Source organism: Arvicanthis niloticus, chromosome 3 (genome assembly GCF_011762505.2).
Source record: "Arvicanthis niloticus isolate mArvNil1 chromosome 3, mArvNil1.pat.X, whole genome shotgun sequence".
Taxonomy (NCBI): Eukaryota; Metazoa; Chordata; class Mammalia; order Rodentia; family Muridae; genus Arvicanthis; species Arvicanthis niloticus.
Genome location: NC_047660.1, coordinates 57,877,839 through 58,022,017, shown reverse-complemented (window position 1 = coordinate 58,022,017; position 144,179 = coordinate 57,877,839). Strand labels below are relative to the sequence as shown.

General features: G+C 41.9%; 3 protein-coding genes and 1 long non-coding RNA gene across 5 annotated transcripts in view; 1 reads left to right on the top strand and 3 right to left on the bottom strand.

Moving 5' to 3' along the window:
• LOC143441706 (uncharacterized) overlaps nt 1-16,583 on the bottom strand; it is a 17,673-nt gene extending 1,090 nt beyond the window's left edge. Inside the window, exons 1-3 of the long non-coding RNA XR_013109333.1 lie at nt 16,471-16,583; nt 5,387-5,544; nt 1-1,071 (exon numbers count right to left, since the gene is read on the bottom strand). The exon at nt 1-1,071 is cut by the window's left edge and continues 1,090 nt beyond it. This is a non-coding gene — a long non-coding RNA (uncharacterized LOC143441706). The remainder of the gene's footprint in view (nt 1,072-5,386; nt 5,545-16,470) is intronic.
• A 4,821-nt stretch (nt 16,584-21,404) lies between these two features.
• Arl11 (ARF like GTPase 11) lies at nt 21,405-23,810 on the top strand. Of its 2 annotated transcripts, XM_076930898.1 has the most exons (3): nt 21,405-21,810; nt 22,171-22,365; nt 22,460-23,810. In XM_076930898.1, exon 3 carries the CDS (start codon nt 22,534-22,536, stop codon nt 23,059-23,061), a length of 528 nt encoding a protein of 175 aa, XP_076787013.1. In that variant the 5' UTR covers nt 21,405-21,810; nt 22,171-22,365; nt 22,460-22,533; the 3' UTR covers nt 23,062-23,810. The 2 variants fall into 2 exon arrangements, with proteins under 2 accessions (XP_076787013.1, XP_034355054.1); XM_034499163.2 differs by lacking the exon at nt 22,171-22,365 and having other exon boundaries at nt 21,406-21,810.
• A 23,405-nt stretch (nt 23,811-47,215) lies between these two features.
• Nucleotides 47,216-66,330, bottom strand: Ebpl (EBP like). Its single transcript, XM_034498240.2, has 4 exons — nt 66,096-66,330; nt 53,472-53,541; nt 48,569-48,707; nt 47,216-47,869 (listed from the first exon to the last, which is right to left on the bottom strand). Exons 1-4 carry the CDS (start codon nt 66,264-66,266, stop codon nt 47,629-47,631), a joined length of 621 nt encoding a protein of 206 aa, XP_034354131.1. The 5' UTR covers nt 66,267-66,330; the 3' UTR covers nt 47,216-47,628.
• A 4,604-nt stretch (nt 66,331-70,934) lies between these two features.
• Kpna3 (karyopherin subunit alpha 3) lies at nt 70,935-139,021 on the bottom strand. Its single transcript, XM_034497927.2, has 17 exons — nt 138,582-139,021; nt 102,721-102,765; nt 93,814-93,903; nt 93,602-93,631; nt 93,447-93,499; nt 93,219-93,314; nt 90,141-90,226; nt 88,040-88,126; nt 87,519-87,688; nt 86,495-86,539; nt 79,715-79,846; nt 78,662-78,790; nt 76,420-76,524; nt 76,248-76,319; nt 75,924-76,086; nt 73,849-73,943; nt 70,935-73,476 (listed from the first exon to the last, which is right to left on the bottom strand). The coding sequence occupies exons 1-17, from the start codon at nt 138,648-138,650 to the stop codon at nt 73,378-73,380; spliced, it is 1,566 nt and encodes a 521-aa protein (XP_034353818.1). The 5' UTR covers nt 138,651-139,021; the 3' UTR covers nt 70,935-73,377.
• Between the last annotated feature and the right edge of the window lie 5,158 nt (nt 139,022-144,179).

The following is a 144,179-nucleotide window of genomic DNA, read 5'->3' as shown; positions in this document are numbered from 1 at the left end:
TGCAAGCCCCCTTCTACTCGCCCCTTAGCTCTTTCAGAATGCTTCATTTAAAATTCACATCACGTCAAAACTACCAATACAAGCCACTAAAATTAATGAGTATTTCTCAAGCCCCGAGGGTTAACGGGAAAATTTGTCTCTGGGTGGAACTCCCACTCAATAGCCTTGGCATCTATGCACTTAATTGTGTAAGTATTGGACCACTTGTTCTCTGGCCTCTGATCTGTTTCTTCAGCTTTCAGATGGTACACTGAGAGCTACTTTCCCCTCCATCTCTTACAAAATGGGGGCGGTGGTTCCCTCCTGCTCAGTTCTTCAGTCCGGGGGCATCACTGTTTCTCATTAATCCACTGAAATCATATTGTCTAGTTTTTACCTGGTGAGGATGAAAATCACTCAATGCACCATTTTCAAGGTCAGAGAAGTTAGGGATTGAGGAGGATGGTGCTTGAAAAAGAGCTACCTCTTCCTTGGGTGGTGTGAGAGACAGTGTGAGAGTCGACTTGCCTTCGGAGAAGAGGGGTGAACAGGGTGAACACTGGAGGGCCGGCCGAGGGGCGGGGGCTGGAGCGGAGGACGTGTTTGCAACTCATCTGAAAGGAGGCTGCCTTGGTATTTTCTTTCTTTCAGTTTTTGTGGGTGGTGGAAAGTGGTTTGTTGTGTAGCCCAGGCTTGGTCTCAAAGTCTCAGTAATTAGCTTCTGAATTTTTTTCCATCTCAAAGCAAGCGACAGGAAGATAAGATTTTTCTGCTTTGCATAAGAAGAAAGCACCCCATTTGCCTTAAGCAAGGGAGCAAAGGCAGGGAAGTTGGGTCAGGTAACCTTCCTGATTTACAAGGGAGATTGTACCCTGACTCTAGGGATTCCCACGGTTTGGTGTTGGGGAAAACACTCAACTTCCCCATTTATGTGGACAGGACTTGAACACACAAAGACTGGCTGGGTCATTCAAGCCAGACTCCAGGGTCTGGAGCCAGATACTGAAGCAGGTAGTTTCTTCTGCCGTCTCAACAAAGGAAGGCATCTCAACAGGCTGTGTTCTTCACCTCCCAGGTCCTCAGCTTATGAATCTATAAAATGGAGACAATAATAGTAGGTTAGCTGTGCTAAACAATAGTCCATATAAACTTTTGAGAAAAGGTCTGGCTATCCAGCTGTGATGATTTGAATAGAAATGGCCCCCATAGGTTCATAGATCTGAATGCTTAGTCATCAGGGATTGGCACTATTAGGAAGTTATGTCTTTATTGGGTTAGGTGTGGTCTTGTTGGAGAAAGTGTGTCACTGGAGGTGGGCTTTGAGGTTTCAAAGGGCCCAAGCCAGACAGACCCAGAGTCTCTCCTTCCTGCTGCCTGTGGATCAGAATGTAGAACTCTCAGCTCCTCCAGCACCATGTCTGCATACCACACTGACAATGGACTAACCCTCTGAAACTGTAAGTCAACTCCAGTTAAATGCATTCCTTTATAGGAGTTGCTGTGGTCATGGTGTGTCTTCACAGCAATAAAACACTGACTAAGACACCAGTAAACATCCATTTTTAGCCATAGTTCATTGTCAGCATTCAAACTGAGGTTGGAGTAAAAGAAACATATGCTAGACGTTAGTATTATTACTATATTATTATTACTATTATTACTATTACCTGAAGCTTAATAGTAGAGTCTACCTTTCAATGTTAGAAGACAGTAAGGAAGAGAGATTGGAAATAACTGGGGCAGATGGGGCTATAGGAGATAACGAATCAGCAGACAGCAGGGTCTCCTTTACCTGACCTGATTGAAGCCATAAATGTTTTAAGACTGGGGTAGGGTGGGGAATATTTGCATAGACAAATGAGAACTCTGGGGATGGCACCTACATCTAAACAGAAATTGCATTTGTTTTCTCCACGGCTTCCACCCTCAGCCCGAGGTGCTCATATGCGGTGTCCTCCCTGTGCTCGGTCATACAGGCCTATGTGGGATTTCCCATTTGTCACTGGTGTCACATTAGTGTTAGCATGTTTCAGATTTTGGATTCGGGGGATTACAGATTCTCAACCTTTACAATAATAGACACAAGAAACTCAGCTTGTACCTGCCTCTGACTGTAAGTTGCAAGCAGCTTAATTATCATTAGATGCTTTGCAAATGCCAGTTGCCTTAGTAATTAAGAAAGCCCACTAGGTTTTGGAAAAGAGAAACTTGAGCGTGACCCATCATGGGGCTTCTGGGTACACACCGTCTCTACTGACCTCTACTAACCTGCTGGGCTCTAGAATAGCACACTATAGCTAGTTTTTAAAGGCTGATAAAGACATTTGTTTACCTTCTAGTTTCTAAAGGAGTAGAAGTTATAGGTAACTTTTTAAAAATCACATTTCCTGTGCTGGAGATCTAAGTGGTTAGAGAGCTTGCACTGTACCAGAGGACCCCGTATCCAGCCACCTATAGCCCAAGCTCCAGAGCATCTGGCGTCCTCTTCTGGCTTTCGAGGGGACCTGCACACACCTGGCATAAGCACAGATACATCCTGATTTAGAGAAATCATTTGGTAGATTAAGTTGTTTGCTGTCGGGTTCGGTGTTTGTTTCTTTCCTGTAGCTATGAAGGTAACTCTAGAAAGTTCTGGCTGTCAGTTTTCTCCAGCGGTCTTGTACTAATTGAAAATCTTTTCGGGTCAGCACATGGTCCATTCTCCGGTTTTTCTGATTTGAGCAGTTCACGTCCCAGCCAGAGGTCTGGCCGGTTCTTTTACAGCTTAGAGTCTCTGCTGCCCTCTGGTGTCTCTATGTGGCTCTGCAGGTTCTTCTCTTGCTAGAGGTAGCCAAGGGATGCTAAGATGACAGCACCCCAAGTAAAATGGCAAATACCAGTCCTTTAAGAGCCCCTGAAAGTCAGGATGTGTTCTGATTAGAAGTTTGTGTTATACTGAGTGCCTTATCAGAAGAAACATTAGTAGAGAGAGGGGGAGAGAGAGAGAGAGGGAGAGAGAGAGAGAGAGAGAGAGAGAGAGAGAGAGAGAGAGAGAGAATATTAACGACTACCCCTTCTTCTACTCCCCAAGGAAGAAAGGAGCAGACTTTTCCTCTCACTTGCACCAAGCTGAGTTGGCCTCCTTGGTGCCAAGTACCTTCTGGGCCACCACAGACTTCCCCACTCTCCTTTGTTCTCTGTGTCCTCCCGCAACAGAACAGTCCTAGGTGCGGGCTGCCATCCACAAGCTATGGAGAGGTGGCCCCCGGCAACATAAAATGATTCCATGCAGCTATGTAGTACCTGAGCTCACCTTGGGCACTGCAGCTGCATGGCTGGTTTCTGAGTTTTCAAAAACTCCATGCACTTTTGCCCATATTTGTTTTTAAGCCTGTGTCTCTGCAGAGAGTGAGGACCAGAGTTCAACCTAGTAGTTTTGTCTGCTCACTGTTAATAAGAAATTCAATGTAATTGTCATTCTTTTTACCCCATGAGTAAGCTCTTGGGTTCCCTTAAATCTAACTCTCCTGAATGTTTTCTTTCTTCCCTGGAGTCTAAATGTGGTTTCACAAGGCAAGCTTCTGAGTTGGTGTACTTCTAGTTGGTGTTTTACTGTTGCTGTTTGAATCTAAAATATTCTCCTACAGGCTAACAATTGAAACACCTTTTCTCTGGGTGGAGGTGTCATTGTAAAGACTCTAGAGCTTTTGAGACATGGGGCCTGGTTGGTGGGATTAGGTTACTGGGGGAGGGGGGGTAATCCTTCCAAAATTATTCCACCTCTGTGAGACAGACCCAATTAAATGTTTTCCTTTGTAAGAGTTGCCATAGTAGCCAGGAGGTGGTGGTGTATGCCTTTAATTTCAGCATTTGAGAGGCAGAGATAGGTGGATTTCTACAATTTTGAGGCCAGCCTGGTCTACAGAACAAGTTCCTGCATATAGGAACCATGTCTCAGGGGGTGGGGAGACCTAATTTGAAGAAAATAAATAGCATGAGAATCAGATGTTGGAAAGATCTCATTACCAGATCAGGTGTTTGTTACAGTCCAAAACAACAAACAAACCCCAGAATTTCTTGTAATTCTTGTAAAAACTGGTAAAGACTGGTTGCCAGTGAGCAGCAGAAGTATGATGGTTTGAATGATAATGACTCCATAGGCTCAAATATGGGAATATTGGTCCCCAGTTGGTGAAACTGTTTAGAAAGGATTAGGAGGTGTGGCCTTGGGGTAGGCTTTGAGGTTTCAAAATATTCACATAATTCCCAGTTAGCCATCTCTCTGCCTCATGCTTGTGGATCAAGATGTGAGCTCTCAGCTGTTCCTGACCCCATGTCTTTGTTCTGCCATCAAGGACTGTATCCCTCCAAAACCATAAGCCCAATTAAACACTTTGTTTTAAAAGTTGTCTGGATGTGATGTTTTATTCTAGCAACAGAGAAGTAACTAAGACAAGCAGGGAAAGTCCCAAGACAGAAAGGCACTCTAAGAAACAGTGAATAATAGATGTTAGTATTTAAAACATTATAGCAGGCATGGCAAATGTCTTTGATAGGCTCTGTGGTGATTTGAATATGCTTGTCCCAGGGAGTGACACTATTAGGAGGTGTGGCCTTGTTGGAGTAAGTATGTCACTGTGGGAGTGTGTTTTGAGACCCTCCTTCTAGCTGCCTAAAATACAGTTTCCTCCTGGCTGCCTTCTGATCAAGATGCAGAACTCTCAGCTCCTCTTCCAGCACCACGTCTGCCTAGTTGCTGCCATGCTCGCACTTTGATAATAATGGCCTGAACTTCTGAAACTGTAAGCTAGCCCCAATTAAATGTTGTCCTTTATAAGAGTTGCCTTGGACAGGGTGTCTCTTCACAACAATGGAAACCCTAACTAAGACAGGCTCCACAAGTAGGACATGACAGATCACTGGCCTGAAGGTCTCAGGAGAAATGAATGAAGTGGAAGTAAGCAGGAAAAAGACAAAAGGGACAGGAAGGGAGAAAAGAAGGAAGGAAGATGATGAAAGGAAAAGAAGGAAAGGGTAGTGGACACAGACAATCAGAACGGCAGAGCTGAGCGCTGTGGACAACTATGGTAGGATGCCAGTACTCTGCAGTGGACACAAGGTGAGAGAATGGAACACACTGTTTGAAAGGAACAATGACTGTGACACAAGTCCACAGCTTCAAGATGATCAGTACAGCAAGAAAAATACTGAAAGACTGTAGTTGGACATAGCGTACTAAAACTTCAGAAGTAAATGACTATGAGTTGAAAGAACCCAGAAGAAGAGTCTGGGCTTGCTGTTCTTCCACAGAACCTGAGTTCAGTTCCCAGCACTCTCATCTGGCAGATCACAACCACTTGTAATTCCTGTTTCAGAGAATGTAGAGCTTCCTCATGCCCCAGCACACACATGGCATACATACACTTACAAGTTCCAGCATGGATTTGAAGAAGGTTTTCTTATTGGCAGTGCAGGTGCTGAAGGAGGGAGAGTTGTGTTTCTTCAGGAGCATGACTGTAGTGGCAATGCCCCAGTGGGTGAACCCACACCCATGTACACATGTGCAGCACTAATTGGACTCTGGAACTAAAAAATAAATAAATAAATATAAAATAAGAACATAAATCTGGGAAAGAGATGTGATGGGCTGGGTTGGGGTGACTAGAAAGGAAAGAGTGAGAATGGTTACAAACAATCTTAGTATGCATTTGTGGCAGAAATTTCCCTGTCCAATCTATTTGCAGCAGGAGGCCTATGATTGGACAGGGAAAAGGGAGGCGGAGCTAAGGGTGACAAAGAAGGGATTTGGGGAGAGACGCAGGGGAGAGAGAAACGTGGCAGAAAATGGCAGCAGACATGAACCCGCGTGGCTTTTATAGTCTCTGGTAGTTATATATATCAAAAGGTTAAGATAATTGGGATAACTTGTCTAATTGTGTGGGCATCTTGGGTATTGAGATTGGTTAACTATATTGGTTAACTATATTGGTTAACTATAGCACTAAGGGTTTTGATTTTGCTAGGTGATGGGTAATGTGGCGGCTGATCGAGGGGTGGACAGTCCGGCCCTGCAAGAGAGCCTGACGAGATGCGGACACCTGGATGGTGCCAGGCAGCCGGTAGTGCATTAGTGCGGCATTGGCAGCTAAGGACACCTCTTTTCTAATACCTCCCACAACATGCATGCATGAATTTTTCAAAGAGCATGACTGCCTGAACATGAGCTGAACAAGGACATCACCAGTAGACATAGATGAGGGAAAGCCCATGAGGCCTCAACCCTACACAAAGACCTACAGGCAAGTAAGGAACGCTGAGGGCAGGAGAAATAGACTTCCCCACAATTAACACACCAACTGGTTATCCAATACCAAATGGTCAGCCCTGATAACATTCATGTAAGTAACATTATATAGACTAAAAAAGTTGTATCTTTGTGTTTAGGATGTGTGTGTGTGTGTGTGTGTGTGTAAGAGAGAGAGAGAGAGAGAGAGAGAGAGAGAGAGAGAGAGAGAGAGAGAGAACAATGAAATAAGAGGCCATGAATTTGAAAGAGAGTGAGGAGGAGTATATGGGAGGGTTGGAGGAAGGAAAGGAAAAGTGGAAGTGATGTACTTAAATCATAGTCTCAAAAATAAAATAGATAATTAGATATAGTTTTTAAAACTGTACATTAATAGGATTATGAGGAAATAGATAAGTGAATAAAATTTGTAAATATACATTATAAATTCAATAAAAATTGTTACTAGATTTAATAAAGAAGAATATATAAAAATATTAACAATGTATTGGGTTATACAAGACCTTGTTCGCAGTTATAATTAAAGTCTTCCCCTTTCCGTGTGTCTGTCTATACTCACAACTTTCTATTATGACTTTCTGTCACACCACACTAGGTAGGTTCTTGCCTCCAAGAAAATAATGCCCTTGGTAAACTAGCATTAACTAACTTTCCTAGGAGGAACTGGAAACAGACCGTAAAACACAGGCTGTGATCAGAAGCAGCAGCGTGATGGATTGTGGAGAGCTTTTAAGGCCACTTCTAGAAACTTGGTGGGAAATTGACATCCAGCCAGGACAAAGAAGTAAGCTCAAGGTGGGAATCTGACTTTGGGCTAGGACTCAGGAACTAGGCTCAGATTAAGAATATTTACATTTGAGTTAATGCAAAGATCAGAGCAGGCTCAGCTAAGGCATGTGTGGCATTCCTTTTGTATTGGTCATCCTGATTAGCTCCTAGAAAGGTGTTTATGGAATTTTCTTTATTGCCTTGCTTGTTCCTTGACCCAGAACTGATCTTATTATTTTACATGTACTTAAAGTGATATAAAAGCAGACTGGAAAAAATAAACCCTCTTCAGCCTCAGAACTGGCTGGGGTCATGCTACAATGTTGCCTAATTTGTTTTTAATCCTCAATCCTGTCCTGGAGAACCTACTGACTGACTGAGCTGGCTCTGTCAATGGATGGACTGCTCACATCAGCAACCACTCACACATTACATAGTTAGTCACTAAATAGCTTGCTGCCAGGCATCTGCTTATGCGTGTAACCTAATCTAGACAACCCCTCACAGGTGTGCCCAGAGGCTAAACCTAATCTCGACAACTTTCACAGATGTGCCCAGAGGCTGGCATCATGGGGGATTTTAGGTACTTTTTGTTTAATGATACAAACTATTACAGGTAACTTCCAAGCATCATACTAGAAAGAACGGGAGCTTCTGCTGGCTTATGAGCAAATAGAACACAGCTAAAACAGAATCTCTGAATTTTTGAGAAATTTCCCAAGTTGCTACTAGATGAAAAAGTGAAAAGGATGAAATTCGAGCAGAATAGTGAAGAACTCAGGCAACTAGACAACGTGTAACCTGTGTGTGGTAGCGAGAGGAGAAGGAGAGGCGAACGTGACAGTGTGGCAACTGATGATGACTGAGAACCTCCTCTATACTGAGGTTGGACTGCAGTCGAGGAGCTCAGAGGGCACAGAGCAGGATCAATGTCAGAAATGATGGCTTGAGAAGTTGTATTAAAATGTCCCAAGTGGATCTTGGGTGACAGGTCAGTGGGCCAAGTCCTTGAGGCACAAGAATGAAGAGTAGAGCTTGGATCCAAGACTCATGAGAAAAGTCGGGAACAGTGACAAGTAACCACAGCATGGGGGTATCCCACATATAGATCTGGGGGCACATCTGCCATCAAGTGTAGCCAGAATGGTGCCCAGCAGGCGGTGCTGCTCTGAAGGGTGTGAACTGTGCTGTATTTAGTGATGGGTGGGCCTGCACAGCTGCAGTTCATGAGTACAGGCTTAGAGCCACACTGCTTCAAGCTAAGCTCTGTGTTCCTGGCCACTGTACAATAAACAGTGGCCAACACACTCAGGAAAGAACCTGAGCTACCCGTGTGCCATGTCCTCCATACAGTGATGGATGATGGTGTCTCCTCAAAGGAAAACTCAGACCTACTCAAGTTGTTTGCTGTCAGTTGACAGATCCCAGTGATGAAGTAAGCAACTGGTTTAAGGAGACTGTAGATACTTGGTTTCACCATTGGGCAGAGGGAAGAGTGAGAATGCACAGTGTAGCACTCTTAGACAAGTGACGCTGTTCTGGAAGTTGCCATGACAATGGATACATGCAGTAAAGTATTGATGAAAATCCACATAGATTCTTACACCAATCATGAGCTCCACAGACACTGGGGGATAATATCAAGTCATTGTGTGTTCATTGCTGGTAACGGTTGTCCCACTCTGCTACAAATACTGTATCTGCTACAGATACTAATGTAAAAGATATTATCTGAGACTATATGAAAATACTATGATGTCATCTCAATTTTACTTCAACTTGCAAAGTGTATGAAAAATAAAGTTTAGTAACAAAACATCGTAATGCTTTTACTCACTACCTGGATGCAAAGACCAGCCATATTGTTGGGTATTGTCCTGGGCATGGAAGCTTCCTGGAGAATTGCTTATATAGATTCTGTGTTGTATGGAATTTAAAAGTTGGATTCTAAATCAGAAAAGTATGACAGCAATGTCAATAGTCAACATCACTCAGGGAAAAGTGAAGAGAGGTAGACACTTGCCGTTCTTTCTTTGATCCTCTTTGTATCTGAGCCTCCTACTTGGAATATGCTACCAATCCTGAGGAGAGGTTTTCCCCTCAAATGATGCCATCCATGAAACTTCCTAACAGATGTGCACAGAAGTATGTCTTCTGGGAAATTCTGAATCTTGTCAATCAGCAATCAAGGTCATCCATTGTAAGCTTACCCTTTTCATGGACACACAAGCACATCTTATTCTCATGCTTAATTTTGAAATAAAGAGTATGAGGAGGTTCAGGTGGTAATGCATGCACTTTTAATCCCAGCAGTTGGGAGGCAGAGGCAAGCAGATCTCTGTGAGTTCAAGGCCAGCCTGGTCTATAAAGTGAGTTCCAAGATATCCAGAGCTACACAGTGAAACCCTGTCTTAAAAACAAAACAAACAAAAATGAGTATAGGAAGGTCATAATTCTGACTAACATGCTATAACTAACCTATATGCAACTAAAGAAAATGCCAACATCCAGCCATTTCCAGATCCATGTCTCACATAAAAGGATGGAACAAAATATAAAGCTTGCTGATGGTGAGGCTGACAGGCCATGTCCCGTGCCAAGCAAAGGACTGAGCCATTATTCTAGGACAATGGAGTAGTTCTGCACCCATAAGCATATCTTACTAATAAGCATTAATATGTTTTAGTTATTAATAAATGTTAATAAATTTCATATATTAATAAATAAAATTGGTTTTATTTTTAATATGTAAGACCCCCCCCCCAAAAGGGAAGACCTCCCTCTAGCCTCAGGAGTTTGCAGCCACCCCCAATAACTCACAAGACACCATTCTTGATGCAACAGCATGAGGTATATTTCCCAACCCAAATTTAGTCAGGGTCATGCGGAAAACATCTTATACACTTATCTTTTGTAAAGATGTAACCTTGCCCAACCATTTATCTTGAGGTCAGCCAGTTCCTGGGACCACCCAGATGACTTGCATCTTTCTTTGTGGTCAGGAATGTGTCTTCCTGCTTTGGACCTTCCCCACCCACAGGTGGGTTCTCTTCCCTGAGGCTTGAGGAATGTTAATCCAGCAAGTGTCCTCTGACTCAGGGATAATGTACTCCTCCCGGAATGTCTGAGGGGGGCCTGAAATCTTACATTCAGTTCTGCTTTCTTGGAACTAGTGAACCTGCATTCTTTTGCTCAGGTCTAAGGGTCATAAAAACTTTCTACATTTTTCATAAGTTTTTAATATCTTTCAAATAATATTCTTTTATTAAATATTAATAAATATTATTTGATGCAATGTATGTTGTATCAATATCATGTCTATACTTCCAACAACAATAGTGAAATTTAATAGATTGATAGGATGAAGAAAAAAGAAAAAATCAATTTGAAGAAATAATATGAACAAGGATAAGAATTACCATAGTGGGAAAGTATATATCTTCATACCAGGAATTTGAAAAGGTACAACACAAACCCAACCAAGTAAACAAAATATGATTATGTTGTGCAACTTGGAAAATGACCACATATACTGCATGCATGCTTGTTCACCATTACGAAAATGGAGACAGTATCACCAGCTGAGCCTGAAGGCAGTAAAAGAAAAACACCAACCAAAACATTGAACACAGGAGTTAAGGGTTCATGTAGGCAGTTAATACCCTAATGCTATGGTTGAGGTCTGAAGAGACTTCATTGGCCCCTATGTGGAGTTGACTGTTCAGGGGAAAATCCTATTCAGAGAGTGTAGCCTGGGTTCTCTGAAGGAAACAAGAAGTCACACTCAACGAGAGCATCTCTGCTGCATGGCATCTAGTGACATGTCCTGGATATATGTTTTTTTAATACTCAATGCACAGTGTTATACCTTCGATAAGATGTGTATATTAGCATATTCCCTATTATTCAGTCCTCTGTGTGAATCCTTTAACAGACTCATTTTGAAATATGTATCGATAGCCCAGCAGGAGCTAGACACTCTTCCATTTTAGGAGTTCAACAGAGCAAATGCTCCCCTGTCCTCTATAAACTACTTCTACTTGGGAGGTTTCCACACACTCGCCCCTTGTTGATACATTCTGCTGGAGCACTGGACAGGGCGTGCCTCAGGTTCTGCCTCAGGTTCTCCATCAGCACCCTTACGCTTTAGATGCTATTTGATCTTGGCATCTCCACATCATGAGCAAGGGGTTTCCAGAAAACAATCGGCTGGGGCATGATTTCAGCCCAGGTCCAAATTATTCAGCACAGATCTTGCTCCCTTCCTACACACTTCCTTCTCACCTTGCATTTTTGTCTCATTTCTCAGTGAGCCCACATGGCCATGATAGATGGTCTATGAAGCCGAACTATGTGTGGGGACTTGATCTTCACAAGCAGCAAGTAGAAAGCCTTCATAACCAGCATTCAGTAGAGGGAGCTATCACTGCACTAAACACACAAAGCATAGACTCTGCAAAGACATAAATATTTCATTTGTAATAAGCAATGGGAACAAGCCGAACAGATTTCGAAGCAAGGAAACATGTCAGGAATAAAAATAAAAACCAAAGTATTATATACTTTAAAATGTCAATATTTAAAGAGGAAATGAGAATTGGTTTTGTCTGTCCATCCCAAACTATTTTTGTTGTAAATTTCAGTGGCTTTTTTTTTTTTTTATCAGAAATGGCGAGGGCAAACATCATGAAAATCAGTAAGTACACCTGTCAATGTAAAAGGCCCAGGAGATACCTGATATGACTGATCTCAGTTGTCTACTCACATTGAAGTCCAACAAGTTAGACCACATTCATGGTCACAAAACCTATCTTCACAGAGTTAAAAATAGAACTCACACTTGAAGCTGCTGAATACTAGAAACTAAACTGGAATCAGTACCAATAAGAAAAGCAGTTCTGAAGCATGCAGAGAGTGATGTGGCCATGGAGCCCTCTAAGACCACTTTAATACCATGGTCTCTCCAGGTGAAGTATTTCTCACATTACAACTCAGACATCCAGAAACACAGGAATCACAAGCATAGGAAGAAGTGTGTTTCTAGCAGGCTGTGGCTTTGCTGAAGAGCCTGGCTGGTATGCAGACCTGTGGTGAGAGTTTTGGTTTCTTTAAAACCCAGTTATGTTATCTTACATGAATATGTTTTTGTTTTAACCCCAAATGTGGGATAAGAGGCTGCTTCACAGCAGGTGATTATGATTTGCCTCATGCACTACCAGGGGTGTGATTTTTTGCCAGCTGCAGATAGTTCATGTACAAAATTCTGGGAACTCTAAGAGGGTTTAAATGGAAGAGACCTGAGAGAGCCTGGGGTGGCTGCTGCTCCCCCTGCTGCAGCAGATTCCTGTTGTTGAGATTTGTCAAGTGGTCATGAGCAAAATTGATGAGAAGAGGAAGTTGGAGATATGAAGATTGAACTTGCACCAAGGAACCCAATATCCCTAATCAGCAGGAAGTAGTCTAATGATGTCTACACTTCCCCCTTTCCCTTCTAACCTTCTCTCCTCCCTAGTATTGGGGGTTGGAATGAATTAGGCTAGAATAAAGGTTGGAAGGGTAGTAGATGTAAGAACCCAATGAAATAGTGTCAGATGGGACAAGCGTGTACGAATGCTTCCCTAAACTGCCTTGCCATCTATGTCTCCAGCTGCTTCCCTCCGAGTACTCTAATGATCCAAGCAAACCATGCTCAAGTAGCATATGAACTGGGGTTGGTTTATCTATCCTTTGCCTATCCCTCAAGGAAAAATGGACAGATGATACCTTACTTTCCTTCCACTCACTGTGACAAAATACCCAGACAAAAGCAATCTAGAGGAGAAAGGGTCATTTAGCTCCCAATTCCAGGCCACAGTTCATCATCTCAGGAAATCAAGGTGGGAAAAACCTGAAACAGTTAAGTCACATCAGCTCCAATAGTAAAGAGCAGAGAAGATGACGCTCCTGATGCTGTGCTCAGCTCGTCCTCCTCCTCTCCACACCGCTGAGGATTCCCCTGCCTAGGGAATGGTGCCACCAACAGTATTAACTCATATTATACTGAGCTAATGTAATATAATTAATTAACTCATGATAATCACTCATAGACCTGCTCACAGGTCAACTTGATCTAGACAATAGCTCATTAAAACTCCGTTTCCTGGCAATTCTAAATTCTGTGTCATTGACAATTAAAATTTACCAACACCGATTGTTTGCTTTCCACTGAGCTTCCCGTCTCTGTCTTTCAAAGCCGTGTCATGACAGAGAAGAGTTGTTGAGATTACCCACTAGTGAAGCTGAGTATTATGTGGAGCCATCAGCAATACTTAGCTTTTGATTACCTCACTAAGCTATGTGTTGGAAGGAGAAAGGAGAGGCAAAATATTGAGTAAGTTCCATGGACATTTCCGCATGCAAGCATCAAGCATCATGGTCTGAGAGCAATCTCACATAAACCATTTCCACTTATGGAAGGGACCTAATTGCTGGCCACTGTGAGTCAGACAATACACAGTGGTGCATAACTGTGGTTACACAGTGTGCGAACAACAGGAAGCCTCACCTAAAACCTACTCACAAGCCAAAAACTTAAGGCTTGTCAACAGAGAAGAGTTAACTGTAGAGAAAATCATCTGGTTTACTATTCTGGGGGAATCTCTGCTTCTATACAGTCATGACATCATATTAAACACTAGAAAACTACCTGTGTCATCAACAAGAAGAACCTGGAAGGACTTCAGCACATTCCTCGGAATGCTTGTTAATCTTATCGAACTAGGTTCATCACAAGTGAAATATTTTTTTCTGTATCTTTTTACTGTTTTTTTTCTCATACAATATATTTTGGTTATATTAGTTGCCCTCCCTGAGCTCATTCTTGATCTTTCCTACCTGACTTCATGTAGGTTCTCTCAAAAGAAAAAAAAATCAAAACAAACAAAATATATAGTTTGCTTTATGTTGACCAACTACTCCTGGCCTGTGGGTGATATACCCAGGGTCACTCCATTGGAGAAAACTGCATCAGAATTTCCTGCAGGCCAGCCAGCATTGTAGGTCTCAAGGTTCATAGCCAGGTGATTTTGAGGATTACCTTTCTCCTCCAGTAAGGTGCAGAGTACCTTGCAGCATCAAGAACTCTACTATTCAATAAGGGTGAAGCTTCTGGTTAGGCACCAACCTAGTTTCTCCGAGTTTAATGATATAATAATGTTTCCAGCAATAGGGCCTTATTACCAGTTTCTGGAGAACAACCAATAGCATTAGCAATAACCTATAGTGTTGGGGGCTGTGAGTGAGATTCCTTTGGCCAATGATTCAACAAGATGTAGTTCTGCTTCTGGGGCTTGAATTGGTTGCATAAAGTGTCTGATTGGGACATTGTCTTCTTCATTATTTGGTAACTCCATTTAAATTCCTGTCATATAAGTATATGTTTTAGGAAGTTCCATAGTATTAGGTTTTCATGTGGCTTTTCAAAAAGCCTTTAGTGGCAGTTGTCTGCTGACTTAAAACTCCTGTTCCAATTTCCCCTTTATTTCTTTATAACATTATGTTCCTTCCCCCTTCCTTGGAAGATCCTCCTTCCTGGTCCCTTACCATCTACCAAACCTCTGTGGTTATTGATATTGAAACACACATAGCTAAAGCTTAAAAGCTAATATCTACATAAGAAAAAAACCATATAATGTTTGTCTTTCTGGGTCTGGGTTACCTCACTCAGGATGAGTCTTCCTAGGTCCATCATTTTTCTGTAAATTTCATAATTTTATTTTTTTAGCAGTTGAATAATACTTGATTGTGTAAACGTGCTAAGTTTCATTATTGATCCATCAGCTGGTGGACATCCAGTACCACGAAAGCTAGTCCTCCGAGAGGGACTATTTGGGTCAGTTCACTGAATTTTTAAAAACAACATCTTCGGGCTGCATATCTAAAATACTTGGCTAGCTTTCAGACAGCTCCAGGTTCAATCACCAGAGGCAAATAAAGAAAAGAAGAAAAATAGCTTCTTTATTTTACATCACTGGAGGATCATGGGACCAGTAGACTAATAAGTGAACTGAGTCAGAAGATGTAGTAAGAACAAAGTGGTGGTTTTTATTCCTTGGACCACCTTTGAGGTAGCATGTGGTCCATCTCTTACTGGGGAGCCTGCCAGTCCATGTCTAGCCAGGTTCTAAAACAGATGCAGCCTTGTCGATGTGTGCAGTGATTACAGAGGGATGGAGTGGGAAACATTCGGCAGCATAGAGATACAACCCCTTCCACTGTTAGGAGTCCCCCCAGAAAAACCACCAAGCTACCAGCCATAGCAATAGAGAGGACCTGGTGCAGACATATGCAGGCCCCATGCTTGCTACTTCAGTGTCTGTGAGTCCATATGACCCCTGCTTAATTAATTCAGTAGACCATGTTCTCCTGATGTCCTCCATCCCCTCTGACACCTACAATCTTTCCTCCCTATCTTCTGCGGGATTCTTCAGTCTCCTAGAGAAGGAACCCAATGGAGATCCTAAGTTTAGACTCTCTCTGTATAATGCCTGGCTGTGGGTCTCTGCAACCACTTTCATCCACAGCCAGAGGATGCCTCTCTGATGACAACTGGACATGGTACTGGTCTATTAATACAGCAAAATATCATTAGGAATAATTTTATTTATTTTATTTTTGCCATTTATGTTTGGTTCTACCCTAACTCTCTGTGTTAGCCAGTGTCCAGTTCCTGGCCCTAGAGGCAGTGTTGGGTATGGATTACATCAAATTGTGTATGCTTCAAATTAGACCAAGCATTGGTTGGCTACTCCCACAAGTTCTGTGAATGACACACACTTTTAATCCAACACTCGGGAGGCAGAAGCAGATAGCCTGTGTGAGTTTGTAATTAGCCTGGTCTACATAGTACATTCCAAGCCAGCCAGAGCTACACAATGAGACCTTATGTAGGTCTCTGTGGAGGAAATTTATAGGAATACCTTCCTTTTGATTTTTTTTTAAATTTGATCATGATGCTACACCAAGAAAAGCACCTAAGACACAGCTTCATATACACACATGCACACACATGTGTATATATACACATACAGCTATACATACTGTTAACATAGGCCAAAGGCCAATGGTTTTGAAAAACAGCATTGCCTTGTGTAAAAGAAAGCTAACATGGTACACCCCCTTCATCCCCGCGCTCAGATCTGTGAGTTTGAGGCCAACCTAGTCTACAGAGTGAGTTCCAGGACAGCCAAAGTTGAAAAACAAAAGCAACAAACAAACAAAAGAAAGAAAAAAGAGAGGGGAGAGAGACAGAGACACAGAGAGAGACACAGACAGAGACAGCGAGACAAAGACCGAGAAAGCTAATACAGAACATGGCAGAGTGGAGGATGTAGTGTTTGGAGTCTGGGAATCATCACACAAACCACTCAGACACTGATCTCAGTCAAACACGACTGACTTACTGAATGTTCCGTAAGACTGATTGATCAGGGACGCAGTCCAGATTTAGGAGCTGAATTGTAAAGTCCAGCTAGAATCCTATAGAGCTTTTTAAGCCTGAAATTCACAAACATCTGTGACAAGGTATTTCACCAATCAGGATTTAGGATAGACAATTTGCTTAGGAACATGTCTTTGTTGCTCCTTTAGCCTGTTCTCATTGGTTAGGGTATTCAACTGTGGCAGGAGACTTGTCTTGCCTAACATTCATGTCTTAACTTGCCAACCAGGATGTACCTGTCTACAAAGTAGGATGTCAGTTCCCATGGAGTTCTTGGAAGCGTAAACTTTATTTGACCCCTACTCAAAATGGAAGTTTTAGTCTAAATGGCTTCTTATATTGGTGCAGGTGTCTTTCTTATGCTGGGGTCCACACCAGGGGCAAATTATAAAGGATAGAAACCATAAAATCTCACACATGGGTACAGGAAATGCTGCCAAGCTGTTGGTTCGAGTCCAAGCTTATTGTGGCTAACAGTTACTAGTTCTAACTGACTTGTGTTGTAATTTGTTTCCAAGAACACCAAAGCACAGAACATAACAGAATATACAATCAACTCAGGCATGAGAAAGTTTCCTAGTGACAGCACATGAGGAAATGTCCTTTATAACATCAGTAACAGCACAAAATAGCTGGCTAGACAGGCAACAGTTACTAACTAGGCCTTAACATGCAGCTATAGTGTTTTCTACCTAACACTTTTCCTGCTTTCTTCTTGCAAAGAGTAGCACTGTTTTATTCAGATACCAAGATACAGGAACAATGTTCTTAAAGAACATGAACATAGCCAAGATAAGAGAAGGCATTTCTTGCTCTAGCCAGTGAGACAATGGTGACAAAATGAACACACACACAGTAACACAGGAGAGGACAGCCACCATTCTTTCTTTCTGCTTTTAGCTTCACTCAGGGGCAGATAATTTGCATTGTGTAACGATGATCAGAAACACGGAAAGATGGATTCCTTCGTGTACCTGGGCTGGAGGCCAACCTGGTACACAGCGCCACATTCCACTGAGCTGCTCCACACAAGCAACAGAGTGTGCCGTGGCTTCAGGCTTCACGTGCCCGTCCGATGACATGATAAAGAAGAAAGGGCTAACCGAACACCTAACACAAAGGAGTCTATGATTAGCAGCTGATAGAGGCCTAATCATAACAACCATGATGGACAACATTCTCTCCACTGTCTCCTGTCACTGCTAAAAACCAACAACAATTCAATCATGGTGTCACAGAACTGGGCACTAAAAGGTCTAACCTATACCAAAAACAGGGGGAAGCAGTAAACAACATCTAAAACCAAAGCAGGAGTGGCACAGCAACACCCTATATGCCAAAGTTTTAAGCAACAGGTAGTGTTCATTTCCTCTGTTCCAGAATCCCAACCCTGCAATCTGTCTGATGAAGTAATTCTTTAATTCAGCTTCTTTGTTTTGGGGGTGGGGGAACATTTTGTTTTGTTGGCTGTTATAGACTCCAGCAATAAATCACATTGCCGGATGGAGTTTTCCAGTATAAATGAACAGATGTCTCTTCGCCTTGGAGAATCAACACAGGCCAAATAACAATTCCATTCAAGCATGGCTGGGTGCACCAGAGTTTATTTATCTTACAGATGTATACATACAGAATCACTAGCAGGAGGGGAGTGATCCCAAAAGATCGGTGTCACCACAAGTCTCACCTCGGCGTGGATGGAGACTTCCCCAGAGAGGCATTGATGGGGTCTACGTTTTAGTCAACCTTCTATACTTGGTATGTGTCTTGGTTTAAATTTTATGGCTGTGAAGAAACACCATAACCAAGGCAACTCTTATAAAGGTAAACATTTAATTGGGGCTGGCTTACAGTTTCAGAGATTCAGTCCATTATCATTATGGTGGGAAGCAAGGCATCATGCAGGTTGTCTTGGTGCTAGAGGAGCCAAGATCGGAAGACAGCCAGGAGGAGGCTCTCTCTTCCATACTGGGCAGAGCTGGAGCACTAGGAATCCTCAAAGCCCTCCCATACAGTGATGCACTTCCTCCAACAAGGCCACACCTATTCCAACAAGGCCACACCTCTTAATGGTGGCACTTCCCATGGGCTAAGCATATTCAAACCACCACAGTGTACTCTAGCATTGTCTTTGCCATGGACAGCTGGAGTAGAAATCAGGAGGCCTGGGACACAGTGGTCAGAATCACAAGTGAGGGCCTGGGGTCTCCCCATCCCCCAGTATGAAGGAATGTCAACAGATCCCATTCTGAGGGAGGCCTGTAGGTGATCACAGCTGCTCAGATTAAGAATATAATCACTATTGAGCTCAGAGAACAATGGTCCACACACTCCTAGACAGTATAATTATGAAGACATTACACTGGTTTTGCTAGAGACTGGAATAAAAAGCACATAATTTTCAATACAATCTTAAAATCAGAACCCAAGAGTGTATATATACTCTGATTACAACCACGGGAAACATAGCTATAATTAGCCTGTGTTGTAATTGGCAGACAGGTTGTTAAATATGCACCCAGATGAACGCAGATGTTGTGGATTCACAGAGCTGCCCAGGCAAGAAGGCAAAGAAAGAAAAGACCACAGTGACAACCATGACTGCTATAAAAGGCATGGCTCTTCTCCACCAAGATCATCAGATGGATTTCAAAATGGCCCAGGCAGCCAAGAGCAGAGCTGAATGTGCCCGGAACTTCAAAGGTGTAGGCCATCTCCCTATTCCACACGGTAAGTACCCAGAGCAGCAGAACCCAAACCAGAACAAGGCCAGCAATTTAAGGAGCAGTGGCGGCCTGGCCCTGGGGGAACACTGTGCAGCTTCCAGGTGCTGCTGGCTTGATAAATATTTCTTCAAGAGTGTTCACTACAGATGTGTGGCTTCTATAAAAAGCTGTGTTTGTGGTCAGTGCTAGCAAGCAGGAACAACAGAGCAGCCATGTCCCAGTGAGGAGAACCATCTGGGAAACCTGCAGAAGGGCACTCACAAATGCATGTTTATGAGCATGTGAAAGGGCCCATAAGATGGTGTGACGTGTAAAGGAGCTTGCCCCCGAGTCTGATGACTTGGGTTCAATCCCCAGAATCCACATGCCCCCTGTGGATAAATATATAACATTTTAAACAGTGTATGAAAATAAATACATAGGTGTTGTTACATACTGTAAATGTAAGGAGATTTTCTTTGTACTTTCTGTCCATTGTGTCCTGTGGCGGACTTAGCCTTTCTGTCTTCATTCATCAATTTTTATCTTTATTTTTTGAAATAAGGTCTCTAGCCAGTAACCCAGCCCATACTCACTATCTTATCCCATAAGACCCCAAGGCCACATGCAATTAGGAAAGATTTGCATACAGCTGGTTGGGGATGTATGTGGCCGAACCCTCCCTGTGCCCTCCTCCTATGAAGCATGGTAAACAGTCAATAGGCCCAACTGCATGGGCTTTTGACACAGGCTCAGCATAACTCCTGTTCTACACAAGAGTACTCACCCCACCGATTTGAAATAAAATCTATATAAGGACTAAGTAAAAGACAAGTAACATGAGAAAACGGTAGACACGTCTACATATAAAGTGCTCAGGTGTGAGCACATGGAACCTATGTGCAGACAATGGCACCTGACCATGGTAGACCAGAGAGAGGTAGAGCGTCCAGTGAAAGGCGAAGAGTCTGCTACAGCATCACCCTCACCAGAGGGTAATGTTGCTCTTCAGTAGTTCTCCTCAGGAGACTAGATTAGGAGCAGGTTTCTATAAAGCAAGATCACCACAGTCCTTCCTCCCATAGCTACAGTATGTTAACAGGTATTTAGATTTACCTTGACACACCTATATGTGTATATGAATATAGATGTATATTCATATAATGTGTGTATGTAAATATATGCATACATATACATGTACATACACATACACACAAACACACATACTTTTGGAGGGTTTTTACAATTTAACACACATGTCTAACTAACCAGAGGGACTCTGAAGTCTAATGCTGTTGACTTGGGAATAGCAGAACACTGCAATGTGGATCCACACAGCTGAGGAAACTGTTTATTCGGGGAGGGTTGAGGCAGGTAAAAGGTTTTGAAGGAAAAAAGGAGGAACAATAAACTGCAGAAATGGCTCAGTGAACAAAGTCCTTGTCGTACAACATAAGGAGCATAGCACCCTGTGAAAGCTGGACACAGTGGTCATCTGTAATCTCAGCACTGGGAGCCAGAGGATCCCTGGGGTTTGCAAGCCAACTAGTCTAAACAAATGAATGAGTTCTGTGGGGGGTGTCTTAGGAAAAGAGTCTCTCCATACCCAGAGGGAAAGGTTGAGGTCCAGGAATACAGATATGCACAGGGCTGTGAGGGACACTGAGAGACCCTGTCTCAGAAAATACGGTGGAGAGTAACTGAAGACGGTGCCTGAAGTTGACCTATGGCCTCCATATGCATGCACACATACATGCATGTGAATATGTCCACACAAACATGTTCACACACCATATGCACACATGTGCACACACAATAGGAGGATTACATCGCTATATGTAACCATCTTAGGCTGCAAATAAATAAATAAATAAATAAATAAATAAATAAATAAATAACAAGGGTCATGCTATTCCAAAATGAAACAGTTGTTGGATAGATATCTTTGTAGAACCAGTGTGAGTTCATACATGTAAATGTGTGTGTGTGTGTGTGTGTGTAGGTGTGTGTGTGTGTAAGGTTATAGACCCATAAAAGACTAGCAGAGTCTTTTATGAACACTTATCAGTCATGCATACACAAAATCTGCCTCTTGTTAATTACTGATTAATTCATTTTTCCTCCTTTTTTGTTTGGGCTTGACAAGTTACTCCATTTTGATTCTGAAAAGCTTCACAGTTTTGCAAATCAAAGCACCTCCAGGCACCAGAAAACCACTGCTGTCTGTGCTTGGTGGCCTGTGTTTCAGAATTCCCAGGGAGATCACAGGAGTCAAGGAAAGCAACAGAAAGCAGCTGAGGTGGCACAACCCCACACTTGTGATGTCCCTTCAGACCTTGGGGCTCAGCTGCTATACATGAGAATTGGTGCTGGGCGGGGCTCCACTAACAACTGGAGAGCTGAGATGTCTTCCCCAACAAAGGAGGATGTCTGCCCCAACCACTGGAGAGAGGAAGCAAAAACAGGACAGATTGCAACACCCACTACACTTCCTTCACGCCCTGTTCTTGGGACATGGCGACCAGCAGAAAGAAGCTGGATTGTGGAGAGGTGCCCTAGCAGAGGGATGCCTGCCACAGCCCAGGCACGCCACAGAGGTAACTTTAACTCTTGCTCTCTTTACTGTGGCATGGTTCCTTACTTTCCTTCAGTGGTATTTGACACACACTCCTAAGAGTGCTATGGTCCTCCTCCTGCCTCCCCAACTTCCTCCTAAGTTGTAGACAGTTCTTGGGCCTTAACAGTTAGAATTCTTTAAAACACACACACACTAGCACACGCACACGGCGTTCTAGAGGTCTTTTATATAGTGTGGAAAACTTCTTGGCTCTGACTCAAATTTGCCTGAATCAGCAGTGGTTGCCAATAGATATTGGAGAGACCAATGTGCAGGTCCTGGGAGGAGTTCCAAGAAGTTAGCACACACTGACCTGGCTTCTCCACTTTCTGGAATACAGTGTGCTGCCACTTCTGACATTAGGCTCCAGGAAGAAAAGAGGAGGGGCAGAGGCCACAGACTGTGCAGACTTGAAAACGCCTTTCTACAGCCTCTACAGAGCAGGGACGGCTGCAGCTTCGTTTGCCTCTGCTGTAACTACTTAGGAAGGACCGGGAGTCCTGTATCTCCAGGCAGTCCTTCACCAGCACCAGAGGTCAGTCAGCTGCTGGTGACTCACACTTCCTAGATCTTTCAATGGTCTGCCCTGGGTCTGAAACTCTTCCCTAAAATGACTTGTTTTGTTCTAGGGTCGGAGCTCAGTGTATGCATGGGTTTGCCTGTCTTCAGAAAAGAATAGCAGAAGGATTTATCGGGAGCCATCATGGGCTCTGTGAATTCCAGAGGTCACAAGGCAGAGGCCCAGGTGGTAATGATGGGCCTTGACTCTGCTGGCAAGACCACAATCCTGTACAAACTGAAAGGAAACCAGCAGGTGGATACCCTACCCACTGTTGGTTTTAATGTAGAGCCTCTTGAGGCTCCTGGACATGTGTCACTGACTCTCTGGGACATTGGGGGACAGACTCAGCTCAGGGCTACCTGGAAGGACTACCTGGAAGGCATTGACCTCCTTGTGTACGTGCTGGACAGCACAGATGAAGCCCGTTTGCCTGAGGCGGTGGCTGAGCTCAAGGAAGTCCTGGAAGACCCCAACATGGCCAGCGTCCCTTTCTTGGTACTGGCCAACAAGCAGGAGGCTCCTGATGCTCTACCGTTACTTGAAATCAGAAACAGGCTGGGCCTGGAAAGGTTCCAAGACCATTGCTGGGAGCTGCGGGCTTGCAGTGCGCTCACAGGTCAGGGGCTGCAGGAAGCCCTGCAGAGCCTGCTGCATTTGCTGAAGTCCTGATGAAATGCAGGAACCTCTGACTCCAGGCTGGAGCAGGACAGGGAGCAGGCAGAACAGCTTATCCTTGCTGCTATGAACAGGAGGGGCCAGCTGATCCCTGACAAAGTGAAGCTCAGTTTGCCACATGAGAAACTACATTTCTCTTGGACAGAATATTCACTTAGGACTTATTCTCGGTGGTAGTTATGCTGAAAATCAACTGTTCTTCAAGTAACAATAGTCAGAGGGAATGTAAAAATCCTCACAATACCCCATGTAACAGCTCAGTACCAAGTGTCAGTGTAACAAAGTTGGTGACATAATAATTGACAAGGAAGTTCACAAATGAAAAGAGGTTTCAAAACTGCATCTGAGTGTCATCAGGCTTACCACTATCATCTGAGTGTCATCTGGCTTATCACTGTCATCTGAGTGTCACTAGACCTATCAGTATCATCGAGAGTGACTCTTCCTGCTGGCCTCTGGGCAGGAGCCACTGTCACTCATACATTTAGCTGGGCTGGCAGCAGTGAGGGGCAGGTCCGCTTCCACAAAGCTGCAGGAGTCAATGGGGCCCTTGATCCTCCCAGATCTCCCCTGCTCTCCAACTCTAACTAGCTCTTCTCTGCCCTACATCCTCTGTTGTTAAAAAAAAAAAAAAAAGGAAAATAAAAGTCCACTTATACTCTCCTTTGCTTCTTTTGTAGCACATGTCCGTCCTTAAAGATTTGGACACCAGGGGCTGGAAGATGGCTTAGCAGGTAGTAGCACTTGCTGCTGAGTCTAATGACCTGGATTTGAACCCCAGAGAGAACTGATTCCTACAAATTGTCCTCTGTACTGTGGGGTGTGTGCGTGTGTGTGTGTGTGTGTGTGTGTGTGTGTGTGTGTGTGTGCACAATGGCAAGCATGTGTCTTCCACTCCCAGATGAATAAATATTTTTAAAAATGTTTTCAATCAGATCAACCTTGGGATGTAGCCCAGTGTCTTGAATGTATACACGAAGTTTTGGGTTCAATCTCTAGCATTGGATTGGGGTGCAGGAAGCACAAAGATCAGCAGTGCCTGCCTTTAATCCCAGCTTGTGGGAGTCAGAGATGTGAGGAGCTGCAAGATAAAGCAATAACAATAATAAAACAGATCAGATATGTTGGTTTTCATGGAAGATATGTAGAGAGTGAGAGCACTTAATTTGTGGCAAACCAAAAACAAACACCTGGTGTGGTGGCTGTGCCACACTGAAGACCATTGAAGCTCTGAGGTCAGGCCAGCCTGGTCTAGATAGCGAGACCTGGAGAGATAAAGAGAGGGGGCGTTAAATCAAGATAGAGGAAGAGAAAGAGAGAGAGAGAGAGAGACAGACAGACAGACAGACAGACAGGAACAGGAGAAAGAAGGAAGAAAGGAAATAATGAATGAATGAATGAATGAGTGAATGAATGAATGAAAGAGAGAAGAAGAAGAGAAGAGAAGAGAAGAGAAGAGAAGAGAAGAGAAGAGAAGAGAAGAGAAAGAAAGGACTGATGAAGGAAACAAAGAAAGAAAACCCAACCAGCAAACCGCTGTTCCCTGGGGACCAGGACTTAGGGATGAGTTGTGACCTGACCATCCTGGCGACAGCAACAGTTTCCTTTCACTACGACACAGGGACAGGAGGGACACATGGGGTGCTGCTGTGATGTGTATCATAAAGGCACATTTGGGCTCCAAATTGTGAGGGGGGCATCTGCCTGTGCATGTGATCAAGAGCTTGACATCTACATGTTAGAAATGGTCTCTTGTTCTGATTAACCCCTCCCAGCCCAGATGCTCCTGGAGGAATCCAAGCTAGATACTGGCATAAAACAACTAGACTCAGTGTTAAGAAGTGTGGGCCCAGACGTCTACAGAGTGAGGGAAGAGGTCAAGGGATGGTGAGATATACGGACATCTCAGAAATGCTGACCACCAGACAGGAAAGGCAAGACAGACCACTGGAGTGACTGGTGGCCATACCCACCCTTCCCCCCACCACCGTAGAGTCTGAGGGTAGAGAGGATATGAAAGGCAGTTTCTAGGGTGTTAAACAGCTTCCTTGTCTCTCTGAATAAAGTACTCACTGGCCTTTGTAGTGAAGGATCCAGAAAGCTCCACATCTGGTTTGCAGAATGTGCTTCAGGTCATTTTTCTACAGAAGACGTTCCAACGAGTTTGATCAAACTTTCAAGACATGGGTGACTCTCAGAAGGATCCCCAAGGCTTCAGTCTTGCCATCCCTCCTGCTCCAGAACACTGTCTGCTATCTTGAGCTTTTCCATGACAAAGTTTACCCGCAGCACTCAGGCAAAGTGACAGCCTCAGCCTTGTGTCCCACCCTGCTAACAGCCTACAGCACCTGGGGTGGCACTGCTGAAACTGGACCCCACATTTATGTTTTTTTTTTTTTAATCACAGAATTTACCGAGTAAGTTCATAACTGCATCTGTTTCATTGGCTGTAATTTCCCAAGTAGTCCCGATTGCCCTTAACAGCGGGCTATTGGCAAACACAGATTCAGCCTTAATGATGAACACAAATTCTCCAGCTACACATTATACTCTGTGTGTGCACACATGTGCACACACACATACAGCACCACTACAAAAGGGTTAGAGATGCCTTCAAGTTCAAAGAGGCCTTTCAGAATGCAGAGGCAGAGGGCTAAGTGGTCACTGTAGGCTGTTAGGCCGGACACTAAGACACCCAGGTGTGAAGGCTGGAGGAAGGCAGGACCCTAAGGTAGAGTTGTGGAGCAGGCGACAGTTGGCCTGAAGAACCATGCTGAGTTGAAGCCTCAGAGCAGCTGACTGTTCTCTGTCAGGCCTCTGCTTTGTAGCATTCAGGTGGGTGCCTTCCCCCTCCTTGGTCTGGTGTGTGCAGTAAGTTCTTGGGCCTCACTTTAAATAGAGTTTGAACCTCTCCATGTGTTCATATGGTCTCAGTTTTCATTTTGTCTGTCTGAGACAGTCCCACTACGTAGCCCTGACTAACATAGGATCACTATGTAGATCAGGCTAGCCTTGAACTCAGAAACCTGCCTGCCTCTGCCACATGAGTGTTGAAATTAAAGACCACCACAACTAACCCACATGATCTCAATTCACTTTGAGTTTATAGCTGGTATTTGTCTCAGCATCCGCACTCAAAATACAGCCTACAGCTGCGTGTGAATGGAGTCACCCGGGGCAAGGCATGGCTGGAAGCCACTGTTTCACACAGTGTGGAATCACTTAGAGCAGAGTACAAGGCCCAGGGTTTAATCCCTAAAACTGTCTTTTAAAAAGTTGGAGAGAAGGCTGGAGAGATGGCTCGTCAGTTAAAAGTACTGACTGCTTCTTCCAGTGGTCCTGAGTTCAATTCCCAGCAACCATATGGCGGCTCACAACCATCTGGAATGGGATCCAATGCCCTCCTCTGGTGTGTCTGAAGACAGAGACAGTGTACTCACATACATAAAATAAGTAAATAAATCTTTTTTTTAAAAGTAGGGGAGAGTGGTGGAAAGAGGGATGATTCTCCTTATCCCAATTTTTCATGTAACATTTATTAGAGGTGACTCGTCCTTTTAAGTTCTTTCTTTGGTTTCTTTTGTATTTATGTGAATCTTTGTTAAAAAGCTACCTAGGTATGCCTCTGTGCAGCTTTGGGCTATAGGGATGAAATCAAGGGAGAAGTGGGACTCCCAGTTTCCATGGAGGAAGGGGGCCCTGACTCAAGTTTCAACTGCAAACCATCCCTGTCCGGAAGATAGAAGTTTGTTTCCTTTGAGTAATGACAGTCAGCTCACAGTGGTGGTGACTTCATTTTCCAGGTGAGTCCAGGGTGAACCCAAGTGACAAAATCAGTGTCTTTTGCTTGGGAACTGACGTCATCGGCTTGAGGACACTGTCTTCCTGCCCACCGAGGCTAACTCTAGAGGGCCTGCAGTGTGTCCAGGCCTAACTGAAAGCTCTCTTCAAACTAACAAATTATCTTGCTCAGAAGAGTCTTATTGTCATTCCCCTCCAGGCATGGATGCCAGGATCTGGGAGCTTTTCCCTTTACTCACACAGGGAAGAAGAGCACAAGGCCACAGTGTGTCCTCAAGGCCACAGTGTGTCCTAGGGAACAAACGAAGGGTTTCAAGGACTCCGTATGAGGAAGACTGAGTGTATTCTATTTTCAGTGTGATCAGCAAGACTGCAATGAACGAGCGCTGAACTACATGACTGCTCAGAGCTCAGCCCAGGAAGGCATTCACAGGCAGTCAGGGCTGCTCTGACTTTAGGGGCAGAGAGTATTCCTGATTGTCTTGATTTTACACCACTCTAACTTATTCACTGTTGAGAAACATGCGCTCCAAAGCAACAGACAGGGGGGGGGGGAAGGGGTAGGATTCTTCCTGATGGCTGGGCATGCAGTGGAGAGTACTCATGGCCTTGAAGAGGACCCAGGTTTGCTGTTCTGCACTCACAGCGGCAGGCTTCCACTCACCTGTAACTCCAGCTCCAAGGGGCCGATGCTCTCTTCTGGCCCCTGAGAGCACCAGGCACACATATGATCCACATACTTACATGCAGACAAACAATCATATACATAAAACAAACAAAAAAACCCCACATCTTTAAGAAGAAGAAGAAAGAAGAAGAGGAGGAGGAGGAGGAAGAGGAAGAAGAAAGAAAGGAGAAGGAGAAGGGGAAGGAGAAGGAGAAGAAGGGGAGGAGGAGGAGAAGGGGAGGAGGAGGAAGAAGAGGAAGAGGAAGAGGACGAGGACGAGTAAGAGGAAGAAGAAGAAGAAGAAGAAGAAGAAGAAGAAGAAGAAGAAGAAGAAGAAGACGAAGAAGAAGACGAAGAAGACGAGGAGGAGGAGGAGGAGGAGGAGAAGGGGAGGAGGAAGAGGAGGAAGAGGAGGAAGAGGAGGAAGAGGAAGAGGAAGAAGAAGAAGAAGAAGAAGAAGAAGAAGAAGAAGAAGAAGAAGAAGAAGAAGAAGAAGAAGAAGAAGAAGAAGAAGAAGAAGAAACTCTTAAATTCGGCCCCATATCTCAGGCTAACAAACCCTCTCCCATATCCCAGCCTGGGCACATAGACATTTCTGTGGACTACTCCAGGCATGAATTATAAACCCAACCAGGTCTCATAGAAGCACTTTCATTGTTCAAATATGTTGAGGCCCGAGCTGCCCCACTTTGGGCGGCCAAAAATGTTGCGGCCCTCTCTACTCCACACTTGGCGGCCACTGTTTTCCGGCCCAAGCTGCCGCTCCGGTCTGTGGGTCAGGGTTCAGCAAGAGAGTGAGGACGAACTCGAAGAATGGAGACCAGACAGAGTGTGATTCAATCCCGTTTATTCTTCAGTCTCTCTTCCAAGTCCAAATCCCAAGTCTTGAGTTCCTAGTTCCTAGTTGTACTCATAATTTCTCTGTCTGTCTCTGCCTTTTATATGTCTCACTTCTAAGCCATGCCTTTAGGTCACGCCTTTAAATCATACCCTTAGGTCTTGTCTCTAAATCTGATCTCTGAGTCACACCTTTAAGTCACACACCTTTAATCTCACACACCCAAGGTATCTAAACCAAAATGTTATCAGAGTGTGCTCAGCTGTTGTAGGCTGTTGTAAAACAAGTCTCATGTCAGGGTATATGGCTCAAGATGGCTGCAAAGCTGATAGCCGATTTCTGCTAAAAGTCGGCTCCCAACACAAATAAAAGGAGGCTTTGTGGTTATAAATGGCTTCTTGTTTATTAAGAGGACAACACCACGCACCCCCGCCCTTTGCAGTTTTTTTCAGGTCCTTTCTTGGGCTTTCACAGTGCCAGGTGCTGTGTTGCTGACTTAACTGAGGGCAGGTGTGAGTGACATAAGGAAATTAAGGAGCAATGTGTGTGGTCCATGAAAATTCTTCTAGGAGAGAATCACCACGAAAAGGAAGCCACAACTTACCTTCTTCTCACATTAGTGGGGTCTAAATGCAGGTAAGTGTGCTGCTCTGAGCCTGAAGTCCATTAGAACTGACCAACATCACCAACTAGGTACCCCAGGCAGGTCACTTACTCCACTTCACAGGATCCTATGTTACAGCCCAGGCTATCCTTCATATTGTGTTCTGCAAGCCTTAGTCTCCTGACTACGCATCCTATAATCTCTCTACCTCGACTCCTCCCATTGCCCTTCCCCCTCCCCTCCCCACACCCCTCCCCATACCCCTCTCTACACACTGAAATCCCTCTTTGACCAGGCTTTGCTTTGCCTCATCCTGAGATCCCCACCTGGGATTACAGGCTCAGGAGACCATGATTGGAAAGTCATGTATACTTTAATGCCAACACATCTTAAGATGTTGTGGGGAGGAGCTTTAGGTAGTCAAAGCTCTAAGTTCAGAAGAGAAAGTGTGGATGCAAAGTACCAGAGGGAGGACGGGACCCTTGTGGGGAGATAATGAATCTGAGTTATCATCCCTATAACCAGCACCCATGGGGGACAGAGGTGTCACCTCCCCAGGCATATAGATGGGCCAAGAACAAACTGAAGAAGCCACACAGGATAGGATTTCATGGGGATCTACCAGCCGGGCCTTTCTCCAATCCATAGCTCTGCAGAGGCTCTCATTAGTGACTGGCCTCCTGGGACTCAAAGCCAGGAAGACAACGTTTGAGAAAGATCAGGCCGGGGTGGGGTAAGGCTTAGGAAAGATTCAGCACAAATGTGAAGTTAAATGGGAGAATGCTGGTGCCCAGGCAGCCAGAAAGAGTGATGGCCTTCAGTGGGGAAGCCACATTTTCCCGACTGTGCCTAGACTTGTCAAGCATCTCTTCTCAGGGGCAACACCTTTGCCAGCAACAGACCGCAGACATTTTAGCCCTGTGTAACCAGTGGGTACTTTGCTTTGTTTTTAAGCTAGCTCAGGCTAGCCTCAAACTTGATGTGCAGCCAGCATTTCTCATTTTAGCGTCATTGTTTGGGGTGACTTTAGGGAATGAATGACACATTGTCTCTGAAGGCAATTTCAGCTTTATCAATTGAGTAGAAGTTTCTAGGCTTTCAGTCAACCTGAAAGAAAGTCTGCCTTCTCAGACCCCCCTTAATTTCCCTATTCTTTCTGACTTCCTCCCATGTCCCAGGCAGAAGAATGAGCACACCACAGACCCTGTCTATTAGGCAAGATGGGGACAAATTCTCCAGGGCAGTCAGATGATGATAGCTGGAGGGACTCTGACGGTTGTTTGTTCAGCCACAGATGGGTCACAAGGCTCTTACACAAGTGTGTGGCCTCAACTTAGGCTGGTTTCCTTTAAGCCAGGATGATTCAGCAGCTCTGGGAGGACCTCAGGGACACTCTCCTGTAAGGCCACCTCCGGTCCCTTGCAATCAGCATATAGATAACAACAGAAACAAGGCCAGACCTGATTCTGAAGCTGCCATGCCTCTGGGAAGACAAGCACATCATTATTAATGCCTAGCCTAATTTGGGGTGGGGGTAGGGATCTATAGGGAAGTCAGAGAAAGAAAATTATTGAGTTATTAGCCTAAGTAGTAACATGCACACACACATTTGTTTGTACTCTATCCCCAAACCTCATCAAACAATAAGAAAATCCAAAGAAGGAAAGCAAAAGAAGAAAGAAAAAGAAAAGAAACAAAATTTCATAAAAGCAAAAAACACAAAAACAAAAATAAACAAACAAACAAAACTCAAAAAGCAGAAAAGAGAATCGCAGTTGGAGATGAACAATGAAATCATAGTGTGTAAAAAACAGCTCACAGGACAAAAAGGCCAAGGCCCAGATGTCCTAGGTATGAGCACTGTGTCTGTCTATGCAGCTCAGTGGACTTCCTCTCTGCCACACACAGGTGTAAGGGGAGGCAGCGTTAACCTACCTGATGTGTCCAAATGCAGAAAGTTTCTACGTTGGTTTTAGAGACACAGCACAGAGACATTCAACAACTTGAGTGATTCACACACAGCATTTTAGCTTTAGAGGCACATCTCCAGAGACCACATTCATGAATGACAAAGAAGTTAGGCTGCAGAATTTGGAGCTCTCAGGACATGCCACAGGAAGGACCAAGGTGTGGTCAAAACAGAACTGGTAGAAAGTCTAGAGGGAGCATGACCCTCAGCCATCCTCTTGCTTCACTCTGGCAGCAATTGCCCCTCTGTCACTCAGCAGACACCATTAGTTTCTTCTCTGGTGGCCATGCCCAGAGGGAGCATAGAGGAAGCTTCACTTGAGAACCTGGAGAAGTGAGAGGAAGACCATGAACTGATCAGAGGCTCTCCCTCTTAGCTTTCATGTTTGACAGAAAGCACCTGTGCCCCACACCAGAACCAACATCCTGAGGATCTGAAGGTCAACACTGGCATTTAAAGGTCCCCAGGTGACAAGCCTTCCCATGTCCACAGTATCTTCCCATTCCATCCTTTATTTTTAATACGGAAAAATTAGAAAAATATGTAAGTATCAAAATGACATCAAACTTCTTAACGACAATAACACAGAACTCCAAAGGATGATATAAGAAGGCCTTCAAAATTCTATAGACAATGTAAACAGTAAGCCTGTATTATAATCCACAAGATAAGATACAGATAGATTCCAAGTCTATGCTGCTATATCAATAATCGAATGGCTAAGTTTGAAGAGAAAAGAATGGCTCTACCTTACAAGAGGATGCCAATTGATAAGTGTAAAAGGAATGAGGGGAGCAGAAAATCACCCTAGAATATTCTAGTAATGACTGTTGTAGCTAAGATTCATCCATGGATGCTTAAAATTATATGGCGAAAGTTTTAGATAAACTGAGAATTTGTACAATCTCAAAGTCTGTTCAGCAACATTTACGTTGGCAGAAATAGTTTAAGCCTGATATAGCAGTACACACCTACAGTCTCACCATTTGGGAAGAGGAGGAGTTCAAGATCATCCTTGGCTACATATCAAGTTTAAGGCTAGCTTGGGCTATATGAGGCCTTGTCTCAAAAACAAACAAATAAATAAAACAAAAAAAATGTGGTTATGGGAAATCCGCCAGACATGGCCTCGCAGACACTGTCTAGAGCCAATTGAAGGTCTTCATTCCAGCTGGCTGGACCACACTCGAGTATCCAGAGCCTAAGTGTTGTCCTGGGTGTTTAGGGTATAGGGTTTATAAAGGCAAAAACCACATCCCAGTATCTCACTCTACAGCTGCAGGGGAACATTTTGGTCAAGCAAGCAGTTTAACAGAAGCTTATATAAGCAGTTAGCTGGAGGGGGAGGACTGCACACACAGGCAGTTTAACAGCAGCTAAGGTAAGTTAGCTGGAGCATTTTGGCCTGGGGTTCCTAGAGTAGATGAGTAATTTTTCAAAGGATTCTCTACCAAGGAAATAACATTCTAGTTAAAACCTAGTTTCCTCAGCAAGAATACGAGATGTAGAAACCTCCTCACTATCTTGCCCTGCTACAGTGTTATGTGGGAAAATGCAGAAGCCACTTTGGCCACGTGATTAAGTGTGGTTCCTCATTTGTTTTACCACTGGGGTGTGTGAACTCCGCAGGCTGAAAGCTCAGGTACATTTCACCCTACACTGCCATCAGGTGTTGGGCTTCCAGGAAGCACCTACACACAGCTCAGGGGGTGGGAGGATGCAGCCTAAGATGGGGACTCCAGCCTGGGTGAGAAACTACACAGGCTGAGGCCAAAGCTGGGGTTCCCTAACTCCCAGGCATCCAGCTGCCACTGGAAACCACATAGACTCCGGAACAGAGCTCCCCACCACCACCCCAGGCCTGTGAGGATGAGCCTGGGGATTGGGAAAGAGGGAGCTCCTGCTTAGCTTAGCAGCAGCAATTGAGACTTAGGCTGTAGCTCTGTACAACAAAGGCTTCTCCACAGTCTCCCCATGGTGGCTCTTGATGAGAGAGACAGTCCTTGCTTGGCCATACTGTTTATTCATTGTTCATCATGGAAAATGGGTGCATACGACTTCCTCAGGGAAGAGATTAAATACTTTTTGCAGGAAGGAATGTCCAGGAAGGGAAGCTTATTGGCAAAACCCTCAGGGCCTCTAGATACCTTATTAACATAGAGAACTCTGTTCTGTGCTATAGGACCACTAGTCACATTCTTCATGTGGGGTCACGTGTTCCAGGCCAGAACTCTGGTTGGGAGCAGGTGAAACACCTACCTTCCTCAGGTGGGTGCCAGGGTTTCTGAACCCCCTCAACCTTACCAAGTTTCCTGGCATGGTCCACTGCCCCACAGGTAAGGCCAGAATCACTAGCATCAATAAAAGAAATAGCTCTCACTTCACAGGAATGAAAGACATGGTTTATTGTGGAGCCAAATATGAGTGACCATGGTCCAAACCCACAAATGTTCGTCTCTCAAGACGCCATGCTCCAATGAGGTAGCAATTTCATGAACTTTTTATGATAACAGAAATAAAAACACCATAAATCAAGACAGTTTCCAAATACATTTATAGATACATTAAGTAGGTGGGTTATAGCAAGTTAGGAAAACTATTATAAGCCTTGGATACTGTGTGACAATACTCTTGGCCCTTCAGTGGGTGGGAAACTAAGTTTTGCTAATACATTCTAGAGATTTTTTTTTATCTGTTTGTCAGTATATTAGGTCTAGTTTTACCTGTTAGTCATGGGATGCTGAGTCTAACACAGAGCAGGATAAGGAGTGACTTTTTACTCAGAGATGGCCCAAGAGAACCTGTAGCTTGGGTTCTAGACCTGTAGTTCTTCCTGAAGAACTTCTCAGTCAACTGGACTTTGTAGACACAGCAACTCTCTAGGAATTTTCATTCACTCCAGTAACACGTCTTACAGGCTTCATACCTCCCTGGTTTGACGGACGAAGGCTTTGGCAGTGTCCTGGCCCTAATAACTCACTGTGATCATAAGGAAAACCTCAGACGAATCCAAACTCAACAACATCCTACAGAATGTCAAAGTCATGAGAAACAAAGAAAGACAGAGGACCTGGCCCAGATTAGAACACCCAACAGCTACATGCAGCGTAGAACCCTGGAAAAACAGGATGACATTTTTTGGAGACATTGGTGAAACCTAGTTTGCAGTGCAGGAAAGCACATTGCATGGAAGTTTATTTCCCACTTTGGCCAACTGTACTGTGACTGTGTGAGATGCCAACGTGGAGGGGAGATGGGTCAAGCCATAGGGTAGAGCTCTACATGGCTTGACTCCTCCTCTGTGAGTCTAAAATCATTTCAAAATAAGAACACACTCAAGAACACATACACACAGCCTAAAGGAGAACTGTTTCCAGACAATAATTTTATACCCAATCTAACTATAAATCCACTTTGGTGACAGAACAATGACAGTTTTCAGTATGAAAGGTCAGCCTGTCTCCACCTTAGGCTTAAAAGCTATCTTATAGTAAAGACAAACTAGGTTTATTCCAGTTTATGATTAAAACTCTATTTCTCAAGGGTTGGGCTATGCCTACCCTTAATACAAATGGTTCTGTACTGCCTGTTCCAGAAAATGATAACCATATCTTTGTTTCAAAAAGTGTAGCCATCTTACAACCCTACGTTTGTTTCAAAAGGTTGTCATGACTACCTACACCCACCTTGCGATCGTGTCTTTGTTTCAGGTTATTATGATTGACTTGTTATGCTCATGTCCTGCTCCTGTAATCCCACCTATTTCTAAATACCCCATTTGGAAACCCCTTACCGCTGAGTTATAAAAACTTTGTCTTCCTCATGTCCGAAGCTGACCTCTTAAACTCTGCCTTAGGAGTGGAGGCAGCCCAAATTTAAAGAAGAAGAAGGAGGAGGAGGAGGAGGAGGAGGAGGAGGAGGAGGAGGAGGAGGAGGAGGAGGAGGAGGAGGAGAAGGAGGAGAAGAAGAAACAAAAACTTGCTTTAATTAATTGCTTGCTTTAATTAATTTGGCCAATTAAATTTGGTCAGTGATCTTTCTCCTCCCATCTTTGGGACTAACAGTCACATGCTTCCATATTTCCTCAAAAGAATAAGCCAAGGTAGATTTAGCAATCAAGGTAACACAGAAGTCAACACTAGAGAAGTCAGTGTATTTTCAGAATGGTCCTACTTGGAAGCCCCAGAGCAGTGTGGATATGAACAGGAGAGTTAGTGTTTCCTCAAAGTCTTCTAGCCTGTCAAAACACCTACTTATTTAATTAGACCAGTAAAAATTTCAGTTTGATTTAAAAAAAAAAATGTATCTTAATGTGTGTATTTGCTTGATGTCTACCACATGGCTTGTATGCACAGAGGCTACAAGAAGGTACAAGGCCCCTGGGACAAGAGTTGTGAGCTGCCATGTGGGTGCTGGGAATCGAACCTAGATACTGAGCAAGGTGAGTAGCCAGTGTTCTTAACCACAGAGCCACCCCTTCCCCACCCTACTCATTCTACAGCATCTCAGTATCCCAAGAACTGAGTTGTAAGTAAAAGGGAACCACTAACTCAGGTGACTTTTCCCCCAACCCTTGGACTGACCCTAAGGTCTTATCCCTGCCTCCTCCCTCAGCCCAAGGTTTCAGTTTTAATCGAGTTTGGAGTTGCATTATTGGTAAGTAGGTAGAAAACTAAGAAGGAAAAACAGAGAGAAAATTATAACCTGGGGGGAGGGGGTTTCACTAAGAAGAAATGTAACCCCACTGCCCTAAATAGCTCAGTTGTAAACAACATTTGCATAGTCCTAAGAATGTAAACACCAAGTACTCTTTTAACCAGAGGCCTATTTTGGGAGAAGGGGGGAAAAGGAAGTGTCTGTTACAGGAGGAATGAGAGTTAACTCTTGTTCTTCCAAGTACCAAGCAAGGAGCCACTGTGTGGGGGTGGGGTGGGGGTGATCCTCAGCTGGAAGGTGAGCAGGACCTCAGGGTGTCCCTCTGTGGAGTGACAGTGATGATGGCTGTAAATGTGAACATTTATGAGACTCTGATTCCCTGCAGCCATAGCAAACCGTGGGGACTGAATGGCAGCCAGTGTGGAGTGGGTTCAGGCTGAGCAGATGGGCCAGACTGGGCTGGCTCAGGGAGAGATAGGCTCAAGTTCCATGGCAGCAGGAGCCAGTCCAACTCCATGCCATCTGGGGTAGAGTGCAGCCACAAGTCAAAGCAGGTGACACCATGATGAGGTGGCCGTGTCCTGGTTCTGTAAAACCTGTAAAGCAGTCCTGACGGATGTGGGCGACTTGGAAGCAGGTTCCAGGCTCCAGCAAGATTTTTTTTTCCACTGCAGGAGACATTAGAGCCTTGGATAAGATGATGGTCATAGGTACCATAGACATGGCAGTCAGGATGGAACTGATACAGTGTTGAGCATGCCCACGAGACTCCACAGAGGACAGAACACTGGAGCAGAGAACTGACAACACTCTCTAGCTGAGGGGTGAGGCATGGTGACTGGCATTAGCAGGAAAGGAATCAGAATTTTGTTTTGTTCTGGTGCTGAGCAAGAGCTCAGCCCAGCCAGCCGTGGAGCTGCATCCCCAGTTCTGTATTCTGAGGCCTTCACCACCGGTCACCAACACTTTCTCTAGCTGCACGGGGTCTAAGTCAGGCTTCAATGCCAGCAGACAAATGTTGTGAGGTCTGAGAGAAGATGAGGGAAATTGTATAGGACTACAAACAGAGTCAGGTAGCTGTGGAATGCACAGTCATCCAGCAGGGAGGTGGGATCCAGGGACCTCACAGAACTGTGGTGCTCACAGGCCCACGCAAAACCAAGATTAAACCCACAGAGCCCTCCGTCAGCCTGGAGATCATGGGGGCAGCTGTCACAGAGACACTGTGAAGTGCAGGGTGAATGCCTGTCTCCCCCACGCCCTTTCTTCAGTGTTTTCCATTCAGTTTCCAGGTTCTGTGGGCCTCTGGTAAGGTTTCCTGGGACTGACACTTCTCCATCCAGCTGGGGAAGTCCCACTTGCCTGGCTCCTCAAAGGACAGACTCCTCAAAGAAGCTAATAAAGGAGGCTGGCGAGCCGGCTCAGTGGGTAAAGTGCCTGTCCCAGAAGCATGAGAACCTGTACGTGGATCCCTGGCACACACACAGAAAAACAGCATGCTTAGCCAAAGCTGCATACGCTCCTAATGGCCAAGCATCTCTCCAGCCCGACACTTGGATTTCCCTATTCATATTTTCTGCTCTCTAATGTGGCCCTCTCTGGAGTGCTGGCTTTCCACCAGCAAGTTCTAGCAACTCCTGTCCTAGCCCTGGAATCCAGCATGCTTTCATTCCATGTTACTAAAATGTACTGCCCTACTGATTATCCTACAATAAAAACCGGATCCTCATCCCCTATATTTCCTGTCAACCTTAGCTTCCTACCCTGGTATAAGAACCCAAGATCCTTGGCCATCAGCGATTTTGGAGCATATCTGTTGGATAGAATTGTAGAAGCTACCCAGGTATTTTGTGGAGAACACAAAGTGGGCAAGGTACTCAGTGAGCCCCTTCAGGGCCTTCAACACGTGATCCACAGGCTAGCTTTCTCCCTAGGGTCTGAACAGGAAGAGGTAAACTCTTCCAGGAGAAGGCCCAATGTTTCATAAGCACTACCTATACCACGTGACATTTTGACAACACATTGCTATTGGCCAGGATAAACTGGTTACCATCTGGAATTTCTTTGAGAGATGTCCTGGTCTTCAGCCCTGGGCTCCTCTGCTTCTTCTGGGAGTAAGGGAGGCTGTCAAATAAGTGTCTGTAACCTGCAGGGGTTTCTGGAGTCCCTCTTGATTACCACTGAGTCCTGGGTTTCAATTCTTAACTTGACAAATATGTCTGGCCCATCTGTGTTGAACTCTGGGTTCTGGGCAGCCAGCTTGGAGTGCCTGGGAGGACACCAGAAGTTCTTCAGTCTTGCTGGTGTCTGTCTGTCCTTTAGGGCTGCACAGCAGGAAAGGGAGCTTCCTGCTTGGGTCCAGCTTCTGCCTCTTGGTGCTCACAGAAGCCCCTGGGCCAGAACACCATAATGTCTCTGGGAGATGGGTTCCCATCTTGGTCCCATCACCACCAGTTTCCATGAATGGTCTCACCTGTGGTTGTTCTTCAGGTATGGTTATGTTGGGGGACCCAGGGCCAGGCCAGGGGGCTCACACAGTTAAGGATTCTCTCCTCCAGATTTAGGACTGTCTTTTGGTCCTCTCCTGGCTGGAACAGAGAGCTGCCGACCCCTCACTCCTTTATGGTTGCTCTGAAATTTCCCCCTCTCTTGAAGACAATGATGATGAAGTACACTCAGGGCCTGTTCCATGGGATGGGCTGAAAGTAGTGACTGCTTGAGCTGATGTAGGAGAGCCAGCGCAGTGAGGGGTTTACCATGCTCAGCCTCACAGGAGCACATGCTAGCCACTGTACCAACCATTCCGGAGGAGGCTAAGAGGCAGGGAAGCACACCTCTTGCAGGGTCTCCTGGGCAGAGCGGTTCCAATCCTGTCCTGCTGAGCACACAGCTAGGCTCTAGCTCTGCGGCAGTGAAGCTGCCGCTCCTTCCTCCCGTACCCACGGCACCAGGCAGGCCTCTCGGCTTTCCTCGCCAAGTTCTTTGGTAGAATAAGATAATCGTCCTTGCGGTTCATGGGATTAATGAGGGCTGGACAATACAGTGAACAGAAGTGCTTTCAAGAGGGACAGACCTGTGCTGGGCACTAACAACAGTCAGGCTTGCCTTGGACGCCTGCCAACTTGGCATCCCAACTCCACCCCTTTCCCTCCTCCATTTACTAATTGCCTAAAAACTGGAAAAGGCAAACGGACGGCTGAGTGTGTGGCTTTTACAATGGGCGCCTTACACCCAAACCAAGAGTGTTAGCGGAAAGGCCCTTGTCTGCCGATTTTTGATCTCAGACCTTGAAAGAACCGATGCCCTCAGATCTCACTGTTCTGCCCTCCCCCAGCCTTGCCCTAAAAACTCCAGATGCTAAAAATACCCTGGCCACCTGCTGCCCAGGGAGACAGTAAATCATGGGCCTTCTAGAATCCCAGCCAGGCCTGGTTCAAGGTGGCCCCAGGCACAAACCTATGAGGTTAAGTTCACTTTTCCCCCACCCAGGCTATCAGCAGCTTTCCCTACTGGCCAGGAGGCTAGAGGCAGAAGGGCAATGCCCAGAGCCAGCAGGACCAGCTTGAAGTTTCTGGAGCCAATGTGCCGAGTGGGTGTGGGGCAATCTGGGAAAGAGCTGCTGGGGATGGGGGCTCCAGGAAACGCAGCTGATGAGGCCGCAAGAAGCAACTGCTTTACTGTATTAGAATAAGGTCTGCACAACCACAAATTGCCACTCTGCATTGTCTTGTTATCTCGAAACCACCAGATGTCGCTGTTAACCAGGAACACATGTATCTGTGGCGCTGTTCCCTGGACAGGAAGAGAATTATTGGAGACAGCTCTTGCTTGACCTGGGCACTTAAGTGGCACATGAGAGAAATTTGCTAACTGCTTCTAGTTCTAATTAAATCTCTCTCTCTCTCTCTCTCTCTCTCTCTCTCTCTCTCTCTCTCTCTCTCTCTCTCTCTCTCTCTCTCTCTCTCTTACACACACACACACACCCCTTTAAACCAAAACACAGACAAGAAATGTCAAAGATCAATTCACTCTCATTTCTTAACACAGGACCACAGGCAAGAAACGAGAGGCAAATTAAATTTTAATGGAATTTTCAGCAAAAGGCTTTATCAACAAAGACATTGGTTGGGACAAGTGCAGATTATATTTTGGAGGCACAGTCCTGTTTGCTAATTACACACCTTCCTGGGAGGAACACTTTCGAGTGGACTTTGACCTGAGTCACTGGTGCTTTAATCCTTGTGTCCCTCGGATCCCTTGTGGGTAAACAGAACTTTTACACACAAATCCAGACTTCCATGTGTGCCCTTGGAAAGCTCTTGTGTAGTTGGAAGGTGGGTGTACAAAAATTACTACACTATTCATTTAAGTGACTGAGACAAAGGCTCCAAGAAGTGGCCAAGGTACGGCTTCAGGGAGAGAAGGGACTGAACCAGGGCCTAACTGCAGCAGGCTGGCCACACTGGTGCCTCTCTTCCAGAGATGGAAAGAGACCATCAAATACAGTCTACGTCCTCCAATCACAAACATCTTGGCTTCACAAGTCAAGAATGATTGCTACCAACTGTTGGGCTGGGTCCTGCCTCGCTGCTGGGATGCCTGGAGCGGCTGGCACGCCACTGAGGGAAGGCAAAATAGTCTGCAATAGGGGTCCATGTTTTCCTGGGTGGGAAACAGCGGCGTCTGAGATGATTGCTATGGTTCCCAGTCTCCGGTGTACACAGGTGTCACTGCTGTACCACTGGGAGTCTGGAACGGTGTCCCCGGTCCATGCTTTGCCTCAGGATGTCCATGAGCCAAAGCAGGAAGGGGAAACCGGGGTCTTCTAAGAGGGCTGAACCTGGTTTGGTTCCAAGCAAGTGCTGATAGTATGGAGGGGCTGGAAGAGACAAGAAGGCCTTCTCTGGGAGATCTAGGCATGACTCTTTATGCCACAGGCCTCCCCCCACGGTGATCTTTGATGAAGAGACAGTCCTTGCTTGTTCAAACTGCTTTATTTGACAGTGGATATGAATGCATACCCCTTACTCAGGGTGAACCAGGGATTAAATATCTTTTGTGGGAAGGAATGCCCACGAAAGGAAGCTCATTGACTGAACACTGGGGGCCTATCTAGATACCGTATTAGCATGGAGAACTCCAAGTTTTTATGCTATATGACTGATTGTCAGGGTCCTCTCAGTGGGGTGTCATGGTTCCATGTTCCAGAGCAGGTAGAGTTAGGCAGGGAGCCGGCCCCACTCCACCTTGCCAGTTCTGTCTGGTGGCATGGTTCAGTTGCCCCACTACCAATTGGCTTCTGCCATGGGCACGCATTCCTCAAAAGTGAAAGCCTTTTCAAACCACCCACAGTTATATTGTGTGGAACGTGGAGAGCTGTGGCTTACAAAATGGAAAACTAATGACAAAGGACAGAGAATCTTCAAGTCCCCTGTTGAGGCCCACATTCTGCCTCAACACTTTGCCTCAACACTTTTGGGGCTAAGTGCTCTGGTCAAGAGAGAGTGTGGCTCTTGGGGCAAGAGACTCGAAGAATGGAGACAAGACAGGGTGTGATTCAGTCTCTTCTATTTTCTCAAGTCTCTCTTATTGAAGGGAATTCTGAGGTATTTATATACACAAGCAGGAGCACACAGGTGAAAACATTTTACCACGTGCACCATACAGCTGAGGTCACTAAACAGCAAAACAAGCTATGTGGGATAAACAATATATTTATCAGAGTGTGCTTCAGCTGTTATAGGCTTTTGACAACCAAGTCTTTCATCAGGGTATATGGTTCCAGATGGCTGCAAAGTTGATCTAGCCGCTTTCTACTAAAGTCGGCTCCCAACAGTCCCCAAAGTTAATACAGGTGCAGGAAACTCTTTAAGGAAGCTGAAGACAAGTTTGTTATACTGGTCCTCTCTGGCCAGTTGAACCCTCTCTCCACCTCATCCCCTTCTTTCTTTCATTGAGACAGGGTCTTACCATGTTATCCAACTGATCTCAAATTACTGGGCTCAAAAGATCCTGCTGCCTCAGCCTCTTGAGTAGCTGAAACCACAGACATGGGTCACCAATACCCAGATTGTTTTCTTCTTGCTCTTCCAGTTTCCCTTCTCAGCATTACACTTCTATCTATTTTAGTTTGGGGTTAGGGCTGGATCCAGGGTTTCAAGCATGCTAGGGCAGCACCCTACCACTACAGCCAAGCCCTTGTAATAAAGCCAGTTTTGAAGGAAATTCATCAGCAAAGCATAATATATCAGACCGGCTCGATCATTAACTTCTAAGGATTAACCAATGGATATGATTGTTTCCTATGAGGGAAGCAGAGGATTCTGGGAAATGGATCGTCTGGGGTCTGCAGGGATGTCCAGATGAGATGCAGAGTCTCCACATAAGAGTGAGTGGAAGAGCCGGGCAGTGGTGGCGCATGCCTTTAATCCCAGCATTTAGGAGGCAGAGGCAGGCGGATTTCTGAGTTCTAGGCCAGCCTGGTCTACAGAGTGAGTTCCAGGACAGCTAGGGCTACACAGAGAAACTCTGTCTCGAAAAACAAAACAAACCAACCAACCAACCAAACAAACAAACAAAAAAAGAGTGAGTGGAAGAGGCTAGTGCCCTCTTGCACCTATGTCTGGTAGGCTCTGCCTAGTTCTTCAGGGCATTTAAAGTTAGGGAAACACAGCAGTTAACCTGCTTACTCAAGGCCTATTCTCTTGATAAATTATTTCTCATTAGAGACAAATTTGAGCTTTTATTTAAAAAAAAAAAAAAACCCAAAGCTGGTACATATATTTTAATGATAATTTTGTTGTGGTTTTTGAAACTATGTTCCAGACTGTAGCACAGGCTGACCCCAAACTTCTGGAGATATTCCTGCCTGCTTCGAGGGAGCTGAGACTACAGGTGTGTGCCACTATACCATAGTTATAATTTATAAGTTATAAGATGGGGGCTGGAGAGATGGCTCAGTGGTTAAGAGCACTGACTGTTCTTCCAGAGGTCCTGAGTTCAATTCCCAGCAACCACATGGTGGCTCACAGCCATCTGTAATGGGATCTGATGCCCTCTTCTGGTGTGTCTGAAGACAGCTACAGTATACTCACATATATAAAATAAATAAGTTATAAGAAAACATGGGGTTATTTTTCAAGCCTTGTATTAGGGTTCTCTAGAGGAAAAGAATCAACAGAGCAAATCGATTGGTAAAACCATTCATCTATCATCTACATGAATTAAATAATTTAGTAAATCAGCTAGTGTTACAATATTGATATGTGGTCCCTGAGGCTGAATGCCTCGGCAGATCCAACCTGGTACTGGAAAAAGCTACTGGATTCCTGGAGAGCCACCAGTGCTTAGTCAATGACAGAAGCCTGGAACTGCTGCTTCTGATATCGGTGAGGACTCAGCAACAGGAGTCAGGTCAATCGGCCAGCACAGGCAGAAGGCCAAGCCAGAAGGCCAGTGATTAGCCCTGTGCCAGGAAGTGATGCTCATATTTAGAGATGGTCCTTCCCATATCAATAAGGCAACCAGGACAGTTCCCTACTCAGGTGACATTCAACCAATTATCATAAACCTTTTGTTTGCATTTTGGTCTCTCAGCAAAGTTTTATAATTTTCACACCTCAACATGCAGACTGCTTTTACAGTCCGGGTTTCAATTACTACCACTGAGGATTAGTGGCGACAAGACAGATACAAGGCCATGGTACCACCCGGCCTCTTAGATGAAGTGTGAAGACATCTGCTCAGTGCCTTCTGGAAGGAAGGGGTTTACAAGAGAAGTTTAGAGTGTTAGTAACAGCAGATGGGGGTGGACAAGCCAAGCCACTGCTTCCTCCCTCCTTCCTGTCTTGTGTGCCCCAAACTGTCTATGCAGGTGAGAATGAGTTTCTGATCTGCCTGCCTCAACCTCCTGAGAGCTGAGACCACAGATGTGCCACAATGAGAATTGAATCCAGGACTTCGTATGCGCTAGGTGAAACACCATGACCAAAAGCAAGTGGGGAGGAAAGGGTTTCTTTGGCTTACACTTTCACACTGCTGTTCATCACCTAAGGAAGTCAGGACAGCAACTCAAACAAGCCAGGAATCCGGAGGCAGCTGACGCAGAAGCCGTGGAGGGGTGCTGCTAACTGGCTTGCTCCATGTGGTTTGCTCAGCTTGCTTTCTTATAGAACCCTGACCACCAGCCCCAGGGTGGCATGACCCACAATGTTCTGGGCCCTCCTCCATCACTTACTAATTAAGAAAATGCCCTACATGCTTGCTTGTAGGCCATCCCCCCATCATATGGAGGCATTTTTCTCAATAGAGGTTTCTTACTCTCAAATGACTTACGCTTGTATCAAGTTAACATAAAACTAGCCCACACACTAGCACTTGACCAATTTAGCTACATCTCCAGCTCAGGATTTTGTTGTTGTTAAAATGTGTGTGTGTGTGTGTGTGTGTGTGTGTGTGTGTGTGTATGTGTGTGTGTGTAAAGTAGTGAGTTTCCTTCTCCAGCAAATCCTAGGATCCTTCTGTTTCTGTCTTTCCACCCCTAGCTTTACAAAGCATTCTCCCATGTCTGGCTTTTTACAAGGTTGCTGAGGATCAGAACTTCAGGCCCCCATGCTTGCATGCCAGGCACTACCAACTGAGCCATCTCCCTGGCCCAATTTAGACTCTTGAGATGGTGGGACTGTGGTAGAGGAACATTTTGAAGGGATTGCCCCACATCGACTAAGAAGCCGGCAGAGTTTGTACTGAACTTCCAAAAGGAAAGAAAGGCTAACTAAATTACAATGTATCAAATGAAAAATGCAACCTAAAAAAGCATGTCCCCCGTCAGGTCCCCCATCAGCTTTCTGCTGTCCTCTGTGTCAGGGATCTGGTAGGTCAAGACACCAAGTCCCTTTTGTGTAAATTAAAGTTGCCCACACTTGGCAGTGGGATGTGTCTGTCCTCGGATACCAGTGGGAGCCTGAGCCCCCATTTCCCTTCCATTCAACATTCAGCAATCACCCATCAAGGAGAAGAGCCAAGCTTCTCCAGGGACTGCAGCCTGTCCTGTATGCTGCAGACAGCCTGGAACAAAGCAAATTAGAAGACTAAATCAGCTTTTCTAATTTTATTATGACATGTGTCATGAGAAGTTCAGAATTCCTAAGTGTACATCCCAAAGGACTGTCACATTGTAACAAGCACTCAGTGAGATGACCACTTCAGCACCACAGATACCTCTCCTGGATCTCTGCAAAGGCAGCTCCACCTGGATTCCAGACACAACCCACCAGTTCAATCCGAGTAGCCTTAATGTATCAGCTCCAAGGGTTCATCCTGGATTTTCAGATTAGGATGTGCACTGTGCAACCCATATAATCTACACACATACAACAGTCAATAAGAAACAGTTCTATCCCTAAGCGTTTCTAGTCAGGAATACTCAACTCACGTGTTTGTGAAGTTTACAGACATAAAATCATACTGCCTGTATTCTCACAGCATGGTCAGTACTCCTTCTGTGATGTTATTAGTAGCAGATTCATTTTGTCTTAATTCAGCATCAGTGTGGACATTTGTCTCCTAACATTTGTGGTGAAAACTAGCTGCCATTTCTAGTGTTTCTATCAGACACTTTGTGAGGTCTGTACCTGGACATGAGGTCTCAGTTACAAGGGACAGCTTCCAAACCACCGGGTGGACTCTGCCAAGGGACATGTGGCCTGACTAACGGGCCACCACTGGAGACACTCCCACCTTAGTCTCTCTTCTGGCTGGCCACTCCCCAACTGCCCCCCAAACCAGGGAAGTTCATGGAGCATGATGCTACTTTTGAGGAGTCAGTAAAATGGCTGAGAAGGCAAAGGTTCCTGCCACCAAGCCTGGTGACCTGGGTTCGATACCTGAGACCCATGTGGTGGAGAGAACTGAATTCAACAAGTTAGCTGACCTCTGCACAAAGACCATAGCATGTGCCACTACACTGAGCATAAACACCATCCCACACGGCGGGGGGGGGGGAGAGAAAGAGAGAGAGAGAGAGAGAGAGAGAGAGAGAGAGAGAGAGAGAGAGAGAGAGAAACAATGGCCTTGCTGCTTTCACAGTCCAAATCAGATGATTTGTAGAATCTTTCTGTCTCTGAGATAAACACCAAAGGTAGCAATTTAGAAAGAAAGGTTTATTTTGGCTCATGGTTTATGTGGTTTCAGATTACAGTGGCTTGGCCCTGTTGCTATGGAGAGACCTGTGGTGGCATGTTTGGCACAGTGTCAGAGTGAAGCTGTTCACTTAGCTAGGAATGGCCTCTTGTGATCCCAGCACTTTTGAGGATTATCGTCTCAAACTTGAGGCCAGCCTGGGCCATAATTTGTTCCAGGCTAGCCTGGGCCACTGAGTAAGATTGTCTCAAAAAAATTTAAAAAAAAAAAACAAAAAACAAAAAAAACCTATTTACTTCATGGCAACCGTAAAGTCAAAGAATGGAGGGGCGGGGCTTGACATCCCTTCAAGAGCATATCTCAGTGCGTCAACTTCCACACAGGCCCCATCTAAGGCCACCTCCATCCCCTCAGCAACAGTGGCTGATGAGCAACAGCCAAACTTAGACCCAAACTTAGGACTGCAGCTTGGGCATACACCTGTAACCTCAGCACTTGGAAAGTAAAGGCAGGAGGATTGTGGGTTTGAGGCTAGTCTTGGCTTCACATTGAGACCCTGTCTCAAAAAACCCCCAAGAACCACGGGATAGCAAGTGGAGGAGTGCTTGCCTAGGATGCAGGAGGCACTGGCTTTTATATTTAACAAAATGACTAAGAAGATGAAGGGGAGGAAAGCAAAACTGAACCAGTAGCCAGACTGGCAAGAGCAGGGCACAGAGTGAGCGGCTCCAGTGCCCACTACCATGAAGCAGGCGTGGATCCAGGTGTGGGTGCTCTCCTGAGCAGAAGTAGGGTTTAGTATTATTGTGGGTACCCTCTCCCACCTGTAAGAGAACCATGCAGTCACTTCCTGGAACCAGGGCTTGAAACTCAGCATGGCCTGGCCCCATCTTGGTACAGGGCACAGACAACAAGCTTGTGTTCCACTACTCAGTCGCCAAGACTGTCAGGGCACGAATGGCACTGCATGAGATCTTTTGGAATTTACTTTGTAGTTGTATTGTTAAGATTTACTACATTTTTGGGTTTTGTGTGTTGCCATAGTTCTACCCTCTGCTCCTGACACTTTGATTCTCTTCCTTCCTTCCTTCCTTCCTTCCTTCCTTCCTTCCTTCCTTCCTTCCTCCCTCCCTCCCTCTCCTTCCTTCTTTCCTTTCTTTCTGTCTTGTTTGCTTCTTTTCTTTCTTTCTCTCTCTCCCTTCCTTCCCTTCCCTTCCCTTCCCTTTCCTTCTCCTCCCCCCCTCTCTAATAGACATTGCAATATCACCCAGACTGGCCTCAAATCCATGACCCTCCTCAGCTTCCCAAGTACAAACGGACACCACTACTCCGGACACCACTACTGCTCTCTGTTGAGCACACAAATTTGAAACAGTATGAGTATATATAAACAGAACCAATTCCTTTTACTTCTAGGTTTATGTCACTAACCCCAAGAGACCACTGAGAAGAAGAAAAGCCGAAGCAAAAAGGTTTGTTTTTTGTTCTGTTTTATTTTGTTTTGGAGTAAAAATTTATCCTACTCCTTACAGTGTCCTGCTATACTCCCTTATTAACATGGCATAACAATTCTGCTAGCCATGATCGAGCGTCTAATTAAATATGATCTTTTTACAAGTGAAAACTTTGTCACCACCCCCTTGTAGTGTTAAGAGTACAACTCGGGGCCTTGTGAGTGCTAGGTAAACACAAGACTACTGAATCCCACCCCAAGTTCTTTCTTTATATTATCATTTAATCAAAGAGCTAAAACTAACAGCCAAGTTTGCCACCTTCCAGCCCATCTGTAATGGCTGCTTCAAAACACTGTGAAAAGGAAGCACAGATGGAATTCTGGTCAATTCTGACTCGGAAAGCGGGACATCAGAAAGGACTGCTCTGAGAATTCACTGATGCTTCTTCGCTAAATTGGCCTCTTGGTAATCTCTCTTCTTCAGTTCTGACCATGACTGCCACAGCAGCAGGCCTGGGATCAGAACCCACAGGCCATTAAAAAACACCAAATAGACCCAAAGGTAGAGCCAGCTGCTGGTGTTGAGGTTGGGGCTTCCGACAAGCCACTCGGGGAAGAAGGTCATCCAGCAGCCGTAGAGTTCACACACGCACAAGGCAATCTGTATGAAGTGCCTGTGGGGAGAAGACATGAAGTGAAACAGGCACGGCTTGGCACTCTGAATCATGGCATCTTTAGAGCAGCCTCAACAGCCTCGACTACAGATGTCTGTGGGCTCCAGTGTGGTGCTTCTTTAATGGGCCATGTCAGCCTAGACAGCGAAAACGCTATCTTTCCTTGGGGAAGCAACACTGCCCTATCCCAGCAGTGTTCTCAGGAGGACCTAGTGAGGTCACCTCCGACCCTCAAAGAGACCTGGGTATGAATCTTGTCACCAGTCAGCTTCATCTGTTGCAAAAGGTGACAACAATCCTTCCTCAAAAGGTACTGTGGAGAGTAAATGAAACACGTCAATCAAGGGTCTTCATTTCCTGTGCCCGACTCATCGTCAATCAGAGTTTGAGACGACACACATGCGAATTTGTAACGTGTCTGCAATTGTAGTCATGAAGCCAAAATAATGTTAAAGGAACCGAGAAAAATTAAGTGTTACTGCTAATCATCTTAAAAGTGGGAGCGAGTGAGCAGGGCCAGAGTGAGAGGGAGAAGAGAAGGGAGCACTCTTTCCCATCTGAGATTTCACCACAAAGGTTTACATCTTGTCTTGAAGTCTTCCGTAAAGCTTTGTCTTGTGGACAAATGTGCCTGCAACTACATCCAAATGTCACTTGGGCAGCTAATGTCCCCCTTCTTGCTGGTGGGAACAGACTTACCTGTAATATTTCTCTTTGACTATGGCATAAATGAGGACCAATGCCAGGAACCCATCCAGGACAACAGTCAGGAGTTCCAAAGACACAATGGTTGGATCAGAATATAGCCATCTTGTGTCAGCCTTGCCGTATTCTTTCCCTAAAGATAGAATATCATGCTTAGTCTTTCAACTGGCAAATATTCGTGTTAAGATTTTAGGCAGTGTGCAGACTAATGGGCTACATTATGACAGTTTCAGACAAGCACATGAGTGTGCCCTGTTCATGCTCACCCCTCCCTCACCCTCTCTGGTCCCTTTCTGATGAGTGTGCTCTGTTCACGCTCACCCCCCCTCACCCTCTCTGGTCCCACTTCCTACTGCTCTCTTTCTCCTCTAAGCTGCAATTTTCTGCTTTCCTGCAATACATAGTATATACCTTTTCATCTAGATTTACAGAGATGTGGTATTTGCCCATTTATTGATTGGATGATTTGGTTCTGACACTTCTTTTGAGTTCTTTTAAAATTCTGGTTATTGATCTTTGCTGGAAGTATGGTTGGTAAAGATTATCTTTCCTTCTGTGCTCTCCTTATTCTCTTACAGTAGAAATATTAAATCTTACACAATTCCACTTGCCAGTTCTATTATTTCCTGTGTTATTGGATGTGTTCAGAAAACCCTTGCCTGTGTCTTTATCTTGAGGTGTTGTCCCTAAAAGTCTCTCTAGCAGTTTAGCACTTCAAGACTTAAGTAAGGTTCTTGATCCATTTGGAGTTGGTTTTTATACAAGGCGCTCGGCATCCGGGAACTGAGTTATAAGTGACTGTGAACTGCCCAGTACAATTGCTGGGAACTGAACTCAGGTCCTCTGTAAGAGGAGCAAGGGCTCCTAACCACAAGCCATGCCTCCAAGCCATAATCATTTTGTTAATTTTCATGGGATGCTTCATGAATTTGCATGTGATCCTTGAAAGGTGGCCAGGCTAATCTCTGTATGGTTCCTATTTTAGTGTTAAGTGCTGCCAAAGTGAGTACCTGATTAATTTTTAAATGGTAAAAGTCATACAAGCTGATCTCAAACTCACATTCTGAGAGTAAAAGAGTGGGTATCTCTACCTCTCTCCCTTCAAGCATGTTACATGGAGAAGGTGTAACTGGTTAGAAATGAGCTCTGATGGCTGACTGGTCAGAGTGGTAGGAAGCTCTCATCTCACAGTGGCCAGAGACAGGATGCCTCGGGACTAGTGACTAAGGTCTCTCAAGAAAGGCTGTCTCTTATATTTTTGTTTGTGAGCCTTTAACGGCTGAGCCTCATCCTCATAGAAGCAGGAGGCGGGGATGGAGTAAGGGGATAACATCTGAAATGTAAATAAAATATCCAATTAAAAAATTAAAAAAGAAAAGGAGACAAAAAAGGCTGTCTTGAGGGAAAGGCCAAGAGGTGAAGAGTCTCTGTGTAAAGCCACACACAGCACTAGATTTTGGTAAGCCACTGCCATGTTCAGAAATAACTGCAGTAATTGGAAAGCAAGGCAGTATTGAAAAGAAAGAAATTCCCTAAACATAAATATATAAACAAGAGGTAAAATAAACCAATCGAGGTAGTCAAAGTCTAGGAAAGTCATTTACATAAAATGTCAATGCTTTAAGAGCGAAGAGATTAGTGAATGCTTAGACATTAAAAACAGAAAGCCCAAACCATAGTCTCTAGTCATTCTTTTTGATGATTACTTATTTTAGGTGTCTGGGTATTTTGCCTGCATTGTGTGTGCCCTGTGCATTCCTGGTGCCTGGTGATGGTCAGAAGGTGGCGAGGATCCCATGGGACTGGATTATAGATGGCTGTGACCCACTATGTGGTGCTAAGAATTGACCCAGATCCTCTAGAACAGTCAGTACCCATAATCACTGAGGCATCTCTCTCACCCCTTATCTAACAAGTATTTTTGAACATATGGGGGTGTCTCTGCTGGGCCTTGAGAATGTAGCCACTAAGCCATAAGGGCTGTCTGAAAGTGGCTCACACTAGGAAGGACAAAAGTGGTGCTTAGATTAAAAACAGACCCAGGAAGATGCCCTAATGATTCTTCACCCTCTTCACCCTGCTGAGTCAGGAAGGTGCCTGACTCTGGACCTGCCACTGTGATGTCCACCCTAGCACAGGGAGGCCACTAAGCAAGGACCTGTGAGGGCTGCATCTGGAAAGACAGTAAACCCCAGGGTCTTACTGGCAGGCTTGGTAGGAACAGAATGGGATGAGGCTGATCCCCTAAGAGAATGTGATGGACTCATCTGACAACTCTATGGCCCACTTCACAGGAGAAAGCACAGTGTCTGGTCTCCATGATCAAGAGGGCTGATGTCCAGTCCTCTTCTCTATGAAAATGTCGGGGCGCCTTCCAGGTTTACTGCACATCAACGTATGTAATTTTTAAATTTACTTATTGTTTTTACTGCCACTATTGTGGTTTGATCTGGGGACCAAACCTACTGCTTTCTGCAGGCTAGGCAAGCACTCGCCCGGTGAGCTATAACCCCAGTCCTTTGTGTTTTTTGAGATAGTGTTACTATGTAGCCCAGACTGACCTCCAACTAGCAATCCTCCTGCCTTACCCTCCTAAGTGTTGTGATTAGAGGTATGTACCACCAGGCTTGCCGGCAAACAAAACACTGGATCCTGAGTTCAGCCTTACATCATAGGGGATGACTGGGTAAAGAATGGGTGCTCCAGAGCAGAACAGATGCAATGGTCCCAGGCCAGAAAACACAATGTCTGGATCTAGAGGTCCATGAGATGGGGCCTGAGGCCCCGCCGTCCAGACCTGGTACAGGAGCCTCTGGTGTGACCTTGGCTGCTGAACTCTACCTGCTGCCCAGTTTGCTGTGCCTGAACATCTAAGGGTTAAAAAGCATGATAATGCGATCAGTTCCATCTATTTTATGATTCACAACTGCAGGAGGCAGAGGTTCAGAGGGAAAGGAGGCAAGGCCACGGCAGAAGGAGGCTTCCTTAGCCCCACCACTGCTGCCTGCATGGTAGCCATGCAGGAGGGAGGAGGGTATCCCACAGCCTGAAGCCAAGGCCAGGATGTGGCCAGAACCCTCTGGAGAAGCAAGTGCTCTTGAGCATTTGCTGTCATAATACAGGGCAGTTCACCTAAAGGCAGTGATAGAAAGGCCCCTCAGCATCGTCTTTTCATGGACTTGGGCCACACCTGGGCTGTTCCCTTCCACTGATGCCCAGGCAGGGTGACCAGGGTGGGAGCTGCAGTATGGCTTCCGACAAAGGGGACCATAGAACACACAAGGAAGGTAGTGACTCAGACTGGGTCTTCGAGCCTCGAGACTTTCCAGCCAACCTGAAGGGAAGTTTAATACAGACATCCCCCACTATAGTAGGAAGACTCTGGCCAAAGGGGCTTGGATCCCTGCCTGCCCACAGCACAGGACTGGAGGGCCCAAAGATGACACATTTTGTTTTCGGAAGTAATGACTGAACTGAGACAGTTCAATTCTTCAGACATTTTCTAACGCTGACATGAATAAGAGTGTCCACACAGACCTTGGTGTGAGCATGTGATTTCAGGACTTGATGAAAATACCACAGGGCTGGGGTGACATGGAAAAGGAACACAGTGCATGCTTAACAACACAAGCAAGGTCCTAGCTCCATCCTCAGTACTAAAAGATAAGATAATAAAATAATATCATAAATTAGGACTGGCAAGATGGCTCAGCTGGTATGGGTGCCTGTCACCAAGCCTGGCAACCAAACCTGTCCTCTGTCCTTCACGGGCATGCACACATGCACACGAACACATACACAGAGAGAATGAATAAATAAAAATTAAAGTCATAAAAGAAATAAGAACATAAAACACACACCCACATATACTTGCATATACCACACACCTAGACACTCAATAAATAAATCAAGATAAAATAAAAGCAGAGTGAAATAATAAAATTAGGACAAAGGAGGACACACAGCACACAGTGCAGAATTTCAGATCCCAAACCTGAAGGGAGTGACAGAGATGCTGGTGTCTGGCTCACTGACTTAGCCATATCAGTCAGTACAGAACACGCTGGGAAGTCAGTGTTAACTGAGGAAACGCTGGTCCATTTACATTCAGTGTTAAGAAAATGGGGAAACTACTTGATAGCTCTACAGGGCAGGAGGAATTTAGAGAATTATCTAGAAAAAGACGGGTATAAGGATACAATCAAAAGTCAATTGTGGGCTGGAGAAATGGCTCAGAAATTAAGAGTGTATGTCCTTCTTTCAGACCTGAGTTTAGCTACCAGAATCCACATTGGGCAGCTCACGACTACATGTAACTCCAACTCCAGCAGAGCTGACACCCCCATCTGGCCTCTGAGGATACTGCCCATAAGCACAAACCCACACTGAGTAAGAATCGATTTTTTAAAAATAAATTTATATAAAAATATATAGGGGAAGCACCCAGTTTAAACACTGCAGGCCTTTTGATGTTCTTTCTTTGTTTTACAGTGCTGCACGGGGGGGGGGGAGGGGGATGTCACACGTGTCAGGCAAGCACTTCACCACTGAGCCACACCCGGCTGTATACACGTTGTTTAATATATAGCTTTGCTGAGATGTAATTCACATGGCACACAATCCCAATTTTAGTACATTCACAGATTTGAATAGACACAATCTAAGCAAGAACATTTCAAAGAGAAAGCCACACCCACCAGCAGTCATCCCCTGTCCCACTCATCCCCAGCCCCAAGCAACCACTAATTTGTTATCCATCTCTAAAGATTCACCTCTTCTGGACAGGACCTGTAAATGGAATCATACAATATGTGATGTAGACATTCAGTCAACTGACAGCCATCCTTGCCATTAATCTCCTCAGACATTTCAAATGCAAATGTTTTTAATTACTTACATAAAGATGCAATCAAGCCTTGGGAATCTGCAACACGTCCTACTATAGACATGTAGACAAAAGCGCCTTCCTAGAGAGAAGAAAAGGGCCTGTTTAGCCTCGCCACCACAGGGTGGCACAGCAGACATACATAGCAGGGTATGGCAGCAGCCCTCCTCCCCTCTGTAAGCTGTCCACATTTTGGCCAGTGGCCTGGAGGACCACATCATCTCTGGAGGCTACCCAGATTGGGAAATGAACGTGGCCAAACCTTATAATAAGTGTACTTTTTAATGACTGGCATTATAAAATCAGAGGTATGTTCTTATGTAAGAAAGACAAGTCAAAATTTTACACAAGGAGAGTGCTTGACTGTTGTACAGAAAAAAAAATTAGTTCTAGGTTATTCTAAAAATCTTAAATCTTGAAGAAGAATCTCACAGCAGTTTATTCTTTTAACTGTAAAAATAAAACACATGTGGCCGACAAATGTCTAAGGCAGGGTTGAGGCCCCTCCTATGCTACATAAGGGCAAATGCAGGGAGGCTTTGAACAGGTACAGGCTTTCTTTTGACGTTTAGTGATAGCATGTCTGCAGGTATCTTAGTATTCCCTCATCATGGAAGCCTTTCTTTGCCCAAGTTTCCAGAAATCAAACAGCTAGAACGCACTGGTGTATCTGATGTGATGTTGGTTGCCCTGACTAAGTTTTCCTGCAGCTTTTCCTCCTCTGACATTTATGCTCTTGGTACCCTGTTTCGTCACTTTTATTCGTGTATACATACCCCATCCCAGTTCTCCCATCAGTAAATCTGGGCTTACTCTATTTCATACAACAATGCATCTTTTCTTGTGCAGAAACCTCACTTATTTTTTTTTCCTATATAAAAACATGTCTCTGATTTTATAATGCCAGTTGTTGAAAAAAAATCATTTATTAGATATAGGTATAGCATTCTTCCATTAATTAACCAAATGTGCGACTTCAGTAAGGGAGTGAAAGTGTCTGCCCACCCATTCATCTGTGTACTGTAGGCTCCTTCTAAGAACACAAGAGCCTTCCACTCCCATACTCTCCTTACAGCTCCCAAAGGCCAACTCCTGTCCATTTTGCTTGCTAACATGGATGACAATACACACAGATTACATTCTCATCCTGGTTCTGTAAGCATATTTGCCTTCTCTATTTTCTGTCAGTGGATTCTAAAACCAGAAAAGCCACCCAAGAGCCATTCCTACTCTGCTTGTAGTGGTAGTATTCACTGCAGTGGACCACAGATGGTTTTTCTTTACTAATCCAGCATCTTACCTATGTGTCACTAAGTGCTAAAGTTATAGGTGGAGGATCCTTCCCTACTTGAGTGGCTCAAGATCATGCTGCATTAGTTTGCTTTGTACGTGGGCCAGGACTTGCCTATGAGAGGCTTCTGTTCATCCCACAGTGATTGCCTTTCTCTGACTTTCATGCTCTCTCTTGAGTGTCATTCAGTTCTTTCTCTACTCTAACGTCTGTTAACATGGGCTTGGAAGGAAGCTGGTTTATGCTTTTTCCATGGCATTCTTTTTGGACCACCTGATTAGTAAGTGTGCTTTGTCCACGTCGATCTAAAATGCATTTTCTTCATTGGAGATTTAGACCAGGCATGGCAGCAAATACTTGTACATAGTTTAATGCCAGTGTGGGCTATACTGTGAATTATAGGCCAGCCACCCCTCACCACACACACACACACACACACACACACACATACACACACACACACACACACACACACACACACACACACGTAAAACTGAGAGGCCTATGATTAGAGGGCTAGCTGAGTGAGGTAGTGAATGTATTAGGGCAGTGGTTCTCAACCTGTGGGGCATGACACCTGGGGGGGGGGGCGGGTCAGATAAACCTTTAGGCCACCCTGGGATACACAAGATCTTATCTCAAATAACTGAAGATTATCAGACTGCATCAACACCTACACCCAAGTTGTGATAACACACTGTCATCTCTTGAAGCTGCCACTGAGGCCAAGGGAAACACCTGAGGAGGCTGCTTCTGCCAGAAATGTCTCTTCTTGCTAGATAACATCTGTTGTTTTTACTGCTGCTGCTGTTTTAGAATAGTCATTTTGTGGGTGTAAAGTGGTATCTTGCAGATTTTGACTCATAACTACGTAATGATGGGTAATGCTGAGCCTCTCTGCATGTGCGGTTGACCATCTGGGTATCTCCTTCACCGGGATGTCTATCCTTTGCCCATCTTTGAATCTTGCAACTTTGTTAAGAATGCAAACGTTTAAAAATACACATATCACTGCTTGGTACTTAGTCAGCTTTCTGTTCCTATAACAAAATAGACTGGGTACTATATAGAGAAGGTTTATTTAGCTCACAATCAGTTTTGAAGTTCCAAGAGCACCACTTGGCTCTGGTACAGCCTTCTGACTACAGCTCAGCCCAGCAGTTGGTTTTCTGGTGGCGCATGGATGAAGTGGAAAGTTCACACAGTGAGACAGGAAGCCAGAGAGGCAGGAGCCAGGGTGTTCTTTTAAAGCAACTTCACAATCCTGATAGCATTAGATCTTTCTAAGCACCTCTTCACTGAATGTCTTGAAACCAAATAGCAAGGCTAAGGGCTGGCAACCCTTCGCTGCAACCACACACCTGGTTCCCAATCACCGGCCAGCTTTTCATTACCACAGCAGAACATCTCAGAAGGGCTAATTTCAGAGGGAAAAAAAGTATTCAGCTCAGCAATTCAGTGGGTGAGAGTCTAGAAGACTTGGCGTCTGGTGGATGGAAAGCAGTGGAGGGCATGTGGAGAGAGAGTCGCATCTCAAACCCGGCCTGGTCTTTTTACAGCAATGCTCTTGTGAGAGCTGTCACAGGGTCCCATGAGGGATTCCATATCCCATGATGACCCAAGAACTTCCCATTTGTTGTCTCCTCTTCCGGACGGTATCTCTGGAAGGTTCTGTGACTTGAGCCTGGCCTGCTCTGACCATGAAAGAACTTGGGAGAAACACAAATGACTAGACCCAGGCCCACTGCAGAGGCTATACTAATACACACATACCCTCCCCAACCACAAACTCAGCAAGACACAGGAGGCAGAATCTGGTCACAGAACGAGAGCAGGGACCCTGGTTCTAAAGATTCCCAGGGGATCCTGAACCAAGAGTACTCTAACTACACAGTAACTACATCAAAAGCCATCTAATTAACTGTTATTTTACTTTTAAGTTATTTTAGGCTCTGAAGCATGACGTTGACATGGACATTTTCATAATCAACAAAGTCGGTTACTAGCTTCAGAAGTCTTCTGCAATATCATATGGTCCATATCCACTGTAACAGATTAATATCCAGAGTATATGAAGAATTAAAAAAAAATAACCAAAAAGAGTACCCACAATTTTAACACCAAAGGAGCAAGTCAATGAATCAGTCAGGAAGTGGACAGACGATGTGACCGTCTCTCACAGAAAGTACAAAGGGCCGTAAGCATGTGAAGAAATCTCCAGAACTTTCTGCAATCAGGAGTAAGTAGATCCAAACTACAATGAGACTCTATATTACATCAGTTTTGAAAGCTAGCTGTGGTGGCTTGTATATGTTTGGCCAAGGGATCGGCACTATTAGGGGTGTGGCCTTGTTAGAGTAAGTGTGACCTGGTTGGAGGAAGTGTGTCATAGGGGGTGGGCTTTGAGACCCTCCTCCCAGCTGCCTGAAATACAATTTCCTCCTGGCTAAGTTCTGAACAAGATGTAGAACTCTCAGCTCCTCCAGCACCATGCCTGCCTGGACACTGCCATGTTTCCTTCCACGATGGACTACCCTCAGAACCAGTAAGCCAGCCCTGATTAAATGTTGTCCTTCATAAGAGTTGCCTTGGTCATGGTGTCTGCTCACAGCAGTAAAACCCTAACTAAGACACTAGCATACTAAAAATAAGGCCTTGAGAGATGCTCACTGGTTAAGGGAACTAGCTGCTCTCCCAGAGGTCCTGAGTTCAGTTACCAACAAGCACATGGTGGCTCACAATCATCTATTACGGGACCTGATGCCCTCTCTTGGTGTGCAAGCATGCATGCAGAAAAAGCACCCATATACATAAAATAAATAAAAAAAATACAAAACATGGCTGGGCGTGGTGGTGGCACACACACCATTAATCTCAGTTCCTAGGAGGCTGAGGCAAGAGGATCTCCAATTCTAGGCCAGTCCGAGCTACATAATGAGACCCTGTCTCAGAAATCAGGTTGACAAAATGACTTATCAGGTCAAGGCACTTCCTGAACAAGCCACATAGAGATGAAAGAGAAACAAGTGCACAAAGTTGTCCTCAGACTTCCATGGAAGAGCCGCAGTTCATACTCATACATATACACAAATGGTAATAGCAATGAACAATCCGAATGAAGACCTAGTACTGTAGAAACTTCTTACAACACACAGATACACGAAAGCAATGTAAACAGAGCCAACATCTCAGGGGAAGGACAACACCCAGTTAGACATCAGGTGCTACCAAGTAAAATATCCCCAGTAATAGGATTGGGCATCTTTTTGAGTCACTGGCCAAAGGGGACCCACAGACGACCCCCAAACTCTACAGGTTACTGCCAGTGCTGTCGGTTACAATCCACAGCCTTACAGTAAGGCCTTGTTGCGGGAGAGACCACATACGTATGGCACAGAACATGAAGAAATCTAGCTGGTGTTCAACGGGAAGCTTCACTCTACTGGCTATTGTCCATAGTGCTAGAAGGTGCCATGTACACTACGGAAAGAAAAAGTAATCATCAATCTGAATGGATATCATCAATGAGACCAGCGAGAAAGAACAGCAAGTTGGGTGGGTGCAGATGAGGGCTGGAGGGTATGGGAGGAGGAGGTGGAGGATAGGAAAGAATATTTTTAAATTATAGTGTATGAAATTCCCAAAGGGAGAAAAAATAGAAGCCAAACCAAAACCTATTACCCAAGCCCACAGCATCCCGCACCATTTAGTCCTGCAAACCTGACTGGGACAGTGAGGGAATGAAGAAAGGACAGACACACGGACACACACATTCAGGAGTATAATGCTTTCTGTACATGCTGTCAGCATTCACACAGGGACCACAGGGAGGCTGTGCTAGCTCCCTGAGCCTGACCCAGGGAAGGCTTTGCCATTCCCATGGGTCTGAGGCATGGAGTCCCTGACACAGCCATGTCAACAGTACACATTCACACATGGCTTCTTCTACTCCCACACATGACCGTACGGTAAACGGCCATGGGAGTGTTCATGCTGCTGTCTCTCGCTGTAGATGGCAGAAGCTGGGCAAGGTTTTCTCTGCTGTCTAATGAGGTCTCCAGAAGGTTACCAAGACCTGTATTTCAAGTTTCCCTATTTAAAAAAATAATAATAAAAGGTTCTGGATATCAAGATATTTGGCCTGAAAAATTGGATATTTCCTAATTGCAAGGTTAAAACAGGAGTGAACTAATTCCATCTAACTGAGCAGCTAGTGAAGTCTCTTTAAAAAGAACCATGTACCATGGCAGAGGAAGTTAATAAAACCCCATCTCACTTGTCTCTTTAGGTATTCCAAACCTGTAAATTTTAACAGGGTATTTTATAGATTTCTAGAAAATTTTGCCTGGCAAAGCAACTGGGATTAAATAGCACACAGGAAATGACACGTGGACTCATTTATTTAGCAGGACAAAAAGGGCTTTACAGAAATTTTTTTAAAAACACATACACAATGAGGCTAATTTGTATGTAAACGTATTTTGGAGTTTTAGCTTTAACAGTATTTGAATGAAGACTCAGAAAACAATGTGGTACTGAGAATTGAGTGGAGACTGAAGTGGGTGGGGTGAGAGTGGACCCTCATGTGACTGTATGTGACATTAGTAATTCACGATCCGACCAATGGGTCTCAGCCTAATCAGTCATGCTAAGCCTGTACCACTGTTTACAGGAGGACTGGCTGCTGCAGCCCCCTCCCCAGGCTCAAGTCCGCTACCACTCTTTACTGACACGATCACTCTGCTTTGATGTAGTCTTTCCCAGCCTCAGCAGACAGACATCACCTGACATTAACCAGTGGCTAGTGATGGCCTTGGAGTCAATCACACTAGTTGCGTTGTACCCGTGACACTCAGCTTAGTGCTGGATTTAGGACGTGAGAACATCTGTCCTGTTGAGGCAATCCTCATTTCTGCTGAGACAGCTGTTCTTCGGTTAAGGACTAGAGGGGAAGCCTGGGAGCTTGCTGTGAGAGGACATGGAGCTTAGGCTATGTGGTACAGGAACAGAACATAAAGGTTGGAGGGGAATTGGTGTGGGACGCAGACAGAGGGGACTGCAATCTTTGAGGCTGGGGAAGTGCCAGGTACCCTATGTCCTCGAAGCAAGAACCCTGGAGCTGGGAATCATCTGGGAGTTTAAACAAGTGCAGAATCTCAGCCAATCCCAGGGTGACCTACATGCATGGCCAAGTTTGAGAAACACTACTTGGAATCACTGGTATTTGATCCTCATAATTGTTTGCTGTTGTTTAGAGGGAGGGTTTCAATTTGTGGCTGGGGCTAGCCTCCAACTCAAAATCCTCCTGTCTCAGTCACGCACTAAGATTTTAAGTGCTAGCCCCTTCCCTCCTGGGTTTCCAGCAACCCTCTGAGGAGAACAGCTATTTCCAGGTTTTATGGATGTGCTAGTTAGCTTCCCCTGTCTCCATGACAAAGCCAGTAGGGAAGGAGTTTCAGTTGAGGAGCTGCCCAGACCAGATTGGCCTGTAGCCATGACCCTAAGGGATTCTCTGGATTGATGATGCAGGAGAGCACAGCTTACTAGAAAGCTAGCCCACAATGTGCCAGTGTGTGGGCTAGCAAGGCAGCCTTCCACATGGTTGCTGCCTGCCATCCCTCCACAAGGACGGTGGCCTGAGGGCAAAAGGTGAAATAAGCCCTTTCCTTCCCTTCTGCTTTTGGTCAGAGTACAACAGCAACAGAAGGCAAGCTAGGGCAATAGATAAGGAGACCGAGAGCAGTAGTTTCCACCCCCCTTATCTTCTTCATCACAGGAAGTGTTTGCTGTGGGAGGGTCCTGCCTGTGGCTTCCTAATAGCAGAGGGTAGCTCGGGGATTCCAGTGTACGTCTGTTGTACCCATGCCTCATATTCTTCCTTTCACCCCCAGAGCCTGCCTACTCAAATGATGAAAGAACGGTTAGCTGGGTTTCATTCATTCATTCATTCATTCAAGACAGGGTCTCACTATGTAGCTCTGGCTGTCCATTCTGTAGACAAGGCTGCCCTTGACCTCTCAGAGATCCACCTGCCTCTGCCTTCCAAGCGCTGGGTCTAAAGGTGTGTGCCACCATATCCAGCCAACCCCATGTTAGCCAGACACCGTGTCTAAAAGCAAAGCCACAGGGATTCCATTGTGCTTGCTTTGTTGCTGGTTTGGGGCTTAATTTTTTGGTTGGTTGGTTGATTGATTGGTTGGTTGATTTCTGGTGTGAGGCTGTGGTTCCTAGGAATGTCGGAAGCTACACCTATAAAGTCTCACCAACGTGACTACCTAAACATGAGCTGAATAAATAGAAGGGCTTGCTGAAGTAGGTGAGGGAAAGCCCACACCACCTCAACCTCACACAAAACGCAGGCAACTAAGGAACGCTGAGAGGGAGAGAAATCATCTTCTTCAGGGGGACACAGCAATTGGTTATCTAATGCCAAATGGTCAGCCTTAAACCATACACACAGGTAAAGGCTTTTAGTTACGTGTGTCTGTGTGTGCGGATATGCATGTAACAACTGTTAATGCACAAAGACATCATGCGTTTGAGAGGGAGTAAGGAGAAATATAAGGGATAGCTTCCTGGGGGAAAAGAGAAGGTGGAAACGATGTAACCATAACCCCCAAAACAAAGGAAATGATAAAAAACTGGTCATTGTTACATTATCTTTTATGTGCATGGATTTTTGCCTGTATCTGTGTCTGTATACTGTGTGCCTGGTATACAGAATGGCCAAAAGAGGGCATCAAGTCCTTTGAAACTGGATTTAAAAATGGTTATGAGCTGCCATGTGGAATCAAACCTGGGTCTTTTGCAAGAGCAACAAGTGCTCTTCACTGCTGCGCCATCTTTCTAGCCTGTTTGTTTTTGCAGAGACAGGGTCTCATGTAGCCTAGAGTGGCCTCAAATTTGCTATGGAGTTGAGGGAGTTGAGGATGGCCTTGAACCCATGTTACAGCATTCAGTGGCAGAGGCAAGCAGATTCCTGTGAGTTCAAGGCCAGCCTGCTCTACATAGCAAATTCTAAGTCAGCCAAGACTACAAAGTGAGACCCTGTCTCAATTTAAAAAAAAAAAGAAAAAGAAAAGATTTTATGTTAATGGAAGCAAAAACATTTAAATGAATTTAAAATTTTTAGTCAAGGGGGAAAGAAAATCCAGCTCAGGGGTCCGAGAGAGCCATCCATGCAGACGCCCTCTGCTGCGTGGGTCTAAGTATCATGGCAGCCAGAGTGAAAACAGAAACATTCATGTTTTTGCTGTCAGGAGAAAGTATAAACTATTTTGGAGGGAGAAACTAATATTCTCTTGGCATCTGAAGTGCCAAATATTTGTACACATAAAAGGACAGCATTCTGACACTCAGCCACAGACAACCATTGCTCTTGATAGGTGACATTCATGATGTTGGAGACAAGTGAATTCTAGTCAAAGGGCTCCTAATCTAGACAATCAAAATGGGCAGAATCACTGAGTACTCGCCTCAGGGCTGACAACTTAACAGCTGGGCTTTATAGCCAAAGCCTCACACCCACGAGTCATTTACTAAACCTCGGATCAAAGGAGACAAAGGTGACAGTACCAGGGAACTGCAGGGAAGATGGAGACCAGAGAGACTGAGTAAAAAGGCAGCTGAGGAAGCCAATGATTTATCAGTGGGTAAAGAAAGACATTTTAGGCCAAAGAGTCAGAGATTAACATTCTAGCAGCATAAGGTGAGAGACAGCTGATGTTGGTAGCTGGGAAGAGATTAACACCTAACACACAGACAAACCTTAAGGGGCATGCACGCTGCAAAGGAAACCCAGGCTCCCCGAGACAACTGTCTATCCTGAAGAACAAGGCTAACCAGAGCACTGCAGGAACATGTATGCTAGTAACAAAACCCACAGAGGCTCATCAAAGGACAAGAGGCCAGATTCGAGTCAGTCCCCAGGGTAACAAGGTACACAAAAGGCCCAAATTCTGACACTCAACCAGCAGACAGCTATTGTTGTTGCTAGGTGATACTTCTCCTCATCCTCTCCACCCACTTCCCTTCCTGCTCACACTTCCTAACATCACCAGACTCAGCTCTTTCCTGTTTGAACCTGCTTCTTGCTCTCCCACACTCCTCCTCCTACCACAACTCTGCTGCTCTGTTCTCCACCAGCCTGCTTTTCCTTCTGCTGCTTCTTACACTCACCCCTTGTGATGCTTTGTATATGCTCGGCTGAGGGGGTGGCACTGTATGGGGGTGTGGCCTTGTTGGAGTAGGTGTGTCACCATGGGCGTGAACTTTAAGACCCTAGTCCTAGATACCTGGAAGTCAGTAAAGATGTAGGATTCTCAGCTCCTCCTGCACTATGCCTGCTTGGATGCTGCCATGTTCCCACCTTGATGATAATGGGCTGAACCTGTGAACCTGTAGCTAGTCCCAATTAAATGTTGTCCTTTATAAGACTTGCCATGGTCATGGTGTCTGCTCACAGCAGTAAAATTCTAAGACAACCCTCAACCTCACACTCACCCCTTACCCCACACTCACCCCTTACCCCACACTCACCCCAACCCGACACTCACCCTTAATCCCACACTCACTCCTCAATCCCACACTTACCCCTCAATCCCACACTCAACACTTACACAGTCCAGGTCATGCTGACAATTAAGACCTGTCCACCAGCACACATCAATCTTCCCGAATCAACTGACAGTCAGGACAATTCCACACATTCATGCCCAGAGGCTCCTCTCCCGCGTGATTCTAGGCTTTATGATGGTGCACATTCTTACTAACAGAGTCTCTACCTATCTTTGGCTGGCCTAGAACTCACTATGTAGATCACTCTTGCCTTGAACTTGTGGCAAACATCCTGCACCTGACTCCCCAGTGCTGGGGTCCCGGGCATATACTACCACATCTGGTTTTTATGGGGCGCTGAAGATGATCTCGGGACTTCAAGCATGACAGTCAATCATCCTCCCAAGTCTCTAATTTGCCAGAATTTCATGGCACAGGTGCAATTAAAGCACAGAAAATCAGTGGCCACAGTGGGGAACACCCAGCAAGATCTGTCTGCAGATTCTTCTTGGCTTCTGTTCCTGAGATGGAGGCCGGACCAGTATAATGGTCAGCTCCAAGAACGATGCAGGGCAAGAGTGTGTGTGTTCACTCTGCTTCTATGACCCACCTTGGAGAAGAGAACTTCTAGTCTCTAATGCCTGACTTGAAGAATGTAGAAGGTGCAGAGGTTCAGAGAGACTTTGCTTCTGGGGCCTCAGGATCCCACCATTATAATTTCTTCTCTTTGCTATCTATGGTGGTTTGAATATGCTCAACCCAGGGAGTGGCACTATTAGGAGGTGTGGCCTTGTTGGAGAAAGGCGGGGGTGGGCTCTGAGACCCTCCCCAAGCCAGTCTGCTCCTGGCTTCCTTTGGATGAAGTTGTAGAACTCCTAGCTCCTGCCTGGATGCAGATTCCTGGATGAGATTCCTGCCTTGATGATAATGGACTGAACCTGTAAGCCAGCCCCAGCTAAATGTTGACCTTTATTAGAGTTCTTGGTCATGGTGTCTCTTCACGGCAGTCAAACTCTGGCTAAGACACCATCTTTACTTTTATTGCACTCAAGTTGTTCCCAAGCTGTTTGGGGGAACAGATACACACACTATACCTGTTTTACTGCCTTTGCTCTCTGGGGGATTATGTGTACTCAAGTGGTTGCTTAAAAATCAATTCTTTAAACAAAGGCTTTGAGGGAAATAACTTACACATTAACTATTAGGAAACAAGAAATCTCATCTTTGTGTAAACACTTGGCACGGCACTCATTTAACTGGCAATACTCAGAACTAAATGATGGCCCAACACTGTGTTTTCTTTGTAAGATTATGGAAATTAGCTGCAGGTCTGTTCAGACATAGAGTAGGTCAGATTTTGTCCAAAAAAAAGTATTTAAGATTATATTTTTAAAAACTGGGAGGGGGTAAGACAACAGAAATAGCTGCTGCACTAGCTATTTCTCAAGTGGAGTGAGGGACTACAGAGATGGCTCAGTGGATAAAGGCCTTTCTGCCATATCCAACGACCTGAGTTTGATCCTCAGATCCCAACAGTGAGAAGGACAGAGCTGACTCTGACTCTGTCGACTGCTCCCCATATGCAATGCTATGACAGCTGCATGCCTCCCGACCTCTGCCAACAAGTAAATTAAAAACAAATTATTCACTTTATTTTAGGTGAATTTGATTGCCAGGTTATGTTTAATCTTGACCATCAACTATCAATTTGATGGGATCTATGATCACCATGGAAACACTTCCCTGTCAGGGATTTTCTATAACAGGTTATGAGGTGAAAAGACCCCTGATACATGTGAGTGGTACCTACCATTCCTGGGCTTGGGACTTCCTGACTTCAGACCCTCTGCGGGGGAGCTGCCTCCTGCTCTTAACCACACCTTCCCCACCACAATAGAATATGACCCCTAACTGCCAGTCAAAACAAACCTTTCCTTCCTTAAATTTCCTCTGTCAGGATTTTATTGCAGCAACAATACAAGCAACTAAACAGAAATCTGGTAAACCTGACCATGAGGTTCCTGGGCCTTTGGAAAACTGAGTTGTAAGAATGTGAACAGCTTGAAACTTTGGGCTAGAAAAGGTCTATAATGTTCTAAGAAAAGTTTGACAGGACAGTCTGGTAAAAGTCTGGAAGATAAGGTTACTGAGAGAAATGAAGGCAGTGGAAACCTGGGTCATGAGATTCCAGAGGGGAAGAAGACCTCTACTGCAAACTGGGCTAGAGGCCATTCAGGTTGTAGCCTGGCATAGAATCTGGCTGCATTCTGCCTGTATCTTGAGTACATTAAATCAGAAATGCATAGACTAAAGAAGATTGAGCAACAGATTATTGGATAATAAATAGGCAGTTGAATAAATCAAGGGACGTTTAAAAAAAATCTCAGAATTATAATACCCAAATTAATAAAATTAGGAATAAAAAGAAAGATAATAGGTATCAAAGAAATTCAGAAAACTATAAGGATATAGTGTAAAAACCTAGATTCTACAAAATTAGGAAACCTACAAGAAATGGGTTTCTAGATATGTCTGACTTACAAAAGTTAAATCAAGTTTAGAGGGAGGAAGAGAAATTCCTCTATCAATTCTAAGTTTGATTCTCAATTCTCAATTCGTTTGATAGACCAGGCAGCAACTGAGGAGTCAGTTTGAACTGGAGGATCCATCAAGGCCAAAGGCTGCACCATCCGACCGCCAGAGACATCAGGGCTGCGGGGTGGGGGTGGGGATCCCATCCCTCCTCACTTGGGCAGAGCCCAAGGCCGGCGGAGATGCACGACACTTACCAGCACGAAGTGTACCAGTGAGTCGTAGCAGAGCCAGGCGAGCACCCAACGCTCCACCGCGCTCCGCCCGCGACCCAGGAGCAGGCCTAGCGTGCACCCCACAGCGAGCAGCGCTGAGCACAACAGCAATGAGGAGCCGGCCGCTGGGCTCAGCGCCCAATGCTCGCCCATGGCTCCACAGGACACCCAAGGCGAGCGGGAAGCTGGCGAGCTATCTCGTGGGCGGAGCTTCTCATGGGCGGGGCTCCAAGGGGCCCGGCCTTCCGGACCATTGCTCCGCCTGTGCAGCCCATTTCTGTCCTGATGGTTCCTGGACCCAGGTTCATGCTTTACATATTTAGCTGCCTGCAAAAGATACGGGAAGTCTAACCGCTAACGAGGTTCAAATGGTTAAGCCACAAAGTGAAGTCCAAACGGAGGAGAATTGTGTTCGGAGATGGTAAATCTTGAGACAAAAGGTTCTAAAGAGGCTTACTAAGTCTTGCCAAGGAGGCCCAAGCAGTCATTATTGGCCTTTCGATCTTTGTCTCGCGTTTGAGCAGTCTAGCTATGTGGCTCAGGCTAAAATGTTCATCAGTATGCAAACCAGGCTGGTCGAATTCAAGATTATTATCTTCCTGCCTCAACCTCCTAAGGGTAGCAACATCAGGCAGGCATCACCATGCCACCCCCCTCCCCCAGGCTTTTAAATCCCATGCAGATGACTGACCCTATTTGATCCTTAACCCTCAGAAGTCAAATGCTGTATGCCTCCTCTGGGGACCTGCCTCAGCGGCACAGCACTTGCCTAGCAACCACTAGATTCCCAGGTTTCCAGAGTGGGGTAGATTCTGGGAAAGGGGAAGGCAGTTGTTTAATGAAGTTAATTCCAACTTTGCAATAGAGGACATTTCTGCAGGTTGGCTCTATGGCAGTGTGAGCAAACTACTGCTGAGCTATGTTCCTTTAAAAATGGCTGGCTAGGCGGGTGAACTTTGTTATGTGTACTTTAGCAGCTCAAAAAAAAAAAAACAACAACAACAAAAAAAACAACAACAACAAAAAAACAAACCCGCCTCCCAGCCACATCTTGTATTTGTGGCAGATAACATCTGCGGAAACTCTCTCTTTACTCTTTATTACGACTCCCTTACACTAGAATAGAAACTCTACAAGAGCAGAGGCTGTGACTGGCGTGTCTGGTGTGGGATCTTTGGCACCTATTACAAGATCTAGCAAATACCAGCTGTCCAATCCAAGACCTGCTAAGAGAGCAGCGCCAGTCCTGCCAGTCCAGTAACAGAAAACCAATTATTTCTCAACTACATTTTCTCTACCAAATTTTCTCACAATTCTTTTGGTGATGGTTAGTTGTAAATTTGACAGGATTTAAGATGAACTGGGAGACTAGCCTCTGATCATGCCTATGAAGGGTTCTCTAGGTTAGTTGAGACATGCCTTACCTGTGGACCTATTCCTTACGGTGGGTTCTGGGCAGACTAGGAAGAAGAGCAAGGTAAACACCAGCATGTCTCACTCTGCCTCCTGACTGGATGCATGTCACTAGCTGCTTCCAACTCCTGACCCCATGAATTCTCCTGCAATGATGGATTGCCCACAAACTGGGGGCCAAAGCAAACCTTCTCTCTTAGATTGCTTCTGTCAGTGTTTTTTGATCACTGCGGCAAGAAAAACAATACACTCTTGGTAACTAACCTGTCCTCCACTAATAGGGCCAGGGAGAGGCTGACAGCTAGGGGCAGATCACTGCCTGTTAGTAATTCATAGGATTTCAGCACTCTGTGAGCAAGAGAGATAATAGAAGACTGGTATTTGGGGCTGAAGCATCAGATGGATGGTTCAACAGCTAAGAGCACTTACTGCTTTTGCAGAAGATCCAGTTAGGTTGCCAGCACTCAAATGGCAGTTTACAGCTGTCCATATCTCCATGTCCAGTGGAACCAGTGTCCTCTTCTGGCCTAAGCAGCAGACAGATATCTAACCCAATTACATACCCTTTTAATCCTTCTCTCCATTGGCCTTTGACATCCTTCTGTGCTTCCCACAATGCCTGTGTACAGACCTTTCCCACCTCCATGTTTTTCAGCCAACCTGCCAATTAATCTGTTTCTGCAGCACAATCAGCTTCATCCTTTGCAAAAAATACAACCTAATAGAAACTTCACCAGGTCAAGTGGACCACATTTGTATCAAATGCAGCTGACCCTAGGATCCACTGGCTGGCATCAACACCTTCCTCACCAGGCCATTCCTGAACTGAGTGTATCCTATGCCATGGCAAACTACCTTGGCATGGGATAGGATGTTCAAAAAATATTTTAGTGTTTCTAAAGGCTTAGTCTTAACTATTCATTAAAAAAAAAAAAAAAAGACAGTTACAAGAATGATATCACGAGGAAACTGGACTGAGATAGTATAAAATTTAAGTTCTAGACAGGGCAGATACCTATATGATAAGGCAAAGAAAGTTCAGGCTATAATTCCAAGTCCAAGAGAAGGCTGGAAATTAACTATAACTCTCCCCAGACTAAAACTGTGTTGAGAGGATGGAATGCTGCCATTTCACTATAACCAGAAACTAACATACCGCTCATTATTGGGGGTCTGTGACCTGTTTAAGTGGACAGGAACCAGGAGCAGTAAGGCCTTTACAACTAGGAAGGCAGCCCTGCTAAGTGCTCAGGCTGAGCAGGAGGGAGGGTGCATCTTGTAAGAACAGTTCAGTCTCTTCTCTCTGGAGAAGTTAAACTAGCTCCAATCACAAAACTTGTAATGATGGACATTTAAGAAAAGTGAATGTTTTCAAGGATAGGAGGGAACAGCAGTCAACAAAGAAGATCAAGCTCCCTTAGAGTCAGGGACCCGTCACTTCTTAATCCTGTCCCATAAAATGGCTGCCTCAAACAAAACAAAACAAAACCGATTTTTAAGCTACCACATGGATATAAACGTATGCTCTGTAACACACTCAGATTTACACTTAGATAAAACTGGTAAAATTGCTATCCCATAAAGACACTCCCTATTTACCTTATAGCTGTACGTACAGAGCCTATAGTCTTTGGACACCATCATAGGAGATGGTAATTTCTGTGGAAAGGCAAGGGCACTGCAGAGCAAACTCCCTGCAGGGTCTTCATGATACTATTAGTAATGGTACTGTTTTATTTAATGCTTCTGGGATTTGTACTCCAGACCGGGAGCATGCTACTCAAGCTCTCTACTCTCCTACATTGCTTAAAAAACTTGTTAGCTTTCTTAGGGAAACAATGTCTTGTGTGCCTCGGGAAGTACTGAATATGAAAACAGTTTTCAAACTACACTGATTTTTGGAACCAACACTAACTCAACTCAATTGCTGAACAGCACTGAGAAAAGCCTACTGTTCACAGAGCACACAGCTGTGCATTGCCTTGGCTAAGCCTTTACTACAGGAGTGGATTTGGGTCAATGGTGGACAAGGATGGGAGTTTGGGCCACCAGATGTTTAGCAATGTCTATAGGCATATGTCCAGCTGTCTGGCCTGGAAGAGGACGAGCTGCTGTTACAACCTGGTGACTGGAACTCACAGGTGGAGCTAACCATCTCACTGTCTACAGGAAAACATCTACAGAACAATCAGTTACCCAACAACAAAAAAACGGGCCAAAATAAGTTATCTATTGAGCAAATCAATCACGGAGACAGAATGTATCCCACATCAATTTTCCCAACTGGTCTCTACATGCATTTCTGAGAGTCATTCTGTCCCATGCTTTTGACTACTTGAGGTTTACTTCTAAGCTTGAAGGTAGGGTCCATGAGCATTTTCTGGGTCAGCTGACTTAGAATCAGTTTAACAAATAGAAATTATATTCCCCCACCAATAGTTCTCCAGAGGATTAAAAACCTAATCGTAGTCAAAGTGTTTAAAAAAATTAACTATCATGGAAAGACCAGTGTCACCCAAATGGCAGATGCTCTTGGTTTACCTGCAGTGATAAATGCCCTAAAAGGATGCACATCTGAAAGAAGTGACGGCAAGACTGTGATCGCAATGACTTACTTATTTATATGCTGACTTTTTTGTTGTTGTTTTTTCAAGGCTGGCCTTGAAACCATAGAGATTCACCTGCCTCTGCCTCCCAAGTGCTGGGATTAAAGGTATGCACCACGGCACTGACTTTTTTAAAAAGTAATTTGAAGTGGCAATATACAGAAGAATATTTCTATACTAAAGGTCTTTTGTTCTTCTAATTATTCCAAGATTTCGTTTAGAGCTACACTTCTACCTTGAAAGTAAAGGCTTTCAGATTTGCTTCAATTACTACTTTGTGTTATAATTATAGGCTTTAAAGTCTGAATGGTTGGTTCATTTCATAATCACACCATCTTTTTAAATAACTGAGGCTTTCTTCTAAATTACAGTGTTTCAATACACACAGATTGGCAGAGAATGGCATGATGAACTATGAGCTGAGGATTGTCAGTCTCCACCAGAAGGCAGGAAGGAATCCTTTCCAGGCTGAGTGAGGAAGAGAGCCTGGCGCAGTCAGCACCTCAACTTGATTTCTCGATGCCAGAACCACACCAGTTTTTGTGGTTTGAAGCCCCTAGTTCACTGGGTCTGTGTTATGGCAGCTTAGGAAATTACACACACGCTGGTATTTTTGATTTGTCAAAACACACTCTCTCCAGTAGCTACTGGTTGGTCACTTATGGTAGAAAGGAAACATTGAAATACAGTGACAGTAACTCATGCATCACCACCACTGTGGCAGCTGGCATTTGAAAATAGTCAAAAATTAAATTTAACCACACAGAAAACAAAGCTAAACAATTATTTCCAGAAATAAGTCTTTCAATGTTTTATCATATTTGATAGCAGCTTTTTTATTGGTTACAAAACCTAAGCCCATATACAAAATTAGGAACACGTTTAGATGCCTCTTTTGAAAGAACATTTTAGTCTTTTTTTAAACTGAGTTTTTAAAAAAAAAATAAAAACAATGCGATTTTAAAACACTGTTTTGAAAACTTAAAAGTGCAGCAATACACTCAGTTTCCTTTATCTACGAAATGGTGTGATTCCAATTCAAAACTGGTAAGGTCACAGCAAACCGAATCAAGCAGATGCAGAGTCTGCACTACTTGACCCTAATGTTACTTAAAGGTTAGCTTGCACTTAAGACGTGAGAGGAAATAGGAATCATCACAGTAGAGGCCCAATTTTAATCTCAATGTGTGCAAATTGTAAAAGGTAACTGTCAGTTAAGTAGGGAGAGTCCAGAAGGAAGTAGACTGGAAGGGGGACAATTCACAATAGCAAGAAGATTTTGACTTTAAGGGTTTCACCAAAGTTTGTGACCTTAATTCATTCTGACTTTGTTACTCCTACTTTTAGTGAACACTACACAGTTTCAAAATTTAGACAAGTGTTTGAACAGGATGCAGTTACCATATGAAGCTTTAACTCAAAATTTGGGTAAAGAAAAAAGGCACAATGAACTTCAACTCAATTTTATGTGCACAAGAGTTGAAAAATCTGAGCCACCTTAAAGAGAAATTGATTCTAAAATTTATAAAACCTATAAATAATCAGAGGCCAAACCACTATATTAAAACAGATTCTCTAGCAAGTAAAAATCTTGCAGTTTAAACATACGCTTGTATCCATTTTAGATACAAGACAAAACTCACTCTTTAAAGTGGCTCCACCTTGGCAGATACATATATTTGTAATGAAGCACACCTGCTATGTGTTGTTGATCAGTGAAAACACCCCAGCTGATTCACAAAGCTCTGATGGCATCTGTCTCCTCTTCATCACAGTAAATACACCCCCCATCTGAAAACTAACTTAGTTTAGATTTCTATCCCTTCACATCGATGCATTGGGAAATTATACCCAGTGAACAAGAGCAACAAAACCATTTCTGTGACAGCACAAATTATTTAGTTAAAAAAAATTTCAAATCCATATTCATTCATTAATAACTGGGTCAGACCATTTGCCAAAAGCAATGACTTTACATAGTAATGCCAGATTTTGCAGAGCTAAAGATCACTGCAAATCAGGCTGAGTTAAATAACTGCAGACCATTCCTCTACACCGATCCTTGGTTTATCTTGTAATATGTGCAGATGCTTTGAGTGGGATCTGAATGAGTTCCCCAATACTCAAGAATAAAGTCTTGTAACACTTCTAAATAGTTGCTGGTTTGTTGCCACCACATTATCAAAAGTACTGGTTACTAAGTAAAAAATATTTTAAGACTAAATTACAGTAAACATGAAAGCTCCACAGTTTAAACCCAATATAAATCAACCATATCCAATTATCAAATTAAAACAAAAAATAAAATTAACCCCTGGAAGCTGAAAGCAAGACTTTATCTTAAAACATTACCAATGAGTATTTAGACCTTTTTCCATTCTTGTTTTGACTTATTTATTTATGTATTTTTATAGTCAAGGACTCTTGCTTTCAACTTAACAGAAGTTCAAGTCTGTAACAGGTTGCAGCTCAGGTAGAGACCATGCACAGCATTTGATTATTCAAAACAGCAGGAACACACAGGCTGAAGTGAGTGGTCAAATAGGATTTGCTGTTCTCAAAAATTAGGTATAATGGTGAAAGCATTACCATTGATATCTAAAGCTCTTCCTCCAACCCTGGCTTCTGAGGCAGATAATAAACACATCAATTAATGGTAGGTGAAGTACAGTTTTAAAAAACTTATCTTTTTAATCAACAACTAAGTTTCTTGTTTTTAAGTTACTTTTGTGTCAGTTTCACCAATGAAAATCATTTGGCTTGTACTTTAATTCTTCCACCTAAGAATATGAAAATATGTTTGTGGAGAACAATGATGGAGGCTCAGATCACACTGCACCTCTGTAGTCTTCCAACATGAATACGCATCATGCCAAAGAGTCTTGATCCACAGCGAACCTTTTCCCAAAGGCATATCAGTGGGCAGCTGATATACCACCACTATGGAATATTCTAACTGGAGACTGCAGCTGTCAGCATGTGGCACCAGGGAACATGGAAAATATAGGGGAGTTGAGATGGTTAAGGAGAATTCTAAAACAGTTTAGGAAATCATGCATATGCATTTACAGTCCATGTGAGAGTGACTTTTGGCAACTGCAAAGTGACTGAGACATGGCTTGCTTTAGAAGCATCAAAATGAAGAGGCAAGAGTGCTGGGAGCCTTCTGTTGCTTGCTGTCTTATCGCTTGGTGGCCATCTGGTGGTGTTTCATATTGAATGAAAGACGCTGCACTTAATTGACCTTAGAAATTAAATTCTTTTGTTTGAAGGTTGGCTGTTGGGTCAAAATTGTAAGTACCTCCTTGTGTTGCTTCAGGAATGAGGCTAGGATCTTCATCAATCTATGAAAACAAGGGAGAAACTCTGAATGAATATTTTAACTATCTAAAAATACCCAAAAGAATCAGTAACAATTTTATTGGAAAATTAAAGATACACAATTGAATATGCATTTTTTAAAAAGTGCCTGTATCTGAAGAAGTACTTAACCTATCTGAACATCATTTCTAGAATTATTTCTTCCCAGTTAATAGATTAAAAATGTAACAAGAACTGCCTTTATAACCTGATAATGAAGTTTTGGATAAAGTATTTTAAGAAAATTCATTGATGATGTATCTAACAAAAAACAGTACAAATTCTTGGTAAATAGCCACTACATATACAAGTCTCAATCTACATGCAGACATCTCTATTTTAATATATTTACTTACATCATCACCAGAGAAATATTGATCTATGATTTCAAATGCTAATTTATATATGTCTTCATTTTCATGTTGCTGCAAAACTTCAATTTTCTCCAAACCTGACAAAGAATATAAAAATTAAGTTGATACTAATCTGCACAATCTGATTATAGAAAACTAAATGAACCTCAGAATATGCTCTATCTCCACTTAAAGATGACAGTTTAAAAAGCAAATAAAAAGAACGTAACCAGCAGCCCACTACATCCTTTCTCTTTAAAAATGTTTTTATAACAACAACAAAACTAAAAAACAAAAGCAAAAACTAAAAACATCACCAAAACATTCCATCTGACCGAGATCTGATGGAGTTTGTTTTCAGTTGCATGGCCAGTTAGTGCCAGTACAAGATCTGAAAACCTCACGGAATGTTACATTTTAATCATGATATCACATATAGTATCTTTCCACTGTTTTCTGTATGTAATTTCATATGACTGAAATTTAAGTTTTTAGAACTTAATAATTGAAGGAAGCTTTACATGAAAAAACACTGCATTTAAAAAGTGAATAGGTTATGCTCTACAGGTAGAAAGAGCAAAAACAGCAAGCTTTCAGAGCACTAACACTGATCTCTCTTCTGGTTTTATAAGACAAGGCCTGGGCAGTTAAGACTGGACTTGAACTTGCAATCTTCTTGTCTATTAAGTGCTGCATCTAGGTGTGCACACCCAGGCTCAATTCAGAGTATCTTCTGTACTTCCAGTGCAGCATGTACTTCATGTACGAGATGCTCAAGTCTGTAAATGTAAAACCTTAGCATTCATCCTAGAGATATTTTTCTTTAAAACATATTGGAATAGTTTATTTTTAAGATATAATATACAAATCAGAAAAGTGGGGAAATAGGTATCAACAATAATAAATACAAAATGCTTAATAAGATTATATTGTATGTTGTGATTATTACTCTAGTAGAAACAAATATAACTTTAAACACTAAAGAGAAAGATTCTCTAAGTTATCCAAACTTTCTAAGTTATGAACTTGACTATAAAGCTAATTTTTAATATCTTAAAAATAAGATATCTTAAGACAAGTATGAACATGAATTAATAGTAAGATGACCTCCATGTTAATTTTGCATCTACTGACACTAGTTATATGAATGTGGACAAAACTCCCACATACCTTTTTTGCTTTTACCGATCTGTGATGGCTATTGCATTTGTTTTCTCTAAAGCATAAGTGGTATAAACTATCCATATAATTAACAAAAATACAAACAAACAAACCATTAAAATATAGTAAAAGAAACACCTTAATGTCTGGACACTTTAGTACATACTGAATAGGTACCTTTTAAAACCAAAAGTTGTAAATACATGTTTCACTATGTCCTTAACAGAAATGACAATATTTAATGACTTCTGTCCTATTATCTTCAACATGTTTTTGCACAGCAATCCTAAAAGCCTCTCCAACTTACAGAATTCAAATGAGATGCACACAACTGGGCAACCTCCCAAAGTAGAGTCCACCCAGTTCCATGGTAATATGTGCAAGCAACAAGAAAAAAATGTGTTTGCTATTTCCAGAGTTTAAGAAATGCTGGCTTCAACAAAGCTTTTACTATTCCAGTGGTCCACAGCAGGCTACTCACAGGCTCCCGTACATTGGGACATCAGGAGGAACTCACTCTGTGATTTATTCTCTTATGTGTACTTAAACACACACACACACACACACACACACACACACACACACACACACAGAGAAACATATATTCTGTCCTTGACACTTCGTCACTTTCCAAAACCCTGTTTTTCCCCATAAAGCACTCAGCCTCATAGAGTTTTGATTTGGCAATAGAAAACAAATCACTAATGAGTATTTCCTGAAATCCATCAATTTCCAGGAAAGCTGATTCCACAACCTGTGTATTTCCAAAGTATGAACTACTGGCTTTTAAAAAGTCCTATAGTAAATGCTAAAAATAAGCCCAGCAAAACACTCTGAGCACTTGGAGTGCTGTCAGTCGCTCTCCAGCTACACTGAGCGCAGAGGACTGGTGGCTAAGACTGCAGGCCACTCCTTACCTCCACACTCCTCTATGATCTCCGCTATTGTGCTTGCTTCATCACCAGCCATTATCAGGATGTTTTTTAGACCATCTAGAACCACCTGCACCACTTGAGAATCTTTTACTGACAGTAAGTTACAGAATGGTGGTATTACATTCTGCTGTACAAGGTATTCAACCTAGACAATACAAGAGAAGAAATATTTTTAATGTATGTAATTCTCTTTTCCCTCTAAAAACCGCAGTACTGAGACAAAAACATTCAGTAACTTATAAAAATAAGAAAGAAGTGCCCTTGCTGAAATGAGTAAGGTGGCGAGTTAAATTTTCTCAAACTCACTTGGTCTTTCCTGCCACTTATCGTTAAGTTGCTAATTGCCCAAGCAGCTTCCTTTTGTGTTCCGAAGTCACCCTAAAATATAAAAATAATTTCACAAAATAAGCTGTTTATCAAAAAAAAAGTCTGGGTTGTAATAAATTAAGACAAATAATGAATTCATAATATGACTAACCTTAGCGAGCTGATGAATAATCATAGGGATTAACCCAGCATCTATTACAGCTTGAACTTGCTGCTGATTGCCTGCTGTTATATTGGAAAGGAACCATACTGCTTCCTGTAGTGAATAAAATATGGACCACTTTTATTAAAAAAGCTACCTTTAATATTTTAATTTTTTCTCTTTAATATTTCAAATATTTGATAACAAAATCTCCCGAGTAATGTTAAAGTGACCAAATCTAAAAAGTGATTGGTTGTGCAAGACTGCCCTTTTCATTTTACTTACTATCGTTGAGTGTGGTGTTTGAATATAAGGAAAGAGATGTGCACATCCACACCATGGTGTGTACGTGCAGGTCAGATTACTTCTAACATTTGAGACTGGTTCTTTCCTTTCATTGTGTGGTTCCAGAGATCCAACTCAGGTTGTCAGGTTTACAGGCAAGCATTCTACCTGCTATTTAGCCAATTCAGACTTCCATTTAAGAGGAAAGAAGCTTTCATTCATGATACTTGTGTGTCCACTAAACCCAGTGTTTAGTTAATAATCTGTAATCCTACCTTAAGCTAGGTATTATTCCAAGTAGTGGTGTTACAAATAAAACAAATAAAGCAAATAAAACAGACCCAAATCTTTATCCACAAAGTTGTATTAGCTCATTTTGAAAGGCATGTCTGAAGATTGAAATTTCCAAATACTTGTCAAAACTACTTCCACTACAAGATATTTAGTTTACAATACAAGATATTAGGTCTGCGAAGAAGGCTCAGTGGGTAAGGTGCCTTCTACAAGAGAATGAGCACCTGCATTCAGGTACTCAGCACCTATGTGAGATGCATGGTGACCAGCATCTATAGCCACATGGCTGGAGAGAAAATGAAACCCTAATATACTGTAAAGTATAGTCATTAGAGAAAATAGTTTTAAAGGGTCTTCAAAAAACACCACAATTACCATGACTTAGCAACTTCTAGCTACATCAGAAAAAAAACTAAATCAAAGACTTTTAAACAGTTACTGATATCAGTCTTTTTCTGCAACTTTATTCACAATAGCCACGAGGTGAAAATAACCCCAGTGTCATTCAACAGGTAAATGAGAAAAATGTGGTTACACATCCAACAGAATGACTTATTCAGCCACAAAAACAAGTCAGTCAGGGCCCAGGAGATGGCTGAGTTGGTGAAGTGTCTGTCACGCGAGCATGAGCACCTGACTAGATCTCTAGCATCGGTCTACAACCTTGGCTCAGCGACACATCTGTAACCCAAGCACTGGTGAGGCAGAGACAAGGATCTGTAGTGCTCAGGTCCAGTGAGAGACATTACTTCCAAACACAAAGGGAGAAACCTGGAGAGCTGGCTCCATGGTGTAGCATGAACTGTTCCCAGGAACTCTGGGAAGCAACACTCACTCCTGGACCCCAGCGCCAGGAAGGGCCGTTTCTGACCTCTGCTGGCTCTGCCTTTATATGCACATGCCCATGCACCCATATACAGAATTAAAAACAATAAAGGTAATTTTAAAAAATACAATGCAACTGAGCAACTGAGGAAGATAACTGATGCTGACCTTAGTTCTTCACCCTCACACACATAAACACACAGAGCTCTAACATTCTATTAAATGAATGAACTTTAAAAGTATGCTTTGTGTGACAAGCCATAAAACTACTTAAGTACTGTCCAATTAAAAATGACCTTGTATATATATATATTCAAGACTTTAAAAGAATAAAATTTTTATGATCTTTGAAAGAAGACATGACACCTTAAGATCTATTTTAATGTAAAAGATTAAATTATCTGCTTTTAAAAAAATACCGCCGGGTGGTGGTGGCACACGCCTTTAATCCCAGCACTTGGGAGGCAGAGACAGGCGGATTTCTGAGTTCGAGGCCAGCCTGGTCTACAGAGTGAGTTCCAGGACTAAACAGAGAAACCCTGTCTCGAAAAACCAAAAAAAAAAAAAAAAAAAAAACCAGTTATTTTTGAGGGAGATTTTATATGCATATTTTGTATACTGGTTAATAACTGAATAATTACCAATACTGTTCAACCTATTTAAACATAAATAGTCCAAATATTCAATATTCTTTATTCCATGATGAGAGTTAGACTAAAGGAGGCAGAAATTAAAACAATGATACGAGATTGCTTACCTGAGTGTCATGACTCTGAATCAGAGTAAACATCATAATAGCAACAAGGAAAGAGTCACAGACAGAAGGAGAAACAGTTCGTGCCTTTACCTTATTTATTTTCTCTTTCGGGTGTGACAAGAGGTTTGGGAAGTGGGACAGGACGTCGCAGTTGAGAACCACCTGCGTCTGCTCATCAGTGCCAGTTACTATGTTCCCAACTGCTCTGAGTGCTGCAGTCTGAGGAGGAAGGAACAAAACGTTTTAGGGATGTTTATGATGAATTGTTGTTTCTGTCTTTTTCATTAACTCTTGAGAGAATGTGAGGAGCAAAAGATTAACATACAACAACAGCCCTACAACAAAGCCATAAACAAACCAAGCAATGACTTTTAAACAATAATTTCTTGTGAAAAGTTATGGAACTCCACAGAAAACTTACTAGAAAAGTGTTTTAAATAGTGAAAACTAAAAATCATGAAGTCTCATCTTTAAAACAGTTCTTATGCATCACTAAACTGGTACCACAGACTTTAATATTGTCCTGAATCAGCATGCATTTCTGTCTACAATGTCATATATATCCTGCATTTATTATATTTAATGTCATTCTGGGTCAGTATTTATTTGTACTTAGTAAAACATTTGGCATAGAAGTATGATGAGCAGAACTAATAACGACACCTAATCAGAGCAGAGTCAAAAGGCATGCAGTTAAGATACTATCCCATCCACAGAGAGTTAAGGAGAGGAAGACTGAAGACTTCAGTGAAAAGAGAAGGGGCCTTTAACAGAGCAGGCTGAAGGAAGAGCCTAATCATTCAACAGAAGGGATGGAGAAGGAAGGAACCCAGGAATACAGCAGAAAGAATGAAGAAGAACACAGGCGTCAGATATGTACCATGCTGTCTCCTAACAGGATACTAGAAAAGCAATTTGTGGAGAGCAGTAGTTTTATTTTTGTCTGGTTGAAATGACAATGGAAGGCATACAGATCTATATACTCTGAGATATACATAACTAAAATGCCAACAAATTAAGAAAACAAATTTGGATTCAAGAGATGAGTTAGGGCACCCTGAGGTGCATGCTGTTGAACTTAACTGAATACTGATTGTAGAAGGCTGGTCATATGAATAATATGAAAAAAATTCCAATACTTACTTGTACTTTGACTTCCTGGTGGCTCAGAAGGGGCACGAGGAAGGGTACAACCCCTGAATCAATAACCATCTGTATCTGTTCATTCCCTCCGTCTGTCAAATATGATAGCGCCCAAACCGTGTCTACAAGGATCTACAGGAATTAAAACAAGGAAAAAGATATCTGAGGAGTTGTAACAGAAAGAGCTTTTGTTGTAACTTGGTAGTGAGGCATCCCTGTACTGATGGATATGAACCCTCTCTCAGTGTCTGCCTGAGACCACCCTTCATAAACATGAGATGGAAGGCTAGGACGCTTCTTTTCCAGTTTCTGACTTTATGAGGTTATGTACCAGATATATAAAAAATAAAGGGCTGGCAAGACAGCTTCAGAAGCAAAGAGCTTGCAAGCTAGCCTGGTGAGCTGATTCAATCCCTGAAGCCATATAAAGGTGGAAGGAGAGAACCAGATAGACAAAGTCATCCTTTGACCTCCACACAGGTGCAGAGCTCAGACAGAGACATAGCACAGACATCATCATCATCATAAATATGTTACACGATAATAAATAATAAATTGTAAAATAAGTAGTAAATTCTCCCTGGACCCAAAAATTAGGTACATAAATAACTGATCTACTTCATGCACAGTATGAGGCCAAAACATGGTGCAGCTTCAAGTCTAGAAGATCCCAATAATAATTATCATCCACTTTAATGGTTTTTAAGTAGTTTAGTGAAAGGATCTGCACACAGTAGAATGCTCCCTTCCAGACCCTGGACTACCACACTCAAGCACCTATTTTCACAGAGATCTTTTATTAAGTGGGGAAGAAAAGTAAAGTGACTGATTTCTAACTCTTTCAGGTGTGACTTTTAAGAGAAAGGGGTGGTGGGTGCCTCTGTTAGAACTGGACAGGATATGGTTTGTTTTGATTGGGCATGCTAATTAGGGTGGCTTTTGGTTGCTGGACTTCAATACTGTGATAGTTGGACAGTTGTGATCAGCTGTAAGAATGAGTCTGCCCCAAGAAAGTGTCCAAATAAAAGAATAGTCCTTGGTGGCTACTTTTAGGGTGTAATCTATGGTTTACAGGTGAAAGACAAGGGGAAGGAGAAGGCCTACTAGCAGCGTGTTTCCCATGACTGGGCCTGCTAGGACCCTTCATTCAGTAGTCCAATTTTTCTAACTAATAAAAGTGAATATGTTAAGGAATGACTTGGCACTTGACCTTGACATAGGCCGTCAAATGAAAAGCAAGAAGCATAATCCCGCTGTGCCAATTGTGACAGCACACATCTGTGACTGCCAATACCGAGGAGGTGCGGCCTGGAGAACAGAAGTAAAGCCATCCTCAGCTACACAGTGAGAGGGAGCAAACTAGGCTGCATGAGACTCCAAAACCCAAATTAAGCCTCACTCTCATCCATCTGAAGTTTTCAACTATGACAACAAAAACCAAACAGGGTAAGTGCTTATAGGATCTAAAAACCCGATTCTGAACACAGAACTGGTATGTGGTCTTCGTTGGTGTCTTCTGAAGCAGAAGCATCACTCAAGCCATTTAAAATCCAGAGACCTTTCTATTAAGGGTCCAAATTAATGGTATCTGTGGCAGCTAACGAATTTACCTATCTTTTAGGACAGCATGTGAGTCAGAGATGCATGACACACAAAATCTTTATCTTTAGCATTACTAAGAGCCATGTGAACAATTTCAAATTACCTGGATGTTTACAGGGAAAAGATCTCCCCCGAGCAGAATACTGGTGAATGAGGGGCTGGGCCAGGCTTGTGAGGAGCCACTTTGCCTTCTCATTGGCTCAGACATAGAACCTAGATCCTTTGACCAGGTTCCTTAAACCCTCCTAAAGTATCTGTGTTCAATTCTTAGAGCTCGGTTTTGGCAACCCCATAACTGAAGTTGTATGTTGACTGTTCTTTGCCTTGGTCCTAAGACTGTGAGCAGAAAACAGCCTCTGTTTTAGGAGGTGAAAGTATACATTTATTTTTACTGTGCCTACATTTAACAAAATGCCTTGTTTCCTTTACTATTATTTTGGAAAGAAAAGTTTTATGAAAATTGTTTTAGTTTGAATATAGAATACTTTCATTAATTATGGCATTATTTTGGAAAATTCTTGAGTTTTAACTCAAATATTTGCTAATACCTTCCAAAGTAAGGTGATATCAGAGACAATTGTTGAGATCAGCTGACTTGTGAACATTTCTGGGATAGTCACATTTTAAGATTCCTTACTAATAAACAGCATTATCCTATTTCTAACTAAAAACCATAACATTATTCTTTATACATTTTCATTATATTATATTAACAAGTGAAGCTGCAAACAAACAAAATACTTTAACTATTACAAAAAACCCCACCATAATAGAGTTAGTGGAAAATGCCCCTAAATGTGCAAATGACTTAAGCCTATGGGTGCAAAAATAGAGATGAAGCAAAAAAGAGTAAGTTCACTGATCAGCACACAGGTAAATGGAGTAAAGCAAAAGTATTTCAAAAGGTATAAGCATGCAGGTGGCTACTAGAACAAAGCACATAAATAAATACTATATAAAATGATAAGATTTAAAATGTAAAATCCTTTTTTGTATTAAAGGTTGAACACAGGGCTTTAGATATACTAGGCAAGCACTTTACCACTGCAAAAATTTCTCTAGCAGAGGCCTCAATTAGCTTTCTAAATGAAAACAAAGCCTACAATTTACATGAGCTATATATTAAAAAAAAAAAGTAATAGAAAACTAAAAATAAAAGTAAGGGCATACCTATACCAAAGAAAGAAGAAATTAGAAAATAAGTTACAAATCTGTTAAGAGAACAGTAGAATTTAGCTAAAACTTGATACGAAAGACACTTTATAACATTAAATTAATAAAACTGATAAAAGTTACAAATATCTGTTCACCAAACAATCCTTTAATTGCCATTATAAAATAGATAATATACAAAAAAAATCTCAAAAACGAACAGTACGAGAGGTTTGTTCCATTACTATCTTTTAGACATGGTGTTATGTAGCTGAGGCTGGCTGTGAACTCCCGATCCTCCTCCCTTTACCTCCCAGAGTTGGTATTACAGGTATTAGCTACCAATGCTCAGCAACTAGGAAAGAGAACCAACCAAGAAAAAGAAACAGTAGCTACAGACTTATAATTTGAACTGTATACCCTGGAGGTTTTCTAGCCTGTATCCTTAGATGTGAGTAAAGACAAGCACGAATGTAAACAGCTTTCTGTATCATGGGTCATTCTACTAATCATTACATGTGAGTGGTCTTCAGGATCCCCAAGTTACTTGTCATTAAATATCAAGTCTCAGCATATAACCTATATGATAAAACTGATCAAGTTCCGTTTTATCGATAGTAAAACAGGGTAGGTTGGTACCAGATGTTACGACACTGAACAGTCCATGAACAGGCAAGAAAGTCAGATACTCTAAAATTACACTTGCAAATTAATTGTCAGCAACACCATAGAGAAGAAAACACATAAAATGACCCTCTAGTTTCTCCTGTGATCCTCAACAGTAGATACATTTTGGTTTTTAGTGACTCACAACAGACTACCACAAAGTATTTCCCATGAGCCCCTCTGTCTGTCCTCCCTCACTCTTACTGGTTGTTATCTTTAGGCCTGCTTGCTGTCTTGTGCCTCTTCCTACTGATGTATGTGTGTGTGACTGACCAAATGCATCCTAAAATCCAAGTTAGAAAGCTGCTGGTCCTGATTTCTTTACTTTCATCATAACTTATCAATTTAAGCATATCTTGTCTTCCCCACTTTTCTAATTCTTAACTCAGCACTAGCTAATTTTCTCCTGTGTCTACCAAAAATGTATCACCAACCTACATTCTCAACTGTACAATCCCTCTAAAATCTTTCCTTACAGAGTGTGAGTTATGAATACAGAATACAATTTTAACCACTTATTCCTAACTTTGCTATCAACAAGAGGCTATGTGACTCTTAATATTTTATCTAAGGCTCTGTTTGATCTACAGTATCTCCATCTTTTCCAATTTAAATTTTATGTATCAAGAGGAGCTGGCATAAGAATATCCTTAGGAGTGAAGTTTTACTAACTAGGAAAGAGAGCAAGAAAGTCTCACAAACCACAAATGGGGCTGGAAGATGGGGTTAGCCTTGAAGTAGAAAAGCACTAGAAGAGACAGAAGATAGGCAGGCAGCATGGTAAAACCTTCAACAGAGAGCCTTCAATTCCCAAAGAAATCTCAGCAGGAGAGTTAAAGGGCACACAAACTATGACAGATGTCCCAAAGCAAATAGTCTTTTAAAAATCCTCAGAACAAAGTGATTTTCTGATTCCTATAGGTTGCCAGAGGGGTGGGCAGACTTCCTATCATGTGAGCCAGTGTGGTAGGATCTATGCACACAGGCAGGTAGTAGGTAGAACCATGAACTTATCTTGCAGCTGCTAGACAAGGGGTGGTAGGTAGGGGCTTGCTTCCCCTGCCTTGGCTTGAGACACAGCAGGTACCTGTTAGTCCTTTGTTGTAAGGGAGGACAACAGAGGGCTGTGATCTAACATGCTTTATACCTCCTCCAACTGCTTTGCTCATCTGTATCCCTTGCTTCCAAAGCTTCATCAAGAAATTCCTTAGGGCTGAATGTTAGCACTTTTTCTGAAATACAGTTTTGCCTGTGAAGTCTTATACAGTGTTAATGTTTTCAACAGTGCCTCATAGTTTGTAATTCCTAAATCTATGTTGGAAAATACTGTCACAGAATAAGTTCTAAATTCTAGTCACATCTCTTTCCTTAGCTGTTCCTATTACTACTGTCCATATTTCAAGCCTATTATGAAAAGAAAATAACTCTGCTTATATAAAACCTCCCACTATAAGTCATACATTTTCTCAGCGGTCTATTACAATTATCAATTCTCATGTGTTACACATATAAATGTATCTATGATTTATCTATCCAAAAACCTTCTATAGCCTTACTCATTACCAGGCAAACCCCCAAAGTTTTTAAACATAAAAGCCAAGATTGCAGATAAACTCCACATCAAGCTTTTCAGTTACTACCTACTTGTACTCTCTAAGATTCCAGTACACTTGCTAGTGTTCCTCGAATGATGTTCAACTGACAAGAGTGCTACTCGAAACCACCCGCTGACTTCAGACAGAAATACTGTCTTATAGGCTTTTTATAACTAAAAGTGTTGACATATGTGGATAAAACAGTGTTCCACATATTCTAAACCAAAGATGGACATCATCCTGACCGTTTCTGTCACACGTTCCTTCTACTTACAATGCCACAGTTGTTAGATTTTTTTTTTGTTGTTGTTGTTTTGTTTTTCAAGACAGGGTTTCTCTGTATAGCCCTGGCTGTCCTGGAACTCACTCTGTAGACCAGGCTGGCCTCGAACTCAGAAATCCGCCTGCCTCTGCCTCCCAAGTGCTGGGATTAAAGGCGTGCGCCACCACCGCCCAGCTAGATTTTTTTTGTGTGTGTTTTGCTTTGAAACAAGTTCTCAAATAACTCAAGCTGGCCCTGAACTCCTGTTCCTTCTCCTCTGACTCCCGATTACATGGTGTGCTAGGATTACAGGTGCACACCATGATGTATGGCTCTTATAATGTTCATTTCAAATGTTACTTCTTTGGTGATATTGTATACATTTGGTCAGATGGGTTTGGTATGGTTTTTGAGACAGGGTTTCTCTGGATAGCTCTAACTGGGTGATTATTTTTAAATTTGGCAAATAAAACTATATGTGCATCCACAGTCAGCACTTTGGTTATTTCTCTATTATACTTATACACCATATTGTGAGTTTGTGAGATCATGGCATAGGCCATGGCTTCAATTCTGTCATGGCAATTATTCATTGTATGACCATAGTGGCTTATAAATTTTATCATTTTGTAAATATTAATACTTTCAAAAACACTCTAACAGTTCCCTCAAACTTGTGGGGACAAGTTCTAAGAAGCCACAAGGATGCCTAAGACAGCATGCGTGTGCGTGCGTGCGTGCATGTGTATGTATGTTTGGGTTGGTTTTTTTGGGAGGTGGGGGGGTTGTTCAAGACAGGGTTTCTCTGTGTAGCCCTGGCTGTCCTAGAACTTCCTCTGTAGACTAGGCTGGCCTCAAACTCAGAGATCCACCTACCTCTGTTTCCTGAGTGCTAAGATTAAAGGCATATGCAACCCCAGCCTGGCTATAGTGTTTTCTTATACACAGATATCTGTGATAGTTCAATTTAACCCCGAGCACATGGCCAAGAGAACAGCACATGGCCCAAGGACAGACAACTATAGCAGAAGCTGCCCAGCAGACACTAATTTGGTAGGTAATAGAGCATTCAGGTGCTCTATTTTATCAGTGTGGAAAGATTGGTATAGCTCAGAACATGACCTGCATAGTGCCAACAGCTTTATTAATAAATTATACTGTTTCTGTATCATTTTCTTGGGAGCAGAATGGGCAAAAGTAGGGCAGAGAAACCCCTCAAAAATTACTTCAATAGAAATTTTGGAAAGTGAAATCACAGAGAAACTGCTGTCCTTAATCACTCTGAGGATCAAGAAATCAGCATCTCTGACAAAAAGATTAAAACCAGAAATTACATCAATCTGATTTAACCTTACTCATTCTCTACCCCTGCCTACACACACACACACACACACACCCTCACAAAGAGAAAATATGCTCTAGCACTCATTAACACCCCCCTCCCCCCCCCCCCCCCGTTCTATCGGAGTCAAAGCTCCCACTGCCTCCATCCACTTTACTCACATTTATGTCTGTGTGGTAGATGAGGACACACAAAGCTGGCAAAATCTGAGGAAAGAAGATAAACAGTGACACTAGAGTTGATGGGCATGCCTTTGTAAAAACAACTATGACACAGAAAGCAGTAACTGCTTAAAACACAATGTGAACGTTTTTGAATATTTTTAAGAAGAATACAAATTAATAAACTCAATCTGAAAAACCAAAACACGTATTTATTTCAAAAGTCCAATTTAAAGAGCTAAATAAATCTGACAAGGACTAATACTCCTTAAGAGAAATTAAATTACTTTGAGAAACATCCGTTGTGACATAAAATGTCAGGTGAGCAGAATGGAGATGTCAGCCACAGGCACACATTATGTATAGGTCAGAGAAATTACTGTTCACAGTCATCATTGTCTAAATTTGTATTCAATAAGCTGTTTGAGTAAAATAGCTGTAGTCAGGAAAACTGCAACCAGGACAAGGTAAAAGGTTTGCTGACCCTAGGTCCTAACAGACCTTCCACAAACTTACAACAAATGAAAAACGGCTTCTAGGGACTCATACTATCAGTGTGGTAACAAAAGGTGCAGACACTGGTTAAAGACACTGATTTACTCACTCTACAGTCAAGTAAATAGAGGTTTTACAGGATTTTTAAAAATTTAATGTATACCACATTTCCAAGAACATCAATTTTGTCAGCAATCAATGGGCTGAATGCAAAGTCACTCAAATTATTTGCATATTTATTAGCATAAGAAAACCATATGGCAGTATTACAAAACTGGCTTCTTCCCTTTTCTTGTATGATTTTTTTTCTCTTCATGAAGCATCATTTAAAAGTAAACATTAGAATGGACAGACATTTATTTTACTACTGAACAACACTCAACTTTGACATATGGTGTGTTATACTTAAAAACAGAAGAACCTTCAAACTTTCAACAAAATCAGAATATGTTCATTATATTCCCTGTGCAAGAATATCTAAAGCATAAACAGGGAAACAAACCATCTCGCCTTACAATTCTGCATTTACCTCCTGAACTGTCTCCATAGGCGGTGGGGGGTCTTTATTCCTGCAGAGATTGACAATGACCCATGTGACGTTCCGAAGGAAGGTGATGGGAATGGAGGGATTGATGAAGGACAGAAGAGGTTTGACAACTCCCAGTGATATGACATAATCTCTACATTGAGGACCATCACCTACAGAAATGAAAATTGTATTTAAAAAAAAAATCACAGTCAGGATGAGAAAGTCTGAAATGTGTGCAATGGCTCATGTTGGGACACTGATGCCCTATGTTTCCTCACCAGACAGACATCAAGCATTGCTTCCCACAATTTTGATTTGGAGAATACAAATTAACTACTACTGACACAAATGATATATTCTTTTGTGCCTTTTACACTTAAGTGCCACCTTAGAAGTTTATAAATACAGTCAACTCACATGAAATTCAGAGGAAACATAGTGTGTAATGGCTATGCCAATGTGGGAAAAAAATTAATTTAAGATTCTCAAACTAAAGCCTTTCAAACCTAAATTCAACTTACCTATAATGTTTCCCAACGCCCACACTGCTTGTTCACAAACATTCTGATGTGGGGAATGAAGGAGTCGCAGAAAAAGTGGTACTGCATCTGTATGTAAGAAAAACTGGGTTATCTAACGTATCCAGATAAGTTAATAAAATATTCAAGAGTCAGATACACACTATAATTGTCCAATTATAGTTCACTGCACAAATTTGGCATGGATACATAAAAATAAGTAGTATCACTACTTTTAACTTGGTAATAGTTGAGCAATACAACATCAAACAGAACCTAAAGCATGCTATTATGCCATTAACTTAAAAAAAAAAAGCAGCACAAAATCTTCCCTGTAATTGATTTTTTAAAAAGTTCCTATCCCAAACATGTATTTTTTAAAGCATAATACTTACTTTCAATGTAATTCCAATGCCTAAGACAGTATTAACCAATTAATCAGATTTACCAAATCATTTAAAGCAATCGTATTTATTATTCTTTATTTTTTTAATATGCACGGGTGTTTTGCCCACATGTATATGTCTTTGTACCACAAGTGCCTATGGAGGCCAGAAGAGGGTGTCTAGTTTCCTAAAACTATAGTTAGAGATGGCCATGAGCTACCATGTATATGGGAATGGAACCTGCCTGCATATGGGAAAGCAGCCAATGCTCTTAATTGTGGAGCCATCTCTCTACACCTAACTTTCTTATTCTGTTATACCTTATTCCTACCTTCAGCCTAAGTTCACTTTTTCTTAAACTTCTACTCTGTGCTAGCTCTACACTATTTAGCTTTACCTGCACACTAGACACTTGACTTTTTTATTACAAATAATTCAAACGTCAGCAGAATGTATCACTGTATTGAAGACCTACAATCACTACTACAATCCAGCGTTACATGTCCATCACCCCTTGAAGAGCTCTCCCATCTCTAGCAATCAACATCCATTTACTGGTCTGTTACTCAGCTCCCCAAAATCCAGGCAATCATTAAAAAGCTTGCCTTCTCTACAGACTTGTCTATTCTGGACATTTCAGAGAAATGAAATCACAGGCACATGACTTTTGTTTTTAAATGTCTGGCTTCCTTCACTTCGGAACTTTCAAGTTCATCTATCTCACACTATCATTGCATTATTCTCCTAGACTGTTAAATAGTATTCAGTTCCATATACTGTATTGACCGACTAATAGTGAACTGAGAAACTATGACCTGATGCTCTGTGAACATCGTATACATGCTTTCTCTCCCACTTCATCTAGGAGGACAACTGAGAACACATGGCCAAAACCTTTTTAAAAATTAATATTCAAGGTATTTTTTATTCCCATCACTGGAAAATTCAGTTTAAAATGGAACAGTGAAAATAAAATGCCATATAGTTAACTTTACCTCCTAATTTTTATTAAAACATGTCCACTACTACAACACCAAGTTGGAAAAGGTTTTAAGAGCTGTAGTAACTTCAGTTACAAAATCATAGGAACTTACTTGAAATAAGCAAGATGTGGAGCACACACCTTTAATCCCAGCGCTCAGAGGCAGAGGCAGGCTGATCTCTGTGAGTTTAAGGTTAGCCTGGTTTATATAACAAGTTTCAGATAAGCCAAGGCTACATAGTAAAGTCCTGTCTCACAATTAAAAAAAAAAAAATTAACCTCTGTATGTGAGCCAGGTGCAAAACAGACCTGTAACGCCAGCACTCATGCTGAAGCAGGAATATCCTGAGTTTAAGGTCAGGCTAGAACTATACAGAAAGCTCAAAGACCAGATCTGGTTACACAGCAAGACCTTCCCCACCAAACCCTATTCCAAAACAACTATATGCTGTAATATGAAAGGCCTAAGCTACTCAGCATACTTACAAGGTACTAAATAAGACATTCAAGTCCTGTTACTATGATATGGTCTCCACCCAGAAACATAAAGTCTATTCTCTTTTTTGTTCCAAAATTACAATTATTTTGTAACAGTTTAATAATATTGAAAAGATTAAAAAAAAAAAAGCATTAAAGTAACATAAAAATTTATACCCACTTCAAAATATTCTAAGGTAAAATTCAGTTTTTAGTATAAAAACTATTGTAATCATTTTTAAGGAATGATTTGACTTACTAGACTGTACAACAGCTTGAGTCTGTGCAGAAGTTCCTGATGCTATATTAGTTAGTGCCCAAGCAGCTTCAAACTGTAATGAAGGACTGTTAAAAAAAAAAAAAAAAGAAATCTTTTTAGACATGTAACCAGCACCGTATCACTTTGCTATATCCATCACATCTGCACAGATCACGTCTACCTCACCATCCGACTGCTTCCCAGAGCGTCACTACAGCTGCCTTCTTATGCCCACTGAGGGGTCAGCAATAAGACACATCTCTTGACTCGCCCTTGCCCATAGACATCTAATGAACGAATCATGGCCCTTACAATCTCACTTTAATCCCAGCTGCAGACTCAAGACTAGTCTTAAAACTGGGACCCACCAGAGTCCACCACACAACATCTGGGCTATATTACAAACTGTTATATTACAGACCTGAATAATTCCTCAGATAAAGCATTATAATGAGTCAGTCGTAGATCTAGCAAAAAAAAGTAAAAAGCTAATTTGCTTTCCTAAATTGAATTTTAAAGGGTAGGCACTGACAACCTACATTTAAAAGAATATCACAGGTGGAATGATGTAGAGACGATTAAGAACGTTAAGGGTGTACAAAAATGAAACTATATACATAAATGTTGGAGGGCAGGAAGCACGGTCTATCTCAAATTCTAAGTTTCAGAACTTAGAATTTATTCTATTGAGAAGGGGAGTAAAGCCAGGCGTGATAACATACACCTTTAATCCCAGCATTTGGCAGATGGATCTTTATAGAGTTGGAGGCTAGCCTAGTCTACATAGTGAATTCTAGGCCAGCCAGGGATACACGTTAAGAAGCCTGTCTCCAGAAAAAGAGGGGTGAGGGAGACCAAAAAGAGAAAGACAGACAGAAAAAAGAAAAAACAATGGGAAAAATAAAACAGTAAAATTTTTGATACGAAGAAAGTGAAGGATGGCCTGAGTTACAAAGCAAATTCAAAGTGGCCCACCCAGGTCAACAACAAATAAGATCACATCTCAAAGCAAAAGCTATGGCAAGAGATATAGTCCCATACAGGAATACCTGCCTGTCCTGTGTGAGGATCCAGTAGTGGGGTGGGAAGGGAGGGATTGGAGTCGGAGTCAATGGCATGTAAAATGGATAAAAGTGGTTAAAGACTGGTATAAGACAGATCTATTAAAAGAAGTAACACAGACAGAAGAATATAATGACAGAAAGAACACTGGAGTAGGAAAGCAGAGAGCCAGCAAAAAACTGATCTGAAAACTAGGGAATAAGAAAAATCTGCCTATATTAACACTGAAGAAAGTAAGGAAATGATCAAATATAGCAGCAGTATAGATGGGAAATGCACATTCCATTTCAGAAAGAGTAAACAGAAAATGGAATAGACATGAGCTGACACCATCAATTATGGCAGAAGGCAAGGAATAGAAGGTATGAGAGGCAGACAGGGGGCTAGGAACATTAAAAAGATGGTGAGACAACAAGTGATAGATAACATACGTACTACCACAAACTGGAAGTGGAAAATGTTAATAAGCAGTTAAGGAGTGTTGACAAAATACTGGAAATGGGGACCATGAACCAGAAAATGGAAAGATAAAACTTGCAGGGCCAAGGTAAATCTTCCAAAAGTCATGTGAAAAAACAAGAAAGATACAAAAACAGCTGAATGAAGCAAATAAACAATACAGACTACTTTGTATAAATGATGCACATTTCCTCACAACCACCTAATTTCTACATATGAAAACGTCTGAGGTTCAAAAAGTCAGTTGTGTTCTGGTTAACACCAAGTCTAGATTTAGACCAGGGCCTATATGGCTGTAAGTCTAACATGATCTTTTACACTGTTAACATAGCTTTCCAAGAGAAATCATGAAGCTGTTCTCTAAAGCACGACCACACCTTAAGTGATGGTTCTAAAATTATTGTTGTTTATATTTTGTCCTATTTTTTGTTTCACAGACATATCCACACAAATAAATCTCATGTCAAAGACTGGAACAAACAGACAGGAGTGGGAGGAATAGATTCGGAAACCAAACCCAAAAAGGAGCCTTAGTGGTAGATATAAGATGAGGTTATCTTGATGCACTAGCAGACACACAGTTAAGGCCTAGAGGCAGAAAGAGGATACTGGGGAAGCATAAGTGTTCTTTATACAAAAAGCCTTTACTGGCAACCCCTATACTATTTTTATTTAATCTACTAAAAATTTCTTGGAAATTCAGCAAAATATCTCCTTTCAGTCTATATGTTCTAGATATAAAAATAGTATTCGTTTTAAAGAGTTTTGGATTCCAAACCAAGTTAATTCAAACTGAAGGAGTTTAATGGGCAGCCCTGAGAGATGTCTATACATAACAGAATTGGGATAGCAGTTTTCCAAGATTAGCTTTTACAACCTAAAGCATAGCTTTAATTTTAAGTTATATACTCTTCCATACCCTTCCCATTCTCTGTCTCTCTGTCTCTGTCTCTGTCTCTCTGTCTCAGTGTGTGTGTGTGTGTGTGGGGGGGGGTAACAAGTTGAAAACAACCTTATACTACCAATATCCACCATAAATGTTGGAAACACCTTGTGGCTATGGCTTGGTAATGTGTTACCAAGGACTACACTCCCCTTCTCTTCTGGGTAAGCACACAGTGCCCTCACCTGACATGGGATAACTGACCATGGCTGGAGTGCTATTAAAGACTAGCCAAAGGGTCAGTGATCAGCTGGACTATTCCCAGGGTAAGGACAAGCCACATGGTTCTGGAAACCATTCATGCTGACTAGTCATGAGGCTAATCTATATATAGACTCAGGCAAATGGTGACTCAAATACTATTTGTGATGTTTAAATACCATCACAGGAAGAAAAGAAATATATAACACCTTAAAAAACAGAGGGCTAAGGATACATAGCTCAGTGGCAGAGAACCTGCTTTGAATGCTCAAGGCATGAGTTTGGTCTATGGAACTTTAAAATAAAACAAATCCAAGCTTAATAAATGCAAAACACCATCAAACCCTTTGGTAAAATATCAATTTTAAATTCTAAGTTAACTGAAGAAAGTGAGTAGGCAAATTCAAACTTACTTATCATCCCTTTCTAGACATTTGACTAGAATTGGTAAAATCCCGGATTTTATTAGGTCATCAATTGGTGGATTTCTGTCACTGGATAATAGTTTCCTATTAAAAAAAAAGAAGAAGAAGAAGAAATTAATTGCTATGGCTCCCAAACTATGAACATAAACATACCACACTACCCCACTTCTACACGGTAAGCTGTGACATCCAGGGGAGGTACAGATCATCTCTCACCTTGCTGCCTGCACAGCATTCAACTGGACTACGGGATTATCACTTGTGGCATTCTGCAACAACAAGTGTATATTTCAGACATTAAAAAAGAAAAAAAGAAAAGAAGAAACTATTTCAAAACATTTCAGAATGACAGTATTAAATTAATAACATACCTGCAATATAGCTTCTAGTGTTACATTTTGCTTAAAAAGAAAGAAAGATAGTTCAGCAGAGAGTATTAACAAAACTATTTATTAGTCTATCTGGTGATGATTTAACATGCCTTACCATTACCATCATCAATTTTTTCTTAAATTTAAAATAATGTTCCCCTGGTTGTAACAAAAATGTTTACAGGCACATTATAAACACACAGGTAACTTACTGCTTTAAAATCAGCATCAACATCTGAATCTTCTAAGCTTTCTTCTTGAGGAACATTTCTCTTTTTCAGTAAGTGTTCATCTCTTTTGTTCTGAAAGACAATCAACAAAAGCTTAAGAACTCATGAAGGCTGTTGTTAAGAAGCTGTCTTTGGTGCCAGGATTAACAATGACCTGTTTAACTCCACTGCCCGTGTGTCATCCCACCCCAGTTCACCAAGCACCCTGTTCTGACCAACACTGTGAGGATTTGCCTGGGGCACAGTGCTACACGCCAAGCAGTTCCTACCTACCCATTGCTCACAGCTGCCTGGAGTTATTAAGAAGACAGCAAGAACAGCAAACAGAAACATAGCAATGCCTCACTGCAAGTTGAAGGTATAATAAGAATATATTAACTGTCATGTAAATTAGCACCATTTCAGACTAAACTTTTATTTACTTCCTTTACGACTACGACTACTACTACTACTATACTACTACTACTATCATCAGAGTCATTACTATTTGCGGCATGAGCCACAGTGCATATATGGAAGAGGTCAGAGAAAAACTTTGGGAATTTGGCTTTCTCTTCCCCACTTATGAGATCCAGGTAGTCAGGCCTGTGCCTCCAGTAACTGCAAGTATGCTTACTGCCTGACCACCTTGCCAGTCGAGATTAAACTCTTGGTACATGAATTTCACAAACAAGAATTCTTCCCATCTTCCATTTTATGGCACCCAATTGTTCAGATAGTAACTATGCTATTTCAAGTATTATTTAACAGCAAGTAGCTTTTCAACTTAAAATTTGAATATACTTCTGTGGTCCAATATTTATGAATGTATTTAATGACAGCAGTTATTAGGATAAAAAAATTAGCAAAATTAGGATTAAAAAAATGAAAACTGCATATACATGCATAACATCAACTTTTGTTCTGTATATAAATTCCCCAGCACATCTAAACACAACGATATTTATAAAGTCATTAGCACATTCCCACTTTTATAACATTCTTTCTTGGTAACTACCCAAATAACCATCAATATTTCATAGATGGCAAAGCCACTGATATTTATACACCCCAAGTGGCCTCACACAGAATACATACTTACATACTAACATACAATGAAAAGAAAATGGTAGGTGGCACTGTTTGATTTTGTTTTGTTTTGTTATGAGATGGTTACCAGGGACTGAACCTGGGGCTTTGCAAATGCTAGGCAAACACTCTACCACTAAGCCATACATGTAGCCTTCAGATGGCATACTTGGCCACCTGACAAAATAGACTACCAATAGTAAAGGTTAAATTAACTCTGTGTGCTCCCTAGTCTGCTGTAGGGAAAAAACAATATCCCTTTGGCACTGCTTGTGAAAACTCAGACAAATCCTAATCTACCATTAGTGTACAGTGGTTTTATAGTATTCTTTCAACTTTAACTTCCAAACTACAAATTTGAAATTGTTTCCAAAAAGCTAACAACCTACTTCATTTAAAGGTTTAAACAAATCAAAATAAAAATTTTAGAATTCCTAATATTTGTTAATTCAACTTGCCTTGTTTAAAATATAACACCACTAACAAAATTCTATAGGTTCTGACTGAGATGAGATCTTGTTAATACTCAAATTATCTAGGAGTTTTAAAAACCTTCACAACTATTAAACTTTACTTTCTTATTCACTGTTTTTTTTTTTTTTTCTCTTTGTGTTTTTGTTGTTGATGATATTTTCCAGACAATCTCACTAAGCAGCTCCAGCCTAGAATTCACTGAGTGGAACAGGCTGGGGTCAAATTTATAGGGATCTTCCTGCTCCTTAAGACTAGGATTATAGAAATATACCATCAAATCTAGTTTATTAATTTCTAACTTAATTGCACTGACATTAAAGAAAATGGCCTATATAATAACACTGAAATTAATTTTGTAGGCTTCTCTCTGTACACCCACCTTCCCAACCTCTGAATGAGCATTTCTCTAAGGAATCATGTAATCTTTCTATGTCATCCACAGCCAAGAGGTAGTAACTGGGCACTCCAGAGGCTGAGGCAGGCAGGTCTCTAAGTTCCAGGACACCCAAGGATATACAGAGACTGTCTCAAAACACAGAAGAGAGAGAGAGAGAGAGAGAGAGAGAGAGAGAGAGAGAGAGAGAGAGAGAGAGAGAGAGAAGAAGAAGAAGAAGAAGAAGAAGAAGAAGAAGAAGAAGAAGAAGAAGAAGAAGAAGAAGAGGAGGAGGAGGAGGAGGAGGGGAAAAGAGAGGAAGGGAAGGGAGGAGAGGCATCTAAAAATAATGATATAAAATTTTTTAAAAATCAGAATACAACACGGGAAAAGAGACCTCCTTTGTATTAGGGAAATTCTCTGCATGGTTTTGTTGAAAATATTTTATTTTTATTAACCTGGGTTTCATCTTCCTCTATTCTTATCATTTGTAGGTTTGGTCTGTTTATAATGACTCAGATTTCCCTTCAACTAAAGTATCCAATTCTTCTATCTTCAAAGCCTGAGACTTTCTCTTCTACTTGTTATACTCTGTTAGTGGGACTTACCTCTAAGGTTTGTTTGACTTCCTAAACTTTAATTTGCAGTTTTGGTTTTCTTTATTGTTTCTATTTCTACCTTCATGGTTCAATTATTTTCATTAATTATTCCATTCTTTGTATTTTCAGACTTCATTGAAGAATTTACTAATATCACCTTTAAAGTCCTTGAATATCTCTGTAAATGCTATTCTGAAGCCATTGTTTTGTGCTTCAGCTATGACTGCATTTCTCAGGGCCTGCTGTAAGAGGGTTACTGGGTTCTGATGGAGGCATATTCTCTTGACTATTAATGTTCGAGTTTCTGCACTGGTGTCTAGGCATCTGAGTTCTGGATGCTTGTGATTCTAGGATTTGTATCTATTTGGTCTTGTCTTTACTGGGTGGATGTTCCATTACTAGTTCTCTCTCTAGATCTCAGGACCATATATGGTGGTTACAGGTTGTCTGGTAAGGAATATAGAAGTCCCTGCCAGATATGGTCACTGGGGTCCTGAGTAAAATGTGCTGTTAGGTATCAGGAGTTGAACTGAAGAAATGAAGATGAGACAGAGGGACTGAAAGAGCCCACAGGAAGGAAGAAAGCTGGGTCTGCTATGAAGTTTGGTGAAGATCCCCAGGATTGGAGTCAGAAAAAGATAGATAGCCCTTGAAGGTAATCTACTGCCTGGTTGGGGAAGAAACTGAAAAGTTTTCAATGGAGGACAGAAAGTAGACTGAAAACCACCTGACTGATCTTCGGATGAGCATAGCAAAGAGTGCCTCCAGGTCTTGGCGGCTGACACAGAGGGGATGGTGAGGCAGGAAGGTTGAATCTGCTGTTAAGTTCTACAAAGTCCCTAAGGAATGAAGGCAGAGGGGAAGTACAGGACCTTGTAAGTGGTCTGCTAAAGGGCTAGGAATAAGACTGGGGAGTTAGAAAGAAGGACATAGGGAGGAGAATGAAGATTGCTCACCTGATTCCTAGGCCAGTATGGTCAGCTCATTCCCAGATAGAGAATGGCTCTAGTATTGAGGACTGACACAAGGGGTGGGGTAAGGAAGGGCTGGGTACAAATATATGGCAAGTACCCAAGGAATGGAAGCAGAAACTTAGTTCAGCATTTTTGAGTCTTTGTTGATCAGGAGTATTGACCTGGAGTTTTCTTGTTACGCCTTGTTTAGATATTAGAGTGATACTGGCTTCTGAGAAGAAGTTTGAGAGTTTCTATTTGTTTGTGTCTTAGTTAAGACTTTTACTGCTGTGGACACCATGACCAAGGCAACTCCTATAAGGACATTTAATTGGGCCTGACTTACAGGTTCAGAGGTTCAGTCCATTATCAAGGCTGGAACATGGTGACATCCAGGCTGGCATGATAGAGGAGGAACTGAGAGTTCTATATCTTTATCTGAAGGCTGCTAGCACAATACTGGCTTCCAGGCAGCTAGGATGGGTCTTAAAGCCCCCACACACAGTGACACACCTACTCCAACAGGACCACACCTTCTAAATAGTGCCACTCCTTGGGCCGAGCATACACAAACCATCATAGTTTCTATTCTTTTGAATAATTTAAGGATTGGCTAGAGATACTTTTTCCAAGTGTAGTAGAATTCTTCTGTAACTCCATCTGGCCCTGGACTGTTTGGTTTTGTTGTCTTTTAATTTTTTTTTAAACTGGAAGGCTTTTATTTTCATTTCAATTTCATTAGTTGTGGGTCTGTTTAGGTTGCTGACTCTGATGCTGATTCTAGAGATTTAATCATGTCTTTTAGGTTTTCCAGCTATAATGAAATACAAGTTTTTAAAGTATTCCCCTGTAATATTCTAATATTTTTTGGTGTCTGTTGTTTTATTTCCTTGTTCCTTTCTCATTTTGTTAATATGTAATCCTTTATTACCTTTGGTTAATTAAGACAAGGGTCTGTAGATCTAGTTATCTTTTCAAAAAAATCAGCTCTTTAGATTTGTTGACTCTGGTTTGTTTTCTTTGTTTCTATTATGTGTAATAATTTCTGCTCTGAATTTTAGAATGGTTTGAATTTGGTTTCTTCTTGTCTTTATAGAACTGCTTTCAATGTCTCAGACTTTTCATGTAGTGTTTACATTCTCATTTAGTTCTGAGAAATTCTTATTTCTTTCTTCATTTCTTCTTTGACCCATTCATAATTCAATAAGTTGTTTACTCTACATCAGTTTGTGCCTTTATTTCAATTTTTATTACACTGTGGTAAGGTAGAATGCCAGGAGCATTTTCAATCTTTTTGAATTTAAAAAACAAACCTGTTTCATGTTCCAGTATGTGGTTTATTCTATAAAACCATCTGTGGACCGATACATAGAATTATATTATTGTTGTCTGCAGGGCTTATTCTGTATATACCTATTAAGCCCATTTAATGCAAGGTATCAATTAATTTTGATCTTTATCTGTTTTTGTCCATTTGACCTGTCTATGGGAGAAAACTGGGGTGCTAAAATCTTCTATTAATAAATCGATGTGAAACTGTGCCTATAGAGCCAGTAGTAGTTTTTGTTTTGTTTGTTTCTTTAAATGAAGTTACACGTACCACTTTGGTGCATATATGGTAAGAATAGTAATGTCTTCTTGATTAACTATTTGATTAGAATAAAGTTCTCTTCTGATTAGTTTTAATTTGAAGTCTATTTTGTCAGGTATTAGAACACAGACATCTGCCTGCTAACTGGTCCCATTTAACTGGTACTTTTATCCAGCCTTTTAACTTAAGGTAATATCTATCTCTAAGGCTAAGATGTATAAATTACAGATGGAATTCTTTTCTTTATCCATTCAGCTAGCCTGTCACTGTGGTGTTGATTTTTGGTGCTGTTTCTGTTCTTGATAGTACTTTATGTTGTAATAATATGGTTTTGTATCTTTCCAGTCTGACTGTTATGTTCCCTCCTCTCCTCAGCACTAAACATTGCTCCCTGTGTTTTCTTTGGGTTTGGCTTGTAGAATATATTTAACATACATATTTCAATGATAACTTTTAACATCAATGGACTCAATTCTCCTATCAGAAGATACAGGCTGACTGGTACTAGACGAGGGAAATGAGCTAATCTGCTGGACTGAGGAGACGTTGGAGACAGGAAAGCCAGAGACCCGCCCATAGCTTGGCTTAGTATAGACTATGGTTTTGTGGCTTATTCTTAAGTCTGTGTCTTGCCCTAGACTCTGAACATTTTCTTCACGATTTTTTCTACAATTTTTATACTTTTGTGTTTCATGTTTAAACCTACCACCTGAGTCTATATTTTTGCACAAGATATGATTTTTGGGCTCAGGTATGCTTTTTATTGTTTTTTAAACTTTATTATATGTATAGATTTTTGCTTACCTACATGTCTGTGTACCCTGCATGTGCCTGGTTCCCACAAAGGCCAGAAGGCGGCACCAGATACCCAAGGACTGGAGGTACAAATGTTTGTGATCCACTATGTGGGTGCTGGAACTCAAGATCTTTTGGAAGAGCAGCCAGTGCTCTAAACCACTGAGCCATCTCTCCAACTTCTTAGAGATGTATGTATGGATGTTCAATTGTTTGATGCCTCTTGATAAAAAAGGGTATGCTTCTTCAAATGAAGTGAAACTGTACTGTCACCAAAAATCAGCTGGAGACTAAAGTTACAGCTTGGAGGTAGAGGCCTAATATGTGCTACCAAGGTTCAATTCACAGAACCATTAAATACATAGACAAGCAAGCAAGCAAGCAATCTGTTGGGCTCTACTTCTGAGTTTTATCTCTGTTCCATAGATCTGTCTACCTGTCTGATAACAGTGACGTATTGGTTACTATTCATTCTGTATTCTAAGTTTCTACACTGAGCAAAGCAATTCCTTTGTTATTTTTGTTTGTTTGTTTGTTTTAGGTTTTTTTTAGGGGGGGGGCAAGACATAGCACATGACCTCGTATGTACCCAAGACTTAGTATCCTGAAGACTGGCTAGTCCCTAACACACTCCACTGGGATGTTTATGGCCCCGTTCTGAAATGGAAAGGGGGATGAGTCTGTGATCTGCTCTGTAAATAATTTCTGATGAAGAAAATAATGTTCCAATTTCCCCTGAGAAACATTTCCTGGATTTATAGGCTGAGACAGGGATAAGAGCCAGGCTGGAGTCATCCCATGTTAGCTAACCCAGAATACATTTTATAACAAGCTTTTCTATGCCTATAAAATCTTGGTAAGATTTAATAGATAATATATCAAACCAAAAGACCAATATGGGCTAGAACCTTTACTATATTGGGGTTACCCATCTATGAAAACAGTATATTTAATTGTTTATATAAATCTTCCTTCCATTTAGCACTTCATAGTTTACAGTATACAGATCTTATACATGTTGTTATGTACTGATGTGTATATGTGCCAATACATGTGGAGGTCAGAGGAAAATTCCCAGGAGTTGATTTGTTCTCCCTTGTGCATCCTAAAAAATCCACCTGGGTCATCAGGCTTCCCAAGGAATGCCGTTACCCACTAAGCCATCTCCCATCTCCTACATTTTAAGTATCTTCTTTTCTTAGGAGTAACAAACGGTATTGTTTTTTATTGTGTCCCTGCATATTATTAGTATGTTATAATTTTTATTTTTATGAACGGAACTTTATGTGTATAAAATTCATTTATAGACTAGATGTCTAGATCTTCTAACTTTTATTTTTTAAGAAAGATGATGGGGTCTCATATATTTTGAGGCTGGCCCTTAAACCTGCTCTATAATTAAGGATGGCTTTGAATTCCTGATCCTCATATCGACAGGTGCTAGGATTACTGGTATGTAGCATCACGACAGGTTTGTGGTACTGGGAGAGAATGCAGAGCTTGTTCTTACATGTTAGTAAGCAATCTACCTACCAACTAATCTACATTCTCAGTCTAGACACTTTAAAATGAGTATTTTACGATTTTCCAATACAGACAATTTTGTTATAAACAAAGCTATCTTTTCCTTCCTTTTCTTCTGGCACTGACTATAACTTCCAACAATATAATAAATAACAACAGTGAGAATGAATCCTTCTAACTTGCCACCAAATCTTAGGAAAAGCTTTTAGTCTTTCACCATTAAATACAAAGTGTGTGGTTGTTCTTCATCAAAATGTGGTAATGCCTCTCATTCCTAATGTATTTGGTGTTTAATCAGAAATGAGCAGTAGACTTTTGTAAAAAGCTTCACCCAAACGAACTGATATAATCTTGTGATTTTTCTTGAATACCTAACAAGGAGAAAGTTCAGGGAAAGGTTGCTGTGGTGGTTTGAATAAGAATATCCTCCCCAGGCTCATATATTTGAACACTTAGAGAGTGGCAACTGTTTGAAAGGACCAGGAGGTATGGCCTTGGTGGAGGAAAGGTGCAACTGTGGGGTCTTTGAGGTTTCAAATATCCAAGCCGGGCCCACTGGTTCTCTCTTCTTCCTGCTGCCTCCAGATCTGAATGTGAACTCTTCGCTCCTCCAGCACCATGTCTGCCCGTATATGTATGCTTCCAGAACCATGCTGTTCACCAGGATGAACCTCTGAACTGTAAGCCAGCCCCTAATTAAATGCTTTCCTTTATAAGAGTTGTCGTGGTCATGGTGTCTCTTCACAGCAATGGAACACTGACTAAAACAGTTGTTTTATTCTGTTTGGTTTATTGAGACAGGTGTCCCACAGACTCAGGCTAGCCTTGAACTTAGGGCAATTCTGTCTCAACCTTCCAAGTACTGGGATCACAGGTCTGAGCCATCATACCCAGTTCAACCTGTAATAGTCTGTATAGAGGGTGTGTGTGCATGTCATAGTGCGCAGGTCGAGGTCAAAGGACAAGCTGAGAGAGTTAGTTTTCTCCTTATAAATATGGGCATCAAACTCAGGTTGTCAAACTTTTGTGGCAAGTGCCCTTACTTGCTAAGCTACCTCACTGCCCCAAAACATAGAATATTTTTTAAAAGAATTATTTTGAGAAGTCAAACAACTAATTGAAATACTAAATCTGATCAGGCAAATGAGGCATGTTAGTGGTTTCTAAAAGTAAGACCTTAACTTGTCTCACTTTTAGCTTACCTGACTGATCAACCACTAACAACAGATTTTAAGTTTAATATAATGTGTCAAAGTGGAGAAAATTACTTATTGTCTGTAATAAGTTTTAAGCTGATTCTCATAACTATTATTCACTGAACATTTACATTCAGACATATTACAGCATAATGGTTAATACCTTTGTCATTTTTCAGCTAGTGACTTTATATGACCCTGATCTCAATCTTCCTGCCTCTACCTCCCAAGAGCTGGGATCACAGGAGTTAGGTGCTACATCCCCAGCTATAATGGTGTCTTAATTGATATTTTTTAAATACATAGTTCCCCTTACCTTCCGGAGTTCAACTGTCACTTCATTTCTGTGTCTTCGCATTGTCTACAAAGAAAAATAAAATTACTTTAGTACCAAAAGTTTAATACTTCTAATATATAAATTGGTGTCTTCTTTTTAGAACCAAAATACTCTTTTTTGAACAATTTTTTGAGTTTTTTTTTTTTTTTTTAAATATATATGTTATATTTGCCTGAATGTATGACTGTGTACAACTGCAGGCAGTACCCATGCGGGTCAGAAGAGGGCACTGGATCACCTAGGACTAGTTACAGAAGAGTATGAGCTACCATGTAGGTGCTGGGAATTGAATCCAGATCCTCTGGAAGAGCAGCCAGTGCTCTTACTACTGAACCATCGCTCTAGTCCCCCAATTTAATCTTAAAATTAAAAACTTGATTCATTTATTTATTTAAACTGTTTTTTGAGACAAGCTCTTACTATATAGCTCAGGCTGGTCTTGAATCAAACTCTTCCTACGTCAGCTTCCTCCCAAGTGCTAAGATCACAAGCACACGCCACTGCATCTACCTGACCAATTCTTTCTAAACAATAAACAGTAATTAGTTAAAAAGCTGACAGTGTTTTATTAAGTATCTATTGGTTGATTCACGTAAATTATGATGTAGCTTGGCTACTAGTAATCCATTCTTCTATCCAAATTGCACCCAGGTTTTTGTTTTGGTGGTGGTGGTAGGTGGGTGTAGAGTGATATCCTCTCTTTAGCATATTATACGTAAGAAATCTAATAACCTCAAGTTCTAAGCAACAAGGTGCCATTAAATTCTCAAAGAATTTGGACACAGAATCAACAATGTCCATATCCTCACCCATAAGCTACCTCATTCTTCCAGTAAATTATAGTTTTGCTGAAATCAGTCAGATGTGGCCTATGACCAGTGGATTCTATCTCTTTACTCATATTTTAAAGTAACACACAATTTGCTTTCTTATTACATTCTTGTCATGTACAAGCAGCTACCTCATGTTTCTGCTACCATGCCTTCCCTACCATGATGGATTCTATCCCCTCAATCCATGAATCAAAATAAATCCTGCCTACTTAAGCTACTTCTTTGAGGTACTTGATCACAGTTACTCTAATAACCCATGTGATGTAGACAGATTGTTGGAACTGGTCTGCAGGAGGAATTTAATAGAATTTAGAAATAGGTACTACCCAGAGCAATCAGCTATTCTGTTAGGAGTCTACGAAATTAGCAACCAGTATGCCAGCAGAAATATCGACAACACTGTGTTAGAGGAACAAAGATTCTGTAGGAATTAGGCCAAATGGCTATTCTTGTTACAGTCTGGCGCAAGACTACATTCTGCCTATGTTCTGGAGACTTTAGAAGAATTGAATTGAAAAGAAAAGAAAAGAAAAGAAAAGAAAAGAAAAGAACTAATTTGTTTGGAGAAGGAAATTTCAAGACATCCTAACTTCCAGACTATCGCATGAACGGTGTTTATTCCCTTTAACCTGTCTTACACCAAGAATTCCGAGAAGAAGTGATGGGAGAGATGTGCTGCTATTTGGTGAGGAAAGGAATGTTAAACTTAAAAGTGACAGACAGCTATGACAAAGATGCTATGAATGTTAAGGAGATTAGGGCAATAAAGAAGAAGCTGCATATTGTACTCAAACAATAACAATAGTTTTGTTGGGCTTAAGAGTTGGCTCGTGGTTTGCTGATCTTCAAGAGGATAAGAGTTTGGCTATTAGCACACATACTGAACAGCTCACAACCACCTGCAACTCTAGCTCCAAGAAACACAACATTCTCTTCTGGTTTGTGAAGACACCATGGTACCTTAATGCCAAGATCTCATCTATCAAAGGCTCCACATTGTAAAACTGAAAATCTGTTTGAAAAACTTTCATTTGAAAGCAGAGTGCCTAAGAAGAATGACTCTGTCAACAGTTCTCCGCTCAAAACTGGCTGCCTAAAGACATACATTGCCTGAGCTAAGCCATGAAGACATGTGTCCACTACAGTCTTGCTCTAAGGGGGCCTTGACTACTCCTCAGACAAGCAGTACTTGGTGGCAAATCCATACGTGTCAATTCTGCAGGCATGTAAAATACAAGGGGTTCAGGTGTCGTGAAGATTTATGCCAATGTTCCAGAAGAGGTCAGGCAACACGCGGCAGAGTCAGACTTACTCCAAGAACCTGTTAGGCCCTATATTAAGCTAAGGTAAATCCTACATTGCAATGAGGACTCCAGCAAGCTGGACATGCCAGAGATACATGGTGTCTATAAAAGGAAGCTATAAGGCCAACAGAGAGGCCATGTGTGCAGCAGGGAGCGAAGCTGTAGAGTGGGGCCACCCAAAGCCCAGTGAGGCCCACATAAGTCTCAGATGCCAGACATGGAACTGCTGAGAGTGGTATTCACCCTGGGGATTCAATCTTTTGGTCTTTCTATGCTATGTCTCCATTCTCCCCCCCCCCCCATAGGAATATTTATTCTGTGTCACTGTAGATTGAAAGTTAATTTCTTTTTAATTTTACAGGGACTCACAGTTAAGAGACTACCTTGAGTCTCAGAAAATTTAAATTTTGAACAAAGTTTGATCTCTAAAACTATGGATGGAGCTTTGCAAAATGGGCTAAATGCATCTGACCACACATCTATGAGGAGCCAAGTAGTTATGATTTGAGTATGAAATGTTCCCTACAGTCTCATGTAACTATTAAGATCAGTTTGCCACTATTTACTTTCCAAACAAATCAGAAATTGGAAGAGTGAACTTTAAAAATGATTCAGTTATATACTACTAAGGACTCCTTCAGATTTAAAGACAAAGATGAGAGTTAAAATACGTGATTTAAAAAAACAACAACAACAACAAAAAAAAAAAACAACAAAAAAACCCCAACAAACTAGAGCTGCTGGACTCTGGCAGGGAGGGGGAAGTAAAACAAGAAGGGCAGGAGAAATGGCACTTGTTGCTCTTGCAAAAGGCCCTGGTCTGATGCCCAGCATCCATACTGGGGATCACAACTGTCTGTAAGTCCAGTCCCCAATGCTCTCTTCTGGCATCTGTTGGTGCTGTATGCTACAGACAGGTACACAGACAAAACACTCATACACAAACTGATAAAACTGAAAAACAAAAATGCACAACAATGAAACAAAGTTCTCTCTGAAAGCAAAATCAGCATAACTGACAAAATAAAGAAAACACAAACACCAAAAGCACAGGCAAAGGAGGACACAAACTACCTACAAATCAAGAAAGAGAGACTGCCACCTATACCATCACAAGAATAAGGAGTAACTGGAAACACACATACTTTTGTTAATTTAGACGAACTGGGTGAACTTCTGAAAAACAAACTATGTCTTACCCAACAGAGAAAGTAAATTAACAATACTATAACTAATACTGTAATTTAAATTTGTTTCCTGTCAAAACTCAGAAGATTTAAATAGAGAAGTTTTCTAAAGTTGGGGCGGGGGGCAGAGGGGAGCGGCAGAACCATAACATCAGTTATCCACATCTTTCTAAAATAAGACAAGAGTATTGCAACTCAATATCCCCTATGCATATAGATGTAAAAACTCTTAACAAACAAACAAACAAACAAACAAAACCCTAAATAATATTCACTATATAGCAGCTTTTCTATACCAGGAGTTTTACTTTTCAAGTCTTTAGTTACTGTCAACTGCAGTCTAAAAATATTAAGTGGGGGCTGGGTGATGGGCCGGTGGTAGGTAAAAGTGTTGGTTGTATAAGTATGAGGACTTAAATTAAAACCCCAGATCTTACTCTACACAGACACCCTGGGTTTGGCCCTACGTGCCTGAAACCCCAGCATTAGGAGGAAGTAGAGACAGGCTGGCCCCAGCAACACAATATCTAGCTAAAATGACAAGTTTTAGGTTCGATGAGAGACTCTGCTTCAAGGGAATAAAGCAGACGGTGATAGAGCAGAACATGAAAGTCCTCCTCTGGCCCCTACTCATATGCCAATAAGCACATACATGTTTACACAAATGCATATAATACACACAAAAATCACAAAAGTAAACTCTTCTGTACCATTCTGAGCAGCATGATAAAATGTTACTTCTTGCCCATCACACAATCCATCCCTTTGTCCTATCTGTCTGATAATTACTTAATACTATGTCAGCTATCACACCAATGGCTGTGGCACTGTTCTGTGTTCAGGTAACCCTTATGTTATGGCATTCCAATGCTGTATTAAAACCCCCAATGGCCTTCATAGCCTCACCTCATTTCATCTAATCTCATCGTGCAGGTACCTCAAATCGTCACAGAAGTATAATATAATAAGGTATGTTGGGAGATATGTAAGTCACGTAAGTTATTACAATATATTGTTATAACAGTTTTTTAACTATTGCTAATCTCTTAGTGTGTTCCTAATTTGTTAAATTAAACTCAAATTATCAGGATGTCTATCTAGGAGGAAAGTAAGTTATATACGAGGTATACTACTATCCATGGTTTCGGGCAGCAGTAAAGGTAGAACATCATCATGGCTGGGACATGCCTATGAGGGACATTATGTACAAAAAGAAATATACATCATCAGCAAACGAACTTTATTCCAGAATCCAAGACTGGTTCTGTATTTGAAAACTAATCATTGTGAACCATATTAACAAACAAAAAAGATGAAGGTATTTGAAAAAAAAAAATCTATCCGCAGCTGGGCATGGTGGCACACACCTTCAATCCCACACTCAGTGGAGTCAGAGGCAGGCTGCTCCCTGGGAGTTCCAGGTCAGCCAGGGCTACATATCAAAACCTTGCCTTAAAAACAAAACACTAAACCCATTCATAATAAAATCTTTCAAAAAAATTGCAAAAGGAGAACTTCAAATAAAAGGGGAAAGAAACTACATTCAGTATTATACAAACTACAATTTACTTAAGACTCACAAGGCAGTAGCATGTTTTACAGATTCCTGTACTCAAAGATAGATGTTTATAGACTAAACCTGACAACATTGGGCCATTGACACCAGGCATACACCTTTCTCAAAAAAAAAATATTATCATGTGCAATGTTAGTTACAAAAATCAAAGCAGGGCTGAGGAGATAACTAAGTGGATACATGTGCTTACTGGGTAAGCAGGAAGACATGAGTTTGGACTCTCAGTACCCACATAAAAAGCCAGGAGTGGCTAGCTGTATCTGTAACCTCAGCATTGTCTGGTTGCTGGTGGACACAGGAGGATCACTGGCACCTGCTAGCCAGCAGCCTAGATGGACACCAGGTTTAGTGACAGACCATCTCAAGGGGAAAAAACATGTTAACTATCAAAGAGAACTGCAATTTCTTCTTCTATTTGAATGCAGTGTGTGTGTGAGTGTATGTGTCTGTGCATGTGTCTCTCTCCCTCTATTCCTCTCCCTATCCTCCCCCACTCCTCTCTCTCCATGTCTACCAAATGAGCCATCTCACCACCTCTTCATATTATTTATCTTAACTTTGTTCCATCTAGTGGGACACAGAAACACCTGGTGGGAAAAACGGAAGATAGCAAGATGGCTGTGAACTAATCAAGCTGGATTTCTATAATCTAATACTGCATAAGCAAAACTTGTATGGAGAAATTACATACATGATGAAAGAAGTCAATGGAGAATCAGTGGATAAAGTGTTTGACAAGCAATCAGGTGGACCTGAATTTGGGACCCCCAAATCTACATAAATTCAGACCAAGACAAGGTACACACACATCTGTAATCCTAGAACTCCTAAGCAAAATGGAAGAAAGAGACGGAAGAATCCCCAGAAGCTCTGCATATGCAGCATGGAGGGAAAAAAAAAAAAAAAGGACCAAATAAGGCAGAAGGTAAGCCTCAATACCCAAAGTTCCAAAGTTGTCCTCTGACCTCCAAACCTGCACACAATTCCCTTTCTCCCAAGCTCTTTCACATGCATGTGAGCACACACACACACACACACACACACACACACACACACACACACAAATATACCAATCTTTTATTTTAAAATGAACCCAATGATTATATAAATAAATGAAAAGCATATAATGTTCATGTATAGAAGACTCAACTTGGTGAAGGAGTCAGTTCTTCCCATACTCATATTCAGGTTCATAAAACAATTCTTATCAAAAACCCTAGGACTGCCCTGTGGCCAGACAGACAGAAAAGCTTGTGATGACACCAGATGTTAGCAAGATGAAGAAGTTTCATATATTGTTGGGGATTATAAAACAGAACAATAATCAAAAGCAATTTGACATTCTTAAACTAAACATGCAATTACCATAGGATCCAGAAATTGAACTTCTAAGCATTTATCCTAGAAGAATAAACCTTATTTTCACAAGAAACATATACCCTGATGTCTACAACAGCTTTATTCCTGGTAGTCAAAGCTTTGCAACAAACCAAGTATCTTCCACAGCTTAAACTATGATACATCTTTATGGTAGAACACTGTTCTAAGCCAGCAACAAAGTACATAAAAGAGTCAGATGGTGAGACTAAAGGGCTTCAGGCTAATGGCATGATTTGGGTAAGTGTCCCACAAAATACCCCAGCTCGTGGTATTGTTGGGAAGTCAGAAGTCTTTAAGAAGCAGAAACTAATGGGAAAAAGTTAGGCCATTAGGGATGTGACCTCTCTCTAACAACTCTTTGCTTTTCTACTGCCATGAATGAACAGTCCTTCCTCTACCACATACTTCCACCATGATATACCATGTGTGCTGTGTTACCAAGACCCAAATAACCATGAACTCCAACTCTGAAACCAGAAGCTAAATACACATAAACCCTTTCCTCCTGGAAATTCATTATCTGGGGTACTTCGTAATGGTATAGGAAAACTGATTTAAGAATTTTAAAACAGACTTCAAACTCTTACCAATTAATCTCATGTACGATTCTTGTGACTATAAATATGGTTGTCAATTTATTAAATTAAGGTATAATCACATAGCAAGTAAAGTACTAATTACTTGGTGCTGCAGTAGGCCCCGAGTTCATTCTTCTCCAGGTAGCTTCACTTTTTAATCAACTGAACAGTCTAGGGTATGTCTGTAAGAGTGTTTCAATGGACAGTAGCATCTATTGATAAGCTGAGTGAAAACTATCTATCGATAACACAGGTGGGCACCAGCCAGTAAGCTGGCTATCCATGTAGAACAGAACAGAAAGGCAAAAAAAAAAAAAAAAAAAAAGGCTGGACAGATTTTAGCCTCTGTCTGGACATCTTCCTTCTCTCTCTGCCTGTGGACACATTTCCTACCCTCTGGACCCACAACAGTCTGCTGAGGCACACTACTGGCTTCCCTGGTTCTCTACCCAGCAAACAGGCATTGTAGAACTTCTCAGCTTCCAAAACGAAGCCACTGACCCTAGCACATCTCCTCCACGCTCTGCTCACCTTACCGCCTATCAGTTCTGTCTCTCTGGAGACCACTACAATGTACCTTATTTGGAAACTCTCCAAACTTAAAAATTTAAGGTTGAGGTTTGGATTATGGAGAACAAATGTGTGACAACACTACTGCAGAGAGTTTTAAGAAAACATCTCAAGTAAAACCGTCTTCTTAATAATAAAAAACAATAACTTCTGAACTAAGTTCTGAGAGTGCTGTTTTTCCTTAACTACATTTTGTTTAAAATAAACAAAACTGTAATATGCTGCTGAACTCCCAGACATCAGCAGTATCAGGTTAAGCCTGAGGAAAAGTTGTAAGCCCACATGAGGAGGAAGTTATGATGATATTCATCCACTGCACGTTGGGAACAGAAGTAAGTCCTACCCCAGACCAAAGCTGCAGAGCTAAACACTAAGACTTATTTAGTTAGAACTTCAAAATGGTCAACAGACTGTTTCTAATATAAGCAGATTGCACGTTTACTAAAGAAAAGTAGCCTCTGAAAATTAATCATGTCCCTATGTACTAGGAAATAAACCACAATAAACAGAATCATAATAAAAGATCAGAACAAATGGCAAGAAAAGAGAATAATGTGACCTCATTCCTTTTAGATCTATAATACTAGAATTAAGTTATAAAATGTAAAAACACTAACTTAACTGATAGTTAATTTTATAGTATTGTTGTGGTTCAATACAGATTTTGTGAAGTTTAAAATAAATCAGAGGGGCATGAGATGGCTTGGCAGGTAAAAGCAGTTTGCCACCCAAGTTCAAACCCTAGGACCTGCAGAGGGCACAAGATCTTTGTGCTCACAGAAGAACTAGAGAGAAACCAGGAACATTAAACACACAAAGCTGCCTCTTCAAAGGAAGAGATGTATAACCTGTTTTCTACCCAGAAGGCTGGGAATGGATGTGGTTAATAGTCTGGTAGACCCAGTACTATCTGTATGAATGAGGCTACACCAGGTTCTCTCCTTACCTTGGGACCCTTAAGATGGCACATACCTATACAATCTATTTTTATGTAAGAAGTGACATGTACTTTGAAAGAGTTTCAACATAATTAATGCTTAAGCTTTACTGTGCCCACAAGATTATGTTACACATTTTTTCCGAATTAAGTTGTGCTTAAATACGCCAGTGGCAGACTCTAGAAGTTTGAAACAACACCAGCTACCAAGTCAGTCACGCTAAACCAGACTTCCTTCTTTTTTTTTTTTTTTTTTGGGGGGGGGGGTTGTTGTTGTTTGTTTTTTGTTGTTGTGTTTTTTTTTTTTTTTTTCGAGACAGGGTTTCTCTGTGTAGTTCTGGCTGTCCTGGAACTCACTCTGAAGACCAGGCTGGCCTCGAACTCAGAAATCCGCCTGCCTCTGCCTCCCAAGTGCTGGGATTAAAGGTGTGCACCACCACCGCCTTCTTGTCTCACATGGATCAACTCTGTTAGCCATGGTGTTTGCAGACTCCCACAACGTAGCAGAGAACCAACTCTCACAAGCTGTCCTCTAATACACACAAAAATAAACAAATTAAAAAATTAAAATTTAGTAAGTTAGAAGGAATTACCAATTTGGAGTTCAGTGTAGTGATGCATGCCTGTGACTGAGGCACTCTGGTGGCTGCACTAGGAGGATCTAATTTCAAGTATAATAGGTGCTTTATATTGAGATTCTGTGGAAAGAGGGAAGGGAGGAGGGAGAGAGGAGGAAGGAAGACCAGAGGGAAATAAGTGAAGATAAGAAAGAATTAACAAAAAAGAAAAGAAGGAAAAAGAGGAAGCAAAACCCAGTAAATACAAGACATAAAAATAAATGAAAAAAGAAAAAAAACAGCAGGTTCAATAAATTACTTAATATCCTGTTTACTCAAGATCAGAAAAGATAAAGGCAATGAACAGAAGCAGTATTTAAAGAGACAACAGCTAAGAATTGTCAACAGCTAAGAAGTTGAGTTGGAGGCCAGCCTGGTCTACAGTGGGAGTTCTAGGACAGCCAAGGCTATACAGAAAGAAACCCTGTATCAAACAAAAACAAACAAAAGATAGCATTTTTAAAAAAAAGAATGAGAGAAAAGATGTTAACAAATCCCAAGTGTAAAGTCAAAAAACAAGCAGATATCAGAGGAAGGACCCTAAAAAGAGTTGGCGTGAAACAAACTATATTCCAAAGTTGTCTTTTTTTTTTTTTTGCCTATAAGTGGACTTTATGAGTTTTATTATATATTTATTGGTCTTGTTTATTAACAATTTTACCTTTTAAAAACTATTGGCCCTTAACATAAACTGGTGAGGAAAAAGAAAAAAGGAAGAGAGAATCTGTTGAAAACATACTGTTAGCATAAACTCTCAGGTGGTTCTGGGCATCAGAAGCCTCTGATGAACCCAGCCTAACAATCTACACTGAAAATAAATCAACCACTTCAGAAAAGTACCAGACCACACCGGAGTCACATACCTGTAAGCTAACTAAACACCAAACTGATACTACAATCATAGAGTATGTTATAAAAACTGCACCTCAATCAACAACATACAGTCACATTCTACTGTTCCTTCATCTCTTCCACTGTTCCTTCATCTCTTCTACTGTTCCTTTATCTCTCAACTGTTACTCCCGAGGTTGTAACGAGTGTTTAAATCTTACTTGAGAAAAGAGAGGCAAAAGACAAACTAAATTCCAGATTCAACTTGACTTTGTGGACTGTATAAGGACACAAAACTGCCTGCTCCAGTAGTCATAGATAAGAATTATTTGCATGAGATAATTAAGATAAATAAGAATTATTTGTTGTTTTGTGCTGTTGCCCTTTAAGGACTGCCACCAAACAGGCATTCATGTTTCATGGTATTCATTACAAAGCTACTTCTGAAGAGCGATGAAAGCCGTAACATAGGGCAATGAGACGTTAATCTCCTAAAAGAAACATTTATCTTCAAACTCAGAATTGTATCAAAGAAGGAATGACAGAATCCCAATGTCATCACAACTAAGTAAACTGAAGGATCCAGACAATGATTACCACTGATTTCTAACATCACAAACAGAATCTGACATTATAAACCTCATAAAAGAATTACATCCCACACCCCTATATCAGGAGGTCAGCATATCATATAGACCTAATGAGACTTGTAACTAGAAGAGACAGTGGATCTTTACAATTACCACTTTGTAATAAAAAGACGTGACACCATTAAAGCATGGCAGATATGCTAAACTGCCATTCCTCCAAAAAGGGGAGACAATGACCAGTACACATATCAGGGAAATGCACATTCACCTGAGATGCAGCCCACAGGATGTCTGAAGTTTTAAAAGGAGTTCTAATGTTGCAACTCGGTGGGAGAGCACATGCAAAAGCAGGTGGAATTAAAAAAAAAAAAAAAAAAAGGTGTTATGTATTAGAAGGACTCAGAGAAACTGAAACTCATTAACAAAAACAATGTTCTTATTATATATTCACTAACTATGTAGCAACAAAAAGGAATAAAATGCATACTAGAAACACCCAAGAACTTTAAGCTACATAGTATAAAATCCCATCTCTATAAATACTCAGACTTGGCAATCTACAGGCAGAACGATTAATATTTCTTAGATACAGGGGAGTGGGAGATGTGAAGAATGAAGAAGAGGGGACAAGAAACGGCAGGTGAGACTAAAGGATGTTAAGATTTTTCTGTGATGGTAAAAACATTTTAACAATGGTTTTGATAGTTTCACAACTCTTAGAATATATCAAAAGCTGCTGAGTAGCACACAATGAGTGAACGGAATGGTATGTGAATGAAAGCTCCATAAACAAATACAGTGTGACTTATAGCTCAACAAGTATTACATACCCAAGTGTCCAGGAAGATATGGAGCAACTGGTGAATGTCAGTGCAAACACTTACCAGAAACAATCTGGTAAAATTTGGTGACATTAAAAACCACCCTAAAAGACATTCCACTCTATTCAAATTCTTCCATGTATGTGCCACAAGACAAACACAAACAGTCTGAGGGCATCCCTGGTATGTAATACTAAACATAAAAACAAAATTTAAGAAACTGTATTTTTAAGGAACAATTATTTTTCACACTGAAAATTAATGAAGCTTTTTTCCACATTAGTTTTGTGAAAAGCAAAATTGGTCACTACTATATACAATTTCTGTATAGAAGCATGTATGATAAATCTAGAAAAGAAAAGTAAGTAATGGTTTAAACAAATTTGTGATGGGTACTTATTTCTGAAGGAAGCTACAGGACCAGAGAGAAAACTAAATATAGTTTTCAGCTTACTGGTTCTAGTTCTGAAATTAGGTATTGGATTCATAGAAATCTGTTTTATTATTGCTTTAAGAATTATTGTCTATGCCACTTTTTGAGTATGAAATATAACACGGTTTTTAAATGTTTAAGGGAAAAATAGCACTATTAATACACCACCATGCACCTTATGTTAAACACTGTGCTCTGGGCTGGTTTGGAAAAGCTCAGCAGTAGAGAGAACATTTACCCATTGCCCTGAGTTCATTCAACACCCAGTACCCAAAGGTTCTCAAAATAAATGCATAAAAAAATTGTAATCCACTGATGCTTTTGCCCAGTAACACCAACAAGCTACAGCCAACAAAGTACAAAGTAATAGTAAGAGATAAACCATTGTAATTCAATTAAGAGTGTAGTCCTAAACAAATTAATAACAAAACCCCACTGATAATAGGTATTAACACTTCTCCAGTGTCACCACCTTTCCACGCTACACTTGGTTGAGTTAGTAATAATTTTCAAACTTTAGCCTATCCCAGAATCCAATGGCTTATTAAAACAGACTACTGGCTCCAATCTAGAGTATTTCCCAAGCACCAAGTCCAGGGCAATATTAAAACTTTACATTTTTAAAAAGATCTCAGTTCCAAAAACAAATCAAACCAAGTAGGTAAGTACAGTAAATATATTCAATACTGAAGGTATAAAATTTAATGTAAAGCTCCACAGCTTCCATTGCAAATGTCTATTATAACTGTTCCTTGAGTTATATAGACTTTCGTCTGGCTAATTTCCATGTTATTTGAAAGGTTTGGGTTTTTAAAAAAATCATTGAGTTCATGAAATTTAAAAATAAAAAATTTAAAAACAAAATCAAAATGATCTTAAGATGCTGACATTGCTAATTGCGCAGCCACACATTTACCTACTGCTCTAGGTTAACACACAGAATATGTAACACAATCATCACCAAATTACAGAGCATCAAAGTCCGATCGAACAGTTTTCCACTAAGGAAAACCAAATGAATTATTCAGCAAACTAAGTGTGCATGTACTAGCCAAACACATTAGTAGACTGCCCTAGGGATCACCCACATGTACAAACTTTACTGCCTCTCTGTGTCTCCCTCTCCATCTCCCCTTCTCTCTTCCCCTTCCCATCTGTTTCTTTTCTTTATGAAAGTACCTCCTAAGGTCCCTAAGACCTATCATTCAGGTTACAGCAAAGGTTTCTAACAGGAGCAGTGCCTGTGGTACACTGAAAGCTCCCAACATATATTAACTATAATCATCATTGTAGTGGCCACAACTCAACACTCCCAACACTCCACCTGTGATGGATGGCCAATGTCTCATCTGTCTCCATACACTTCCACACTATTTACCAACATCTTGTGGTCATTGTCATTTCTGACACAGTCTTCCTTATAGCCACTAAAGACTGTCAAGTGGCTCAGCTTAGTTTTCCTTTCAGGTCAAAATCCTGATTATATTACTGGTATCTTTAACAACTATTCTAACAGACTGTTCAAGAGACTGGCCAGACACAGACTTCCACTCCTAACTTTGAAGTTTTCATTTCAATGGCAATGTTTTTTCCTCAAAAACCACTAACAGACTGGGCATGGTGGTGGTATGCCTTTAACTCAGCACTTGGGGAGGCTGAGGCAGATTTCTGTGAGTTCAAGGCCAGCCAGAGTTACACAGAAAAATCTTGCCTCAACCCACCACCACCTGGAAAAAAAGAACCAGCTACAGCAAAGCATGGTGGCTTATACTTAGAACCAGGCACTTGGGAAGCTAAGGCAGGAGGATCACAAGTTCAAAGCCAGACTAAATTACAGAGTGAGACAACCACCTGTAATCCCAAACAAAGCCAAGGCAGAAGGACTGCTGCAAGTGAGATAGTATTTAGACACACAAAATCTACAGCTGCGTCATTCCAATGATGATGAATTTCAAATATTTTGTATTTCATTCACAAACTTGTGATATATGCAACAGTTGACATGAAATGGGTAATTTTCTACTAAACACTGCTGAACACTGTTAACTTTGGAAAGCCTCTGTCCTTAGAAGCAGTACTGAATTTTTCTAACTACAATTTAAAGTGTTAGACAATTTTCTGCTAATTAGCCATTTGGCAAACTGGCCTATAGTAGTAAAGACTACTTGACTCCCTTATCGCTAGCCTTGTGTAACTCTGGCCCATCAGGTATGTCTGTCCTGTCTGCTACTTCTACAGTTTCCACACTCAATCAATGCCTCTGTTCTCTACTTCCTTTTTGTTGCTATGCAGAAAGTTAGCCCTAGATTGTTCCCACTCTCACTCCAACAGCTGGGCTGCTGCAGGCCTCAATAAAAAAGAAATTATTCAATTTCCATTAAGTATTGCAAATTCTAGGTCTTTAGCTTCATTTAAATGGCTAAAGCTCACTGTTGGGAAATCTTTGCAGACTTTCCTGATTTGATTTTACACAAAAGGCATTTTTCAAGTTTCCAGTCCCATATCCTTCTAGTCTTGCACAGCAGAAGATTAGGCCCCCTCTGAGTCTTTTAAGATTTACATTTAATTCTGTGTATGTGTGGTATGTATTTGAACTGCAAATACATACCTGATGAACTGCAGGTGCCTACAGAGGCCAAAGGCATCTGATCTTCCTAGAACAAAAGTTGCAGCCAGCTGTGAGCCAACCAATATGGGTGCTGGGTACTAAACCAGGGACTTCTGTAAGAGCAGCAGGTGCTCTTAACCACTGGGCCATCTCTTCAGTCTCCAAGCTTCCTTTTCAGAAAACAGAAATTGCCATATACTAGCCACTACCTCAACTTCCTATCAGGCACCTGGGACAACTGTCCAGGGGATATGATGCCTTTGTCCTACTTGGGCAGAATATACCAATAAACAGACAGGCAGGCAGGCAGACCTCTACAAACAATTAAAAATAAAGAATAACGAGAATAAAAATTAATTTAAAAAGTACTGTCAGTATGAGAAATTAAGAAGCAAATAGGAACATTCAAACCTCCTTTTCCATCAAGTCCTTTCCATCTGTTAGTTACAGATTTAAAAAAAAAGTAGCAGTGATTAACACAGTTAACAGCAATCTAATCAGAAACCTGAAACGGTGTCAACTTGCAATCTGCTATAGCTCCCTGCATCTCACTTAGACACTAACTATAGCTTAAAACCAAGAGACCGAGCACAGAATAAGTAAAAAATTGGATGGCTTAGAAGTTAAGAACATGGCATTTCACAACAGTCAGCAACTCCAGTCCCAGGGGATCTGACCCCCCTAAACTCCTCAGGTACCAGCACTCTGTGGCTCATACAGGACTCTATGGGTAAAGAATTTAACATCTTAGCAGTATTGTGGAATGATTTAATTTAAGAAGAATGCTAATCAAATTTAAAAAGAACAAATACAAAGTATGATTGATTATTAAAGGTGCAGAGACAAAAACACCCACTGCTCTCACAAAGGACCTAAGTTTAAGTCTCAATACCCGTATCAGGTAGCTTTCCTGGGGTTGGAATGAATATAACTCCCTTTTTGGGTCTCCCCTTCCAACACACACACAAATAAAAATTAAAGGATTATAAGTACTTCTGTCATCTTGATTTGGTGACAGCTCATGATATACACATATGAATAACATGTCCTTACATGCAGTTTATCATTCTGTTAATTATCCTTCAGTAAAGCTATTTGAAAATAAAGCTTAGTAAATAAAACCTGATACAAACTGGAAAAAAAAAAAACCCACATATACTGTACAGGCCAATTTTATGTCAACTTGAAAGAAGGAAACCTCTATTTTAAAACATGCCTCCCTCCACATGATCCTGCTGTAGGGCATTTTCTTAATTAGTGACTGATGTGGGAAGGCCCAGGCCATTATGGGTGGGGCCATTCCTGGGCTGGTGGTCCAGGGTTCTATAAGAAAGAAAGCTGAGCAAAAAATGGAGAGCAAGCCAGTAGGCAGCACCCTCCATGGCCTCTGCAACAGCTCCTACCTCCTGGTCGCTGCCGCACTGCTTGAGTTACTGCCCTGCTTCCTTCATGATGGACTATAATGTGGAAATACAAACCAAATAAACCCTTTCCTCCCCAACTTTGCTTTTGGTTATAGTATTTCATCATAGCAATAGAAAGCCTTATATACTTATGTATCTTCTTAGGCATTAAAGTCCTGACAATAGACAAATGCCAGAGTTGACTGGTGTGAGGAGAATGTAGGGTGTATGTTCTCACTGAAATAGACCACAGAGGCCTTCCACAGCCCACAATATATTTCTGGAGACTTTCTGACTTAACTCGATCTTCTGTGACTCATCATTCTTCAGATACATGCTCGAGTAATGAATGAATATACTCACAAGATTCTACCTTTAAAACACAAAAGCTCTCAGGAAATCATGAGAGCTGCCTGCTGTGGTGCTTTCTTTGAGCCTACAGGCTTTTACAGACCCCAAGTGGTTGTCAGGTTGAACCTTTTGTAAAAAATCTGAGACAGTATGGTAGTTTTTGAGGCAGGGTCTCACCATATGTCATGGGCTAGCCTCAAATGCAGTGACCTTCACTGTCTCAAGCCTCTCAAACTTGGATGACAGGTGTTCCATACCAGGCTCAGCAAAGATAATACCTTTTGCTGGCTCTGTATCTGCTGTTTCCAGTGTTATAATTTGGTGGTGTTGACTAGCTCTACATTTATGATGCAGACAATTTTAGGAGTGAATTGCAAATAATCAGATCTAGCTCAACTTTCACTGTGACCACATATGGCTCTAAGTACTAATTAATATCAAGGGTGATACGATGCTACATGAGGAGAAATGAGTAGGTCTACCATTCTCTAGCTATGTGACCTTGGACCACAGAGAACTCAGCAAAGAAACAATCATACTACAATCACTATCTTTGAGCCAGTACAGTAAAAGTATTTTTCCTAATAGGTCTTTGTATTAGCATTAATTATATATGTTTGTTTACCACGTGGATGCAGAAGCCTACAGAGCCCAGAAAAAGGCATTGTGATTCCACACATGTGCATCAACCAAACTCTGGTCCTCTCCAAGAGTAATAAGCTCTCTTAACTGTTTTGCCATCTCTCCAGCCCAAAGGTTCTTTAATGAATATCTTTTTTAAAAATGTTATTTGCCATACAGTTAGGTATATCTATTCAGACCATTCAATTTGTGTCTTATCCTTCTATTCAATTACAATGTGAATATCAACATCAAATGTATGTTACATACAAAAACCTGAAGGTCCACAATGTACATACAACAATTAATTTGTTTCAACTTTTAAACTTTCAGCTCTCTTGCATCCTTCATTGAAAATGCTTAAAGATCCAGTGTGGTGGCACATGCGTTTAATCCTAGTATTTATGAGGTATAGTCCCTAAAAGTTCAAGGCTAGCTTAGTCTACATAGTGACTTCCAGGTCAGCCAGGGCTACACAGTGAGACTGTGCCTCAAGAGTCAACGAAATAGAAAGCAAAAAATAATAATAATGCTGATTCTTTTGAAGAAAAAAAAATAATGCTGATTTTGGTTGTAGACAGAACTCAGCTGCTAGTGGTTTGCCTTAAATTGATGAGTCCCTGGGCTCAAGCCCCAGCACTGACTAATAAGTGCTGATTTTACTTGTTTTTTAAGTCTAACAACCTTAGTTATATGAAAAATAATTACAGTCCAAACAGACATTCTGTCGTGCTTTTTTATGTTCTATTGTATCAGTGTTTGTCTTTTTTTTTTTTTAAGATTTATTTATTTTATATGTGAGTACACTGAAACTGTCTTCAGACATACCAAAAGAAGGAATCAGATTCCATTACAGATGGTTGTGAGCCACCACGTAGTTGCTGAATTAACTCAGTACCTTTGGAAAAGCAGTCAGTGCTCTTAACCACTGAGCCATCTCTCCAGCTCCCAGTGTTTGTCTTTTTGTAGGATAATCAAATATCTGAAGTAATCACTAAATTCCTACACTGGCTTTTCATGTTAGGTTTCCTCATTAGAAACTGCCTTCTGCAACTTAATCTTTTTGGACTAGCCTACCACTAAGATCCCTGACATGCATTATGTGGACACACATGCTTACTCAGCACCACAGACTGACAAGATCTGATGGATCTTACACGTTTGGACTTGCTCCCTTCTCAGCACCCTCTTTTCCAGGATTTCCACTATTCCGTCTCTAGAACTCTAGTTTTATAGTTCACACCAGTAATACTGTGTACTCTGTCCTAAACAACAGATTATAAGGAACCCATAGACAAAACCCCACCAACTTATAATTTCACCCAATAGCCATTTGTTTTTTTAAGAACAAAAATCACTCAAAGTTAAATATGCTTTTTAATCCTCCAGTGCTTTAAAACATTTTAAATACATATATTTTATCGAGGTCTTATTATATGAGGGATGGTTAACTTTAGGGAACTACATAATCACTTGGGAGTCAGAATTCTATACACTAACTACATTGACTTCATAAACTGAAATGCCTTTATTATCTGTTGTCTTAATTAAGGTTACTGTTGTTGCAACACCATGACCAAAAGTCAAGTTGGGGAATAAAAGGTTTGTCTTATATTTTTGCATTGTAGTCCATCACTGAAAGAAGTCAGGGCAGAAACTCAGTCAGGAATCTAGAGGAAGGAGCTGATGCAGAGGCTATGGAGGGGTGCTGCTTACTGGCTTGTTCCTCATGGCTTCCTCAGCCTTGTTTCCTACAGAACCCAGGACCATAGCCCAGGGATGGTCCCACCCACAATAACCTAGACCTTACCCATCAATCACCAATTTAAAAAATGTCATACAGGCTTGCCTGATCTTATGGAGGCATTTTCTCCTTTGATGCTCTCTCCTGATGACTGTAACTTGTGTCCAATTGACATAAACAAGCCAGTACATGTGTTGCCTAGTCTGGTTTGAACCCCCAAGTTCTTGCTTCCATCTGAATATAAGATATGCCAAGTATGCACACCTAGGCCTAACTATCTTTTTCCTTTTAATAATAACTGCCTTTATTCATATGTAACTCATAACATGAAATTCAACCTTTTAAAGTACAATAAAATATAAACTCAGTACTTTTTAGCACTTGTGACTTACCGTGTGTGCATGTGTGTATGAGGGGACAGATATGCCATGTATGTGAAGGTCAGAGGACAACTCTGTGGAATAGGTTCCCTCCATCCACCTGAGCATGGATTTCAGGATGTCACCCTTGCATGTAAAGTGTCTGTATCCACTGAGTCAATTCACTGACCTCTGTATTTGTTGTATGAGACAAGGTTTCTCACTAAAACTGTCTTTTACAACCTGACTAGGCTGATTGGCCAGTGAGCTTTGGGATCTGCCTGTCTCCACAACTTCATAACCCTGGCTTTTTACTTGAGTTCTGGAGAGCCAACTTCAGGCGTTCATGCACAGCCACATCTCAGCTCTCGCCTGCTGTCTGTGGAAGTCATCTACGCACTCTAAATATGGTATTCCACTGCACAAGGTCACTACACTCTAGTTACTCACTCTTCAGGTAGAGGACACCTTTGAAATTGTGATACTGCTACTATTTATTTATGTGCATCTATGTATGTTTTCCCATCTTTTAGACATACGCAGGAATAAAGTCTTGAATCAACGTTCTAATACCTTGAAGAAGTACTACATACTTTTCCAAAGTGGGTAACAATCCTACCAACAAGTGAATGAAGGTTCCGATTTGTGCATCTTCGTAAGGCATATTATTCAATTGTAGGCATTCTAGTGTACAACAGTACACATCACTATTGTTTTGATTTGCTAATTGGTAATAATGTTCACTAACTCTTATTGTGCTTATCAGACACTTACATACCTTCTTTGGGGAATGTACTATTCAAATATGTCACTTATTAACTGACTAATGTTAATATGGTGTTGTTGAACTGTAATGTTTATGTAGTCTAGACACAAAGATGCCTCTCAGCAGATAAAAGCACTTATCCACAAGTCTGACGACCTTAGTTCAATCCCTAGATCCCATAAGGTAGCCAGAGGACAGACTTTCAAAAGTTGACCTTTGATCTCCATACATTTGTGGGAAAATGCACACACATACAAAAATCATATTTTATATATTTGCTTATATATATAAAATACAATAACAGTTTGTGCTTCAGAATACCAGGGAAAGGTGTATAAAATAGGTAGGGTTGTAAATAAAATAGTTACAAACAATAATTGTTTTTAAATGTACATAGAAACTCAAATTGTTAGTCCCTTTATATTTCTTTGAAATTTTCTAAAAGCAAAATTAAATTCTGCTTTTCTGCAACTATGAACAACACTGACAGCTAACTGGGTGTGTCTGTAACAGCCATATCTCTAAGGCCTAAGTTTCACCTTTGTGACAAAAGAAAAAAGAACTTGGAATCATTAAACTACCAATGTTCCTGCTAGTTCCTTTAAAAAAAAAAAAATCAAATAAAGATTAAAGTCTATACTTTGAATTTGGTTTACAAAATTCTAACTAAGTAAGTGAAATAAAATATAACTTCCATAACTAACAATATAGCAAAAAAAAAAAAAAATACAAATGCTCCTCAAACTATAACAGTAATCTGGGCAAACCTACCATGTAGTACAAGAGTATTGCGTGCAGCTAGCCCAGGGCAGCCACATATCATCAGCTCAAGAAAATTAACTTTAAAATTTAAAGTATCCATATTTTCAAATCATGGGAAAATAGAAAAGCTGTAAGTTAGAAAACTGAAATATCCTAAGTCAAGGAACATCTTCTATAGTTATTTCCGCTAAACCTCTCATCCCTGGAAAGGTCCTATGCTACAATCTCCAAAACATCTTTTCTTTTCTTTTTAAAGATTTATTGATTTATTGATTTACTTTATATGAGTGCACTGTAGCTGTCTTCAGATACACCAGAAGAGGGCATCGGATGGCTGTGAGCCACCATGTGGTTGCACATGGGAACTGAACTTAGGACCTCTGGAAGAGCAGCATGCTCTCTTAACTGCTGAGCCATCTCTCCAACCCCAACATCTTTCCTTTAAGCACCATCTCTTTCAGAATGTTCTCTACATGTAGCCCAACTTCATAAACTGTGGGTTGGAACCCTGTCTGAGTGCTTATAGCTGACTTTCTCTCGGGTAACAAGAAATACAGCAATAATAAAAGACTTTCAAATGTCCAACAATAAAAAAATAAACTAAAAACATTTTAATAAGCCCAAGGTGTTTCTAGGCTTGCTCAGCCATGTCAAATCATGAGTTTAGTACAGCCTTAGCCTTAGTTCTAAACATATGCATGCTTTGCACTGCACTCCATGAAATATTAATTAACTTTAAAATTAATTTGGCAGATTCTAGACATATAGTTTATGTTATAAACTATAGCGTTTTATACATGTCTTCTAAAGAAACATAATGGGGGGCTGAAGAAGGATGGCTCAGTGGCTAAGAGCACTTGTTGCTCTGACAGAGGGCGCATCACCCACGTGGCAACTCACAGCCATCTGTTACTCCAGTCCCAGGGACCCAATGCTCTCTTCTCACCTCCACAGGTACCAGGCATACACACGGGACACAAACATGCATGCAGGCAAACCACTCATACACATAAAAAAGTCTGAATTAAATCCAAGCCGGATGGTGGTAGCACACACCTTTAGTCCTAGCACTCAAGTGGCAGAGACAGCAGATTTCTGAGTTCAAGGCTAGCTTGGTCTACAGGACAGCCAAGACTAGAGAGAAAACTTGTCTAGAAAAAAATAAAATCCAAAAGAAAAAAAAAAGATAAGATTGCTGCTTGAGGCCAATGAAACAGCTCTCCAGGTAAAGGAATTCACTGCTAAGCTTGATCAGAGTCCAATCCCAAGACCCACATGATGGAAGGACAGGACTGACTTCTGTAAGCTCTTCTCTGACCTACATAGATACACACAGAATAAATAAATGTAAATTTTTTATTAAAAATTGCTAAAAGAACTGCCATCTGAGTTTCCTAAAAAGCTTTCAAATGATTTTGGACTTGGGATTAGTACAGAATTTCCAACAGTTTCTGAATAGCTTTAAACATACTTCTGCCATTTTATGCTACTTACTGATGTGAAGTATCATTCTCAACATTGATAATCTATCTCACTAATATCAATAAAACTGCTTTGCCTTTAACATGTTTTTTATTCCACATGTACCAAAGAACTGATTTAAAATAAATTTCTTTATGGATTATCAACAAATATTTTATTTCTATATCTGTTTTATATACACCTAGGATGGAAAAAGCTTACAAACCCTGCTCCAGAAATAACTTTGTCAAAGAAAAGAAAATAGAAGCCATCAGATTCAGTAGCCTATTAGCTCCCCTGCTGTGGGCATGTTCACTTGTCCAGGTCCTTTCCACAGGAAGCCCCTTTAGGATCTGATGCTTGAGGCCTGGTTACAACTCCTCCTGGATCTTCTGTTCCTTTCCTAACCAGGTCCTTGCTTCTTTTTGTGTTCATTTTCTCAGTTTGGCCTGCAGTAAATCCTACCACTATAAACAAGAGAAGAAAATCACTACTTCTCTCTTTACTGTAAGCTGTTTCTTCCCATTACTATCGAGTACGGAAATCAAAGTCAAACGGAACTAGATCAGCTCCCTGGCATCACCCAGCATCCAGCCACTACCACTCTCACCGGTTCCCATTTCCCACTGGCCCGTAAGTGCCAGACAAACAGCTTATATTTGCAATGCTCATCAGACATCTCCTCCAAGGCAGCAGCCTTCCAGCTACCCCCTTTCAGGGAGCTCTTTGCCCCTAATGTTCTCTATCTGTGAACTGCAGCTAAGCTTCCACAGCTATTCCTATGACCTATTCCTCAGCTATATTTCCCCTAAGTCTTTAAAATAGTATATCCTAGGGGCGCTTTCTTTTCCTGCCCCCTCTCCTCCATCATTACTCATCAACATTATCATCTTTTTAAGAAAATCACATTCATTTATTCATTACCATAGAGGTCCTGGTAATTAAACTCAGGTGGTCAGGCTTGGCAACAAGGCCCCTTTCCTGCTAAGCTAGTGATTCTCGACCCTCCAATTGTTGCAACCCTTTAATACATACAGTTCCTTGTGTTGTGGTGACACTTAACCATAAAATTATTGCATTGCTACTTCATAACTGTAACTTTGCTACTGTTGTAAATCGTGATGTAAATATATGCAACTCCCAAAGGGGTCACAACCCACAGGTTGAGAACTTCTGTGCCATGGCATCTCCATGGCCCCTACATTATCATCTTCATCATTCTCTCATTGCTCTAACTCAAGTTTCACTACTTATCATAGAGCCTTATAAGCCATATCTGATAATCACCTGATTTCATAAGCACAGCTTTATCAGAACACAGCAACACATCCATTTCCTTACCAACTTTCTACCTTTCCTTTTGTGCTCAAGGCAAGCTGAATTAGTCACAGAAGATAAAATATAGCTCTTCAAAATATCAATTATTTGGGCTTCAAAGATTATGGCTTTTTAAAGAAAAAGTCTTTAACATGTTCTTCAATGTAAAATACACCAAATAAATAGTCCTAATATCTTCTCCTGCTTTTAAGTCCTAATGCTGATGCTATTTCAAACTATCTATGGGATTTCTAACTATATTACTCCCAACCTGTTGTTTTGCTCTCAGCAATATGTCTTCTGTTGCAACTAAAGAACAGTTCTATATGCACAAATCACTCTACCTACCACCCAAGAAAAGAGGGTTTCCATGGTCTAGCCTCTATCTATCCTACTCAACTTTCTAAACACTCCACACTTAAGAAATACTACATTATTTCAGTTCCCTAAACACACTATGATGCCTCTTCTAGGCCCATCCAACACTTACTATCAACCAACACGCCTCTATTTGTCAGGAAGCCTTCACTGATTCACCCAGGCCAGCTTATAGAGTTGCTTTCCCTAAGGGCCCACTGTACTGAGAACACGTTTTCTTTCCATGGTCCCTGTACTAATCGCATTCTTCAAGCAAGAACCCTGCAGCAGAGTAGAGTAGGAGGATTACTAAAGGGCTGGGCTGGAAAGCTGGACTAAATGCTGGTCTCACCCCTTCCTAGTTTCATGGTTTTAAGGAATTTACCTAACTCATTTTCCTCATCCACATAACAGAACATTTGTGGCAATTAAGAGTATTCTTACACACTGAGTGTTTTGCTCATTGTTAAGTGTCCCACAATTACTGGTAATCCTTATCTTTGATGTTTTATTCCTCAAACTCAGTTAAAAATTCACATTAGTCCAGAATTCATGGTCTTTATACTCCAGTTGAAATGACTTGTTAACGTTTACCTAAAACCTCCTAACAGTCCTATGCCCTAGGAAGCCTTTCAATTCCAAGACAGTTTATCACCTAAGAATTATGTTACAAATATCACAAACAGACTTGAGTTAACTTAAGAAGGAAAAAATGAAGGAATGGAGGCAAAGAATATACTGGGAAGACACACAGCAATTCACAGAGCTAAGATTGAAACACAGGGATCAAAGCAGTTTCCACAGAGGTAGATGGCATGAAGGAAGGAATGGACAGTTCCTCAACAAAACCTCCAAGGGAGGTCCAACTCAAAATGCCTAGGGCCAGCCAGCCAGGAGGCTAAGTGGGTAAAAGCACATGCCACCAAGCCTGGCAACCTAAGATCAATCCCAGAAACCTATGGTGGAAAGACAGAACAGGCTCCTGCAAATTGTCTTCCCTGTGCCTCATTGCTGCCCAGTAGTGTGCACTTGATTCAACATATGACATGCAAACAAATGCACAAAAACGCACACTACCCCCATATAAATAAAGTTTTTCAATTTTTTAAAAAAGATATAAAAACACCAGGAACAGAACTTGATTAGTCTAATCTGTGTTAGCCAGAAAAAAGGTTAGGCACTGTAGTCGATATTCCTGGTTGTCAACTTGACTATATCTGGAATGAACTACAATTCAGAATTGGAAGGCTCACCTGTGATCCTGATTTTGAGGCTGGAAAATATAAGTTTCTGACCTGGATCTTGGCATGGAGATCTTAAGGCATAGTGGCTATGAATCCCAGGAGACCAAGCCAAGGAGATCCCTGAGTTCAAGGTCATATGGAACAAAACAAGTCCCAGATGCAGGCACTGTGGCACACACCTTTAATCTGGGTCACACCTTCTGCTGGAGTCCTACATAGGATGTTGGAAGAAGGAAGACCCTCTTCTTCGCCTGCTTGCCTTGTGGGACTGAGCAACTGCTAGATCCTTGGACTTCCCATTCACAGCTGACCATTGTTGGGGAGTTGGGACTACAGACTGTAAGTCATCATAACAAATTCCCTTACCATATAGACACCACCCATAAGTTCTATGTCTCTAGAGAACCCTGACTAAAACAGGCACTTTAAATAAAGAAGAGACAAGCATTCAGATTGAAAAATCCCACCAAGAAAGCTGGTTATAGTGGTAAACACCTGTAATCCCAGCATGTGGGGGATGCCTGCAAGAGGACCACAAAACCAAGCTCAGCCAAAGCTACCTAAGACCCCCTTTTCAAAACACAAAACAAAACAACCTAACAAGAGATAGCCAATAACAGGAAAGTAGCTTCCAAAGGCCAAATCAAAGCATTGTTACCAAAAAGATATAATAAATGTAATGCCACTGTTTCAACTCTTTGCAAATGCTAAGCCTGGAAGCATTTCCAGAGCTGTTTGAAGTACAACCTTCCTATAACCTACTCCATTTCCTTAGATATGGTCAAGCATTGCCTTTGTCTATACTCTAGCAGCAAACTGCATACAGGTATTAGAGAACCTAGCACACAACACGGAATTATTAAGCCTAGGGAAAGATCTCCCCCTAAAACTCCCTACATCTGTGTGTGTTCTTTTAATTCATTTTAATCTTGTATGTAAGAATGTTATGCTTACATGTGTATCTGAGCACCTCATGTGTGCAGCACCTACAGAGAACAGAAGAGGGCACAGATTCCCCAGAACTGAAGTTACAAATATAAGACTGTAAGCCACCACATGTGTGCAGGGAATCATGCCCAGGCCCTCTGGAGGCAGTGTGCCTTACCATTGGCCACTTCTCTAGTCTCTCATGTTTATAAATTTTATGATGAAACTCTGCCTGGAACACAGGAAAACATTAAATGTTATTAAGTCTGGTTTCTAATCACTAGGGTCTGTGAATCAAATAAAAAAAGGAAGAGAAGAATACTACAGAAAAACATGCTGACAGATCAGAAAGAATAGCAGATTCAGCCTCACAAAAACTCCACAAATATAAGAATAAAAAACCAAGTTTTAACTTAGAAACTTAAGGCATTACCTATAAAAAGATACACATAATGAATGTTAAGAACCAATAAAATTAAATCATAACATAAGAGGGCAGAGAACAGTGTAAGACATTTTAGAACATGGCACTCTAAAGAAAAGAAAAATTGGTAGATAAGGAATTCTATACCAGAAAGCCTGGCAGTTCAGTCACTCCCTTTCTTCCCTGTCTCTTCTGACAGCGTTGTGGAGGTCAGTCACTGTTACAGCCTGTCACAGTACACTAGACCTGTTCAGCACCAGTTTCTCTAACCAAAACTCCCTAGGTCATGGGGGAAAATATTTTCACTTTCTTAAATCAATCTTTCAAATAATCAATTCCAATATCATAACTGACAGATAAGGGTATGGCAAATCCTTAGAAAGGACAGTTGTCTTACTATCACTGTTCCCTTCCTTCATGATAGAGGAAAAGACCTGGAAGGAATGCTACAGTCAGATCTGTACTCGCAAAATAAAGTCAACGTAGGAAAGCTGCAAGTTACACAAGACAATACCATTGACTCTGAAGCCAGCTTTCTAGAAATATACTTTGTAACTCCTTCACTTGCTAGCAAAAGCTCATGTTACCTTTTTCTCCTTCAAGTGTTATCCAGTATGTCATCTCACTAAAATAACTAAAATTCATTCAGCAAATATAGTAACGTTTATATCTGTGACCCTGTGATCAAATAATATTATCAGCATATATTCTAAAACACATAGCATCAATTAAAATTTTTGATTAAAAAAAATGCTGAACTGTGAATGCTGGTAAACACCGGTAATCCTACACTCAGGAAATATGGGCAGGAGGCTAGAAGTTCAAGGCCAGGCTTAGCTACATAGGGAATTTGAAGGCCAATGTGATTTATATAAGTCTTGTCATAAGTAAACTAAATCTGACCATTTCCCTGTAAGTTTAACTTCCAGTTTACAGAAAAGCCTGAGGATGGTGCAGAATATAAGGAACAAATTAAACTACTCCATGAGGAAAGACAAGCCTATGCTAAGACCTTCTAATAGGCTCAGACATATGAAACTGCTGATTCTTGGTTGTTCTAAACCACGAAAATGATACTTTCCCATGGTGCAATGCAATGTAAAAACACTGACCTAATTTTTTTCCCCAACAAATTAATGGTATTTTAAATAGTGAGAAATACAAAGATGCACACACCTGTAATACTAGCACTACTAGGAGGCAGGAGCATCACTGAAAGTTCTAGGCCAGCCTGGACTATACAGCACAGCTTTGTATCAAAAACAAAAAACCCCAAACAAACAAACAAAAAGCAGTAAGGCTGAGGATGTAGCTCAGTTGGTAGAGTGCTTGCCCAGAATGCTAGAACCCCTGAGTTTGTTCCCCAGCACTGGACATTGGTAGATACAGGAGTACTGAGAGTTCAAGGTCATCCTCAGCTATACAACAAGTTCAAAGCTAACCTGGGTAGATACATGAGGACCCTATCTAAAACAACAAACAAAAAACCCTAAATAAATAAATAGTGGACAAACAACAGCCAAAATGTAGGAAATAACCCAAGTATTCACTGATAGAATGAATAGAGCAGTGGTTCTCAACCTTCCTAATGCTGCAGCCCTTTAATATATAGTTCCTCATGTTGTGATGACTCCCAACCATAAAACTATTCGTTGCTACTTCACAACTGTAATTTTGCTACTGTTATGAATCATAATGTAAATAGCTGTATTTTCTGATGGTCTTGGACCACCCCTTGAAGGTGTCATTCAACACCCACGCCAAAGGGGTCGCAACCCACAGGTTGAGAACCACTGGAATAAACAAAATGCAGTATATGCATACAGCAGAATATTAACGGAAGGAAATTTTGATACATGCTACAGTAAGGATGAACCTTGAAAACATTGTGCAAAGTGAATATAAGCCAGTATTCAAAGGCTTGTGTAATGAATCTAATCTACTAAGCACTTGCCTTAATCTCCTAACACTTTACCTGTCATAATGTTTAGATTCTATTTTCAAAGTAAAAGGGAAAGACAGTATAGGAGTAATAGTCTCAATTCAAAAATGTACTACTGTGCCTGTCCCTTTGTTGGCCATCTAAAGGCAAGATGGTCACTAGCAGCTCTAGAGTCACTTGTGGGAGTTCCACCAGGGTTCTCACTCTTGCTTTCTCCTCAAACCACCAGGGCCTGATTGGGAAATAGAGGCTGAACATGTGCCAGCAGTGGCTGGGTCCATCGGCACACAAAGGACAAACTTTGTTAGTTTGTACTTGGTGCTCTTTCTTGAAGATATTATTGAGACCAGTAAGAGATCATGCTAGTCTTTGTACATAAACATATATGTACACACACACATATATATACATACATATATATATGTATATATGTATATATATATATGTATATATATATATATATGTATGTATGTTAAGACCACACACATATACACACTCACATTCTTGCACTTTGCAGGGCTATTGAGATGCTAAGTTGTTAAGAGCAAGTTAAGAGCACTTGCTGCTTTTGCAGAACAAGTTTTTATTCCAAGCACCCACATGGCAGGATGCAACAGTCTGTAGCTCCAGTTTCAGGGGATCGAATACACTCTTCTGGCCACCTCAGGCACCAGACATGTTGATACACAGACATATATGCAAGAAAAACACTCACATACATAAAATTAATTAAATGTATACGTGTGTGTGTGTGTGTGTGTGTGTGTGTGTATGTGTACACACGTAAACACACTTTGGGAAAAATACATACAGTACCAGTATGGGTGTATTCCAAGATTGTTTTGGTGGTTGCTTTGTTTCAACCATATTGTTCAGTAGACATTGAAGATTAGTTGGTGCCTCAAAAACCTTACAGTACAGTTGGGGAAACAGACAAAACACAATTCAATACATTACTACTACTACAATAACAAAGATTCCCTCAGGAGCAAAGAAAAGTACTTTGATCTACAGTACTTAAGAGGTAGGAATTAGCCAGTCAACAGGAGGCAGAAAAGGATATTTCAGTCATCAAGATAGCCCTGAGAATAGAAACAGCCCTGGGAAAGAAGGGAGGGCAGGACTCCAGATTATGTATAAGAATATAAGACATTCAGTGTTGTAGAGCTTAACTGAGTGAGGGAAGGGAGGGGTAGTGAGGAGAAAAAAGCATCAGGCTTACGGAAAGATCCCAGTGAACTAAAGGAAGGGCACCACTGAGGGGAACTTTTATACTGGCAGGTGACAGGCAATAAGGCCTCAAGTGGGGGTGGGGGGGAGGCTAAAATCCAGACACTGCAGAGATTGAAGCTACACTGACTGGCATCTGACTGGAGGTGAAGGTGAGGAAGGAATCCAAGAAGACTCTCAGGTTTCAAATTTAGTCACAGTTAGGGCAATAAGAACACAAAGAGAACATGGCTTTACCACTCACTGAGCACGAGAAGCTGCTGAGGTGTCTGTGTGACCCCTCCAGCACAGAACTAAAATAGATCTCATTCCTGCTCTTGCCATCCCCCTCCCCACCTCAGAGAAGTGGTGGTTAAAGCTAAAAGAACTGCTGGTGTGAACAAGAAAAGTTGGTCATAGAGGAAGACTCACAGGCACAATCCTAACACATGCCTACACTCAATGAATAGGCAGTGGAGCTGGCAAAGGCAAAACAAAGTTAAGACTGATTGGGCCAGGAAAAGGGACACACACCCTCAACCTCCTCCCTGTCGGCAAATTCAAGAAAATTAGTGCCTGACATATGAAATCGAAATTCCTGAAAAATGGCACGTTCTGCAACTTTAGTAATGGAAAAGTATCACGAAGGATGGAGCAAATAAGCACCTTCGAGACCTGAAAGTGGTTAAATGGAGCCAAAAGGAGAATGGTGATTCCCAAAAGCACTGTGTTCAATCGCTATTATTTAGAAAGGCTAAATGTCAATATGCTAATAAAAATAAACATGAACAAGTATGAATTCTGCACTAATCTTTCTTCTAGTTCACACTCAAGTATGAGTTTGTTCACCTTACAAAAGTACGTTACAGACCGGGTTTCTAAAAGAAATGATCTTACAGAGCCTGGAAGGCTGGTTCCCTGGTTAAGAGCACTGTTTGCAAAGGATGAGAGATCAGTTTCTACCACCCAAGTGAGATTCTTCACAACTACCTGTAACTATCCAATGCCCTCTTATGGATTCTGAGGGCATCTGAACTTATGTGCAGACACACACACGATCTTTTTAAAATATTTTAAATCTTTTTTAAAAGCTTGTATTTTAAAAAGATCTTACAATATTTTATCTTTCATCCCTAAATACATAGTTTTAAAAGGTATATGTATTATCTAGTCCCTTTTCTCAAAAAGTATGTATGAAATTTTACCAACCAATTACTAAATGACCAGTGACACTGCAAGGTCTCTGCCCTTACTAGACATCTTGATAGGCCCCGGACTTTAAAACCATATACACGTAGACTGTTAAATAGCATAATACTCTATTCCAAACAAGTGAAAACAAATTCACTCAGGAAAGCACGAGAGCACAGCAAGTTGACAGTACAGAATACAGGCGGTCAGCAAAGACCATATGGGGGTCTTCTGAAGGTCTGTTTCATTACAACGACACTGTGGAAGAATCATAATCTTACTGACTATAGAGATATATGAAGGAGTCTCTTTATACCAGTGGTATACAAGAGAACTGTGTGTAGGAAATCATGGAAAACCTTTTACCAATACAATAGAAGGTCCAGAGAGAAGACAATTTTGGAAATGCATTGGAAATTGATTACAAATGAAAATGTGCGCCGGGCGGTGGTGGCGCACGCCTTTAATCCCAGCACTTGGGAGGCAGAGGCAGGCAGATTTCTGAGTTCGAAGCCAGCCTGGTCTACAGAGTGAGTGCCAGGACAGCCAGGACTACACAGAGAAACCCTGTCTCAAAAAACCAAAAAAAAAAAAAAAGAATAAAAAAAAGAATAAAACCTTTCAAGAGTGAAAAAAGGCAAATAAATTCAATGATAAGCTGTATAAAATGTATTATTAATGTTTTAAAGCACCAAACAGAAATTGTATGATATAGTCAGCATTTCTTCACTACTTTCCTGGCTTACAAACCTTCAAACATGCTTCACTCATGCCAAGCCATAGTTTCCCTCAATGGAAGAGAGCAAAATGAGCAAAATCTGGTTTTAAGCCCAGGCTCAGTCCCTTACCATGTTGTAACTCAGGGGTGCTGAAGAGTTGTAGGCCTCAGGTTTCCTCCACAGCAAGTGGGACTTGTAATAGTGCCTACTTTCATAGGATGGCTGTGGCCAAATAAATAATCCATATAAAGTACTTAACATCATAAACACTCATTAACTGTTAAGGTTTCTTAGTTGTTCTATTGCTGTGAGGAGACATCATGACCAAAGCAATTTATAGGAGGAAGCTTTTAACTGGGGACTTGCTTACAGTCTCAGGGCTAGACCATGACCATCATGGCCCAGAGGGCAGCAGGCAGGCAGGCCAGCTGGCCGGCCACTATAATAGTAGCTGAGAGCTCACGTCTAATTCACAATGTGCAGACAGAAAGAAAAAAATGCAACTAGGCCTGGTGCAGGCTTTTAAACCTCAAAGCTCACCCCCAGTGACAAAATGACATCTCCTCCAGCAAAGCCACGCCTCCAAATCCTTTAATAGTTCCCCAGCTGGAGAGCAGCCACTCAAATATACAAGCCTATGGGAATCAGTCTCATTCAAACTACCAGTTTCTTACTTTGTTATTATTAATTATTGACAAAAATGCCATATCCAGGCCATCCAAATAGCTCAGTAAGTAAAGGTACTTGCTACCAAGCCTGGTAACCTAAGTTTGACCCCTACCCAAGAAAGGAAACAACCAACTCCTATAAGCTGTCCTCTGACTTCCTAAGTATATTGTGTCACATGCACAAAAAAATAGATGAATAAACAAAAAGTTAGCTAGCTAGGTAGTGGTGGCATACACTTTTTTTGATCCCAGCAGATCTCTGAGAGAGAGGCCAGCCTGGTCTACATATAGAGCAACTTCCAGGACAGCCAAGGCCACACAGAAAAACCCTGTCCCAAAACCAAACAAACAAAAAGTCATATTCTTGAAATTTATGCACACCCACGCGCATAAGACAAGGTTACCTTGGGCTCCAGCTACCTGAATGTCTGTTTTAGAACCAGTCACTGAGCAGAATATTTCTGTTTTACACACCTTTCTAAATCTGAAAAGAAAAAAACAACTTTCTTTTTAAAAAAAGCTTCAGGATCAATGCCTTATATGAAAAATGTCTAGTATTGAGAAACAAACTCAGTCCCATTTCTTCTTCACTTGTCTTTCTAGGTTGGCTATAAAAATCTGATTCCTTACCCAAGCTTCAATCACTACCAATGATTTAGCTCCTCCATGCCTACCTGTGCATGCAGGCTATCTTCTGTGACCTTGACACAAAAAAGATGAGGAAGGGAAGGAAGATTAAGAGGAAGAGCAAAAGAGATGAATGAGAAGGGTCATCAAGTCCTGATTTCAAGTTATAACCATTATGTCGTCTTAGTTTTTAGAAAATCCCTTTTTACAGACAACACTTCTTGCAAGACTATTCCACCAGACCAACTCCTGTAATCATCATGCCTCTTTTGCACCTGTGACTGTATTCACTAATTTCTCACCTGCCCATCTCAAGTTTGATACATACTTCCTCTAAGATCCACCACTTCATTCTGTACTCCAAAGCCCTCTGATGAAGTCACTATTAGCAGAACATCTCTAAGATGGTGTCCCCCTCAACCCTCTTTCTACTTACTCACAGCCCTCAGAGAATGCTGCCTTATTTTCCTTGTACCAGATGACTGCATAATTTTAAAATGTTTTATCTTTTGTCTACACTATTTGTAGAGAAATATCAAACACATGAATAATCACAACTACTTAATTATAGTGCAAACTTGTATTGACTCAAATGCAGCACAGCTTCTAATGGGAAAAACGAAATTTAACATGGCTGCATCGCCTCTAAATTCTGTTTAAACCCACAATAAAGACCCTGGATTAGACCAAATCTCAGATTACCCTTCCACCATATTTCTAGCCCCCGCCCCCTCTCCATATCCCCTTAGTAAAAGCAGTCCTGATGAAGTTCCAGGAACTTTTCATTTACTGTTCCTCAAATCCCAAAACCATACCCTGCTTCTTCCACCCTGCCCCTCCCCTTCTCCAGTTAACTCCTTTTCACTTCATTTGCTTATTTTTTGAGGTAGGGTATCCTATAGCTCAGGATGGCTTTGAACCCCTAACTTGCTGCTTCCCCATCAACTGCTGAGATTACTGAGTGTGCAACCAACCTTTTCTTTGACTCTTCAGGATCAGTTCATTCCCATGTATTTATTAGAAATCAATCAGACCCGGGCAGTGGTGGCGCATCCCTTTAATCCCAGCACTTGGGAGGCAGAGGCAGGCGGATTTCTGAGTTCGAGGCCAGCCTGGTCTACAGAGTGAGTACCAGGACAGCCAGAACTACACAGAGAAACCCTGTCTCGAAAAACCAAAAAAAAAAAAAAGAGAGAGAGAGAAAGAAAAAGAAAAAAAATCAATCAGACTTCATTATTGTTTGTACTATAGTCACTAGCTAATGAAAGCTCAAATGTGACCAGCACATTACAGAAATATGGTGATTCTCTAGTAAACGATAGTGACATATCTAACTTATAAGGATTTAATGAGGTATCACACTCTTGGTATAGCATACCAATATATAATTCTTTGTGTCTGCCACAAAGAACTACCATTTAAATGCCTATTTCATGTCCTAGTTATACAAACATAGACTTGGAAATGAAATGTGTAAACAAAATCAGACAGAATGGCTTGGCAACTCTACTGTCTTTCCAGAGACAGGGTTTTTCTGTATAGCCCTGGCTGTCCTGGAACTCACTCTGTAGACCAGGCTGGCCTCGAACTCGGAAATCTGCCTGCCTCTGCCTCCCAAGTGCTGGGACTAAAGGCTGAGCCACCACTGCCTGGCTGGCAACTCTATTGTCTTTTTCACTTATCCACAAGCCACTTGTTACCTTCTACTAAGCAGCTACTATCTGCTGTGGATCTATTACATGCAGAAGTTCTTACAAGTTATCATTAAACAAACAGGACACAATGCTCAAGTGAATCATGACAAAAACTTACACCAACATCCAGAAGACGAAAGAATGTACAAGCGATACGAGTATCCATATAGACCATTCAAGTGCTGCTTCTAGTAATAAAAGACAGGCTCAAGAACAATTACTGGTATGACAGGGTGTGGCGGCCCATGCCTGTAATCCCAGCACTTGGGAGACTGAGGCAGGACTATTCTCTGGGCTTAACCAGCCCGCCCTGCAGTAAGGCCCTGTCTCAAAAAGAAAACAAACAAAAAGCAAGAGAAACTATACATCACATGCACATGCCATGCGCGCACACGGAAAAATTACTGGTAGAAAAAGATCAAAACTAAGTCTTATCAAAAACCACACTGATGGCTGTTCCATTTGCTAGGTTTCACTTTTGTTTGGAAGTAATTCTCAAAAAGAAACTTAAATGTCATCAGAACAGAGATAGAGGACCTATAGTCTCACTCAAATGGGAATTCCACAGATATTCCCCCAGGTTTTTCCAACTCATACTTAATTTTGTAGCTCTGAAAAATGGCCCAGCTTCATCTAATTCTTAACCAAACCAAACCCTGTATTTACCAACTAGCCTTTAACAAAAAAACTACTGGACTACACAAATCATATTACCTACTATTAGAATAGAGAAGAGAGAATGGGCTTTAAACTATTTCCCCCATCAAATCCAGAGGTTGGGTCCCAGTGAAGTTCGTCCTATTACACTTCATTGGTTTTAGTAGGAGGAGAGAGACCTCTAGCGCTACCTCAATAAGCAGAGTTTGCAAATAGTAGCTGCTAATGTCACCTTAATGAGACAATGGCAACATGCTGAGTAGCAGCAAACTGAGTGACCACAATGAATGTTTACAGTTTTGCAACCACTTGGAAAATCTACTAGCTTGGTAGCATGTGGTATATACACGGACGTAGGAATCTATGTATCCAATTTATTTCTGGAAAACAGGTCAAAGAAATTATTTTCCTATTATTCATACTTCTACTCCAAGATGAGCTTTAAAAAAAAAAAAAAAAAAATCCCAAGATCAGAGGTCTGCACAACCTCCTTCCCAAAGCTTCAACACAATAGATGGTAAACTATTGTCCACCTTTAGATCGCTCCAAATGCCAGCAGTCACAGGGGTATGAGCTGCAACAGCTCGGGAAGACTGGTCCAAAGGACAGCACTGGAATATAAGAAAATGGTCTTGGCGCATCCTACCCTCCCCCATCCACCTCCCTCAAACAAGTCAGTTACCCGGCTGGTCCCCACCCCCCTCTGAGGGCTGCCACCGCCCGCCTGGGCCCGGCTCGCACAAGGTAAGCGTGGGGACCCAGGCTCCATGTGCGGCAGCGCGGGAGGCTGCACCGGCTGCGGACACGAGCGGCGGCCCGGCCCCGGCGGTGCGGTCGGCACGCGGGGCGGCAGCATCCCGGTCCGTCCTCCCGCGCGGCCCGCGGACCCCGCCTCGGCTCCACATCCCTTCCCCTCCGACGCCAGGCCGCGCCCGCGCAGCGGGGCCGAGCGCTCAGCGGTCCCAGGTGCCGCGCTAGCCGCTCAGAGGGCGGCTGCTGCCCGGGCCGCGGCGCCCCGAGGCGGCGGCCAACTCCGACTGACCGCCAGCCGGCGAGAGCCAGCGGCCGCGGGCCCCCGCCCCTCCCCTCCCGGCCGCCCGGCCCGGCCCGGCCAGCAGCGGAGCACACTCGCCTCCACATCGCGGCCCTTGTTCTTGAAGCTCTTGATGCGGTGGTTCTCCAAGCCAGGGTTCTCGGCCATGGCTGCGCGCGGCTCCGGAGGCGGCTGCTCCTGCGGCGGCGGCGGCGGCGAGTCGAGCGGGAGGGGACGGAGGGGGAGGAGCGCGCGCTCCGTGACGACTGGAACGCGAGGTGGCCGCGGCGCGGGGGCGGTGCTGAGGAGAAGCGCGCGCTGGAGAAGGCCGGAGCGCTGGCCTGCCGGCTGTCGCGATAACCCTGCCCTCACCCCTTCGTAAGGCCTCCCCACAGCCGCTAGTCATGTGCTAGAAATGGAGCCCGACCTAGCAGCTTTTACCGGCACCCCTGAAGCGGGGCGGGGTGGAGGGGTAGAAACTACAGTTCCCAGCATGCCGCGCGCGGGCCTGAGCCACGCCGTGAGATGACGAGAAGCATGCCGGGAGGGTTGTGCGCGCGCTTTCGGCTCGGCGCTCTCTGAGCGCGGGCTCGAAGCCCCACCTCTAGGCGGGGTACTGGGCGGGGCAACTCTGGAGATGGCACCTTGCGGCCTATCGGGAGAGAGAGGCGGAGCTCCCGGGGCGCACCTTGCTCCCTACAGCTTGGAAAATTAGAAAAAGAACGGCCACGCGTGCTTTGCGCTTTTGGCTTCTTTAGGGTCTCCTCAAATAGCAGCCACCCTCAAACCCTGTTCTCTTGTTCTGCTTCGGTTTTATAAATAGCACGCTTGTTTCCACTCCACAAATACATGTGAGTGTGATGTGTGTGTTTAGGCTTGTTTCCTGCACCGCTATTAAACTCAATGAGAACAGAGACATTGTTGGTCTCAAAAATCTGTCAGATCAAAACAGTACATAGTAAATTCTCATTTAAAAAAAAAAAAAAGTGCTCTAGTATCCCCTGATTTCTCCAAGCATCCTTGTGCAACCTTCACCTTGGCAGCCCTACCTTTCTATCCCTTAACACACAATGTAGCCTTCGGGCAGTTAATCAGACCCTAGGGCTGCAGACTCCAGACTGCTAACTTCCTTTAGCTTACAATTGGAACAATAACAGTTTTTGGTTGGTTTTAGTTGGCTGGTTAGTTTTGTTTTTGTTTTTGCGTCAGGTGGACTTTATTTGATTGTATATGAGAATATTACATTGTCCCAATTAGGGTTTCTATTGCTGTAAAGAGATACCATGATCATGGCAACTCTTATAAAGGAAAACATTTCATTGGGGCTGGCTTACAGCTTCAGAGGTTCAGTCCATTATCATGGCAGGAAGCATGGAGGCATGCAGACACACTGCTAGAGAAGGAGCTGAGAGTTCTACATCTCAAACCGGAGGCAGCAGAAGGGGACTGTCCCACAAGGGACCTAGCTTGAGCATAGGAGACCCAATGTCCACCCTATAGCGACATATTTCCTACTACAAGGCTATACTTTGTACTAGTGCCACTCCCTATGGGCCAAGCAATCAAACACATGAGTCTAGGGAGGCATTCCTATTCAAACCACTACAAGAATCTTCAGCAAATATAAGCTTGTGTTCAATGTTATGCTACATATGATCAAAAGGAGCCAGGTCAGAGTTTGATAGAAATATACCATAAAGAATTCAGTTAAGACAATCTTCAGAAGAAAAGGAACCTGAAAGTCAAGAGTTAGGAACTGAAGCCGGGCGGTGGTGGTCCCAGCACTTGGGAGGCAGAGGCAGGCGGATTTCTGAGTTCGAGGCCAGCCTGGTCTACAGAGTCAGTTCCAGGACAGCCAGGACTACACAGAGAGACCCTGTCTTGAAAAAAAAAAACAACCAACCAAACAAACAAACAAACAAACAAAGAGTTAGGAACTGAAAGGCCTGTGATGGCCAAGCCCAGTTGATAAATAGAGTAAAGGACTTACACCATGTCTGCCCTACTGGAGTGTGGTCTCCTGATGCCAGAAGGTTTGTTCTCAGGGAAAACATAGAGCTGCATTTTTGCTCTGTATTTTATTTTTGTTGTTGTTTTAACTATTTTAATTGTGCCCCTCATCACTTCCACCGCCCCCACCACCACTTTTTTCTTTCTATTTTAAAAATAAACACATTCACGTTTTTCACTGAATTCAAGCTGGGACTGACCTGGACACTTCCTCTCCACTGGCTAGTTTACATAGTGCCAGAAGGTGCGACGTGGATAAATGGGGGAGAGACACATCAATAGTCTTTCCTAATGGTGAATGCTGCTGCATACTATAATGCCAACCTGCTAGGCAAGATGTGCCCATCGGAGCGATAGTGGCCTGGCTATTAGAGTGGGGTTGGGGGCAGCTAATGAACCACGTTTGAATTGGATTTGAGGTCTGTTCCACAGGAAAGAATTCTTGCCTAGTACTTTAAGTCTGGTCAAAAGCCCTAGAAAGGAACATATTACTGTTGTCTTGCTAAATGGATGTGTTGTTAGCCTGATTTCTAAATACTTATATTTATATACATAGTCTAGTGGCTTTCCTCAGCCTTGGGCAAGAAGCTTCTCCCTTCCGTGATTAGCAAGTAACACAGAGACTCGTAACTCATCCAAGTGCTAAGAATAAGTGACTGTTGCATGTTCACACCTAAATGGGACCTTGAAGGTAAAGGAGCAGAAATCTGTAACAAGTAGACATGGAGACATGACCATTACACTCAGGACCTCACTGCAGCTGTGGCTACCTCACTGTAGGTATGGCTACCTGTACAAGATCAAGCAAACAAGATCAGCCAACATTCCAAAGGGAGGCACTGATTGGATTAAATGGATTTTTAAAAGAGAGAGAGAGAGAGGAAGAGGAGGAGAAGGAGAGAACAAGAGCGATCGGGAAGAAGAGCCAGAGAGAGAGAGAGAGAATGAGAGGGAGGTGAAGCAGGGTGAGGTGTTGGAGCGCCTATAAAGAGTAAGAGGGGAGAGGTGGAGGTTGCTACAATAAAGATACATTGTTTATATGTGTGAACTTGTTAAAGAAGATACAAATAAAAAGGTATTCTTTTTAAACCTTTTGAGATACAAATTAGACCTGAACTTTACCTTCAGACCCTCAGTATTCCCCAAACCCTGCTGGACACACACACACTAAATTAAGTTTAAAATGTCATGCAGCCGGGCGGTGGTGGCGCATGCCTTTAATCCCAGCACTTGGGAGGCAGAGGCAGGCGGATTTCTGAGTTCGAGGCCAGCCTGGTCTACAGAGTGAGTTCCAGGACAGCCAGGGCTTCACAGAGAAACCCTGTCTCGAACCCCCCCCCCCAAAAAAAAGTCATACAAGTTGGGCATGGTGGTACATGTCTGAAATTCTAGCATTCTGGTTGTGGAGACAGGAGGATAATAAGTTTAGAGCCAGCAGGATAATAAGTTTAGAGGATAATAAGTAGTGCAAGACTGGTTTTAAGAAAAAATTAATAGCCTGGCAGTGGTGGCGCACGCCTCTAATCCCAGCACTTGGGAGGCAGAGGCAGGTGGATTTCTGAGTTCGAGGCCAGCCTGGTCTACAGAGTAAGTTCCAGGACAGCCAGGGCTACACAGAGAAACCCTGTCTCAAAAGATCAAAGAGAGAAAAAAAGAAAATAATAATAATGAGTTAATTAAAAATGAATGATAATTTAATATATACATATTTTTATTTCTTCCTTCTATTAGAGAAATGAATTGTCTCAGAGAAACTAGATTCCAAGCTTCTGCCCATTAATTGACCCAGAAGATTCTTGATTCCCAAATCATTCCTGACATTTAATTCTGGAACATGTTTGGCAAATGTCTGTACTCACACAAGAGGAAATCTGCCAGCTGTCTAGATTTGATTTTCAGAGCACTGAGGCTAACCTCATGCCACTGTCCCCCAGTTTAACTCAGAAATAAAACCCATGTAAGTTCTACTTCAACTTCTGCATTCCTTCAGATCAGCATCAAAGCTCAGAGGGAAGGGAGAGAGCATTATGGCTCAAGTGCTCCATAAGCAGCCCCCAGAAGAAGAACACACTCTAGTTAGGAATGCAGGCAGCCAGCGCCACAAGAAGAGCAGATCATTTAATCAACCCTTATGACAGCCTCCACCCTCAAACAAACAGCCCAAGTGCTGAGTGACCTAAAGCTCATGCTAAGAAGCTCACAGAATCACTAAAGTCACACTTTGGTGGTCTGCCATCCCCCAAGGGATGACTCTGCTTCTCTTTTTGTGTGTTTTCATATTCAAGACATCTACAGGATTTTCTCCCCAAACCCAAAACACAAAACCATTGTGGTAGAAAGGAAAGATTGAGAGCAGCAAGTGGGCATAAACCATCCAGGTTAGTTTTATTGCCAGCTTGCCATAACCTAGAGTCACCTGAGATGAAGATACCCTAATTGAAGAAATGTCCCCCTAAGTGCTGAGATTAAAATTGTGTGCCACCATGCCGAGCTTCAAGGATTTTTTCCTATAGCAAAAAAGACAGTGTCTTAGGGTTACTATCACTGTGATGAAACACCATGCATGACCAAAGCAAGCTAGGGAAGAAATGGATTATTAGGTTTGTACTTCCATATTGTGATCCATCACTGAACTCAAACAGGATAGGAACCCAGAGGCAGGAGCTGATGTAGAGGCCATGGAGGGGTGCTGCTTACTTGCTTGCTCCTCATGTCTTGCTCAGCCTCCTTTCTTATTGAACCTAGGACTACCAGCCCAGGAATGATCCTACCCACAATGGGCTGAGCCCTCTCCTGTCATCACTAATTAAGAAAATGCCTTACAGCTGGAGCTTATCGAAGGAGACATTTTCTCAATGGAGGTTCCCTTTTCTCAGATAATTCTAGCTTGTGTCAAGTTGACAAAAAAAAAAAAAAAAAAAAAAAAAAAACAGTACACCATGTCTAGCCTGTTGGTTCTTACCCTTAGAGTTGTCCCTTATGAGCACAAGAAGATTCCCATAGGTATGAGACTTATGTCCACATATAGCTACATCTAAATGTAGGAAGAGGAACGTTGTCTCCTTATCCCCCTTCCCAACATCAGAAAGAAAAGCCTTTCCAAGAAACATTGCAAAAGTCATACATATAGATTCATCAACTTGGGTTAGGTTAAATACTCATACGATGATGATGACGGTGATGATGATGACGATGACATTTTCAGTTCTAGATGGAGAACTGGGTTCTGGCCACAAGGATGAAAGTTGAGGAGAGACTACCTGCTGGAAAGGGAATCATATTAGGTGCTTTTGCATGCTGTGATCAAAATGTGTGCTAGAAGACTGATTTGGGATCACAGTTTCAGAGGGTTTGAGTTGATCTTGGCAGGGAAGGCATGGTGGGGCAGCCCAGTTGATAGCAGAGAGAGCTGGTGGCAGAAACTTCACATATCTATACTTCAGGAAGCAGTGAGCAAAACAATATCCAGAGGCTAAGTTTAACATTCAAAGGCCTTTCCCCCACGGCAGATATCTGCCAGCTAGGGCCCACATTCTAGAGTTCTTGTAACTTCCCAAAAATAGTGCCTCTGGTTTGATGCCCACATTCAAAACATAAATATGAACTGCCAGGCTCAACCACACTTTGATGCTCTGCAAGGGTAAAATGTCCGTATGTCACCCAGACATGCTTTTTGAGGTAGGTTAG

What these genes read in the sequence shown, in the direction of transcription:
- Arl11 (XM_076930898.1), top strand. Translation starts at nt 22,534, where the DNA reads ATGGGCTCTGTGAATTCCAGAGGTCACAAGGCAGAGGCCCAGGTGGTA.
- Ebpl (XM_034498240.2), bottom strand. Translation starts at nt 66,266, where the DNA reads ATGGGCGAGCATTGGGCGCTGAGCCCAGCGGCCGGCTCCTCATTGCTG. An exon ending in AGGCTTGATTGCATCTTTAT is followed by an intron (nt 48,708 to 53,471) that starts GTAAGTAATTAA and finishes TTCTATCTTTAG; the next exon opens with GGAAAGAATACGGCAAGGCT. An exon ending in GTCAAAGAGAAATATTACAG is followed by an intron (nt 47,870 to 48,568) that starts GTAAGTCTGTTC and finishes TTCTCCCCACAG; the next exon opens with GCACTTCATACAGATTGCCT.
- Kpna3 (XM_034497927.2), bottom strand. Translation starts at nt 138,650, where the DNA reads ATGGCCGAGAACCCTGGCTTGGAGAACCACCGCATCAAGAGCTTCAAG. An exon ending in TGACAGTTGAACTCCGGAAG is followed by an intron (nt 93,904 to 102,720) that starts GTAAGGGGAACT and finishes ATTGTCTTTCAG; the next exon opens with AACAAAAGAGATGAACACTT. An exon ending in TTGATGCTGATTTTAAAGCA is followed by an intron (nt 93,632 to 93,813) that starts GTAAGTTACCTG and finishes TTTCTTTTTAAG; the next exon opens with CAAAATGTAACACTAGAAGC.